The sequence below is a fragment of the Mus caroli genome, unplaced genomic scaffold, assembly GCF_978045245.1.
Source record: "Mus caroli unplaced genomic scaffold, Mus_caroli_1 scaffold_8, whole genome shotgun sequence".
NCBI classification, from domain to species: Eukaryota; Metazoa; Chordata; class Mammalia; order Rodentia; family Muridae; genus Mus; species Mus caroli.
In genome coordinates this window covers 116,341,270-116,448,531 of record NW_028227263.1, presented here as the reverse complement: position 1 = coordinate 116,448,531, position 107,262 = coordinate 116,341,270, and the positions used below count along the sequence as shown (strand labels likewise).

Below are 107,262 nucleotides of genomic sequence, written 5' to 3'. Positions count from 1 at the left end.
GCAGCCCCGTGTCCCACACCTGGGATCAAAACAAAAATACGTCACTATTGCTCTGTTATTTGTGGTGGTGGTGGTGTTTTAAAAGACTTATTTATTTGTTTATTTATTGAATGTATGTGAGTACACTGTCACTCTCTTTAGACACACCTGAAGAGGGCATCAGATCCCATTACAGATTGTGAGCCACCATGTAGTTGCTGAGAATTGAACTCCAGACCTCTTGAAGAGCAGTCAGTGCTCCTAACCACTGAAGCATCCCTCCAGCCCTTATTTCTCTTTGTTGTTGTTGTTTTTAAAGAAACCAAAGTTCTCAGTAGAGCAGAGTGCTTGGCCAGCATGCACAAACCCCTGGATTTGGTTCCCCAGCACTGGGCACTCCAGTACATGTCTTATAATCCCAGAGCTTCAGAGACTTAGGCAGGTGGATATCTGCAAGACAAACCTGGTATACATCAGGTCCTTTCTCAGAAATACAAATTCCAGCCGGGTGTGGTAGCGCACACCTTTAATCCCAGCACTTGGGAGGCAGAGGCAGGCAGATTTCTGAATTTGAGGCCAGCCTGGTCTACAAAGTGAGTTCCAGGACAGCCAGAGCTACACAGAGAAACCCTGTCTCAAAACAAAAAAACAAACAAAAAAAGAAATATAAATTCCTGGAGTCGGGTATGATGCCACACATCTGTGGTCCCTGCACTCCTCCACTGAGGAGGGTCAGAAGATCAAAGGTCAAAGGCTTTCCAAGAGTGTCAGTGCACACCTGTAATGTCAACACTTGGGAGGAAGAGATCTGAGTTTTAGGGTAGCCTGGTCTACATAGCAAGTTCCAGGCTAGCCAGGGTTGTACAGTGAGACTCTGTCTTAACATAAGGAGCTGGAGAGGTGGCTCAGCAACTGAGAGCATCCACCCTCTGTTCTTTCCAAGGACTCAAGTTCAGTTCCCAGGAGCCATGCCTGATGGCCCACACAGCCCCTGACTCCAGCTCCAGCTGCTCAGAGGCCCCCGTCTGGACTCCATGTCACCTGCACTCACATGTGTACATACCCACCGCCACATATGCACAAATGCTTTTGAAAAGAACATTGCAGCCTGGCAGTGGTGGCGCATGCCTTTAATCCCAGCACTTTGGAGGCAAAGGAAGTGGATTTCTGAGTTTGAGGCCAGCCTGGTCTACAGAATGAGTTCCAGGACAGCCAGGGCTACACAGAGAAACCCTGTCTCAAAAAAACAACAACGGAGCTGGAGAGATGGCTCAGTGGTTAAGAGCACTGACTGCTCTTTTAGAGGTCCTGAGTTCAAATCCCAGCAACCACATGGTGGCCCACAACCACCTGTAATGGGATCCAATGCCCTCTTCTGGTGTGTCTGAAGACAGCTACAGTGTACTCATATAAATAAAATAAATAAACTTTAAAAATAAAAAAGAAGCCATAAAACTTTCTTTAAAAAACAACAAACAAACAAACAAAACCAACAACAACAAAAAAAAAGAGAAGGCAGCAGCTAGCCGAGGCTGTCTCCAGCAAGACCCTGTCTCAAAGAAAGAAAACCAGATTGCTGGATATTATCTGTGGTGGTTCACATTTTGTATTCCCAGCATTTTGGAAGCTAAGGCAGGAGGATTGCCATAAATTGGAGGCCAGCCTGGGCAATATAGAAAGACCCTGTCTTTAAGAGAAAAAAAAAAAAAAAAAAAAAAAAAAAGGCAGGCAGAAAAGTTACTTGAGACTTGGTTGGTGGCTTGTGGAGAAAAGTGCTGTGCTAGCGTGACCTTACTTCAGACCCTTGGAAGCCACACAAAAGCTGTGTGCTCTTGTAACCCAAGCACTAAGTGGACAGTTGGATCACAGGAACTTCCTAGTTAACTGTGCTATCCCAAAAGTCTAGCTCCAAGTCAATGAGACAGTTGGATCACAGGAACTTCCTAGTTAACTGTGCTATCCCAAAAGTCTAGCTCCAAGTCAATGAGAGACCCTGTTTCAAAAAATAAAGAGCAACACGGGAAGACACTTGCCATTGGCGTCCGGTCTCCAGACGTGCATACGCCACACCACACAAGCAGTCCTGGTGTGGCATGCAGCACTGTGAAGTTCCCAGTGCAGGGCACCGCCCAAGCACCACCCCTCACATATTTCATCCTCACCCCAAAGCGCTGGAGTGGATTGTCACCAAAATCTAAGAAAGCGTCTTGAGCAATTGTCCCAGCACTGAGCAGCTGGTGGGTGATGGAGCAGGGACTTGGGCCAGAAGGAACTCCCACTTCTGGGGAAGTAGATTTAGAAGGATCCACTTTCCAGATGAGGAGAAAGAGCCGAGAAAAGGAGAGTTGCCCAGCTCCCACGTGAGTCTCTGGGGAGACCCTCCCCAGTCCGTGCTCCTGAGCCAGAAGCCCAGAGGGGTGCATGCTTAAGTGTGGGTTCCTATGAATAATTGAGGTTCCTAGAGTGCCCCACAGCTGTCCCCTCTCCCTGAACCGGGGAGGGGGCGGTGATGACGCCATTTCCCCCTTGCGGGCGGGGGCGGGGGGGGCACTACACCTGGGTTATAAGGCGCTAGCACTGGCTGGCTGCCCAGCAGAGAGGTCCCGGGTCCGAACTCCCCACCATGCTGCTTCGTGCAACCACCTCTGCAGCGCTGCTGCTGCTGCCTCTGCCCCCGCTGCTGGCATTGCTGCTGGGGGCTGGTGAGTCCAGGGCCCACAGAGGGATCGGGTGGCAGGGAAGTTTACACCTAAGGTCGGGCTATAGGTGGACAGCTGAGGGGAACATGGGAACAGCACACCTGGAAGGTGCCGGTCCCCGGGCTGTGGACCGGGGTGCCGGTGGTGGGGGAGGGTGGGGTGTTGGGATCAGTACCATGAACAGCACCCGTTTTCTTCCCTCCACAGCCTCTTCAGCTCCGCTGATGCCTAGACCCTCCAAGGAGGAGGTGAGCAGAGTCCTTTCTTGCCCTCCCCATCCCGTTGGGTCCCTTCTGCACCACTTCTCCCTGGATCCCCACCTCTTTTGATCCCGTAGCCACTCTTTTCCCAGATCCCTTGCCCTTGCCCTCTCTCTGACCGTTCATCCTTGCCCCCAGCTAACCCGCTGTCTAGCAGAGGTGGTCATGGAGGTGCTGACACTGGGCCAGGCCCAGCGAGGCCCCTGCACAGCTCTGCTCCACAAAGGTAAGGATGCTCCAGTTGCGTCTCAGAACCCCAAGATCCCGTTCCTACCTCCCGACTGGCCCGCAGTGCATGGTGGAAGGGTTCCCTGGCCTGGGTTAGTGTGTGTGGTACTACTCACAGCCCCGACTGTGGTTCAAGAACCTGGTTCCCTTGAAGCTCCCTGCAGGACAGAGACTGAGCAGAGAACGTTTGCAGCCCATGGCTCCCCCTCAGTGCTAAGCATAATGTCAGGAAGGACTCAACTCTCCAGGACAGTTTCTCAAAGAGCATCCTATCTTTTCCCTGCCAGAGATATTCGAGACAGAGCCCCATAGCTGTGTGTCCCCTGAGGAGGAGAAGTTGCTGGGTGAGGACTTCAACAAGCAGGAGTCTGGAAAGATGAGGTCCAGCCAGGAGATAAGGGATGAGGAAGAGGAGGAAGAAGCAGAGAGGACCCGCAAGTCTGAGGTGCAGGCACAGGCGGTCCACACGAAGCTCCACAGCCAGCTTCACCAGGAGGAGCAAGAGGAGGAAAAGGAAGAAGAGAAGAGCATGCCGGGGAAGACCTCTGAGCATGTGTGGAAGCAACATCCAGAGGGAGGCCTCCAGAAGCGGGTGGCTGAGAAGGCCAGCGATGAAGAGACCGCCCAGTTTCAGGCAGAGGAGAAGGGCATGCAGCCCCTGGGCGGAGGCCGAAATCTGTGGCAGGGGGCCGGGAGGGTCGGAGGAGAGAGGCGAGAAGAGTCCTCGAAGCATCGCCATCACCTGGAGCAGCCTGGCACCAAGGCTAAGCAAGAGGAAGAGGCAGAGGAGGAAGAGGCTTTGGAGCAGGAGGTGAGAGGAGAGGGCACTCCAAGGCTCCAAGGGAGTCTCCTGGTGCCGAACCGCACAATGTGAAATCTACCATGATGTGGGTCAGAGCAGCCAAGTGTGCACCAGGACTAGGGAGCAATGCCCGAGCAGGGACAGTGACCAGGAAGACACTGCTAATTACCCAGAAGCACTAGAGTTAGCCACCATTATCTGTACCAAGCGAGTCAGCTCCCACTGAAGCTAACAGCTGCGCTCTGGTTCACAACGCTAGTGACAGAGGCCACTGACTAGGCCCTGCCAAGGTGAATGTCCCAGCAAGATGGCTCAGTGGGTACAGACGCCTGCTGCCAAGTCTTGCGGCCTCGGTTCAATTCCTAGATCCCAGGTGGTGGATGAAGAGGACTGACTGCCACAGGTGGTCTTCTGACCTCTCCACACATGCTGCGGTGCGCGCGGGTGCACACACACGCACACACACGCGCACACACACACACACACACCCTAAGTAAATGTGTAAACGTTTTTTGTTTTTGTAATTATGGGCTGAGAGATGGTTTAACAGTTTAACAGTCCCTTCCAGAGGACCCAGCTTCAATCCCAGGATCCACATGAGGACTCTGTAACTCCCATTTCCAGGGGATCATATGCCCTCTTCTGGCCTCCCTGGGCAGACATGTGATATAAAGGCAGGCAAACACCAATTGTTAAAAATTAATTATCACCTCAGTTGGGAGCAGCAATCAAAATAGCCATCACTTCACAAATGGTCCACTTAGGGCTAGGCACATAGGTTCGTGGTAGAATGTATGACTAGCATGCGCAGGCTGTAGATTCACTTCCTAGCATTGCTACATAAACCAGCTGTGACGACACACATCTCTGGTCCCAGCACTCACGAGGATCCAGAGAGCAACGTGGCAGGCAGGCTGTGTGAACCGCCATGCTGCTCGGGTGGGCAAGCAGAACTTTGGGCCTTGCAGAAGCAGGGATGGCGGCCCTCACTGATTATGACACACAGCTAGGACGGGATGTCAGGCCGAGCTGCTATTCACAGTGGCCATCGAGGTGGTAACCATACTTCTGATCTCCCCCAGGAACACGATGTGGAGCGGCTGGAGCGCATGCAGGAGCAGTTAAAGAAGGCTACGGCCATGCTAGGGGAGGCTCTCGGGAGGGAAGGCTGACCCCACGCCACTCCTTCCCCACACTCCCTGAGGCTCAGGACTGTTGACCTCAGAGCCCCCTTTCACCGGGCATTCTGCTCCACTTCCAACTGGTAGGAACTGGAAGCAAGGATGTGCCTGAGAACCAAGCCTGAGAGAAGCCTATGGGCAGGGGCTGGGCTCCGGCTGACTCAGGACCCCGCCCCACCCCTCCATCCCTGAGTGAATAAAGCACAAAGCAAAGTACCCGGGCTCACATCACACTTCGGCTCTGGAGGGTCGGGACCTGAAATAAGCAGGAAGGCAGGGTCAGTCTGGGCTCTGGTTGTCAGGTCTGCAATTTTATTAAATTGGAAATTATATTAATATTAGCACTTAAGTCAGGCGGGGTTGGGGTCATCAGGAAGAGGTTTGGATGCCGGGGAAGGCGGTAGCCGGTTTTGGCTCCTGCCACTGTGAACCACGATGTCATCATATTCATCCTGGGAACAGAGAGAGACACACAGGGTCAGGCAGCTGCCACCTGGCCCACTACCCGGGTCACAGCACCCAAAGAATGGGTGTCACTGTGAAGCCAGTGTTCTCACTCTCGGCACACCACACTGGCGGCCACAGCTCCGCGCTGCTTTCTCCCACCACTGCATGGCTCTTCTCCCCGTGTTTCCGCCTCACCCACCCCTGCCTGGATGGGCTGTCGCCTGGGTTCTTCAGTAATGCTCCCCCCCCACACACACACACACTGGCTGAGGTCTTTCCCTACCATCAGCAATCTAGACACTCTGACCAAGGTACAACCTACACCGCTCTCCATCTGCTGCTCCCAACGTCACTCCCCACACAGGGTCTCACCATGCACCCCTTGCTGGCCTCAAACTCACATCCACTACCTTTGCCTCCTGAATCCTGGGATCCTAGGCTAAAGGTGTGTATCACATGACAGATGGCATTAGCTGTCCAGCTGCCACTGCCACCCTTGCCCAAGTCTATGACCATTCCCCACATCTCCTCATGTGTCCCTCCTCTGGATTCCCTGACAGCATCCATCTGGTTAGGTCTCATTGCTGATTTACCCTGACCCTCCGGCTGGCATACCCACTCCCAACTCACGCCCTCATCTCTGTTGTCACTGTCACTGTCGCTGCCGCTGCTGCTGCAAGGGCTAAGCTTATCGTCCTCGTCCTCAGGTTCAGGGGCCCCATGTGCACGGAGGAGGCGTGCAAGGATGGGGTTGGGCCGGAGCAGGGCACTGCCAAGTGGGGTGCGGCCCCCATACATGCGGGCGGTGGGGTCAGCACCAGCCTTCAGGAGAAGTTCCAGCACGCTGGCTGCCTGGGCTTCTACTGCCAGGTGCAGAGGGGTCCGGCCACACGTAGGCTCCTGCGGGATGTGCCAGAGAGGTCAGTGAGACTGAAGAGGGGACAATGCCTTCCCCACACTGGCCCACCACAGTGTCTTACCGGTTTATTGAGGTCGGCTCCGGCATCCCTGAGCAGCCGGACCATCTCTGCATCTTTGTGGATGACAGCTACATGGAGTGGGGTGTGGCCTGGGGACAGAGCAATTGGTGTCAGATGATGAGGTAAGAAGCCTTGGCTCAGGCTAGAGAGATGGCTCAGTGGTTTAGAGCACTGACTGCTCTTCCGAAGGTCCTGAGTTCAAATTCCAGCAACCACATGGTGGCTCACAACCACCGGTAATGAGATCTGATGCCCTCTTCTGGTGCATCTGAAAACAGCTACAGTGTACTTAACATATAATAAATAAATAAACCTTTAAAAAGAGAGAGAGAGAGAGAAGCCTTGGCTCTGTGTTCATCTTAGGGAAGGGCCATGTGAGCTAAGGATGCCAAGATGTCAGGTCCCAGGGCTGGCTTCTCAAGTCCTTCCTAGGTATGCATACAGGCTCCTGAATTCCAGGTGCCTTAGCAGCAAGCGGGTGCAAGCCTAAGTCTGCTGTGTCTGGGATCTACAGGGTAAGAGGCCGGGGACTCTGAATGAAAGCACACGCACACGATCTGTGGAGCAAGCCGCCAAATCTTTGATCTTCCTCCACAAAGAGCAGAGGCCTGACCAGCATGCACAGCCCTTGAGTTTGAGCCCCAGAACCATAAATAAAACAAAAGATACAATGACAATAACAGTAAAAGTCCCCAAAAGGGCCTGGGGATCAGGACTCTGGCTACCAGATGACCTCAGTCTAATCATGAGGCGGGGCTGAGAGGGTAACCCGCATCCTCTGCCCCTGGCTGGGGACATGGGATGGATACTCTCATCATGGTCAGGCTGGGCTGGTGGCTCATACTTGGAAACAATTCTGGAGGGAAGTCACCTTGCAGGTGGGTAACCCCGGTTTAACCACTGTATCCTGGCAAGTCTGGACCTGTGGGTGACAGGTCTGGGTTATCAGTGGTCTGATGTCTAGACCTGTGGGAGAGGGGCCCTGTACGTCCAATTCTTAGTACTCCTGAGACTGTGTGGAGGGCCTTAGTCCAGATGCTAGGATTTACGGAGCCTAGGGATGACTTCCCAAGGAGCTAGTTTTGTTTTGAGGGTTTTTTGAGACAGGGCCTGAATTTGACCTCATGATGTTTCTGCCACCCAAGTGCTGGGACTGGGTGTTTGTTTGAGACGGCCTCAAACTAGCTAGACAGCACCAAGGATGACCTTGAACTCCTGATCCTCTGGCTTCCAGAGACTGGTGTTTATGCCGGGGATTGAACCTAGGGCTTTAGGTATGCCAGATGAGCACTCCACCAACCAGGGTATGTCTGAGGCCATTGGCTACAACTCAGGTTGGGTGAGAGGAACTGGGAGCCTGGGACTGGCCAGGAGCTCACATCTTCCCCAGGGCCTGGGGCTCTCACCATCATAGTTTTCAGCTTCTAGCTGTAGCCTCCAGTCTTCATCACGCGGCTCCTCTTCGTTCTCTGGGTTGGGTTGGGAATCCACGGCAGCAGGGGCATGGCTGGTGTCTGGGGTACAGTCCTGGCTCTGAGTGAGGTAGGTATCTGAGGCATCTCTTGGGTGACTGGGACGGGGCTGGAGCAATACGCATGCGCACGTGTGTGCCCTGACCCGGCAGGCCAAGTGCAATGCCGTGTGGCCCCCTCTTTCAGTCACCAACACTCCTGCACCGGCTGCATACAACTTCTCTACTGTAGATGCCTCCCCAAGGATGGCTGCTAGATGCAGGGCTGTCTATAGGGATAGAGAGAAGGGGTTAGTTAGGGCCACACTGACAATCCTGGACCCACCCGGCTCCCTACAGCACACATCCCCAGTGGCTCACTTGGCCTAGGTCATTCTGCAGGTCAAGGTACTCGGTGCCGGCGGAGAAGCCCAGGAGGAAATCCAGGAAGGGCTCATGCTGATGAATCACAGCCAAGTGCAGGGCTCTGGGGACAAAAGGCAGAGGTCAGTGTCACAGAGTGTCTACTGTGTGCTACAAACTGTGGCCACGGTTGGAAACATGTCAGTGTTCCGGAGAGTTGAGGGCAGAAGCTAATCCAGCAACTTTGGCTGGTTGCTCTGTGTTCTGAGCTAAGACAGGGTCTTCATAAGTGGCCCTCCCTGACCTTGAGTTCAAGCCCTCCTACCTCAGCCTCCTGAGTAGCTTGGCTGACAATAGACATAGTGATTTCAATAGCCAATAGGCCCAGCTACCAAATTTGTTTCACCTGTGTTAACTAAGTAACATAATCAGGTGTAGTAGCCCTAATTCCAGCATCTGGGAAACCTGAGGCAGGAGGATTGTTAGTTCAAGGCCAGACTGGGCTACATGGTGAGTTCTAGAGCAGCAGGGTTAAACACTAAATAATGAGATTCGATCACACATACATACATAAGTGCTGGGCGTGACGGCCCATGTGAGAGAGGCAAAAGCTGTGGATGTCTGAGAATCGCTGGCTAGCCTGATCTGCATGGTGAGCTCCTGGTCAGCTAGGGCTACACTGTGAGACCTGTCTCAAATAATAATACGGTAATAAAGTGAGGTACAATCGAGGTAGACAGCCAGTATGGATCTCTGTCCTCCACACATAGACACACACATAGACACAGACAAGCTGGGTATGATGGCTCTCACCACACACATACACAGAGACACACACACACACTCAGTGTAGCTCTAAGAACAGACCTTCAAATTACATAAAGCAAAAGCTAACAAGGAGAAGAAGCAGCAGACGAATCCATAGGTGTGGTGACTTCACTAGGTCTCTGTCACCAACTGTTCCAACAAGTAGGAAAGCAGGAGCAAATGAACGGCAGGGCTCTGTGGTGGCTGCTGCCCTGCCTTCGCAGTCATGAGGACTGAACCTAAGGTAGCTAGCATGCAGGACGCTCGCTGCCACTGAGCTACCTGCTATTGGTTCCCCTCATTTTGAAGTAGGGCCTCGCTGTGAGTGTCCCCAGCCTGGACTTGAATTCCCTCTATTCCTCGGCAGGTCCTGACCTTGAGCTCCTCCTGCCTCAATCTTCTTTGTAGCTGGAACCACACGCCCAGCTTTGAACAACACTGCTAACCAACATTCCCTCTAAGTCACACGTTGTCAAAATGAATTCCATGGGCACACAGTTCCCGAGAGCACTCGTCCAGCACTCAGAAGGCCCTGGGTCTGATGGCCAGCACTGCAAGAAAAAAACTAGAGACCGCAAATCAGATAAAACATGTTCTCTGCCCGCAGTAAAATGAAATTTAAAGCTGGTAACAGAGAGATCTGGAAATGCCTCCAAGCGTGGCAAGTGAGCACACTTCTTCATAACCTACTGGCCAAAGGGGAAACCAAGAGAAATTAGAAAATATACTCATTTATGCAAAAATAAAAAACAATATATCAGAAGTTCTCCACAGGGAATATTTACAGCATTCCAAGCTCATTAGAAAAGGAGAGAGATGAGCTGGGCAGTGGCTTGCTTGGTAGACTGCTAGCTTAGCATGCATAAGACCCCGGGATCAACCCCAACTCTGCATAAACCAGGCACGCACCAGCCTGCCCAGAATCCCAGGCACGCCTTTAATCCCAGCACTTGGGAGGCAGAGGCAGGCGGATTTCTGAGTTCGAGGCCAGCCTGGTCTACAGAGTGAGTTCCAGGACAGCCAGGGCCATACAGAAAAACCCTGTCTCGAAAAAACCAAAAACAAAAAGCAAAAAACACTTGTTGTTCTTGCAGAAGACCCAGGTTTGATTTTCAGCACCTACATTGTGGCTCACAGCCATCCCTAACTCCCGTTCCAGGGGATCCAACAAGCACAAACACAATCCACATACATGTATGCAGGTAAAACATTTATACACATAAAGTAAAATTATTTGGGAAGCAGGGGCAGACATATCTCTGAGTTCAACGTCAGCCTGTTCTACATAGAGAATTCCAGGACAGTCAAGGCTACACAGAGAAATCCTATCTCAAAAAACCAAAAATAAATAAAATAAATCAAAGAAAAACTTCATAATGTGTAGACAGAATCTCTCATAGTCAACACGTGTCAATAAAAAAGCATACGGCCAATGAGCTGAAGCAGGAAATAGGAGGTGGGACACTGGCAGGAAAAGAAAGGATTCTGGGAAATAGTGAGAGAATAAAAGGAGACACAGGGAGAGACACTGGAGGAGTCACTGAGAGAGACGCCGAGAAAGACGATGCTAAGGAAGAAGCAGGCCCGAGACTGAAGGAAAACATAGAATGATTTAAATGGGTTAAATAAGTTATGTGTTAGCCATGGAATGGGCCAAAGCTTGTAGCCAAGGCATTTATTAATAAATAGTTAATGCCAGACTCCTTATTGTTGGGAATTAAGTGGCCGGAAGAAAAGAAAACAGATTCATTTTTTTTTTTACAGTAGTGTTCAAGGCTAGCCTGGGCTACATAGTGAGACACTGACTTAAAAGCGGGGTGGGGTTGGAGGCTGGGAAATATTTTGCTAAGTAAAGCACGGTGGCCTTAGTTTAGAACCCACATAAGAAAAAGCTGGGTGTGATTGTAAGTATTTATAGTCCCAACACTAGGGAGAACCCTGGAATGGAGCACAGTGGTGCGCACCTTTGATCCCAGCACTCCGGAGGCAGAGGCAGGTGGCTCTCTATGAGTTTGAGGCCAGCCTGGTTTACATGGTGAGTTCCAGGCCAGCCACCCTGTCTCAAAGAGGAAGAGGAGGGTAGAGAGCAAGAGATGACCGCTAAGGCTCTCAGGCCAGCTAGTCTAGCCTACGTGCTCAGTGCAGCCCGTGTACACACACACACACACACACACACACACACACAGGAGCTGGAAGCAGAAGAATGAAAAGTTCAAAGCTATCCTCAGCTACAAAGTAACCTCAAGGCTAGCCTGGGCTACATGAGACCATCAAACACAAACAAACAAGAAAGGAAGGGGAAGGATAAAGAAAGCACAAAATCCAGACCCAGAGTAACCAGAGGGAAGTTATAAAGGGACAGGAACCATCAAAGTGGAAAGTGAAAACTAAGAAAACTACTCCTGGCTCTTTAAGATGGGTGTTTGTTGGGTTCCCCTCATGGGTCAGGCACTGAGTCACTGGGCATACGCAATAAGCACAAAGGACAAGAAAATCCCGGGTACAATCCCTTAACGCACGCCCTCACCACAGCCATCCCTTCTCCCCAGCTTATCTACCAATCAACATTTCCTACTCTTTAACCTGTTTTCAGTCTCCCTCTCCTCCTTTTCCTCTTTCCTCCTTTTTGATACTGGGTCCTTCCAGGCTGTCCTCCTGCCTCAGCCCCTCGAGTGCCGGGATGACAAGTGTGTACCATCACACTCAGCTAAACTAAAACCAGGGATTGGAAGGTGGTAGTTTGGGAGAAACATTTGGCTAACAGAGGAATCTAGCCTCATAGAGTTTCTACATTTTATGTAGCTCTGGCTGGCAGGGAACTCAATCAGGTGGCCTCAAATTCACAGAGATCCACCTGCCTTTGCCTTCCAAGTGCTGTGAGAGCCATGACACCCACCAGCTCAATTTCTTAACTGCAGGGTCAATACTGGACATGTCAGCATCAGAGACTCAGGGTCAAGAACTAGTTTTGAAATCAAAATCTGGCTTATACAAGAATAGCCAAAGACTACGTCTAGAAGTAAGAGGTCAGAAGATGTGGGAACTAGAGTGGTCAGAAAGATTCAGATCCGATTTGGGGATCAGGAGCTCAACTTTAGAGTTCAAAAAGGTGAGACACTTGACTGTGTGAAAGCGAACCAGTCTCACAATTTAGTATTTGGGGGTTAAGGGTCAGGAAGTCCAGCATCGGAAATCAAAAGTTAGGAACGAGACGATACGAAGTCACAGGAATTGTAGGCTAAAGGGGACTCAGGTAAGATCCCAGGGCTCAGTCTAGTAATTTAAGGTTTACTCACGTGTCCCCATCCTCAGTGACGTAGCCAAAGACTAAGGGCGCCCACGACAGCTCTGGACCAAGCTCTGCGCCCAGACCTGGTCCTCCGGGAGCCGCTGCGTCGGGACCTAGAGAGCCCAGGCCGCTGTCACACCATTCATCGGCATCCGCAGTTTTCCCCAAGCACGCGACCCCGGCCATGGCCCCAGCCACCTCGGGTGGCCCCCTGTGGTCGCCTGCCTGTCGCTGGGCTCTGCGATGAGCTCCAGTGCTTCCGCCCTATCGGGAATTCCCCAACACGCCCCCTCATATACCCAATCAAAATGTTTTACATAGCTACACCCCGCCCCTGTACTGCACCACAACCAATCAGAAAAATGAGGTGGACATTCGCTAGCTGAGTTTCCCCACATTTTCCAGACGCCCTTTATTAATATGGCCGCCGGCGCCAGGCTTTTTGGGATTTGTAGTTTGATAACATGAGAGGCACATTATACGAAAGCGGTTATGGGATCGCGTTGCCTGCCGGGAGTTGTAGTTCTCTATCCTATCTCGGCCTCTTCTTGTTTCCGCTGCCGTCACGGGACAGAGCAGTCGGTGACAGTCCCGAGGGCCCCCACCCCGTTTCCATGGCCGAGCCGGACCGTGAGTTAGGGGCCCTGGTGGGAGGGTGGGAGGGTCGGGCCGCGCCGGGGCCTGGCTTTGGGCTGCAGGCCCCGGGGCCCGAGGGCAGGCTCGGTGGGGCGGGAGACAGGATCTACCTGAAGGGAGTGGGATTCGGAGGGGTGTTGCTAAGTGGTCCGTATTGCTAGGTTGGTGGGTTTCTGGATTGTGAAATTTAAGGGTCCGATTGTCAAGTTCTTAATGATCGCATTTCTCGTACTTTGGTTGCTGAGGACCCTCGTTGCTAAGGACCAAAGTTACCACTATCCCGGTTGCTAAGGTTGTCTGTTGTTAAGGGCAACTGTAGGATGTTCCGGGGACCCCAGCGGCCCCTTACTATCTCATTCCTTCAGTTCTTGTGCCTCTCCTAAACCTCCTACCTTCACTGCATCTCCTCTCCCACACTCATCTCTCAGCAGAAGTATCCCTACTTACGTCTCTTGAAAAACTTAGCCCTCCCTCATTCTCCCGGCTCGCACATGCTACCGTATCCTGCTTAACTCTGAAACCTTCCTTCAGTCCAGTTTCGCCTGCTTTCTCCTCCTAAGCATTCCCTTCCTCAGCCTTTTCACGTCACACATTCCTCCACTCTAAAATATGCCTTTTCCCATCTCCGATAGTTTTACTACCATCCCTGACTCCGAAATAATTAGGTTGGTGGGTCCTCTTGTCCTCCACCATTGTGAGCCCTTCTGCTTAACTCTTTCCCCCCACTGTAACCACGTCTGCTCCCCCTCCTCCCCAGCCTCTGACCCTCTGGAGACCCAGGCAGGGAAGGTGCAGGAGGCTCAGGTGAGATGGGGAAAAGGGTGGAGGGAAGGAGAGACTTGGTTCCACGTGCCGCACTGGGGGGAGGTGGCAAGGGAAGGCTTTTACCCAAGGGCCCTTGGCTTATGGCCCTGATCCCTAAACCCATCTGGGGATTAGTACAATCTTCTGGGAGAATGGTGGCTTCTTGGGACTGTCAAGGAAAATGTATAGCCTCAACCCCTGGTTCCCTTCCATATTGTCCTCGTTTCCTACTGTTGCCCATCCCATCCTCAGCCCCTTCTGAACCTCATTTGTGCTGGACCTGAAAGAGACGGTTTTCCAGTTCAATCCCAAACTCAGATCCTGGGGGAAAGGACCCTATAGGGCACGTTATAAAAGTATTGAAGCTGGGTGTGGTGCCAGCCCCCTGTAATGCCAGCACATGTGGGGGGCAGGGGAGGGGGGAAGTGAGGTAGGAGGATGGAGAAAGGAGAGGCAGCTTGGGCCATGTAGTGAGACGCAGTCTCAAAAAAGGAAGGAGGAAAAGGGAGAGCATACCCCTGGGATGCGGGGCAAACTTTGTGGGTCAGAGATTATAGAAGATTCTAGCCAAACTCTTCCCTGGTGGAACCCACAAGCTGATCTAGGAACAAGACCAAGATATAGTCACAGTGTCGTATAAGTGAAGTGATAAGGGACTTTCTTAAATGAAATCAGAGGTGGTGTTCCATGCAGGGTACAGACCTGAGAGCAAGAAGGGATAGTAGATGTTTCAGTAGTTGGATTTCCGGTGGTGTGCATTTCTTGATACTCTGCCTGAATTTTAATGTACATGACCTCATTTAATCTTTGCAGCATCCCAGCGAAGGGAAGGCCGCTCATGGCCGCCTTACAGATGAGGAACTTACTGGGTGAAAACTGTTAACTCCTGTGGTCTTTGGGTAGAAAGGAAAGGGCTTGAAACTTATGGGGAAATGGGCTCCGAAAGATGCTGCAGGTTCAGTGGAGAGGTAGATGAGCCATCTCAAAGATGTTTGAAGACACCTACCAAAGCCTCCGGTTCCCCCAGAGGCCAGGTTGTCCTCGTATACTAGAGGAGTGGTTCTCAACCTTCCTAATGCTGCAACCTTTTAATGTAGCTCCAATGGTGTGGTGTCCCTCCAACCGTAAAATTATTTTGTTGCTACTTCATAACTGTCCTTTTGCTACTGTTATGAACTATAATGTAAATATCAGATACGCAGGATATCTCATATGGGACCCCCCCCCCAAGAGAGGGTCGTTTGATCCCCAAAGGGATTGTGTCCCACAGGTTGGGAAACAGTGTACTGGACCATGCCTACAACCACTGGATGCTCATCCTATGAGGCCACACTGCGAAGGGAGGCAGGGGCAGAAGCTGTGGTCAACAGTACCCCCATAAGAGCTGTGACAGCCGGCTGTGGGTCTCTAGTCTCTTACTTGTCTGGCTCCCAAATGAAGGCTTAATGCCAGACCAAAAAAAGGATTCACAGTCAAAAGGGGTTCTCAGTGGCCAAGAAGATGCGAGGTGTCAATTGCAGCATTATCCAGATGGGGCAACGCTAGCAGCAGCCTCAGTGGCTGTCAGGAGAGGGAGTCAATGAACCACGGTTCATCATACAATGTGTTACTATGGAGCCACAATAAAGAATGAGGTGGGGGCTGGAGAGATGGCTCAGTGGTTAAGAATTCTATTCCAGAGAACCTGAGTTCCGTGTACCAGGCGCTCACAAGTGACTATAACTCCAGTCCCAGGGGATCTGACTCTATGGGGACTTGTACACACATGCACATATTCACATAACTAAAATAAACTAAAGAGAATGATGTAGGTCTGTGAAACATTGTGCAGTATCATACTCTGGCAAGACCCAGTTCTATAATAATGAACAAATGCACAAAACCTCACGCCGAGAAACCACGCAGAGTTATCGCTGTTTAACTGTTGCTGGTTTTGCTTTGCTGTTTGTTCGTTATCCAGGCTCAGGAGGCTGAAAGGGGAGGATTAGGAGTTGGAAGCCATCTTGGGTAAAACAGTAAGACTTGGACAGGCTCTTTTTAAAGTTTTTATCTTTTTTTTTTTTTAATTTCATGTGCATTGGCATTTTGCCTGTGTATAATTCCATGTGAGGGTGTCAGCTCCCCTGGAACTGGGAGTTACAGGCAGCTCTGATCTGCCATGTGGGTGCTGGGAATTGAAGCAGTCAGTGCTCTTAACCACTGAGCCATCTCTCCAGCCCCTCTTTTTAAAATTTTAAACCTAGTTTGTTGTGTGTGTTTGTGTGTGTTTAGGATACACACGCCACAGTATATGTATGGTGATCTGAGGACAGCTATCCTCTCCTCCCACCATGTGGGACCTGGGAATCAAACGCAGGTTGTCAGGCTTAGCAGGCAGCCCCTTTCCCTGGTGACCCATCATGCCAACTTATGTAATTTTTAATATCAGTGAAGAATCATTCTAGAGTCAGGCATGATGGTGATGCAATCCTGTAATCCTAGCTCCTAAAACAATAAAAATAGATGGGTCAGGAATTCAAGGTCACCCTCACGTACATACAAGTTAGAGCCAGCCTGGGCTATGTAGGACCCTGTCTTAAAACAATAACAAGGACTGGAGAGATGGCTCAGTGGTTAAGAGAACTATCTGCCTTTCCAAAGGTCCTGAGTTCAATTCCCAGAAACCACATAGTAGCTCAAACGATCTACATCTATAATGGGATGATCGCCGGGCGTGGTGGCGCACGCCTTTAATCCCAGCACTCGGGAGGCAGAGGCAGGCGGATTTCTGAGTTCGAGGCCAGCCTGGTCTACAAAGTGAGTTCCAGAACAGCCAGGGCTACACAGAGAAACCCTGTCTCAAAAAAACCAAAAAAACCAAAAAAAAAAAAAAAAAAAAAAAAAAAAAAAAAAAACAATAACAACAGAAGAATCTTTAAAAATAATTTGGAGCTGGGCATGGTGGCGCACGCCTTTAATCCCAGCACTCAGGAGGCAGAGGCAGGAGGATTTCTGAGTTTGAGCCCAGCCTGGTCTACAAAGTGAGTTCCAGGACAGCCAGGGCTACACAGAGAAACCCTGTCTCGAAAAACCAAAAATAAAAAAATAAAAAAATAATAATTTGGAAAGGAGATTTGGAAGCAGAGTGTGGAAGGGAAGGTCTGGGGGCCTTTGAGCAGGGAGTTGACTGTGCTGGTCAGACTGTGTGGCATCTGCTGCAAGGCCAGCCCTGGGCGGCCCCAGTCGGCATGTGTTGAGTGGTAGATGGTTATGGAAGTCCTGTTATCTAGGCTGGGCAGTAAGCAGTAAACATAATGTCCCTGCCCTTGTGTGGCTGATATTGTGGCACTCAGTAGATGTTTGTGATTTGGGGGTGGGGAAGGATTAAAGAAGAGAGAGGTGGACTGTCCTCAACAGGCCATCCATCATATGATCTAAGACATCATGAGTCTTAAGACAGAAATTGAGTCAAGGAGGCCAGGGCAGGACCCCAGGAGAGAACAAGTTGAACCAGGTGGAGCTCTGGGGTTGGGAGAGGGAGTCAGTGGAAGGATGTCAGGAGGCTAGCATCCCAGTGGGTACACTGGGAATTGGCATGAGGGTGGTGAGGTAGGGAAGCCAATGAAGGGACAGGGAGGCCACTTAGTATGGGGACTGGGAGCAGGAGCTGGTGTGGGGAGATGCTGAGGCCAATTTGGAACATGGTTGGAGCAAGGTGGGGTCGCCCTGAGAGGCTCATGTCCGGTGTCAGAGAAGTGGCATCACCAATGACTAGGCTGTGGTGTAGCTGTGGCAGGTGGCCCAGAGAAGTGAAGTAGGCCAGCCGAGGTGCCTAGGGGCTCACTGCTCGGCTTCACAGCAACCTCTGAGCTATATGGACAAGTTGAGGCCCATGGGCTTGGAGGTCTATCTTGAGGTCACCCAGCATGCATGAAGCCATGGCTTCAGGCCCTAGCATCTTGTCAGGCTGTGATGGCCAACTGGGTAGAGTGTTGGATGTGCTCCCAACATCATGCCCGTAATCCCAGCTTTAGGGGTGGAGACAGGAAGATTAGAAGTTCAAGTCACGCCGGGCGTGGTGGCGCACGCCTTTAATCCCAGCACTTGGGAGGCAGAGGCAGGCGGATTTCTGAGTTCGAGGCCAGCCTGGTCTACAGAGTGAGTTCCAGGACAGCCAGGACTACACAGAGAAATCCTGTCTCAAAAAACCAAAAAAAAAGAAAAAAAAAAAAAAAAAAAAAAAGAAGTTCAAGTCACAAAGACTTCATAGCAAGTTTGAAGCCAGCCCGGGCTACATAAAACCCTAACTCAAAAAGCAAGCTAGGCATGGTGGCATATGCCTTTAATCCTAGCAGTCAGAGAGAGGCAAGTGGTAATCTAGTCTACATAGTGAGTTCTAGGCCAACTAGGGATATATAAAGTGAGACTCTGTCAGAAGAAAAAAGATGGGACAAGCATGCAGGTGCATGCCTTTAAACCCAGGCCACAGATCCAGGCAGATCTTCAGGAATTCCAGGTCATCCTGGTCTGTGTAGTAAGTTTTAGGCCAGCCAGAGAGACCCCATCTTGAAAGAAAGATAAGGCCTAGAGGAGAGCCAGGTCCTCTCTCTAAAGCAACCTTTCCCAGAGTCCTTACACTGGCCCTGTACTTCTTCAGGGCACCTCCCAGTCAGAGCCCTACTGTATTTGAACCAGGTTGTCACCCTTCCCATCCATTCCCTTCCCTGCCCTTCCCCGCTAACCCCACTTCTTGGGCTTGGCCATCCCACCCACCCCTTCCAGGATTCAGACTCGGACACTGAGGGAGGAGCCACTGGTGGAGAGGCAGAGAGTAAGTGTCGTCCTGGAGGAGGGCAGGGAGGTGATCTGGGGTCTGGGATTAGAGGGTGGGATTCTGGGGAGACTCCCTCCAAGCTACCAGGAGTGATAGGCAAAGCATGTAACAATGGTTTGGGACTGGAGGCTGCTGGCTGTAGGAGACATTGGGAGTTGAGGTGTGGGAGGAGAGTGAATCCCGTGCTTGGGCCCTGCCTCGATGCCCACCTGGCGCTGTCTCTCTTGTTGTTGGCCAGTGGACTTCCTGAGGAATTTATTCACCCAGACCCTGGGCCTGGGTTCTCAGAAGGAGCGTCTGCTGGACGAGCTGACCCTTGAAGGAGTGACACGCTACATGCAGAGCGAGCGCTGTGAGTCCCCAACTGCTTGGCCACTTCTCCCATTCCTGGCCCCAGTTGACTCCATATTTTGGGGGGTAGGAGTAGTAAGAAAGCCTGCTGTACACACCTGCAATCCCAAACTCTGAGCAGATTGGGAAAGGACCTGCATTTCAAGTTAGCCTCTGCTAGACTGTGTGTGTGAGGCTACCCTGAGCTACATGGGAAGTTTTCCTAAAATTCAAAAAGAAAAAAATGGAGGAAACCCAACTCTTGGGATGGAGAGATGGTTTAGTAGTTAAGAGCACTGGCTGTTTTCCCAAAAGACCTAGGTTGGGTTCCCAGCACTCACATGATGGCTTACAACCATCTGTAACTCCAGTTTCGGGGGACCCTACTTACGGCCACCATGGGCATCAGGCATGCATGTAGCACACAACATTCACGAAGGAAAACACCCATGTAGTTAAGAAAAAACCAAAACACTCAGCTTGCTGGGTGGTGGTGGCGCGCGCCTTTAATCCCAGCACTGGGGAGGCAGAGGCAGGCGGATTTCTGAGTTCAAGGCCAGCCTGGTCTGCAGAGTGAGGCCCAGGAGGTGACTGAGGCCAGAAGATCATGAATCTGAGGGTAGCATGTGCTACGTAGGATTGCTAACTCAAAGGAAGACAAGAAACCAGAACTCTAGCCGAAAACAATGAAAAGGAGCATGCAGACTCTTAAGCATTAAATGTGATGGAGCCAGGCTCGAGGACATTGTTAGGACATTGTTCTCAGGCCTCACAAGCCTGACTGCGTAGGGTGAAGGAAAGTCCAGCAGGCGGCTCCTGCTTGGCAGGGTACCTTTGCACTTAAGAACAAGGCCACATTGGCCCAGAACCTATCTCTCTCTCTCTCTCTCTGTCTCTCTGTCTCTCTCCCTCTCCCTCTCCCTCTCTTTCTCCCTCTCCCTCTCCCTCTCCCTCTCCCTCCCTCTCCCTCTCTCTCTCTCTCTCTCTCTCTCTCCCTCCCTCCTTCTCTCCCTCCCCCCCCTCTCTGGAACTCAGCCCCTACACTAGGCAGGCACTCTGCCATTGAGCTACAGCCCCAGCCCTTCCTTTCCTACTGTTTTATTTTGAGCGACTATGAATTTACCCACTAGTCCCTGAAGGTCAATCCTCGTACCTCAGCCTCCCACATAGCTGGGAGTACAGAGTAGCACCACTAGGCCTGACTTTGGGTCAGTTCCCTAGTGAATATATTACTGTCTTCTGATGAGCCAAGGCCTATGCCCTAGACTGGAAGTGATCAAAGCTCTGGGGTGACTCGGGTGAGACTAAGGAAATTGCCACATGCTGAGCATACATATGCTCAGCTTGCCGAGCTCACCTGCAGGCCCAGCCACTCTGGAAGCTGAGGCTAGAGCGTGTGAATTCAGAGGCAGCCTGGACTACAGAAAAAAAAGGGAAATGGAATGATGATGGTGGCCCACACCTTTAATCCCAGCAGAGGCAGGAGGATCTCTGAGCTTGAGACCTGCCTGGTCTACAGAGTGAGTTCCAGGAAAGCCAGAGTTACACAGAGAAACCCTGTCTCAAAACACAAGAGAGAAAGAGAGAGAGAGAGAGACTGACTTAGGAGATTATCTCAGTCCATTAAATGCTGGCAGCTCCCACACAAGCAGCTCGCAAGTGTTTATAATTCCTGGGCTGGGGAGGCAGAGGCAGGAGCCGAGCCCAGGTCCCCGTGAGACCCTGCCTTAAAAACTGTGATGGCACCAGTTGTCCTCTCACTTCCTTCCACATGTTTGCTGTGAAATACACGCACAAAGAGATGTGTGCACACCAACAAACAAACAAACAACATCCCATATACACACCAGGTGGATGGCCCTGGAGAAATACACACACACTCCCTCTCTCTCTCTCTCTCTCTCTCTCTCTCTCTCTCTCTCTCTCTCTCTCTCTCTCTCTCTCAAGAGATAAGTGATTAGAACAGGACCCGACCTCTTGAGAGATACAGAAGTGTTTGCCATGGTATTATTACAGGAAGCTTGTCTCAGATGTGCTGTTTAGAAGCCAGCTAGTAGCTGGGTCACCGTGAAATTGATATTTCTTGCTGAGGTCGAGTCACCGAAGTCTGAGAACCCAGGCCCTCGCAATCCTCGTTGGGAACAATGCAGCTTTGAGGGTCCTGAACAGCCCTTTGTTGAGGCCATCTTCTCCAGTTTCCCCTTGGCCCAGCTGCTCAGCGCCCTCCTTGGCAGCCGGGATGGCAGCTGAACCTCCCTCTCCTGCCACAGGCTGGGCAGCCGGCCGCCTGCAGAGCGCACCCACACAGTGGCCAGGCGGCACTGGTCCTCCCTCTTACACTCAGATCTGAGAGTCCCTGGCCCATAGGGTGCTGGTGTGGGACATAAATATCAGCTAAGCAGATCCTTGCTGTTCGCCAGGCTCTGGGCTAAGTTATCTCACCAAGCATCCTTGTACCTAACTATCACGAAATAGCTGTGAGGTCTCTCTAGAAGTGAGCTGAACAGAAGAGGAAACTGAGGCACGGAGAGGTTGTGATTTGGTGTGAACATATGCAAGGGGCACAGTCAGGGCCCTTGAAGCTTGGTCTTGTTCTGTAGCTGTGGCAAGCTTTGAATTTAAGATTTTCTTGCCTCAGTCTCCGGAGTTTTGGTATTACAGTGTTACCACACCCAGTCTCAATGCCTACAATCTCCAGCCAGACTTCGGCCAGTACATCCTAAAGAAGTTGAGTGCATAGACTGTAGCAGGCTCTCTGTTGTCATTTGGTTTTGGTTTGGTTTGGTTTCTTTTTCTGTGTAACAGACCTCGCTGGTCTGCAATTCACTTTATAGATCACACTGGCCTCACTCACAGAGATCCTCCTGCCTCTGCTTCCCAAGTTCTGGGAATAAACACATACGCCACCATGCCTGGTTTAAACATTACCTTTGAGTGTGTGTGTTGGGGGTGTGTGATGTGAGCATTACTGTAGGTGCAGGCATGCTACTGTGTTTGCCAGGGGACATCTTTGAGGAGGTATTTTTCTCGTTCTACCGTGTAGTTTCCAGGAATCAGGCTTGGCAGCAAGTGCCTTTACCCACTGAGCCATCTCTCCAGCCCCCATGGCAGACTGACTTCTGGTCACACTTGTCCCTGAAACAGAACACCCCAGGGGTGCCCAATTCATGGGATACCACATTTGTGTCTGCCCATCAGCTGACAGACAGATGCCGGGGCTCTGTGAGGCTGGGCTGCAGGCCAGCCAGCAGCTGGGGCAGCAATAGGGCCATTTCTTCCCAGCTCTGTGCCTGTGAATGTATTCAGTCCTACCATGCCCTAATAGTTCTTTAAAAACCAAGGACAAAGCCCCCACAAGAGTGTGAACCATGGATCTGAAGAAGCACAGTACACCGGAGGGGCTGGAGGCGCGGCTCAGTTGGTGGAGTGCTTGCTTAGTGCACAGGCCCCGAGAGTCAGTCTCCTGCACCACACACAACAACAGGCGTAGCAAGGCTTGGTGGTACCCACTCCTCCCAACGCTTGCAAGGTCACTGCGAGTTCTCTTTCTCAAAGAAAGAAAAGCTGGGCATGGTGGCCATACTGGGCACTTAAAGATGGAAGCAGGGTGATTGGAAATTCAAGGTCATCCTTGGCTGGCTGCATAGTGAATTTAATGCTTGCCTGACATCCATGAGACCCTGTCCAAAAAACAAACAAACAAACAAACAAACAAACAAAAAACCCGTTATTTAGTGCAATTGACTCAAAGGAGCAGACTTTAGGCTTTTGTGTGAACAAAGCAGGATGGTGAAGGGATGTGTACAGCTAGAAACAGGTCCTAGCCAGTCACTGGAGCTCCTGGGAGGCTGAGGAGGGAGGTGCAGGATTCCAGGCCAGCCCAGGGTACATAGGGAGGAGGCACTGACTCAAAACCAGAGAAACCAGCAGACATGCTGGTGCACACCACAAGAGGTGGAGCCAGGAGGCTCAGAAGTTCAAGGTCAGCCTTAGCTACATAGAAGGCTCAAGGTCAGCCTTGGCTATATGAAACCTTGTCTCAAATTTTCTTTTTCAATTGTGTGTGTGTGTGTTTTGAACAAGGTTTCTCAGTGTCTCTTTGGCTGTTTTGAAACTCACTCTGTAGACCAGGCTGGTCTCAAACCCACAGATATCTGCCTGCCTCTGCCTCCCGAGTGCTGGGATTAAAGGCGTACACAGCTACCTTCTGACCCAAAAGTAATTTTTTTTAAGTCTTACAGTATTGTACCTAGATTAGTCATTGTCAGAATTTGGTTTGGGTTGATTGTCAAGGCCTCAAACTAGCCGTCTCTGTACTGCCGAGCTTTGCGAGCCACCCCCACCCCATCCCACCCCCCAGCCCTCTCCCTTCTCCTGGGTGGCTGTGTCTCCTCACCTGAAATGTGAGGTTGCCAATGCCATCCTGCCTGGCACCAGCAGTACGTCTAGGAGAGAAACCTTAGCGTGTGCCATCAATCCTCTGTTCCAGGCCGCAGGGTCATCTGCTTGGTGGGAGCCGGAATCTCCACGTGTAAGTTCCCCTTCCTTCAGCCACTCGTGGGGCTGGGGGAGGCTGGAGGGGTTCGTGCACACATGGGCAGAGCCTCTGACTGCGTGTGCCTTCCTAGCCGCAGGTATTCCTGACTTCCGCTCCCCATCCACTGGCCTCTATGCAAACTTGGAGAAGTACCACCTTCCTTACCCAGAGGCCATCTTTGAGATCAGCTACTTCAAGGTAGACTGCTAAGATGAGGGGAGGTGGCTCCCAACTCCAGTCCTTATCTTACCTGGGACATGTGGCCCTCTGCTCCTCTCTCCCACAGAAACATCCGGAACCCTTCTTTGCCCTTGCCAAGGAGCTCTATCCCGGGCAGTTCAAGGTGAGGTCATCTTCTGCAGGGGAGACTGGGAAGAGTAGGCATGGAAGCAGGCTCTTTATAGGCCCTCCAGGCAAGCATAACATGATTAAGAACCTAGGTCTGGGGCCAGCAGGATGGTTGCATGGGTAAAGGTGCTTGCTACCAAACCTAATGACCTGAGTTCAATCCCTGGAATCCTCATGACTGAGGGAGAGAACTGACTCCATCATATTCTCTGACCTCCATGTGCACTGTGGCAAGTGCATATCCCCAGGTAGATGGTTGGATGGAGGGAGAGACAGATGGGTGGGTAGGTAGATAGATGGATGGATGGATGGTGGGTAGATAGATGGATGATAGATAGATAGATAGATAGATAGATAGATAGATAGATAGATAGATGGGTAGATAGAGATATTATTAAAGAAAAAAGAAAAGAATTACACAAGTTCTGGCCAGATTTGATAGTTCATACCCATAACTGTAGCATTTGGGAGGCAGAGACAGGAAACTTTCAAATGCAAGGTCAGCCAAAACTACATAGACCCTATTTCAAAAGCAAAAAAAATAAAAATTAAAGATGGAAGAGGTGAGAGTGGGAGAGATGGCTCAGGGTAAAAGAGCAGATAGTACTCTTCCAGAGGACCTGGGTTCAATTCCCAGGACCCACATCAGGATGTTCATAGCCCCCTGTAACTACAGCTCCGGGGAGCCTGACACCTCTGGCCTCTGTGGATACTAGAACTCACCTCCATATACCAAAAGAGACCCACACACATATATGTAACTAAAAATAATTGGAATGGTAGCTTAGCAGTTCAGTGCACTGGCTCCTCTTCCAGAGGACTGGGTTCAATTCCCAGACCCACATGGCAGCCTACAGCTATCTGTAACTCCAGTTCCAGGGGATCTGACACACACACACATGCAGACAAAACACCAGTCAATGCACATAAAATAAAAATAAATCATTTAAAAAATTCCAGCTCGGGGGCTGGGCAGTGGTGGCGCACGCCTTTAATCCCAGCACTTGGAAGGCAGAGGCAGGCAGGTTTCCAAGATTGAGGCCAGCCTGGTCTACAGAGTGAGTTCCAGGACAGCCAGGGCTATACAGAGAAACCCAGACTCAAAAAACCAAAAAACCAAATCCAGCTCTTGGTCAGAGGCAGGAAGATTTCTGTGAGTTTGAGGCTAGTCTGGTCTACATAGGAAATTCTAGGCTTACCTAGAGAGACCCTATCTCAAAAACCAAAAAAATAAATAAATAGTAAAATAAACAATTTTAAGAAATTAAAAGAAAGGAGGAGTGGGTTGCCTGGCCTCCTTCCTGGCCCCTCATCTCTTTATCCTGTGGCTCTGGGCCTCAGTTTGCCCAACTCTAAGAAAGCTGCTGAGACTATCAGGAAGGGCTGAGGCTGAAGCCTGGCTGTGAGCCTGACTGCAGTTTACCTATTGGTGACGCCAGCAAGCCGCCACCTTGCCCTGGCCTGGGTCTCCTCATTTGTGGTACGGGAGAAGGCAGGCTCACCCTCACTGGGCCACTGAGATGGGGCCATGGGGCAGAATGGGCCCACCGCATGGCCTAGGACATTCCCATCAACACTGTTACTCTTCTCTCAGCCAACCATCTGCCACTACTTCATCCGCCTGCTGAAGGAGAAGGGGCTGCTGCTGCGCTGCTACACGCAGGTAGGCGGGGCCACGGGCAGCTGTGACCATGGGTAGGCAGGACCGTGGGCAAGCGTGACCGGGGGTGGCAGGGCTCTCGGGCAGTAGGCCAGATGGGTCTTGGAACACTTGGTCAGAGCTGGGCTAACACAGGCAGGCACAGGACCAGGGCTCAGCTAATTGTAGTGAATGACCTACAATGGGCCACTTCCTCTTGGCCTCAGTTTCCCCTTTGTAAAATAGGGGACGGAAACAGGATAGATTGGTGCTCATTGGAATCAGGAGGAAGGTCAGAAATTCAAGGTTGCTGGATGGTAGTGGCATATGCCTTTAACTCCAGTACTCAAAAGGCAGATGCATGCAGATCTCTGTGAGTTTGAGGTCAGCCTGGTCTACATAGTAAGTTCTAAAAGAGCCAGGGCTACACAGAGAAACCCTGTCTTGAAAGACCAAAAAAACCCCAAAACAACAACAAAAACCAAAGAAAGGTTATCATTGGCTACACAGTGAGTTTAAGGCCAACCTTTAGGATGTGAGACTGTATCTCTAAATTAATTGATTAGTCGATTAATTACAATATAAACTAACAAATATAAGAACGTTTAAATATAAAGAAGTCAGAACAGCTTCAAGCCCTCTCAAGTCTGCTGTGAGGTGACAGGACATCCCAGACTTACTGCAAAAGGCCTCTGTATCTGAGGGGACACCGTCCATACCACAGCCACTCCAAATCAGGAAAGTGACACTGTATCGTAAGGAAGGAGGGCTTCTTATTCGTACACTTCTGAGCCTGGCCTTGGACACGGTGGCTAATGGGACACTGTGGCCACACTGGGGTTCAGATGGATGTTCAGGCTGCTGGCTTCTATGTGTCTCTGTGCGTTTTGTGGATGTGTTGAAGTTCAGACTGCTCTATGTATACGTGTGTGCTAAAAAATTGTCTCAGAATACAAAGTGGCCATTACATTACACACTTGTTATCCCGGTACTTGGGAAGCTGAGGAAGGAGCTGATCATGAGTTCAAGGCCAACCTGGGCTAATAGTGGATTTAAGGTCAGACTGGCTCCATAGCAAACACCCCCCCCCAAGAAGAAAAAAGTTAAAAAGGAAAAAGAAATCTCCAAATTGTACAGAAGAGTTAATGCTTGAATACAAATAGGTTTGAAGCTCTTGTAATGTCAGAAACGGCCACCGGGGGGAGGATGAGTTCAAACTTTTGGGGCCAGATGGCTGGAGGCCCTCACTGGGGAAGAGAGAGACAGCTTAGTCCTTCAAGGCACTGCCCAGGCTCAGAGTCAGCCTCATTCACAGAAAGAGGCTCAGGCCTGATACTAACAGCTCCCTTGAAGCCCCATGCTTCCTGCTTGTGGTTGCATGTCCCTCCTGCACCCTTGTTTGCTGGCCTCTATGACAACAGGTGTCCACCCAAGTACCAGACCCTACCAGTGAGCCAAGCAGACACCGCTGCCCTCCTGGTGCCAATTCATGTGTGTGACAAGAACAAGAGGGACGATGAGTCATAGACCTAGGGTGTCAGATGGGGCTGAGTCTCTGAACGCTTCCCCGGGAAGCAAGTCGAGGATTGCATGAGGGGGATGCTGGTGTGCACGGGGCAGGCAGGGAAGCCTGGCCAACGTGACATTAAAACAAAAACCTGCCGGGCAGTGGTGGCACACGCCTTTAATCCCAGCACTTGGGTGGCAGAGGCAGGCAGATTTCTGAGTTTGAGGTCAGCCTGGTCTACAGAGTGAGTTCCAGGATAGGCAGGGCTACACAGAGAAACCCTGCCTAAAAAAAAAAAAAAAAAAAAAAAAAAAAATCCAAACAAACAAACAAAAAAACAAAAACCTGAGAGCTGGGAGGGAAGGAACCTTCAGGCAGAAGGGAGCTACAGAAAGCAGGCAGGATGCTGTTGTGCTGATTCAGCCAGGGTGAACAGAAACAGACCTTCAGTGAGGGCCACTGATGCAGAAACACATGGCTAGGCCTCTCCTGGGTGGTGGCAGTCTTTCAGCTGAGCACCTCCTGTGCTTTCCTGAGACTGTGAGACTCTGGGAGATTGCCACACAGAGGGGGCAGGGGGCAGCTGGACGTGGGGCCTAGGCTGAGCAGAGAGGCCTCAGACAGAGCCACCTGTGAGTGAGAGCTGCCACCACAAGCGTGCTCAGTGTGAAGTATGCAGATGTCTACACTATCTGCAGTATCTGTTTAGTATAGTTGGGGTGTGTGCGTGTTTCCAGTATACGCGGACATGTGTGGGCATGCCGCATGAAAAGTTTGGAGGAGCCGGGCGGTGGTGGCACACGCCTTTAAACCTAGCATATAGAGGCAGAGGCAGGGAGATCTCTGAGTTCCGGACCAGCCTGAAGTTTGGAAGTCAGAGGACAACTTGCAGGAGTCGGTTCTTTCTTTCCATCATGTGGGTCTCAGGGATGGAACGCAGGTCATCAGGCTTGGTGGCAAGCACCTTTATCTGAGCCATCTCACTGGCTCCACACATATACTTTAAAGGAAGATTTATTTTTATTTCATGTTTATGGATGTTCTTCCTGCATGTATGGCTATGATCTATGTGTATGCAGTGCCCACAGTGGCCAAGAGAGGGCTTTAACAGATGTGTGCTGCCATGTGGGTGCTGGGTCCCAACCCGGGGTCTTCTGGGAGAACATCCAACACTCTTAACCGCTGAGCCACCCCTCCCGCCCCCACACGTACATTTTTGTAAAATATCTGAAGGTGGAAAAAAATGTTCCACTTGCCCCCTTTGTGGTCAGCTTTTTCTCTTCGTGGCCTCTTCTCCCCAGTCACCGTTTGAATCACTGACCCACTTTTTGGGACACAGTGACCCCGCCTCTGAGCTGTGCCGACACAGCATCTCTGACCCCGCCTCTGAGCTGTGCCTCTCTGAAGCTGTGGTGCTGTTTTTAGCTCTGCACAGGAACCCATCCTTACATTCAGTCATTGTGGTCGCTCAAGCCACTGTGGTCCCTCCCCACAGAAGAGTGGCTATAGACCCTTCAAGTTGCATACATGAAATTCACCCTCCAGGAAGTTCTCTGTATGCCCCAAACCCAGCCTCTTGTCTGGGGACCCCTCGATACTCACACCATAGGGCAGCACCCTGCTTTTTAAAACCAAGGATTAGTCTTTTTCTTTTTCCTTTTATTTTGGGTGTGTGTCTGCTGCGTTAGTTATATAGGCCGCAGGGCTTCCGGCATGCTGGGGAAGTGCTCTACCACTGAGCCACACCCTCAGCCCAGGCAAGACCTGAGCTTGTAATCTTCTGTCTCACCCTCCTGTGTCTGAGATTACAGGCTTGCTCTGCTAGCCCAGCTCTACTGTGCAGACATTGGGTAGAGGCGGCAGTCTACCACATCATCATGAGGGAAAACTGCAAACTTACATCAGTGATGTGCAGTAGGGTAGGTGTCAGAGGCCTGCTCCACTCAGGGTAGACCCAACTCACGGTGGGCTTATGAGGACAGAGCCCCATTGCAAGGGAAGGAGCATGTCTGTGGATATAATCCAACATGATCAGAGATCTCAGGCATCTCCCTCCACCCTAGACTATGTTTCCTATGGACACAGAGGCTGCCGGAGGTAATTCTGTGGTCCCTTAGTTAGCTGTTTGTGTGTGTGCTGCTCACTCTCCAATGAAGGGCTTGGTAGACTGAGCCAACAACAAAGCAGATGCAGCATCCCTGAGTGCGGGGTGTGGCGGTGCTCCCCTGTCATGCAGCATCCCTGAGTGCAGGGTGTGGCTGTGCTCCCCTGTCATGCAGCATCCCTGAGTGCAGGGTGTGGCTGTGCTCCCCTGTCATGCAGCATCCCTGAGTGCGGGGTGTGGCGGTGCTCCCCTGTCATGCAGCATCCCTGAGTGCAGGGTGTGGCGGTGCTCCCCTGTCATGCAGCATCCCTGAGTGCAGGGTGTGGCTGTGCTCCCCTGTCATGCAGCATCCCTGAGTGCAGGGTGTGGCGGTGCTCCCCTGTCATGCAGCATCCCTGAGTGCAGGGTGTGGCGGTGCTCCCCTGTCATGCAGCATCCCTGAGTGCAGGGTGTGGCTGTGCTCCCCTGTCATGCAGCATCCCTGAGTGCAGGGTGTGGCGGTGCTCCCCTGTCATGCAGCATCCCTGAGTGCAGGGTGTGGCGGTGCTCCCCTGTCATGCAGCATCCCTGAGTGCAGGGTGTGGTGGTGCTCCCCTGTCATGCAGCATCCCTGAGTGCGGGGTGTGGCTGTGCTCCCCTGTCATGCAGCATCCCTGAGTGCGGGGTGTGGCGGTGCTCCCCTGTCATGCAGCATCCCTGAGTGCAGGGTGTGGCTGTGCTCCCCTGTCATGCAGCATCCCTGAGTGCGGGGTGTGGCTGTGCTCCCCTGTCATGCAGCATCCCTGAGTGCGGGGTGTGGCTGTGCTCCCCTGTCATGCAGCATCCCTGAGTGCGGGGTGTGGCGGTGCTCCCCTGTCATGCAGCATCCCTGAGTGCAGGGTGTGGCGGTGCTCCCCTGTCATGCAGCATCCCTGAGTGCAGGGTGTGGCGGTGCTCCCCTGTCATGCAGCATCCCTGAGTGCAGGGTGTGGTGGTGCTCCCGTCATGCAGCATCCCTGAGTGCAGGGTGTGGCGGTGCTCCCCTGTCATGCAGCATCCCTGAGTGCAGGGTGTGGCGGTGCTCCCCTGTCATGCAGCATCCCTGAGTGCAGGGTGTGGCGGTGCTCCCCCGTCATCCTGGCACTCTGGAGGGAGGTTCTCCAGTTTGAGGCAGTCTCAAAAAACCATTTCCCCCCCAAAGAAACAAATAAGTCATTCTCTTGTTTTATTTATTCATATTACATTATTTAGTGTGTGTAAAGTTTAGCTGACAACTGAAGGGAAGGCGTTTGCTTCTACCATGTGATGTCCGGGGCCCAAAGCCACGTTGCTATGTTGGTAGCAAAGACCATTGCCAGCTGAGCCATCTTGTCAGCCCTTACTGTGGCTTTTCCAGACAGGTGCTAGTCTTGTCCCAGCTTGCCTGAATCTCACCCTGTTCCTCAGGCTAGCCTCACCTTTACAGCAGTCTAGAATTATAGGCATGGCCTACCATGCCTGGCTTTATTTACTTATTGCTTATTTATTTCACTTTTTTGAGGCAGGTCTTCCCATGTAGCCCTGGCTGGCCTGACATTAGCTATGTAGCCTCAGCTGACTTTAAACTTAAAGCTGTCCTCCTGCCTCAATTGCAGGGCTTATAGGCAGTCACCACCACTGCTGACCTGATTCACTTTATTTATGTTAATGCTTGGCCAGAGCTGTCACATACAAGCTACTCAGGTGGGATCCCCACAAGGATGCCACATCTGAGGGAGATGCTGAAGATAGATACATTTATTGCAATAAATGTGTGGCAAATGGAGGGAATGTGCGTGGCTCTCTAACAAAAGAACTTCTCTGAAAAATAGAGGCAGTGACCCAAGTTTGTAGAATATCCCATGGGCATCCTTTAGCAACCTTCTGTGGCCCCACTGGGGAAGCGGGCATGTTCCATATATCCTCACCCTTCCTCATCCCCTGCATGCCACTTCTCAGAGCCACCAGGGCTGGCTGTCTTCCTGACCTCCCCTCCCCCTCCAGAACATAGACACGCTGGAACGAGTGGCGGGGCTGGAGCCCCAGGACCTGGTGGAGGCCCACGGCACCTTCTACACATCACACTGTGTCAACACCTCCTGCAGAAAAGAATACACGATGGGCTGGATGAAAGGTGAGGCTGGGGGAGGGGAGGCTCTCACTGCTTGTCTGCCATAGCCAGCCTCCAAGGGCTGGGCCCCAGTGCAGTCTGCTCCATTCTTTGTCTCTTGCTAGTCAGTGAGTTGGTTGGTTTCCTCTGAGGCTAGGCTTCCCTATGTAGCCCAGGCTGGCCTGGAGCTTGCACCTCTGCCTCAGCCTCTCTAGTACTGAGGTTGCTTGCAGGCATGCACTAAGGTACCCAGCTGTCTTGCTTTTTATGGTAGCTGTAGAAGCCTCAAGGATTCAAGGTGACAGCAGGTCTTTGCTCCCATGCCACCCCTCTGCTGGGCTGTCATCCATATGAACCGCAGAGCACGGCCAGCCCGTGTGGACTCCATGTAGACTCACGTCCTCGATGGGTCACACAGCCTGTGTCTCTGAGGTGTTTACTATCTATCTTACATGGCAGACACGGCTACCTTCTGAGGAAGGCATTGCACAGTGGAACCTTCTGAGACGAGGAGGCCTGTGTCTACATCCAACATGGCTTCACTTGCCCCATATGCCTACTGAAGCAAAGTGTCTAATCTCTGCTGCCACCATGTGGGTCCCAGGAACTGAACTCAAGCTGTCAGGCTTGAGGATGGAGCTTTTTACCGTCTGAACCACCTCGCTCGCCCAAAACAGTTTAATTTTTATTTTTTTAAAGATAGGGTCTCTAGGCCGGGCGTGGTGGCGCACGCCTTTAATCCCAGCACTGGGGAGGCAGAGGCAGGTGGATTTCTGAGTTCGAGGCCAGCCTGGTCTACAAAGTGAGTTCCAGGACAGCCAGGGCTATACAGAGAAACCCTGTCTCGAAAAACCAAAAAAAAAAAAAAAAAAAAAAAAAAAAAGATAGGGTCTCTAATTTGATTAAGTTTTTGTTGATTTAAATTGTAGAAGTCACACGAGGAACCATGGTACATGCAGCCTATTGCCTGGGAGAGGCAGGAGGATCAGGAGTTCAGGGCTAGCCTTGGCTACATACCAAGTTCCAGGTCAGGCTGGGCTACATGACAAAATGAAAATAAAAAGTAATAAATTTTATATAAGTCTTATTTATGTAGCTCAGCCTTCCATGTTGGACAGTACAGCAGGAGCCTGTGGAGAGGGAAGCTGGGTGCTGTGTTGGGTAAGACAAGTGCTGGAGACAAACATGATAGCTCACGGCTGTCACTGCTGTCACTGTCCTCATTCATGTTGAGGACACAGCAACTGAGAGACAGCTAGTCCCCGCGCCTGGGTGCCAGCACCAGTCTGTTCTGGCAGCCATTGTGCTGAGCCTGAAGCTGCTGTGTCACTGTGGGAATCCATTTCTGTATTCTTTATGCTGACTTCACAAAGCCCCTGGTGTCCCCTTGAGATCAGGACAGCTGTGGCCTTTATAGCAGGACCCTGGAAGGTGGCTCTTCTGACAGAATGCCAGCCAGCTGCCCCCAGACTGAAGGTTCCTGAGCAGCCCAAGTGTGCACAGCTGGGGGTGACGGACAATGGACATCACCCCCTTTATGTCCCCGTGGAATCGCATCTTCCACCCACAGAATAGCATATTTGTGCAGAAATACCTCAGCAGCGGGCGGCCGTTAACGCTTCGCCCTGTGGCTGGCTGGATGAGTGGCTGCGGAGTGAGCTCCAGGCCTGTGGCTGCATGTGACTGATGTACTTTCAGACTCCTGACCCATAAGTAAGAAGGAGTGTGACGTTCATAAGGGGAGTCTGTCCCATAAGGAGTCTGTCACAGAATCCAAGGGTGGCAAACAGATGGGCTTGAGGTTTGATCCAACCCAAGACTATCTGTATGTCCTTTCCTGACCCAGGGGCAGATAGGACTGTCCCCAGGACCCATTGGAACAACTTGACTCCCATTCCCCAGATGGGGATCTGGTGGAGTCCAGGGGTGCCTGTCTGGGGCAGATGGGTTTGCCCCTGTATATGCCCTCTCACTCACTAGCTGTGGTGCTGCCAGCCACCCCTGGATGCCTGGAGGTGAAGGGGACAGCTCTCTAAGAAGGGAGCTCCTCTCTGTGAAGCGGGGGAAGACCACCCAGGAAATGCCTGAGTAGTGAGCTGTGCTGTTTGTTTTGTGGTGCTGCGGATCAGACTAGGGGACTCGGGCATGTGAGGTCAGAGGCTCTACCACTGGGCCACACCCACAGCCCCCACACTGGGCGACTTGAAGCAGGCATCTCCTGCTGAGTCGTGCCCAAGCCCTTATGGTTCCACCACTGAGCTAGCCTCAGCTCTTGGGGTTTGTGTAAGTATGTGTGTAGGTGTGCACATGGCATAGCATGCATGTGCATGTCAGAGGACCATCTGCAGGAGCCGTTTCTCTCCTTTTAGCATGTGGGATCTGGGGACGGAACTCGGGTCACCAGGCTTGGCAGCAGATCCCTTTACACACTGAGCCACCTTGAAGCCTTAGCTCTTGTTTTTTTGAGATGTGGTTTTGTTGTGTAGCCAAGGCTGACCTCAAACTCACAATTTTCCTGTTTAATTCTCCGCCAAGCAGGCTTGGGGCATGCACCAGTGCCACCTGCCTGGATGCATTTCTGTTGACAAGAGGGAGGGGCAGAAGAGGGCTTCTCCAGCAGGCCTTGGGGGAGCCTCACAACTCACCCCTCCTTCTCTCTTCCTCTTTCCCACTCAGAGAAGATCTTCTCAGAAGCGACTCCCAAGTGTGAGCAGTGTCAGAGCGTGGTAAAGCCTGGTGAGCCTTGGGCCTGGGGCTAGAGCTGGGACCCCTTTCCTCCACTGGCCCTCACACCCCCAAATCTGGCCACTCTGCTACCTGGCCCGTCCCCTACTGTTCAGCAGAGGGTGGGTATCTGTCTGCCCCGCCCCCCAGGCCTCAGCTGGGCCCCCGACTCCTGACTGTTCTAGCTCTGTCTCCCATATCTCCTGTCCTCTGTCCTCTGTCCCTCTGTCTGTGTCTACCGCAGATATCGTGTTTTTCGGTGAGAACCTTCCATCGCGCTTCTTCTCCTGCATGCAGTCAGTAAGTGTCCACTCTGGGCTTGGCCCATGTGAGGGGGACAGAGCCAAAGTAGTGGGGTCCAAGGCCTTCCTGGTTACTCCCCACAGGACTTCTCCAAGGTGGACCTCCTCATCATCATGGGCACCTCCCTGCAGGTGCAGCCCTTCGCCTCCCTCATCAGCAAGTAGGTTGAGGAGGATGGGACTGGGGGGTCAGCTTGGGACAGGGCACTAGGGCAGATCCTGAATCTCAGCTCCCCCTTCCCAGGGCACCACTAGCCACCCCACGGCTACTCATTAACAAGGAAAAGACAGGCCAGGTAAGTCTGCCTCAGCTTCCCTCCCCCTCTCCTTCCCCCTCCCCCTCCCCTTCCCCTCTCCTTCCTCCTCCCCCTCCCCTCCCCCTCTCCTTCCCCTTCCCCTCCTCCTCCCTCCGCTTATTTTGCCCCCTTCCTCATTTGGCCACTTCCTCAGGGGACAGGGCAGGTCTCTGTCCCACCTGGAAAGTACCAGATCCTTAGACTTGCCAGTTCAGTCAGGAGAACATGGGAGCTGGCCTGTGCACTGGGCCAACCCGACGCTTCAGGCCTGTCATTCTAGACTCCCCTGAGCACATTACAGAACCGTGCCTTGAACCTGGTGAAGCCCAAGCGCTTCCCAGGGCCCGGGAGACAGTGCAGACGCTACCATGCCAGTGCCCGCCCTCTCACATATCAAAGTCTGCGGGTTCTCAATCCCTCCTATGAAGTGGCACAGTGTTTGTACAGAGCAATCTCTGAAGATGCTAAGCTGTGTCTTCGTGACATGTGTGATACCCTGTGAACTCAGGAGACAGGCTCCCATGTAGCCCCCTGCCCTCTCAAACACACCACGGAATTTAAGATGACCTTGAACTCCTAGTCCTCCTGCCTCTGCCTTCCACATTCTGGCACGATGAGCCTGTGCCCCCACTCCTGGCCGTGCTGTCTGTTTTGCAGAGGATAAGTTGCTTGCTACGCATTCCTTAGGTCCCGAGTTTAACTGCTTGTACAAGCATGGTGCTTGTAGTCCCACACTGGAGAGGCAAAGGTTAGTGGGTCCCTGGGGCTCACTGGCCCCATGTGAGGGGGTAGCCAGTCTCTCATAATCCTGAATTCCAGGCCAGTTGAGAAATGTCTCAGAAAGAACGTGTTTGGGCTGAGGATATAACTCGGTGGCAGTGTTTGCCTGGCATACACGAGGCCCTGAGTCAAATCCTTAGCACCACCAAAGAAGATTATTAGTTTTGGACTAAAGAGATGGCTTACTGATTAAGAGCACTTTCTGTTCCCAGCACCCATGTCAGGTGGCTCACAACTGCCTTTAACCCCAGCTCCTGGGCATCTGATGCCCTCTCAGTCCTCTGAGCACTCACACATAAAGGGCATACATGCAGTCAGATAAAAAGAAGCCAAGTGGTGGTGGTGCACACTTTAATTCCAGCACTTGGGAGACAGAGGCAGGTGAATCTCTGAGTTCGAGACCAGCCTGGTCTCCTTAGTAAATTCCATATTAGTCAGGACTATATACATATAGACACTATCTAATCAATCAATCAATAACAAGTTGGCTAACTTCTAAGAAACAGTACATATGGTTGGCCTCTTGGTTGACCTCTAGCCTGACCTCCAGGTCCACATGTGTACAAATATAGACACATAGCCCACTACCACACACACACACACACTCACACACACTACACACACACACACACACACACACTCACACACACTACACACACACACACACACTCACACACACTACAGACACACACACACACACACTCACACACACTACACACACACACACTCACACACACTACACACACACTCACACACACTACACACACACACACACACTCACACACACTACACACACTCACACACACTACACACACACACACACACATTAGTAAATAGAAAAATAAGGCTAGGTATGATGGTGCACATCTTTTATCCCAGCACTGAGGAGGCAGAGGAAAGGTAGATCTTTGTGAGTTCAAGGCCAGCCTGGTCTACAGAGCAAGCCCCAGGACAGCCAGGGCTACACAGAGAGACCCTGTTTTAGAAATAAGCATAAGGCAGGTCTGCTGGCTCAGGGCTGTGCCCTTAGCTGTCTTCTCCCCACAGACGGATCCCTTCCTGGGCATGATGATGGGCTTGGGAGGTGGCATGGATTTTGACTCCAAGAAGGCTTACAGGTGAGGCTGGGCCTGGGTGAGCAGTTTGGGAAGGGTGGGTGAGGAGGGAGAGAAGACAGAAGGCCGGCCGGTCTTCAGCCTGTTCTCTTACTCCTGCTCACCCTGCAGGGACGTGGCCTGGCTGGGTGACTGTGATCAAGGCTGCCTGGCTCTCGCTGACCTCCTCGGATGGAAGGTGAGGAGCTGGGCCACCCCAGCCCACCCTGAGCCCAGGCCCATGGGGTTTACGGTAACCTGACTTGCATCAACTTTGCCCCCTACAGAAGGAACTGGAAGACCTTGTCCGGAGGGAGCATGCCAACATAGATGCCCAGTCAGGGTCACAGGCCCCCAACCCCAGCACTACCATCTCCCCTAGAAAGTCCCCACCGCCTGCCAAGGAGGCGGCCAGGACCAAAGAGAAAGAGGAACACCAGTAAAAGTAACCACTACCTCCCACGCAGGACAGCGGAGCCCCGGCCAGCACCGGTCCCTCTTAACATGCAGCTTGTGTGAGCTCATAGACCCTTCGTTCTTTAACCACTTTCTTGGAATCAGGGTCCCCAACTCAATCCCAGAAAAGTCTAATATACCTAAGGGCTGAGGCCTGTGCAGTCTCTAACCGTAGCCCATAGCCTCTAACCACCCAGGGCAAGAAGCAGCCTTCCCTAACTTCTAATTTTTCCCAGAGAGCAGGCTACCCCAAAACTCCTAACAGTGCCAGAATAAGGCACTTCTCTATTGTTTCAGGGGGGCCTATGGCTAAATCAAATTAACCTACCCCGCATAGGGGCTGGACTCTACAAATATAACTTCACCCAAGGGGGTGGGGCCTTGTGGGATCTCTGAGCCTGAAGGCCTGCCAACTCTCTGCCTCCGACAAAGTGGGTACTAGGCTCCCTTTCCTGGGGACCCACTTGCCAGCTGTTGGTGGATGAGCGAGCAAGAGACCTTGCTTATTAGAAACAAATTAAAAAAACAAAGCAAAGCAACTAAGCATGACTTGTGTGGCCTCCGCTTCTTTTAGTGGTACTTGGGCATCTGGGGAAGGGAGAAGGCTGGACCATAAAGACGCCAGACCATCTATGGCTCCAGGATCTTAGGAGTAATGGTGACTGTGGGACCAAGATATGCCCCTGGGGAGGGTAGCCTGGTGACTTTTTACCCTGGCTCTCAGCCTGCCAGAGGCTCACTCCTCCAAAGTGGATCCCCTAATACTGACCCGGAAAGAGAGAGGAAGGTGATTTCAGATGCCCCAGCCCCGCCTCTTCCCCTGCCTTCCTGGCTTCCTCTCTAGAGAGCACTTTCACTTCCTGCTGCTCTGGCTCCCCTCGGAACAGGTAGGGCCCCCAGGGACCAAACATCTGGTCCCATTTGCACCCACAGCTGCCTCCATCCAACCCTGCCCAGCCCTACCCATGTCCGGATCTCCTCCCAAGGGAGCACTGCCTCCCCCTCTTCACCCTTCTTCCCTGCCTGTCCCTGAGGTGTGCTCCCCACCCCAACACCTGAAGTTGCTAGTTGGCAGCTCAGTAATTTATGTAGCTGATAATTATCTGGCTTGCACACAATACCCTAAGAGAAATGGAGCCTTCAGAATAGGGCTAGCCTGCTTATCAGACCTCTTCCTAGGCCAGCAGGTCACCCAAATGCTGGGCCAGGAATTCAGGCAGAAAGATGGGGGTGAGGTGGTGGAGGATGGATAGATGATGGGAAACCGCTGGATGGTCTCTCCAGCCCCACATGCCTTACTCCTGAGACTGCTGTGGGGAATACCCGGAAGGGTTCACTTGGGGTTGGCAATCTCCTCTTAGTGAACACTTGGGGTGGAGTGTTCACCAAGATGAAGAGTAAGACCCTAGCCTCTGCTGAAATACACAGCAAGTATGAAACAAGCCTGGGCTATACAAGGTCCTGTCTCAAAAAAGGAAAGAAAAACTAATGTTTGACAAATGGAAGCTGGGCGGTGGTGGCGCATGTCTTTAATCCCAGCACTCGGAAGAAAGAAGCAGGCAGATCTCTGTGAGTTCCAGGACAGCCTAGTCTATATCAAGAGTTCCAGGACAGCCAGATCAACATAGTGAGACCCTGTCTCCAAAAAAGAAAACAAGTTTTTAATCAAATGTGGGAAAGGTGTGTTAGGGCTCCTCTGAAATCTGGGAAGGGAAGAGATGGGTGTCATGTTGCATCTGGGTAGCAGACTGAGCAAGCCAAAAATTTTTCCAGAACTTATCCCCTTCCACTCTGTTAATTCCTGTTGGGACTGTTCTCCCCCACCCCAAGATACATGGGCCTTCCTCCTGGGGTCCTCAGAGTGGTCTGCCCCTCAGCAACTAAAGAATGGTACTGCTACCCCAGTAAGGCATGGTGCTGCAGCCTATTATCTCAATACCTGAGAGCGTGAAGCAGGAGGATTGCCATGAGTTTGGGACTAGTCTTGACTACAGAGCAATCCAAGCTAGTCTGAACTGTCTCAAAAGAACAGAACAAAAAAAAAAAAAAAAAAAAAAAAAAAACCCAAAAAACCAGTCCTTGGCATAGCTGTGGGCCTCTGCAGTCCATTCAAGAGCTCAGGCAAGATCTCTGAGTCACATGTAATAGAATTAAACTATTAGCTCTCGCCCTAGCTGAACAGCCTTGAGCCTTGTCTTCCTCCATGCCAGAGGCCAGAGCATGGCTCACTGGTGTCTGGCAGCATGAGGCTAGCCCAGCCGGACATGGTGTCTGCAGCCCCTACTGAAGTGGACAGGTGAGGCTATAGAGTTGGCTCTGGATCAAAATCCTCCCTACCCAATTCCCTCTCCCCAGCTCCACCTTTGACCTTTTGTTCCTGGGCTATCCTTGACCCTTGGACCCATCCCCCATGCCCCCACCCCAGTAGCCAGCTTTCCACTATGACCCCTGACCTCCTGGAACCTGTACATCCCAGGCTGGTTTGGCCATTAGCGGATGGAGCAGACAAGAGCCCACTAGGGGTCCTCAGCACCACAGAGCCACTTCTTCGACTGCAGAGGACACAGAGAGTGTGGGAGGTCCCCGAGCTGGATGCTCAGCATGCCAAGGCCTTTCTAGAGCTGTGGCCACTGGGGGTGAGTACTCAAAGCTGGGCATAACTTCTGACCTTCCCTATGTCAGCTTGGATCAGGTAGGTAACCAACACACTAACTGGGCTAACCCAAAACGTAGGAATTTGTTTTAGGGAAGGCTTTATATACCCCAGGCTGGTCCCCAACTCACTGTGTAGCAGAGGCTGACCTCAAATTCCTGATGCTTTTGCCTTTACATCCCCCGAGTATAAATGTTACAGGTGTGTGTGTGTGTGTGTGTGTGTGTGTGTGTGTGTATGGCCACACCTAGCATGTGCAGTACTAGGGATGGTTGAGCCCAGTGTTCCATGCATTGAAGGCAGGCACTCTCCCAGCTGAGCTAAATCTCTAGGCCTGTTCTGTAGGGACATCAACAAATGTATTTGTCTTTCCAATAGCAAGGCACCTGGCAGCTGGAGTTTAGCAGCCCGGTGACATCAGGCCTGGCTATTCTCGGAACTTTCTTCATTTCACCTGGGGTATGGCCCTGGTCTATGATATGTGTATCCCAGGCAGGAAGAAAGGAGGTGCCAGGTGTCTTGTGCCTCTGACCTGAGGAAGAACACATGCCAAGGACTCGAGAGCCAGGCTTTAAAAGCTCACTTAGGGGGTGGGGAGTGGGGGAGGCTGGACAGATGGCTCAGTGGTTAAGAGCAATGTCCGCTCTTCCAGAGGTCCTGAGTTCAATTTCCCAGGAACCACATGGTTGCTCATAACCATCTAAACTGGGATTAGATGCCCTCTTCTGGCATGGAGGTGTACATGTAGATAGAACACTCATATGCATAAAATAAATAATTAGATCTTTAAAAACAACAAACTAAAACACCTCACTTGGGGGGGCTGGTGAGATGGCTCAGTGGGTAAGAGCACCCGACTGCTCTTCCAAAGGTCCAGAGTTCAAATCCCAGCAACCACATGGTGGCTCACAACCATCCGTAACGAGATCTGGCGCCCTCTTCTGGAGTGTCTGAAGACAGCTACAGTGTACTTACATATAATAATAAATAAATAAATCTTTTTAAAAAAAAAAAAAACAAAAAAAAAAACCTCACTTGGAGCCTGGCAGTGCTAATCCTAGCACTTGAGAGGTAGAGGCAGGCAGATCTCTGAGTTCGAGGCCAGCCTGGTCTACAGAGTGAGTTCCAGGACAGCCAGGACCTGTTTCGGGAAAAAAAAAAAAATCAAACAAAATAAAGCTCACTTGGGAGTTATGTAGTAAAGCCAAGCCAGCACTGAGTACCTTTACCTGAGCCAATACCACTGTGTAATCAGACTATTCTTGAACCCATTATCCTCCAGCCTCAGCTTCCAGAATGCTGGAATCACAGCTGTGTGCCTCCAAGCCCAGATGTTAATCATTTCCTGTAGCTCAGCACACTAAGGCCTTGAACAAGACATTCCTCAGGGCTGTGCCTAGTGGCGCACCAGGAGTCAGAAACAGGAGGATCAAGAATACAAAGATAGTTTTTGCATATCAGATATTTCTATTACAGTTCATAAGAGTAGCAAAATTAGAGTTATGAAGCAGCAACAAAAGTAATTTTATGGTTGGGGGTCACCACCGTTCCTCAATGGTATTAAAGGGTCACAGCTTAGAAAGGGTTGAGAACCACCCCCTTAAAGCGAAGTGTCAGCAAGCAGGCAGAATGAAACATTTGTGCATTCCTGCATGGAGCTGATTTCTGCCCTGGCCCCTCTTCTCCAGAGCTTCCTGGTCATCGGACATGACCCTGGCCAGGTCCTGATGTTGAAGGCAGGACCTTCGTCAGGAGATATCAACACATATCAGATTCAGAGGTTTCCTGGAGGTGAGGAACCTGTCCTGGGTTTTCAGTCCGCACAGCAGATGGACTGAGAGCTATCTGCTTTGACCCCCAAATACCTCTTGAGTCTCCCCAGTCTCACATGCCGCCTCCATCACTGAGTCTGAGCTAGCCCATCATTTCTTGCCCAGACCACTGCGGGTAGTCTCCTCCCCTGATGTCTCTGCGTCTCTGCAGCTACCCTTTCTCTTGAAACCCCTTGCTGAGCACAGCAAAGAGGGATGGATGCTCACACATGGGCTTCATGTGGTCCAACCCTCCCCCAAACCCTGGAGGTGTTTGGTAACGTCCCCGAATGCCAAGTTAGGTGGCCATCGTGAGCTACAGTGCTGTCTGATTCAGCTTGCTTCTGCCCCTCGTTTGCTTCAGGCCCACACTCACTGCCAAGCCCCGTTGCTCTCCTCTCTGTTCCCGCTAACCCAGCTGCAAGACAATCTGTCCTTCCTGCCGGAGCATTCTTCCTTAAGTGGTTGACTTAAGTCTCCAGCCTTGAGAACCTCCATAAGACGATAACCTGTGTTGATTCGAGAATTCAAGGGCTGGAGCGGGAGCGCTGGACCCATGGAGAAGAACACTGCTCATCTTCCAGAGCCCCAGCACTCATGTGACACGGCTCAAACCCCACCTGTAACTCCAGTCCCAGGGAATCTAGTGCCCTCTTCTGTCCTCTGTGGGCACTAATGTACCGCACGGACACAGGCAGGCAAAACAACCATACATATAAATAGAAGAATTCTAATATAATAAAAAGAAGAGTTTTAGTCTAGCCTGGGCTACATATACAAAAGCAAAAGAAAGCCTGGCGTGGTGGCTCAGGACTGTATTCTCACGCAGAAAGATTGCCACGTGCTTTGAAGCCAATCTGGGCCACGTAGTGAGTTCCAGGCCAGCGGATCTCAGAGGATCTGGGGGATGTCCCAGGTGTGCAGGGGGCATCGCTGCCCCTATAGGATCCAGGGATGGTTGCTTTATGGTTTATTTATTCTATATATTCTATATGAAGACATCATAGCTGTCTTCAGAGACACCAGAAGAGGGCATTGGATCCCTTTATGGAGAGTTGTGAGCCACCATGTGGTTGCTGGGAATTGAACTCAAGACCTCTGGAAGAACAGTCAGTGCTCTTAACCACAGAGGGTGCTCTCCAGCCCCAAAGAGGTGATCTTTTTTTTTTTTTGGTTTTTCGAGACAGGGTTTCTCTGTGTAGCCCTGGCTGTCCTGGCACTCATTTTGTAGACCAGGCTGGCCTCAAACTCAGAAATCCGTCTTCCTCTGCCTCCCGAGTGCTGGGATTAAAGGCGTGTGACTGTGACACCACGCTTGGCTTTTATGGCTTTTCAAGACAGGGTTTTTCTGTGTAGCCCTGGCTGTCCTGAAACTCATTCTGTAGACCAGGCTGACCTATGAGAAACAGTGAGACCCTGTTTCAACAAAACAACAACAAAAAAAAAAAAAAAAAAAACTGAAAACATTTTTGATGAGTTAACTTATTTGGTGTCAGAACTGGGTGTCAGAACATCAAGAGAGAAAATGATGTCAACTCCCAGTGGTGGAAACTCTTCCTGTCTCTCAGGAAGGAGTACGGGGATGGGGAGTAGGAGTGTGGGGAGGCTGGGTCACAGGGTAGGGTGAGGTGTACAGCGGCCACCCTGTAACTCCCCTTTCTCTTCCCCTCACCAGGTGTGTCCCTGGAATCCTCCAATCTCTGCATGCCCGACTGTCCCCATCTCCTGGCCTTTCTGTCAGCCAGCAGGTACAGGTCATCTGGCAGAGGGGCATGGGAACTTCTGCCTGAGATACCCATCCATACCAAGGCTTCCTTCTGTCTTAACTCAGGGACGTTTTGCCAAGGACCCTGATCTTGCCCATGCCTACTGTGGGGGCTGGAGATAATCACTCAGGTGAGGTCCACTGCTCCAGGAAGGAGAGCCCAACCTGCCTCTTTGTGGTCCAGAGAGACTGGATCTAAAGGACCAAATAACTAACTGGGTTTGAAAGAAGCTGGGAGTGGGGCAAGAATGAAAAGAAGCTGCGGTGGGTCACGTGGTGGCGCACGCCTTTAGTCCCAGCACCCAGGAGGCAGAGGCAGGTGGATTTCTGTGAGTTCGAGGACAGCCTGGTCTACAGGGTGGGCTCCGGGACAGAGAAACCCTGTCTTGAGAAGCCATAAAGAAGAGGAGGGAAAGGAGGAGGAGGAGGAGGAAGAGGAGGGGGAGGAGGAGGAGGCATCTGCAGGGTCGGCTGTGATTGGAGGGGATAAGATGCTCCTGGGATTTAACAGGATAGAGCTGGAGGGCCTGGGAGCTGGGGGTGGGGGAGGGGCGGGAGTGGGACTGCATTCTTGGTCCTAAGTGAGGAAGGATGGGAATGAAGTCTCCTGGTGTCCCCTATATACCTGGGACACCTTGTCTCTTCCGCTGACCCTCAGATCCCCATCGGCTTGGCTGCATCCAGGTGGACACCTCCGGGAGGGTGCTGTCTGTAGTGAACCAGCTCTACCTGGAGACACATGGAGGCTGGGGAACAGAGACTCCACAGCAAACAGAGCCAGAGACTGGCCAGAAATACAGTCTAGGTTAGCTGGGCGGGGCCCGGGGACCTTGAGAGATGAGGGAATGGATGAAAGGCACTGTAATAAGCCAACCTGCGTCTCCCATCCAGCCCCCAGGAAGCCCACCCCACACCGGGTCTCCTGGGTGGAAGACCCTTTGAGACCGGAAGCTCACCATACTGGACAGGAAGTGCATCATCCTGGAGCAGACCCTCACTCCCTTGGGTCGGAAGTGCACTTTTCCTGTCCTGCTCTAGAAGAGGAGGAAGTGAACAACGACTGCTACAAAGATGAAGAGGAAGGCTGCGAGGATATGCTCACTGCCCACATCCGTGCTCTGGCCAGGGCCCGGAGCAGCTATGTAGCCGGGCAGTACCGATGCCTTCGGGCACGCCTCATCTCAGATTCTGGAAATCCCTACCGCCCAGGGGACCCGGCCACAGAGCTGCTTCAGGATGTGCGCCAGCTCCTCACTGACCTCCAGAATTACCTGGCAAAAGACCCCGACGTCAGAGCTGTCTTTGGGAACAGGGGACCTAGCATCCCTCGGGAAGAAGATCTTGGTAATGGGAATTGGAGGGAAACTCCCCCAAGGGTTTGAGGGTGCCATGCGTTGGTCCTGTATGTGTTCACATGTAATCTCTGAGTCCCCAAGGGCAAGCACACTTGTTCATGTATATAGCTATTACTTCATGGCTCCACCTAACACGTGCATTGCTTGCTAGACCTCCTCTGCCCCATCCTTGGGAGTGTTCATACATTCCTCACAGGCCCCAAATCCTGCCTACACTTTGTAGGTAGCCTGGAGCAGGAGACAGAGTGACTAGGGATCAGGGTGGCATGGTCCTCACATGCCACACGCTTTGCAGGCCCCGCTGTGGAGGTGGCCCTGTGTCGAGCGGTTTTAGAGCCCCTGAAGCCCGCCCTGTGGACCAAACTCCGAACTCTCAGAGCCCAGGAACTACGACGACTGCGCAGGCGCCAAATAGCCTTGAGGGTAGGAGCGGGGCCTGAGGGACAGAGCCCGGCCTTGCGGAACCGTATCCACGCACGCCTCGCTCACTTGCATGCGGCGTGTGCCCCGCGCCGCAAGGTGGCGCTGTTGCTGGCGGTGTGCAGCGACGTCTACGCGGGCCTGGGCGGTGGCGAGAATAAAGGTAAAAGACCTCTGGACTTAGAGTGATTTAATGGTGGGTACCCACGTCCAGGGAAAGGGTAGCCCCCTTTGGTAGCAGGCGCCCACTCAGGCCTGGGGACCTGAAGGGAAGATGTTTGTGTGCACCCCTGCCAAACTAATGACCCGTCCTCTGGCTTCCTTAGAGCCCCTAGGGGCCGACGCCTTTTTACCTGCCCTGACCGAGGAGCTGATCTGGAGTCCACATATTGGGGAAACACAGCTGGATGTGGAGTTTCTTATGGAGCTCTTGGATCCAGGGGAGTTGCGAGGAGAAGGTGAGCTTCCTCTTCTGAGATGCCCAGACACTGAGAAGGAGGCGCCCTTGATGAACCCCAGCTTCCTGTGCCTCAAAAGGAGTGGGAAGAAGCCCAGTAGGGCCATGACGATCTCGTTTTCTCTCCCCCAGCTGGGTATTATCTGACCACGTGGTTTGGGGCTCTCTACCACATTGCTCACTACCAGCCAGACACTGGCCGTGCACCCCAGGGGCTCAGCTCCGAAGCCCGGGCCTCCCTGCGCCAGTGGCATCGAAGACGGACACTGCACCAGCAAGCCCAGCCCACAGCCCAGGTAACCACCTATGCTATGAGGATGCAGGTGGAAGGGGCGGTGGTCTCTGTTGCCCCTTTGACACAGCCTCCCATCTCTCCCCACAGGCCAACCAGCCTATTGAGGAGCCATGGGCAATAGGGGACCCATGATAATTGGAGTTCTCAAACCCCAGTCACTTCTGAACCTTTTGACCCACTCCTCTGCTAAGCAAGATTCTGGAGGCATCTGGGTCAGCACAGAGGGGCAGGGCAGGAAAGGAGACGTGCCTCCTGCAATGTCTTTGCTTCCTCCTCTCGTCACCTCCTTCTGGTCTGTCCGGATGTTACCTCAATGAGGCTCTACCCCAGCAAACAAAACCCACGCCCAGCAAGTACTACAACTACAGCCCTCTCGCCTGAATCTCTTTGGGGCAGGTAGAATAAAGGCACAGTCCCCAAAGGTGTCTTCATCCTGATCCTATCTGTGACTGTGACACTTAACTTGGTCAAGTGATCGTTACAAAAATGACAGCATGTCTGGACCTGAGACGGGAGAGCTTATTCTGGATTCTTCTGCGGCTCCTGTAGTTAAGAGGGTGGCAGAGATACAGGGACCATCATGAGCTTATGCCCCCAGCTATACAGCAGAATGAGGTGGGAAAATTACTTGAGGCCAGGACCATGAGGACACTGTGGCACTGAAACATAGTAGGTGTTCAGGACAGTGGCACTGAAACATAGTAGGTGTCTAGGAACACCTATGTGCCTTGAAAACATATCACTCCCTAATCTCTTGTGACCGTATTTGGCAAAAGTGTTTGTGCACCTGAAAGAGGAAAATTACTGACCACCAGAACTCTCACCCCAGAGTCCTACCCCTCCCATCTGGAGATTGTTCCCGGAACCCTCCAGAACTCTCACCCCAGAGTACATTCTGAACTCTCACACCAGAGTCAGACCCCCTCTCAAATGAAAACTGTTCCGGGGACATTTCTGAGATAAGGGTCTCCTGGAACGAACCCAGTCCAACCCCTCCCAACTAAGGACTGTGCCAGGGACATTTTTGAGATAAGGGTGTGAGTAAAAACCTCAGTTCCAATGAATCAAGTACATGGCCAAAGTGTGGGACGCGGTTGCAAAAGCACTTTGGAAAAACCCTTGGTTGAATCACTTAGTGACGTAAAAACTGTATTTTCCCTGCCCTGCTCCCCCCTTGCCCTCCTCTTATAAAAGCCTGTGAAAATTTGGGCTAGGGGCCGAATCTCCTCTGCACCTTGCAGGCTGCATGAGATTCGACCCCAGATATCTGGTATATGTGCTTTTATGTGCTTTCTTATCGTTGCTGTATTAAATCTTACTCTCTATACATCTTAAGTACCGGTCTCAGTGTCTTCTTGGGTGCGCGGCTGACCCGAGGCTTGAGTAAGTGCCTCCCTTTGGGAGTTTTGGAGTCTTTCATTTGGTGCGTTGGCCGGGAATCAGCGCGTCTACCCAGAAGTCCTGGACCCACTCAGAAGTAAGATTTACTGTTCTGCTTTGGTCTAGTGTCTGTGTTCTGTTTACTGTGGGCCTGGGAGAGGCCATCTGAATCTGTATCTGGTGCGATCGCTGTTTTGGGTTTGCGTGACGCTCTGTGCTCAGTACGAGCACCAGAGACCGTGCTCCGGGACTGTGGGCCTGGGAGAGGCCATCTGACTGGAGACCAAGCAGGTCTCAATAGAGAGCACGGGGTGGGTAGAGATAGACGTATCTGGTGCCCACCGTCCGATCGCCCTGGGGGACGCCCCAGGAAGACAAGGGGAGGGCCAAGGACGCTTGGCGGACCCCTCTGAAGGCCGAGAGACCATCACTTAGGTGGAAGGTCTGAGCCGGCCGGCCTTGGAAAGGCCATCTGAATCTGTGAGTTGCCTGTGGGCGACGGGAAGTCGCCACTGTTTTTGGTTTCTTTTTGTCTGTCCAGTCTCGTGTCTGCTCTTGTTGTTTGCTATTATTCTAGAAAATGGGACAATCTGCTGGGTGTGTAGGTGTGGAACTGCTGCATTTGTGTATTCTGAGATTGTGGGTTTATTCTGGCAGTGGCTGTGAGAGGACGACTGTCTATGGCCTCACAATCTGCACCCCAAAAAGATGTTCCAAGGGAGACCCTGGAAGGAGTGCCCAGGGTACAGAACAGTCAAAAAGACCTGGCTGTTGCCTGGCAGAGTGAAGGAGTGAGAGAGTGTTCTCTCTGCCAGAGCGGGAGTGGATATGGAATCCCACCCCTATCAGGAAAAGGAGTCAATGTGGAATCCAACCCTGTCAGAAAATAGTGTTTGATGTGGACGAGTGTGCTTGTTTGTGGCCACGTGACAAGACTGTGTGTGTGTGTGTGTGTGTGTGTGTGTTAACCCTTTGTCGACTGTAGACTTGGACTGACGTCAGGACAGAATTTGTCAACAATGGTTTAAAAAAAGGAAAGAAAACCACCAGGCCGGTCCTCCCCAGGCTGCTCAAAAGAGCTCTGAGATCCAGAGCTGCCGCAGTGGTGCTGAGGTTCTGAGTTCTGCAGACACAGCAGCAACGGAGGCTGTCTGTGCCCTGCGAATGAGTTGTAAAATGCTGATAGTGAGAGCAGCGGCCTGCCGGCCCCCGCCTGCCAGTCCCGGAGTGGCCGTGAAGCCTGCCACAGCTGGGGAGGGGCCGACTACAGCGTCCCTCTTTTGGTCCCCCCCCCCAGAGTCTACCCGCACTCCCTTGTGCCGGCCTGGCTGCGTGCTCCCTCCCCAAAGACAGTGCAGAGAGCACCAGGAATCTATCAGGTAGTTAAATAGTTAAATTGCTGCCTCTGCCTGCCAGCGTTTGTTTGCCACTCCCAGGAGTTTACGCTGCATTCCGGCGCGCAGCGGAGACTCGGCGCTGGGCTCTTCACATCAAAGGATCTGTTTTCAGCCTTTGCCTGCCTCTTGGGTGGGAGAAAGGCTCATTCTCCTGCCCCCTGTATCTTGTCTCTTGTTAACAGAGAAAAAAATTGTGTTCATTTTGAAATATCAGTGGTCTGGTGCAGCCAAATAGAGCTGCACTCCCTTCTCTGCCCCATGTGTTTTCTCTTCTCAGGCACTGCCCTGAGCTGTGTGAGTTTGTTCTGGGCTCCGGTGAGGGAGACCACTCACTTGGGGCTTCTTCTGTCCAAGGTAAGGAACACCTGCGGGTCTAATTGCCAGGCTCTGATGAGGTCTCGTCTCTGTGGGACTAGAAAAGTGCCCCGACAATCTGACCTAACAGTGAAAAGAGGTAAACTATGAAAAAAGTTAAGTGACAGAATATAGATGTAATAATTAGATAACATTCAAAGTAAGCAAAGACAAGAAAGAGATATATATAGATAGAAAGAGAGACATTATATGAGATCTCCATTGCAGCTAAGAAACAGGAGCAAAGAGAGATAAATGACAAAGACTAGAACCTAGCAAAGTGACACTTGCTAATAATGCTAGCACTCAGGAATGATCTGTAAGAAATAAGGAGCCAGAAAATTTTTTAAAAAAAGATAAGAAAAATAAAATGCCGGCCACAAAAGTCAGGGAAGCTAGAAAACTTAGTACCTGGCAACAAAAAAAGAAAGCTTTTGGCTGAAGATCAAAGTGTTTACTGTTATCTGTTAAAGAAAAAGAGCACTGAGTGAGAGACTGCCCTAACAAAAAAGAGAGGACCCCCCCCTCATGACCAAACCCTTCACCTGCTCGTGGCTAAAAGTAAGGAAATAGCAGAAGGGGTGCTAACACAGAAGCTGAGTCCTTAAAAGAGACCGGTGGCCTACCTGTTAAAAGCAGCTAAAAAGAGACTGTGTTTCATATTCCTCCACTGACCAGTGCAAAGCAAGTTTAAAAGGTTCCTGGACACTGCGGGCCTTTGCAGACTGTGGATTCCAGGTTTTGCTGAATTAAAAAGATAAACAGCCCTTCGTATAAAAAATAAAAGAACAACCTTGGATGGCCTTAGATGCTATTGAGACTGCCCTAATGTTGTCCCTAACTTTGGGACTCCTAGATGTGACTGAGAACAAAAGTATTGCCAAAGAGGTTTTTACTCAGAGATTGGGACCCTGAAAAAGACCGGTGGCATACTTGTAAAAATTAGACCTGGTGACTGTAAGATGACCTGCTTGTCTGCACATAGTGGCTTCTGGTCAAGGACGCAGATAAACTGACTCTGAGACAAAACTTGGCACATGCCCTAAAAGTGTGGTTCAGCCCCCTGACCGATGGCTGACTAATGCTCTGGAAAACATTATCAAATCATTCCCCTGACTGATGGACATATTATCAGAGCTTTTTGTTGACTCATCACTGACATTCTGGCAGAAGGAACTTCGGCTCAGAAGGCTGAACTCTTGGCACTAACCCAAGCCCTGCGGTTGGCTGGGGGCAAAGAAATTCTGGCCCTCCTAGAAGCTCCTGAATGAACTGGGTGAACTGGGGTACCGGGTATCAGCCAAGAAAGCTCAGTTATGTCGTACCGAGGTGCCGAGACGACGAAAAGCGGTGGCTCACCGAGGCCAGAAAAAAAGACTGTGATGCTGATCCCAACCCCCACCACCCCGCGCCAAGTACGTGAGTTTCTGGGGACGGTGGGCTTTTGCAGAAAGAAAAAGTCCCATTCACCTGGACTGAGGAACACCAAAAAGCCTTTGACAGCATAAAGGCAGCCCTGCTTGTTAAAGACGCTGACAAGCTTACTCTGGGTCAGCATGTGACTATACCCACTACCAGAGTTTACTGCTCCTTGGCGGATGACTCCACTCCTGTACATCAATGTGCTGATGTCCTGGCTGAGGAAACTGGAACAAGGAGAGATCTGACTGATCAGCCTTGGCCAGGTGTGCCTGCCTGGTACACAGATGGCAGCAGCTTTGTCACAGGAGCAGCAGTAGTTGATGAAAAGCAGCTCATATCCATGGGGCCATCTACCAACAGAGGGGGCTACTTACCTCGGCAAGTAAAGATCAGATCAGCCTTGGCCTGAGAGTTTGAACTGGTACACGGACGGCAGTAGCCTCACGATTGAAGGTAAGCGGAAGGCGGGGACAGCAGTGCAGTGGTGGACAAAAAGCAAGTGATCTAGGCCAGCAGCCTCCCTAAAGGGACTTCAGCCCAGAAAGCTAAACTTGTGGCTTTGATACAAGCTTTAAAAAAGTCTACACTGACAGCAGGTATGCTTTTGCCACTGTATGGAACAATATACAGACAAAGAGAGCTGTTGACATCTACAGAAAAAGACCTAAGATGCTGTGAACAAAAGAAATCAGATGGCAGATCTAACCGCCAAAAACAGGCATCCCAAAGAGCAATGATCCTGGCAGTCTGAAGACTATCAAGTTATAGACAAATTAAGACTAGTAAAAGAAACCCTGTATAAAATGGTAAAAACTGAAAGAAAGAAAACTAGTCCTCCCTTGAAAAGACAGACCTGACATCAACTGAGAAATAAACTTTACTGAGAAAAAACGTTCTCAAAATGGATAAATGAGACTGCTCACATAGTCATCAAGAAGATTATTGAAGAAAATTTTTCCAAGGTTCAGAGTGCCAAAAGCAATAGTGTCAGATAATAGCCCTGCTTTGTTGCCCAGGTAAGTCAGGGTGTGGCCAAGTATTCAGAGGTCAAAAATTACATTGTGTGTATAGACCTCAGAGCTCAGGACAAAATAAATTAGTTTAAAACTCTATGACAGACCTTGACAAAATTAATCGTGGAGACTGGCACAGACTTGGTGTTCCTTCCCTATGCCCTATTCAAACGTATTCAGTTTTACTCTTTTTAAGATCTTTTATGAAACTCCTATGCCCATCATAGTCTCAAATGATGTGTTTAAACCTATGTTGTTAATAATGATCTGTATGCTAAGTTAAAAGGCTTGCAGGTGGTCTGGTCACAACTGGGAAAAATTGGACTGAGTACGTGGACGACATTGCTCCAGGGATCCCAACAGCTGAGACAGTGAACGAGCTGGGTATCCCAAGGACATCTCACCAGTTCCAGCCAGAGATCTGATCTACGTGCACCTACATCGTGCCCAGACCCTCAAGCCTCGCTAAAAGGGCCCCTGCCTAGTTCTGTTTACTAATGCTTCTTATTCTGTTTTTGTTCCCATGTTAAAATAGAGTAAATGCAGTATTCTTCGCATAAAAATATAGACTTCTGAAATTCTAAGATTAGAATTATTCACTAGAAGGAGTGGGGAATGAAAGAGGAAAATTACTGACCACCAGAACTCTCACCCCAGAGTCCTACCCCTCCCATTTGGAGATTGTTCCCAGAACCCTCCAGAACTCTCACCCCAGAGTACATTCTGAACTCTCACACCAGAGTCAGACCCCCTCTCAAATGAAAACTGTTCCGGGGACATTTCTGAGATAAGGGTCTCCTGGAACGAACCCAGTCCAACCCCTCCCAACTAAGGACTGTGCCAGGGACATTTTTGAGATAAGGGTGTGAGTAAAAACCTCAGTTCCAATGAATCAAGTACATGGCCAAAGTGTGGGACGCGGTTGCAAAAGCACTTTGGAAAAACCCTTGGTTGAATCACTTAGTGACGTAAAAACTGTATTTTCCCTGCCCTGCTCCCCCCTTGCCCTCCTCTTATAAAAGCCTGTGAAAATTTGGGCTAGGGGCCGAATCTCCTCTGCACCTTGCAGGCTGCATGAGATTCGACCCCAGATATCTGGTATATGTGCTTTTATGTGCTTTCTTATCGTTGCTGTATTAAATCTTACTCTCTATACATCTTAAGTACCGGTCTCAGTGTCTTCTTGGGTGCGCGGCTGACCCGAGGCTTGAGTAAGTGCCTCCCTTTGGGAGTTTTGGAGTCTTTCACACCTATTATTACTGTTTTTGTTGTTTTGGTTTTTCAAGACAGGGCTCCTATGTGTAGCCCTGGCTGTCCTGGAACTTGCTGTGTAGACCTGGCTGGCCTCAAACTCAGACATCAGGGATTAAAGGTGTGTGCCCCCACCACCCAGCTCGTTCAGCCATCATTGAAGATAATAAGATGAGGGACAGTGCCCCGGGGATTGTGTCTGTGGCTCCAGGAGCACCCACACCATATGGGAAATGGATGGGAACAAGAGAGATGGGAGATGCTGGGCAACTCCAGGAAAGGCTTCTCCCCCCCCCACCGCCACCTCCCCGGCACCCCCCTCAGAGAGCTGCAGAAGTCATGGGGCCCTGCTGACAACCTGGTTTCTGTGAGATTAGTGATGTCAGAACTCTGACCTCCAGAACTGTGAGCAAATAAATTCCTGCTGTCTTAAGACACCAAGGTGGTAATAATAATAATAATCAATAAAATTTAAAATGTACTGACTAGGAATGGAGGTGCAGACCTGTAATCCCACCACTTGTGAGGAGACTGAGGCCCTCCTGGGATGCCCAAGGCCCTGCCTGACTCAGCAATGAAGCGCTTACCTAGAATTCGCAGCAAAGGGCAGTAGGTATGGCTCATCAGTGTAGTGCTTGCCTAGAGGCCACTGTTAAAGAGCTGGAGTGTGGCCTGGTGATAAAGTGTGTGCCTTGCATGCTTGAGGCTGTGTTTTTTTTTGTTTTGTTTTTTTGTTTTTTCGAGACAGGGTTTCTCTGTGTAGCCTTGGCTGTCCTGGAACTCACTTTGTAGACCAGGCTGGCCTCGAACTCAGAAATCCACCTGCCTCTGCCTCCCAAATGCTGGGATTAAAGGCGTGCGCCACCACGCCCAGCGAGGCTGTGGTTTTTATTACCGTCAACACACACACACACACACACACACACAGAGTGTAAGTCAGTGCTGGAGAGCTGTCTTCGTTAACAGCACTGACTATTCATCTAGAGAGCCAGGATTTACTTCCCAGCACCCACATCGCCAATCCATAACCATCTGTAACCCAAGTTCTCAAGTTCTAAGCACCTGAGACCCTCTTCTGGCTTCCACTAGTATCAGACACACCTGTGATACACAGACATTCATGCAGGCAAGACACAGTATCTTTAAAATTAAGTGATAGCATCGTAATTAGTGAGTGTGCATAGTAAGTTGATAAAGGTACCTGAGTGTTTGAGTTATATGAATCATCCTAGCAAGTTCACTAAGTCCACACGCCAGATAGACAGTTTATTACCTGAAACTCAAGACCGGCCCTGAAGCAGCAGAAGTTGGGTGCATCCTGTAGACCCAAGCTCATTATCTGTGGGATCTGAGGCTAACTCCAGATAGTGTCAGGATCGGGTTAAATTATAGGACACTCATCTTTATTGGCCAAGGGAATTTTTTGATGTATGTGTGGGAAACCTCCACACACATCTGGTGTCTGAAGTGTGTGAGTTGTGTAGGAGTGAGGAAAATGTACCTTTTTTTTTTTTTTTTTTGAGACTGAGTGAAGCCCTGGCTATCCTGGAATCTGCTCTTAGACCAGGCTGGCTTTGAACTCAGGGATCTGGCTACCTCTGCCTCCCAAGTGCTGGGATTAAAAACATGCTACCCTCCAAGGCTCGCCAACCCTACCTCTTCTATTTTATAGAAAAACAAGGAAAGCTTCATGCAAGTGGATTGCACAGTGATGCACGGCGCATAGCAGAAGGGGAGGCAGCCAAAGAAGAATCAGTTGGGCCACATCTGTATGTGTGGCTTGTTGCTGTGACAACACCGTGACCAGAAGCAACCGGGGGAAGGAAAGGGTTTATTTTGGTTTAAGGTTCTAGAAGACTCTGCAGTGGAAGGGGAGGCATGGCAGGCAGAGTACACATCTTCAGAAGAAGATGTGAAGAGATCCCATCTTCAGCTGTTCACAGAAAACACAGAGAACAGGAGGGAGGGGCAGGTTGAGAAGCCTTGGCTCCTTTCCTCAGGGATATACTTCTCCCCATAAGGCTCTGCCTCCTAAAGGCCCTGTAACCTCCCCAAACAGCGCCACCAACCAGGGGCCATGTGTCCAAACACCTGAGCCTCTAGGGACATTTCTCATTCAAACCACCACCACACCAAAAACGTAAAACTTCTAAACATGCATGCCTGTCATGTACCACAGCATTTAGAAAGCAGAGGCAGGAGGATTCCTTATAGTTCTAAGGCAGCCTGGGCTTTGTAGGAAGACCCTATCTTCAAAACCAAAGTAGACTTGGGAGATGGCCCAGTGGGCTAAGTGCCTACTATACAAGGACCTGTGTTCAGGTCCTTGGTGTAGCAGCAGGTACCTATAACTGGCTCACTGGTCTGCCAGTCTTGCCAAAGCAGCAACTTCTAGATTCAGCAAGAGACTCTGTCAAAAAAATATTAAAAGGGGGGGGGGCTAGAGAGCTGAGGCAGTAGTTCAGAGCACTCGCTGTTTTTGTAGAGGACCCAGGTTCTATTCCCAGCACCCACATGGCAGCTTACAACCTTCTATAAGTCCAGTTCCAGGGGATCAACACCCTCTTCCCTTTTTTTTTTTTTTTTCTTCGAGACAGGGTTTCTCTGTAGCCCTGGCTGTCCTGGAACGCACTTTGTAGACCAAAAATCCCAGTACTTGGGAGGCAGAGGCAGGCCTTGAACTCAGAAATCTGCCTACCTCTGCCTCCCAAGTGCTGGGATTAAAGGCGTGCGCCACCACGCCCGGTCCAACACCCTCTTCTGACCTCCAAGGCACACACATGCAAGAAAAACACATAAATTGATTAAATGTGGTGCTGCCAAAAAGAGAAAAAAAGTAACAGGTCCTGCTGCCAAGGCGGACAGACAACTTGAGTTTGAAGAGGACAGAATCAACTCCTGGTCCTCTGACCTTCATATCTGTGCCATTGGACGTGTGAACATAAATATACAAATATAAATAAAATGATGTTTCCAGGAGGCGGTGGTACACGCCTTTAATCCCAGCCAGCACTCGGGAGGCAGAGTCTGTGAATTTAGGAATCTCTGTGAATTTAAAGTCTCTCTGGTCTACAGGGTGAGTTCCAGGACGGCCAGGGATACACTGAAACCCTGTCTCAAAAACAAAACAAAACAAACAAAAAAGTCAAGAAAGTATTGAAGAATATACCTGTGTTGACCTGCACAACATATCCATGTGCATACACACATATACCAGAGAGAGACAGACAGACAGACACCACAGTATAAACAGACGTGGTGGTACAATCCCAGACCTAAAGGAATTGAGGCAAGAAGCCATTTTGGAGCTACATAGTAAAACCAAGACTCACTCAAACAAACAAAAGAATGTGTGTGTGTGTGTGTGTGTGTGTGTGTGTGTGTGTGTGTGTAAGTTTTTACCCACAATTCCTGAATCATGACCCTGACCTACTTCCTGGGGTAGTAGGTCGCAGTGACCCCGGAGAAGCAGAGTAAAGCACTGATGTTTTATGATGGATTCACCAATCAACTTGCTTAGGAAATACTGCACTGCACAAGCTAAATCGGTGCTGCCCCTAAATGACTTAGAGATAAGTAGCGAACTACCCAGGCTTGTTAGGAACTGTAGGAAAAATTTTGTACTTTGAACATAATTGCAGTTCGGGCTTTGCTGAGAATATATTTCTGTTAAGATTTGTTCCCTAAGATTGGCACCAATTAGGCTCCATCCTCATCTCAGAGAACATGCCTCTACCTGGCGCTGGCTAGCCGCCACCATTAAGTTCTAGTCAGCCATTAAGTCCCAGTTCTGTCGTCAGGAAGAGAGAACTCAAAGCGAACAATGCTGGTATACTTCCAAAGTAACTGTGACACTAACGTTGGCTGTGTAAATCTCCCAGTTGTCTAAGATCATCAGACTTGCAGGCTCTTTTCTCCACTTAGTTGCTGAGTGTAACTTGGAGTCAGGACCTTAAAGAGAAGTACAGATGTCAGTGTATGTGACATGCTAAAGACTGAATCCGATGTCATTTGTTACAAAGGTCTGTTTGTGGCTGCTTTTTACACTATTAAAGAATTTCTTTTTCTTATTCCCCTGAGTGTTTGGAGTAAATTCAGGAACTGGACAAGACTCTGTACACACATCCAACCCTTTGTCCCAGAGGAAGGAATGCTGTAAGGGAGGCAGAGAGAATCTGAACCAACCGGGTTTTCTGGGTCTCTGAATCCAGTCTGTTAGCAATCCTGCCCGGGCAAGCTTCATAAAACCTCAGAAAGGACTGGGCTGGGAGACAGCTTCCAAACAGTAGAGCTTCCTTCAGGAGGTGGCTCAGCAGTAGTCTACTTGCCTAGCAAGTACCTACCTTGTGCTAGATTCACTTATTAGAGGAAAACACACACACACACACACACACACACACACACACTAAACAGCCAAATATAGAGTGTAGAAGCTACAGGATTCCTTCTGCATGGTTTGTCCTGAGCCCCATCAGTTGCCTAGCAAATTTAACAATCATAGAAGGTGGAAGTGGTATATTGGGTTGCTTTACCTGTCAATTTGACACAGCCCAGAATCACCCAAGAAGGTAGTGGAAACTGAGAAATTTGCCCACATCAAATCCGCCTGTGGGCCTGTCTGTGGAGCGGGGTGGGGGGTGGTGTGGGGTGGGGACAACATTCCTTAGGCTGGTGGTCCAGGGCCTTATAAGGAAACTCCCCAGCGTGAGCCCAAATGTGCCAGCTAGCAGTACTCTTCCACTGTTTCCGCTTGAGTTCCTGCCTCGCCCTTCCTCACGATGGACTATGCTCCTGAAAGTGAACCGAGCCCTTTCTTTCCACTGAATTGCTTTATCAGTGTTTTATGGTAGCAACAGAAAGGAAAAGAGAGCAGATGGGACCCTTGGTTTCTACACTGTACTCCTATTTTTGTATCACTGTAGCCAAAATATCCAACAGTTACAGTTTAAAGAAAGAAAGGCCGATTTGGGCTCAGCATTTCAGAGTGGTCCAACCCATCATGGCTAGATGAGAGAAGGTGAAAGTGGATAGCAGAGGCTGTTTGGATCATGGACCAGTGAGCAAGACAGGCAGGCATCAGCAACAAAGTCTAACTGCCCTGCCCCCAGTGACCCAATGACCCACTTCCCTCGGGTAGGCCTCAGCTTCCAAAGCTCCCCAAGTGACATCCACCGGCCAGGGAACGAGGGCTCCATGGCAGGAACCAACAAGGGACATTGCAGGTGACATCCACCGGCCAGGGAACGAGGGCTCCATGGCAGGAACCAACAAGGGACATTGCAGATTGAAAGAATCACGCGGGCCGTCCTCCAGAAACACAGAAGAATGTGTGTGGCTTGTCACTAACAGCCACAGACATGGGGGAGCAGTGGGGACTGGGCCCTTAAGCTATGTGACCTGACGCTGTACCCAAGTCACAGTATCAGAGTAGTGTCATGACTGAACCCAGTTAGAAGAACACTGGCTGGTGTCTGAGACAGAATTACTTGCTTGGTGGTGGGAGATGGGTATGTGTGTGTGCACGTGCATGGCCAGCGGAAGAACAATGCAAGGGGAACAAAAAGGTAGTTCATTCTAACACAACTAAGTAGGTAGCCAGTATTGGATCAAACTTTGAGAGTCTGACCCCAAGTAATTTATTTTAGGTCTATTTAAGCACAGCACCCCTTTTTTTTTTTAAAGATTTATTTATTTATTATATGTAAGTACACTGTAGCTGTCTTTGTCTTCAGACGCACCAGAAGAGGGCATCAGATCTCATTACGGGTGGTTGTGAGCCACCATGTGGTTGCTGGGATTTGAACTTCGGACCTTTGGAAGAGCAGTCGGGTGCTCTTACCCACTGAGCCATCTCACCAGCCCAGCACAGCACCCCTTGACAAGAAATTTCCTGGTAATAATTAACTCAGTTCCATGTGCACGGTAAAGTTTAAGAAGCGACTTTTTTGAAACTCTTTGTAAAGTAACATGTGACATCTCCCACAGCAATGTGGTCTATAAATAGATTACGTGTGCTACCTTCTATAAAAATGGCTTCTACAGATTGACAAGCTCAAGATCAGGGTCTGGGGGAGGATCTGGTGTGGCCTCGGCCACACGGAGAACACAAAAGTCACCAGGCTCTTCTCCGTTCCCAGCTTTCTGGGCTGAGAACAGGTTATACAACTCCGTCTTTGAAGAGATAATGTGTATTTAACATTCCTGGTTAACCTGGTGTTTATCTTTGAGCACAAAGACCTCCACGCCTCCCACACAACACACATACTCCTATACATACACATATGCATATTTAATGAATGCCTGCATGTATGTCAGGGTACTATTTGTGTGCTTGCTGCCCTTGGATCCCTTGAGACTTGCCTTACAGATGGTTGTGGGTCCTAGGAATTGAACCCAGATTCTCTGTAAGAGCGGCCAATCTTTCTTTTTTTGTTTTGTTTTTTCTTTTTTCTTTTCTTTTCTTTTCTTTTCTTTTGTTTTCTTTTTTTTTTTTTTTTGGTTTTTCGAGACAGGGTTTCTCTGTATAGCCCTGGCTGTCCTGGAGCTCACTTTGTAGACCAGGCTGGCCTCGAACTCAGAAATCCGCCTGCCTCTGCTGGGATTAAAGGCGTGTGCCACCACGCCCAGCTGTTTTGTTTTTTCAAGACAGGGTTTCTCTGTGTAGCCCTGGTTGTTCTGGAACTCACTCTGTAGACCAGGCTGGCCTCAAACTCAGAAATCTGCCTGCCTCTGCTTCCAAAGTGCCAGGATTAAAGGCGTGCACCACTACGCCCAGCTTTTTTTTTTTTTTTTTTTAGACCAGGTCTCACTAAGTAGCCCAGGGTGACCTGGGACTCATGATTCTCCTGCTTCAGCCTCACCAGTGCCAGTGCGGGGATTACAGGTGTGTACCACCACAGCCGTCTCTTCCTCATGATTTAGTTTGATTCCCCAGGTTCCTCAAGATTTGGTCAGTGGAAGTGACTTTCAGTGTGTTCTTATGCTGGTCCAGATGTGTTGTAGAGAGAATATCTTATGGCTGTATGGGTGTGGCACCTGTCAATAATAAATCTGATGGCCTATGGCTTAGGCAGGAAATAGGAGGTGGGACATCTGGGAGGAGAAAGGATTCTGGGATAGAGCCAGGTGGGAGGTTCCATGTGGCAGCATGTAGATCAGAATAAATGGGTTATATTAAATTATGATCTAGTGAGAGAAGCGCCTAGCTATACCTATATATACCCTGGAAGAGCCAGGGTATTTGTAAATATATTTTGAGTCTGCGTCTTATTTCTGGGAGCATGAAGTAGGAGAAAGAACGACCAAACTTCTACAATGTTTTCCTTTTTTTTTTTAAAGATTTATTTATGTATTTATTATATATATATGAGTACACTGTAGCTGTCCCCAGACATTCACCAGAAAAGGGCATCGGATCCCATTACAGATGGTTGTGAGCCATCATGTGGCTGCTGGGAATTGAACTCAGGACCTCTGGAAGAGCAGTCTGTGCTCTTTTTTTTTTTTTTTTTCGAGACAGGGTTTCTCTGTGTAGCCCTGGCTGTCCTGCACTCACTTTGTAGACCAGGCTGACCTCCAACTCAGAAATCTGCCTGCCTCTGCCTCCCGAGTGCTGGGATTAAAGGCGTGCGCCACCATGCCCATCGCAGTCGGTGCTCTTAACCGCTGAGGCAACTCTCCAGCCCTATAATGTTTTCTGAACACATCTCTCTTTTCTGGTTCAACAAGACATTTCAGGCACTACAACCTTAGGGGGCCATGAGGTTATGTGCCATCCATTGTAGAGCACAGTGCATGATGATGCTTGCACAAACCCTAAAGAGCCCAAGTTTGAGACAAGGGTCAGAAATTAACTGCATGGCTCCACACAGAAGGAAATAAATATCGGCTGTGGTAGCTACTTTTCTCATTGCTGTGACCAAACACCTGAAAGGAGGAAGAATTCCTCCTAGCTGCCAGTGTGAGGGGAAGGTATGGCCATAGGAATAGGAGCTGGGAGGGAAGGTCCCATCACACCACCAGGTAGGAAGCAGGGATGGAAATGGAGAGGAGCCTGAGGAAAAGAAGGTCCAGTGACAGACCCACAATGGGATCCAGCTCAAGGGGAGGTCCCAAGGCCTGACACTATTACTGAGGCTATAGAGCACTCACAAAAAGGGATCCATCATGACTGCCCTGCGAAAGACCCAACAAACAGCTGAAAGAGTCAGATGCAGATATTTGCACCCAACCAATGGACAGAAGCAGCTGACCCCTGTTGTTGAATTAGGGAAGCTGAAAGAAGCTGAGGAGAAGGGCGATCCTGTAGGAGGACCAGCAGTCTCAATTAATCTGAATTCCTGAGAGCTCTCAAACAGTGGACCACCAAACAGACAGCATATACCAGCTGATATGAGGCCCCCAACACACATACAGTAGAGGACTGCCAGGTCTGTGTTCATTCAGAGATGATGCACCTAACCCTCAAGAGGCTGGAGGCACCAGGGAGTTTAGAGGTCAAGTGGGATGGGGGTTTGGGGCATCCACATGGAGATGGGGTGGAGTGGGGAGGAGGTGTGTTACGGGGAGCAGTTGAAGCGTGGATGGGGGTGAGGGGTGGGGAATGGAATATGGAGTGTGAAAAATGAATTACAAATAAAATTAAAATTTAAAAAATATCAAAAACAAACAAACAAAAAAGCACTGGCTGCAAGCTGGGCATAGTAACTCATGCCTTTAACCCCAGCCCTCGGGAGACAGAGGCAGGCAGATGTTTGTGAGTTTCAAGCTAGCTTGGTCTACATAGTGAGACCCTGTCTCAAACAAAACAAACAAAAAAGATCACTGGCTGCCCTCCCAGAGGACACAGGTTTGATATCCAGCACTCACCATGACAGCTCACAACCATTTGTAACTCCATCCCAGGGGGGTCTATCTAATAGCCTCCTTTGGCCTATACCCCTACGTGGTGCAGACTCAGCTAGGGCTTTATAATGAGACTTTGTTTTCCATAAACAAAACAAAAAACAACAGGGAAAACAAACTTGAGAGCAAGGTAAAATCTGTTTGGGGCTGTTATGCCCCATGACTGTGAGAAGGTTTTTAAATATATTTTTAAATTATATTTAAATATATTTTAATTTTTTATTATTTTTATATGTAATGGGTGTTTGGACTGCATGAATGTCTGTGCATGGTATGTATGCCCAGTGCTCGAGGAGGCCAGAAGAGTGTATAGAATCCCCTGGAATGGGAGTCACCATGTAGGAATCGGGAGTTGAACCTGAATCTCCTGTGAAAGCAGCCAGTGGACGATCTGAGCTGCTAAGCCATCTCTCTCCAGACTCTAGTGCTGCGTGTCCTGTACATGGTATTTGGGAGTTCTGCCACTGGTGGGGGGGTTATTTATTACATTTATGTATTACTGTGTGTGCATGTGTGGGGGTGGGGTTTGGGTGCCATGGTACATGTGTTGCAGTCAGGGAACAGCTTTGTGGAGTCAGTTCTCTTCTTCCATGATTACTGGGTTCTGGGGGTTGTATCAAGTCACCAGGCTGGTGGACCCAACAGCCTTACCTACATGTCCATGTCTCTGTCGGTCTCTCTGGCTGGATTACTTTCATCTTCTTCTCCTTCTCCTTCTCCTTCTTTTCTTGAGAAGGACAGGATTTCACGTACCTTGGGCTGGTCCCCAGCTCTTTAGGAGTGTACTCAGTTCTTGTACCTTGTATTCAGTTCTCAGAACTGGGATTACTCCAAGGACTGAGAAGTGAGGTACAGTGGCTTCATTAGCTGAGCTGGCTTTGTCCTTGCACCACTAGGGAGGATTAGCCAATTTAGCAGGCCAACCCGAAGGAGGCTCACTTCATAACCCTTTCTGTCCCAGTGTAGCCCCAGCATTCCAGAGGAATCCATGGCTCTCCAGGAAGCCCTTACGGCAGTGTCCCAGTCTCCTGGCCTGCTTTCATTACTTCTTTCCTTGGCTATAACCTTGGGAATCAAAACAGGGTGTTTCTGTGACAGGGCAGTTGTTGCCTACACCCGGTTTCTCTCAGGGAGTATATATAATTATAACTGTGAGAAGGCATAAGGACTAAAATGACTAAGATGTGCCACTGGAGTCAAAGGCAGTTGGATGAAAAGGAGCAAAGACAGATGGCTCAGCGGTCAAAAGCACTCGTTGCTTCTGAAGAGGGCCGGGGGTTCAATTCCAGGCACCCACATGTCAGCTCACAACCGGTGGGGAACTCCAGTACCTTGAGAGCAAGGTAAAATCTGTTTGGGGCTGTTGTGCTCACAACCTGTCATGTACCTGGCGATCGGGCCTTCTTCTGACCTAGGCAGGCAGAGAATCAGCAGATTTGGGTCGGTGTGGGTGTACAGGAGCTGTGGAGAGTCAGGTGACCTGCGTGTGGTCTAGATATGTGGCCCCAAGCTGTCCTTACCCTCAAAACTCCCTACCTCAGCTGCACAGCTGCACCTAGGTGTGGGGTATAACCCCTGAGCTTAACCACGGTTCTCTAGCGTTCTCTGATAGGCACACAGACATCACCCAGCATCAGTTTCGATGTCAGACACTTAGCAGCTGTGGCATCTTAGGTCCTCGAGCCTGCTTACCCATCTGTACAACAAACATGTCTGCATTTATCTTCCAAACACTCGGCAAATGGAGAAAACTGCCACGTAAACCGCAAGCGCCTGGAGGACTTATTTTCCTGGCTAGGGTGGAAAGTGGGACAGAGGTGAGCAAGAATGCGGAGCTCGAACAACACAGCCGCTCAACGTTCTTCCCATTCCGTCCCAGACTCGGTTATCTTCCTCAGTGCCCCCTTTCCCCCAGTGAAAAGAGGTCGTGGTCCCTTTAAGGTCCGCCCCTCCCTCCCCCAAAACTTCCCAGTGTCTGCTCTTTTCGATCCCGGACGGCCGGCCAAGCTCGCCGCCGAGCTGGTAGGGGACAGGGCCAAGGGGTCCGGGAGGGACGTGGGGGCGTGGGGGGACCTGCGGGACGCACGTCGCTGCGCCGGCGGGAGGGCGGGGGACAGGCTGCGGGAGCAGCGGGCACGGGCACCAGTAGCTGCCCCGGGGCGTGAGTAGTCTACGAGCCGCTAGCACCTTACAGGGTCTAGCCTAGTGCGGACAGCGCGCCCGAATGAGGGGCGTACCGGCCCCGCGCGGGGGAGGATAGGAGACCTCCCGTTCCCCTCCCCCACTACCGTCTCTGACGTAGACGCGGGACCCCGCCCTTCTGCGGGAGCGCCGGGCCCCCCGCCCCCGTGCGTCACCTGCTACGCCTTGGCGGCGTACCCCATGTTGGGAGGGCCTTCTTTGGAGTGTCTGCGTCCAGTGAAATGGCTGGAGATCCGTTTATATCCTCATCAGCCTCCACTGCTTCCAAACTTTTTTAATTAGGAGAATCCCTATGTATCCCAGGGTAGCCCCGAATTCAAGGCAATCCTGCCTGACTCCAGAGCGCTGGATTACAGCCTTGCAACCACTACGCCATGCTTAAAACTTATCCCAACACCCGGAGTTCTGTTCTCTGAGCCTTTACTCACATTTCAAACTTAGTACCGAGCGGATATCCGCTTTGGGAATGACCTGGTGGAAAAGTGTCACGTTTTGGAGCGGCCTGTGAATCTTACGCCGTCTCAAGACGTGTGTGTGTGTGTGTGTGCGCGTGCGTGTGTGTGGTGGGGGGGGGGGGTAGAAGACACGCGCCTTGTCTGTGCTAGGCAAGCGCTCCATTGCTGAGCTACATCCCAGAGTCTCCCTGACTCCCTAGTTTCCCCATAATGCCTCTGGACGGGCCCGTGGTCGGGATCCGGATCCTCCGTCAGTACGTTCCCTGTCTGCTCGCTCCCCGGCGGGCACTTGCCGGCGTTGCAGCTCTCGGGCTTCGCAGGACCCTGGGAGGAGACAATCGCTTTAGAGCAGTCTCCAAGTAGCGAGTCTAAGCCACAGAGCACTCTGGAGGACACAGGGTGCTCGGTTGCCAAGTGCGAACCGAGTTGATCTACCACCATGACTGAATTTAGAGTGAAATGACGGTGCCTGCCAGGGTCCAAAGTCACATGGCAATCAATGAGTGCTTTATTAGTGAGAAGTGCTCAGATTTGAAGGTTCTTTTAAAAATAATAACCTCCAGCTTAGGATAGGGTAGAGGTGAAGTAAACGTTCTAATGGGTCATAGCTGCTGCAAATTGCTGTCTTGCTCTAGACTTCCGGAGCTTGCAAACAACAGGCGCGCGAAAGACCGTCCGGGTACTCCAGTAGTTGCATCCCTTAAAGTCACCTCTTCTACTGAAGCCCCCCCAAAAGTACAGGAGCGCATGCGCTCTCACGGGACCGGTTCCTAGATTGCGCCACAGAGAGCCTACGGGCTCTCATTTTTCACCAATCAGAAGCTATCAGTCGTCCTATACCATCTGGCAAGAGGGCATTCTTTCCACTCTTCATTGACCAATCGAGTGTTGACGTAGGAGACGGGCACCTGGGGGAACAATTGTAGGAACACAGAAGGAAAGGCCTTTCTTGTATCCCAGCGGAGTGGCGCGGGAAGATGGTCGTTGTGACTGGGAAACGCAAGGATTTCAGAGTGACCGATTAGCTAGGAAACCAATGAGAGCGGGAAGGAGGCGGAGCTTCGGAGGCCCACCTCCATTTACTGTTTGTGGGAAGGCGGAGCGATCCCAAAAATCTGGCCTATTAAATCAGAGTTTATTTTAAGGAGGTGGGGCCTGGCGGAATGACTGGCAAGAAGCGTTCACCTATAAGGAGTGCGATTGGCAAACAGAGGCGGTCTTTCCAATAGAACGGCAAGCGTCCTATCCAATAGAAATGAACCGTGAGGAAACTTCCCCTCCCCCCAAGATAGGGCCAGTGGCTCCCCCTATCGGGTGGGGGCGGCGAGTGACGGGCGTGTCCCTCCCCCAATGAGAGGCGGGGGGAGGCGGGTTCTGCGCCGCCATGTCGCGGAGGCTGCTGCCCCGGGCGGAGAAGCGGCGTCGGCGGCTCGAGCAGAGGCAGCAGCCGGACGAGCAGCTGAGGCGGGCGGGAGCGATGGTGAAGATGGCGGCTGCGGGCGGCGGAGGTGGCGGTGGTCGCTATTACGGCGGCGGCAACGAGGGAGGCCGAGCCCCTAAACGGCTGAAGACTGAAAACGCCGGCGACCAGCACGGAGGCGGCGGCGGCGGAGGCTCCGGGGCGGCGGGCGGCGGCGGCGGGGTGAGGCTGGGGCTTTAGACTCCCGGAAGGAAGGGGAAATTTCGTACTTTAAAAGCTATTTATTTTTTACAGGGGGGAAAATCTCTGCGCACGCGCTGCAGCCGTCGCGCTTTTTTTTGGTGGGTGGGGGAGGGGCAGGCGTTGGGCAAACGGCGGGGTTTGCGCGAGGACAGGCGCTTGCGCGTGCGCACAATCCAAAGCGGGGCTTGAGGGGGCGGAGGAAGCGGCTGGCTCTGCAGGCACCGCACTGCGCAGGCGCCGCGGGCCGGCATGTGGGGGGCCCAGGCACGCGGTCGGGCCGTTTTTTTCCGTCACTTCTTTATCTTTTTTTTTTCTTTCCGTGTCCCTATGCGCAAGCGCATTTCTACAACCACAGCCAGCGAGCGGGAAGTGGGTGGGCGGTGGCCTGACCCGGTCGCCCCATCGCAGTTTTAATCATGGTCGCATCCATACAGAAGTTCACTTGATGAAATTATAAAATTATAATGCCCAGATTCAACTGTTTAACTTCTTTTACTGTGTGCATTGAAAAACGGAAGACGATTTGTGAAAGGCAGATTTAACTTTGGGAATTGAGCCAAGCTTAGAAATTATCACTCGATTTGCTTAGGGCTCCAGGATTGGGGCATTTATAAACTGAACTATATTATGGGCCTGTGGCCATGCACGGAGGCTTTCGGCCCATTTAGTCTTCTGAAGGTCACAATTATGGTGTCTGGGTTAGGATGCAGTCTGCATTCCTTTTTTTTTTTTTTTCACTGTTTTTTTTTTTATTACATATTTTCCTCAATTACATTTCCAATGCTATCCCAAAAGTCCCCCATACCGCCCCCCACTTCCCTACCCTCCCATTCCCATTCTTTTGGCCCTGGCATTCCCCTATATTGGGGCATATAAAGTTTGCAAGTCCAATGGGCCTCTCTTTCCAGTGATGGCCGACTAGGCCATCTTTCGATACATATGCAGCTAGAGACAAGAGCTCCGGGGTACTGGTTAGTTCATCATGTTGTTCCAACTATAGGGTTGCAGATCCCTTTAGCTCCTTGGGTACTTTCTCTAGCTACTCCATTGGGAGCCCTGTGATCCATCCAATAGCTGACTGTGAGCATCCACTCCTGTGTTTGCTAGGCCCCTGCTGCATTCCTTTTAAAAGTTTATTATTAAAGTCCTCCCGGTGGGCCCAGTGTCACAGGCCTTTAATCTCTTTCGTTTGAGGCCGGCCTCTTATGCATAGTTAATTCCAGGACCGACAAGGCTACATAGTGAGACTTCGCAAAAAGCTAAACAGTGCCCTCTTGATGAGGCTGCTGCTCATGCTGTAGGCATTTATCCGCTTCTCCCTGTTGTTACAGTGTTAGGTTTCTCAAGGATTTGGAAGACATTTTAGTTGTTTGGTAAGTTAACTGCCAAGCTAGACAACGGGAGCCCATGAGATGTGAGATGTGGAAGGAGAGAACAGATTCCAAAAGGTGGTTCTCATGGGCTGTGTGGTGTGCCTTACCCCCATCCCTAATCATTTAAGATGAGAGGTACCTCACATGCCGTGTTGGTCCTCTGATATGGGGATTTTAAGGACTCCCTTTACAAAGCAGGAAAGACACTGGGTAAATTGAGTCTCACCAGTGACAAACAGAAGTAGGATTAGAACTCAAGGTCGTGGAAGGCAAACCTCAACTGGAAATGGCTGGGAAGGGTGTGCCTTGTGTGGTTCACTAAGAACCCACTAATATGCGTAGGTTTCTGCCCAGTAGTCTTCGGGGCATGGGCCCACAGTCTAGGAGAGATGGAGGACAACGTTCTCTCCAGAGCTCTAGAAACTGCCTGTGTGTGATTGTGTGAGGTGGAGGAGCTGTGGAAAATCCTAGAGGTTGGGATAGCAGTTCGATGTGAAAGACCTTGGCCTAGACAGTATAAGGCAGGCAGGGCATATTGTCCTGGAAGCCTTGTGTCCCTAAGCACTTGGTCTTTTGCCCAGACCAGACCTGAAGGTGACTTGTGGCTACAGTCTTCTTAAGTGACCAAAGCTCGCCCAGCCAGAGAAAACACAAGCTAGAACACATGCAGAGTGTGGTTGTTGTTGTTGTTGTTTTGTTTTTCAAGACAGGGTTTCTCTGTAGCCCTGGCTGTCCTGGAACTCACTCTATAGACCAGGCTGGCTTCGAACTAAGAAATCTGCCTGCCTCTGCCTCCCAAGTGCTCTGGGATTAAAGGAGTGTGCCACCACTACGCCATTGCAGAGTGTGTTCTTAAGACTAGCAGGCAGCTGTTGGAGCTCTTCCTGTGGGTGTGGTCCCTTTCTAAGTCACTCTTCCTGTTGTACTTTGATTCAGAGATGAATTCCAGAAAGAGTATCAGATATGAGACTGGATCTTTCTACATTTAGCCTTCCTTAGAAGCTAGGCTTATCACTAAGCCTCGAGGGGGCAGATGGCCACCCACTCAAGGCTTTTGGTGATCGGATGGCAGTACATTGGGGTCCCTCTTTTCACTGTGTGACCTTCCTTTTTCAGGAGAACTACGATGACCCCCACAAAACCCCTGCCTCCCCAGTTGTTCACATCAGGGGCCTGATTGACGGGGTAGTGGAAGCTGACCTTGTGGAAGCCCTGCAAGAATTTGGACCCATCAGGTACTTGTTCATGCTGGGTTAGAGCTCCTTAGCATCCCTGTCTAGTTCTGAGCAGTGCTGGTCCCAGTGTCTGTGGCTGTATCCTGTGACTTGTCCTCAGAGAGTTCACTCTTGGCGTGTTTCAAGTTTTAGTTCCTTGTTCCCCCATCTCTTCCCTGCCCTGAGGATCTATTCAGACCTCTATTCTCCTAGTGACTTCTTACTGTTTGAGCAGACCAGGTGCTTGCTGGTCCAGATTCCTTCTCTCACAAAGCTGCCCAGGCAGTAATTGATTAGCACTGTGGTCTGCTCAGCCTGGCAGTCTGTTCTGACTTAGGGTAACTGGCTCAGAATGTTGGGGGTCAGGGGTAAGAAGAGCAAGAATCATTTTACAGAGTTGTCTGGTCCCTTCCTAAGAGCACTGAAGCCTGCCTTCTCTCTGCAGCTATGTGGTGGTGATGCCAAAGAAGAGGCAGGCACTGGTAGAGTTTGAAGACGTGCTGGGGGCTTGTAATGCGGTAAACTACGCCGCAGACAACCAGATCTACATTGCCGGTCACCCTGCTTTTGTCAATTACTCTACCAGCCAGAAGATCTCTCGCCCAGGCGACTCTGATGACTCTCGGAGCGTAAACAGTGTGCTTCTGTTTACCATCCTGAACCCCATCTACTCCATAACCACGGTGTGTGCTGAAGGGAAGGCACTCCTACATCTTCTTTCCCCTCTTGTCCCGACTCCCTCAAGCCAGCCAGGCCCCTTCCTTATATGCCTGTTTTTTTTTCTCTTATAGGATGTTCTTTACACCATCTGTAATCCTTGTGGCCCTGTCCAGAGAATTGTCATTTTCCGGAAGAACGGAGTCCAGGCTATGGTGGAATATCCTTTTCTGGGAAACTGGTGGTGTTTGTTTCTCAGAGTTTAGCATAGAGAATGTATGCTACATACCATCTTAGAGACAGTTATGTACAAGACTGAACAGAGAGCCTCACGCTGCAGGTCTTAAAAGACCAGACTATGAGGCTTATAGAAACAGCTGATCAGGGTATGTTCTAATGGGATACTATTTTGTTGAGTGTTGCACCCCTTGTGAGAGTTAAGCCCAGTGCTTCCTTCATGCAGCTGTGCAAGTGAGACAGCTCAGCTCTATCCACTGTCCTCTTTCTTCTTTGAGGCGGATGGGTCCATTCTGTTTCAGAGGAACTTAGATAAGGAGCAGAAATCAAGCCGGCCAGTGGTGGTGCACGCCTTTAATCCCAGAACTTGGGAGGCAGAGGCAGGCCTCTTTTTGAGTTCTGAGTTTGAGGCCAGCCTGGTCGACAGAGTGAGTTCCAGGACAGCCAGGGCTACACAAAGAAACCCTGTCTTGAAAAAAAAAAGAAAAAGAAAAATCAGAAGACTCCAGAATGACAGGAAAGGGGAGAGGTTTTTGTTTTTATAAAGATGGCTTGCTAGTGTCTCCTTGGCCAAGTTGCAGTAAGAAGCCACTTTTAAAAGTAGGCAGGGTATAGATTGCAGATACAATGGGATGGCATGAGATAGTGTGTTGCTGCCATCTCTGTTGAGGCTAGGATAAGGGTGCAGACCACAGTGAACCCTAGCCAATGACTGCTTCCTGAGTACAGTCCCCAGTGTGTCCATAGCTTTTACTCGCTGTATGTGGTACTGAGGCTGTATGAGTCTAGTAATCCGTTCCCGAGCTCCACAGTTTGGCTTCCTTAAGTCTTCTCACGTTTGATTCTGTGCAAAGTGCCCAGCGCGCCAAGGCCTCACTCAATGGGGCTGACATCTATTCCGGCTGTTGTACTCTGAAGATTGAGTATGCAAAGGTAGGTCTGGGGAGTGACTGCCCCGTGTTGGGTACCTGGTGAGATGAGGCACAGCCGGCTTCAGACTTTGTCTTGTCTTCGCAGCCTACGCGTTTAAATGTATTCAAGAACGATCAAGATACTTGGGACTACACGAACCCCAACCTCAGTGGACAAGGTAATCCTGATGGCTACTTTGTTCTAAACATACCGCCTTGCCTCTTCACTAGTTTACTTGACAGACCCAGGCTCAGGGTTATGTAATGCCATTGGGCTCCCTGTGGACATGGGAGGGCTAAGGCTGGGGCTTGAGCAGGGTGGGAACAGGGCATCGCTGAGGAGGAGGCTGGCAAGAAGAGCAGAAATGGGTAGCAGCTCCAAATGATTTTGCTGCCTTTGTTCTAGAGCCTGGTTAGGGTTGCTGGAATCTCCATTCCCTGGAAGATGAGAAAAGTCCCTCTCGATCTCCATTGTCAAAGAGGGACTGAAGTGAGGTTGTCAGCAAGAAGGGGTGAGCTCTGCTAGGGTTTTGAAGCACAGCTTCCAAACAAGTAGACCTTGTAGAGGTCAGACACTTGGGATAAGTTGAGGCAGACATGACTGTTCGCCTTTGTAGAGGGGACTCAGCATCTCTTCTGGGTCCACATGTGCAACCCCCTTTCTAGTGTTGACAAGAATGGTTTGCCTTTGGTAAGCGAGTGAAAGATTGTCTTTGAGTCTTTGAAAAACAGCGTCACCCCTGTGAAAATCAGCAAGATTGACAGTCTCTTGGACTGATAACGTCGGACTAGTGCTTGGGATGTGGGAGGAGGCTTGATGGCTGACCCTCTTGATGGCAGAGGCTCTGGGAGACCAGAGACTCACCCTACACTTGTAGGTGGGCCTGTCTTGCTTGTTTTGCAGCTAAGAACCAGTGGGCAGGGTGGGCTAGACTCTCCCAAGGACCCTCAGAATTGGCCCTCTGGGCCTGGCTGCTCCCTCCAAAGGTCAGAGGCAAATTATGACCAAATGAATGTACCAGAGCGAGCAATGGCATTACATGACTGCTGACAGAAACATGGCAACCAACCATTTCTTCTCCAAGGAACACAAATAGAAGATGTGCAGGCCGGCAGGGGCTAGTGGCAGGGGCTGCCTGTGCATTGGCTTTGATGCCTCTCAGCTTGGGCTGATGAGGTGACCTGGAGTGAGGGCGGTGCTTGGCCACCCCCTCCGGAACCACACTTCAGCGGCTCTGCCTCTGCACATTGCGCACCAACACACAGGGCACAAAAGCACTAGTTCTTCCTGGAGAACAGAACATGCAGCCTCCACCACGCTCCCAGAAACAGCCGCAGATTGAGCTCACTACATCAAGAACACCACACCGCGCTCCAAGGAACAGCTACAAGCACAGAGACAGAGGCAGACAGAGACAAAGAAAGAGACGCAACATGGCAGCAGACACTGCTTTTTTATTAAACATAAAAAAAGTCAAAAATCCAAGCAAACTTGAACCCAAGAATGTACACAGAAGTAGGAAACACAGCCCAAGTGCGCCCAGCCAGCCAGCGGTGCTCTTTTCGGAGAACGATTCGATTCATAGACTGAAGTAGATTCCATGGGCCTCCAAGACAATAGGATCCTCTCCATTCCTCGCCACGCAGGTTTTGTTTTTTAAGTCCTTTGGTTTGGGGAGGGCCTTCTTTTTTTTTTCTTTTGTATTTTGATTTTTTTTTTCCTGCAGTCATCGGCTGCCAACACAGTCTGCACCAACTGGAGATCAGAAATAAAAAAAATTAAACCACAACAACAAAAAATCAGAAAACAGACCTAAAATCAAAACAGCTCAGAGGCACACAGTTACCTGCTGGTGGGTAACCGGGCACGCAACCAAGGCCACAGCGCGAGCATAGTGGGGCCACTGGCACACTTCATACCAGGAGACACGCACATGGAGCGCTACACAGCCAGAAGCACCGCACTGCAGCACACAGTGTGAGGAGCTGGCCACACGGAGGGACACTACCCACCTCATACACCTTCATTTCCACTTTTCTGTATCTTCTGAGGACAGAACATCTGTGAGCCAATTGTGATTTAATCAGAACATTGACTTTTAAAACGGTTCTTTAAAGAAAATGTAGCGGATGTGTACCGTGACTTGTATTTATGACTGTAAAACCATGTGATGCAGGGTCGCAGTGTATGTTTGATGGGACGCCATCTTTCAGAACTGTGCTAACTCACTGTTGAAGCGTCCAATGGTAAGAGAAAAATACAGATTTGTTTTTTTGTGACAAATGGACATTGTACTCTGTACTTCTGCTGTAAGTAGCCCTTTTCCATCTTTGTAATGACTGAAAAACTCAAGCAGGGTGGCAGGAAAGGGCAGTGGTTTCAAGCTCTGGGTCTTGGTGCCACCCAGACCTGGGCTGAGGTTCTGGCTCAGCCACTGATTTGCAAGTGTCCTAACTGCTCAGAGAAAGAGTAACTGCTCTAATTTCCTATCTGTAAAGTGGGGCTAAGAAATGAGTACCTACCTCATAGGGTTGTTGTGAGGAACTCAAGCTGTGAAGTCTGTAAAGTGCTTATCAGTGTCTGCACTTAAGCGCTAAACTAAACTAATGGTTAATTACGAACTGCAGCTAGGGTGGGAGGGGGCTCTGCGCCATTGTTGGGTCTGAGATTGTTGATGCCTTGTTACCTACCTAACTGCTCTTTGAAACTGATTGTGCTCTTGCCCTGCTTGTCAGCTCCTACAGTCCCTCTCCGTCCGGCTGGATGGGATGTGGGGGGTGGCTGGGCCCAGGGTTGATAGTGAGAGACCTGGAGTGGAGCCTTGAGCTCCCAGGACATAGAGGCATTGTGGGCTGTTTACCCATATTTCTGTCCATCTTGGATTACTTAATTTGGTTATTGCCCTTAATCTTTCTCCCTTCATTTGGGAATTACTTCATAAAACTGCCCTTCCCCTTCATACGTAATACACCCATGCTAGAGTTCCCTAGGCGGCCTGGGAGCTAGGCTGGTCCTGCCTGTTCCCTACTTACTATAAGGCATAACACCGCAGTACAAGGGATCCCAAAATCCTTAGCCGAGGAGGAGAGAGGCTGGTCTGTGCAGACACTAGGGAGAGTGGATACCAGCTGTGAGACCTGGGCTTCATGCCCCCATCCTTGCATCTTAGGAAGGAGGGCCCAGCAGCCCTTCTAAGGAAAGCATTTGGAGCCATGCTCGCAGAGCTCTGTGGTCTTGAGACTGGCCTCTAGTCAGGAGTCCGGGGATTCTTTCTTGTGTTCTATTCCTAACTCTGTTTTCAATCTACAGGTGACCCTGGCAGTAACCCCAACAAACGCCAGCGGCAGCCCCCTCTCCTGGGAGATCATCCCGCAGAATATGGTGAGGGCAGGGGGTTCCCCTCCGTGGACTCCCGTGGCTCATGTGCCCCTGCCCGTCGTCCGCCGCGAAAATTCTCACCCGTCCTCCCTCTCTTTCCTTCCCACCCCCCAGGAGGGCCCCATGGTGGGTACCACAGCCATTACCATGATGAGGGCTACGGGCCCCCCCCACCTCACTACGAAGGGAGAAGGATGGGCCCACCTGTGGGGGGTCACCGCCGGGGCCCAAGTCGCTATGGCCCCCAGTATGGTCATCCCCCACCCCCTCCCCCACCACCCGACTATGGCCCCCACGCTGACAGCCCTGTGCTCATGGTCTATGGCTTGGATCAATCTAAGATGAACTGTGATCGAGTCTTCAATGTCTTCTGCTTGTATGGCAATGTGGAGAAGGTGAGCTTGCTTTCCTTGAAGAGCTGAAGGAGGCCCCATGTCTCAGATGGAGGGGAGCAGAGGGGAAGAAGCCAGTGAGTGAGGTGCATCCTTTGTAGTGGTGTTTCCTAGAGCACAGCCAGCCTGCTGCTTCATGAGAGCGTTAGTGTTTGCAGTCTACAGGATGGGTCCATTCTGTTTCAGAGGAACTTAGATAAGGAGCAGAAATCAAGCCGGGCAGTGGTGGTGCACGCCTTTAATCCCAGAACTTGGGAGGCAGAGGCAGGCCTCTTTTTGAGTTCTGAGTTTGAGGCCAGCCTGGTCGACAGAGTGAGTTACGATAAGTGCCTTATCGTAAAAGTATTGAGGCTTAATGTTGAGCAGCGAGTCCTACGAGTATAGCTAGTAAAGACTGCTGCACAGATCGCCTCTGGGTAGCTGCAGGTAATCGGGCAGCGCCAGGCCTTTCTGCATTCTCTGCTGGCGAGCTGGTTCCACCTGCCTGGTGGTATTTTATAACAAACCAGGATGCTTTCAAATTCATCCAAGTGTCTGGGCCCGGGCCTGTGCCACCGGATAAGAGTTGGTAGTAGCCTGGTGTCATGATGCACACCTTAGCACTCTGAAACCTAGGCCACAAAGTGAGACCCTCTTTGAAAAACCACAGTAAAACTGCTTAGAACAGGAGCATTAGTGCACTTTCTGTAGTGGTTTCAGGTTTTTTTCCTGCTGTATTAAAGCAGAAAGGAAGGACGGGTTGAATACCCCTTTATGTGGAAGCGTGACTTGGCGAGTTGGCCTGGCTTCTTAGAGCCTCTCCCAGTATATACTGTGGTGTACTGTATGAAGGTATTTGGGTCTCAGAGGTAGAACACTTAGAAGACCCAAGAGTCTTTCCTCAGCACTTTTATTGATACTGTGACGGAATATCTAACCTGAAGTAGCAAAATGTAGACAGTTAGCTTCCTCGTTCTGCATAGCTGGCTTCGTGCAGCAGCTCTCCAATGAGAAAGAACCTGCCTGGGCTCCGCTGCCCACTTGGATTGAGCTCAGTGCACGGGCCAGACCTGCTCTGGGGTTGGTTCTGATCCCCATTCACCTTTGAGGAAATGGAAGCCTAGAACCAGAGCAGGAGTTAGCTTGTAGCTGTCAGGGGAGAGGACCCTGGCAACTAGACACGTGTGCTAAATCGCACCTTTCTCCCTAAGGTGAAATTTATGAAAAGCAAGCCGGGGGCCGCCATGGTGGAGATGGCTGACGGCTATGCTGTGGACCGAGCCATCACTCACCTCAACAACAACTTCATGTTTGGGCAGAAGATGAATGTCTGGTGGGTACTGTCATCCGAGCAGGGGCAGATGGGCAGAGGTGTGACTGAGTTGTGACTGAGATCAGGGTGCTGACATAGGCAGGGGTAGGGGTGGGGGTAGGAGCCATGCTCTTCTTTCTGTGAGGCTCTGGGAGAAAGGAGGGTTAGCTTCAGTGCAGCTATGCAGCAGTGTGCGCTAAAAGCACTCAGCAGTATCAGATAAGCGCGAGGCCAGCTGAGCCTCTGGCTGACCCTAGAGGACAGACAATTCAGTGTATAACAAAGACTTCCTTTCTTCCTCTCAGTGTCTCCAAGCAACCAGCTATTATGCCTGGTCAGTCATACGGGCTAGAAGATGGATCCTGCAGCTATAAAGACTTCAGCGAGTCAAGGAACAATCGGTTCTCCACTCCAGAGCAGGCAGCTAAGAACCGCATCCAGCACCCTAGCAATGTACTGCACTTCTTCAATGCTCCTCTGGAGGTGACTGAGGAGAACTTCTTTGAGGTGGGTGTTGTGACACCGATCTGTCATGACATTGTCTTGAGTTGGGTTCATTTGGGACACAGCAAAAAAAGGGAGGGGGGCAGATTCTTCTCGTCGTGGCTGTGGTAAGAGCGAGCAGAAGCACATTGTGTCCTGGTGTAGAGCTCTGCACACTGCTTTCACATCTTGGCCAGGCAGTCATGATTGTGGGGTTGCCACAAAGGTGACGCTTTGGAACTGGGCAGAGACAGCAAGAGGGGCCCATGGGTGTTGGCCAGCAATTCAGCAACACCTATCTAATGTCATACTGTGGGTGGCCAGAGTTGGGGTTTGAGGAACAGTCTCTCTCTTCCTTGTGCTGCCTCATTGAGGTGTTTCTCTGAGTCCCAGGCTGGTGGGGTACAGGCCACACAAGACCACAGTTGTCTGGTCTGCTTGACGTCTTCCATATGGTTTCTGAATTCTTTTACTCTCTTGCACCAGATCTGCGATGAACTGGGAGTGAAGCGGCCAACCTCTGTCAAAGTATTTTCAGGCAAAAGTGAGTCAGGGCTCCACTTCCCTCCCCGACCCCACTGCAGCTGTGGGTTGTGGTTGCTGGGAGGAGACTAACCTTATGTGGCCCTGCCTAACTCCTCTGCTGTCTCCTGTTCGATTCAGGCGAGCGGAGCTCCTCTGGGCTGCTGGAGTGGGACTCGAAGAGCGATGCCCTGGAGACCTTGGGCTTCCTGAACCATTACCAGATGAAAAACCCAAGTGAGTGTCTGTGTGTCCTGCAGAATCTCCCTAGTGGCTTGATGGCTTGTCTGGCTACATGCCAGAGCCATCTTTCTACCCTCAAGATAGAACCCTAGAGATTGCCTTTGTCGCAGACACAGGCAGATGGGACTTGGTCACCAGGAGAGCAGTCTGATGACATCCTCCTGGGAGGCCAGCCAGGCTGCCGGGTTCCACCCACCTGATAGCTTGGGAGTTGCTCCAGCTTGATGAGTTAGATCCCTGTAATTGACCTGCAGAGGAGGGCGTGTGGGTGCAGATTGAGATGACTGGTCCGGGAGCTCCAGAGGATTCCAGCCTGACATCTGTCCTCTTGTTTGCAGATGGCCCGTACCCATACACTCTGAAGTTGTGCTTCTCCACTGCACAGCACGCCTCCTAATTGGATGCTGGGAAGGAAGACTCCATCCGAGCAGGAAAATGTTCCTTTCCTTTATGCTGTTGGTTTGTTTTTTCTTTGTTTTTTGTTTTTTTGTTTTTGTTTTTGTTTTGATTTATTTTTGCAGTTTTTTCCTTTTAAATGCTAGGTCAGTAGAGGCTTAACCACAACAGAAATGCTGGAACTCTGGAGGGGGGGAGGGGAACTGGTATCTCCCAAGATTTAACCTTCACTTTTTAAAATGACTGTATGTGTGATTTTTTTTTTCCTGTTCATACATTTGTGCTGCCCATGTATCTTGGCACATTTCAATAAAATTGTTTGGAAAATAAAACTTTGCTGGGGTTCCAAGGGTGGGTTGTCTGCCTTCCTCTCTCCCACTTAGCATTCCCCGGGCAGGATGAGCAATGAGCAGGAATGAAGAGACCAGTGCATTCTTGAAGGACACTGCCCAAGCTAGGTCAAGTTCTACATAGTGATTGACAGGTGGGGATAATTCAGTAGTTAACCCTGTTCTTCAGGTATCCTGGTCTTATGTGTATCACATCAAATGCACAAGCTCATGCAAGTACATGGATACAGTTAAACTCAGTGGGCCAGCGGTGGTAATGCACACCTTTAATCCCTGCACTGAGGCAGGAATGGCAGGACTGAGGTCCAGGACAGCCAAGCTTACACAGAGAAAACCTGTCTTGAAAACAGTGGAGGTGGAGCATAATTGTGCTGTCCTGTAGTCCAAGTGCTTAGCTCTCTGGAGTAGGAGTAGGGCTTGAGGCTGATCTCTGCAGCTTGGTACACCACTGCCTGGCAAGATGGTTGCCAAACTACAGGATTCAAAAGTGGCTTGGTGGGACCTGCTGAGTGTGTGTGTGTGTGTGTGAACACTATTATGGGATCTGATGCCCTCTTCTGCCATGCAGGGGTACATGGAGATTAGAGTACTCAAGATAAATTAAAAATCTAGAAATAGCTAGTTCTGATGCTGTTCTGACATATGACAACTGGACCTTGGTCTGTGAACAAAGTATCATTGTGTGTTGTGGTTTACCTAACTGGTCCTGAAAGTCATTTCTGGGTCTTGCTAACTCATTGATCCTGAGGCAGAGTTTACAAGTGGGGTTGAAGGATACAGACTGTTACATCCGCAGTCGATAGTCCGGGATTTAGATGGAAACTTCCGGAGATGGCTTCAGGAGAAGCAAGGCCTAGGAGGAACATAGGTTAAAAACTGATGTCCTGGAGAGTGGGAGCAGGCCACACTGGTGACAGTGGTGACAATGTCCTGGAGAGCCAGACTGGCGTTTCAGCATCTGGAGTCATAGTATCACGTGGAAAGTACTTAAATGCACCCTAGTTTGCTGTAAAACAGTCGGGGAGATTCAAAGAGTTTTTATCTACTATCCAGTTCATTTTCTGTTGGCAATTAGACCTGTAAATGTATAAACACTCCACGTATATCATCCACAATTACTTTTTTATACCAGTTAAATGACCCACATCTTAATGAAATGGCATGGCCACTCCAAGGTACAGCTGAGGTTTTAAAGATAGAAGGGAGAGTACAGCCAGAGGCATCTGGAAGGGTCCCGAGCAGGGAAAGTTAGAGTAGACTGAACATGCCCAGTAGGGAGGCACAAAAGGGGTTGGACCAAGAGGAGAGAGGGCAAAGAGCAAACATGGCCAAAGTGGCTGAGTTAGATAGGAATGAAGCTGGAAAGGACGCCCAGGAGCTGGAGTTTAGGGTACGGGGCAGGGTGAGAAGCTGGAGCCACAGGGGTGTAGACTGAGCCTGCAGGTGCTTTGGTTTGCCAATAGCACCACAGCCATTTGTTCCAGGGTTTCTTTTTGTTAATAAGAGGCAACAATTTCCTCCCTAATTTCTTAGCTGAAACTAGGGTGTCCTTTCTGCTCACATTTTAGTATCTGCATAGGATTTTTCCAACAAAAGGAGGATAAAACATTATTACTCCTGGTAGTTGCTACATCTGTCACTTGTAGGGGGACAAAACTGCCTACCTCAGCTGTAAGTCTGGGTAGCAGACATCCCCTACTGTCCCACTGGCCCAGAGACATCTGTTCACCCTCTTGGCAAACATCTCCCTAAGGAGCACACTTAGACAGTATTTTATGCTCTTGGGTAATACTTTCTCAGGCTTTTTTTTTTTTTTTTTTTTTTTTTGGTATGTCTGTTTTGAAAATATAGCCTTTGCCAGGTGGTAGTGGTAGCACATGCCTTTAATACCAGCACTGGGGAGGTAGAAGGTGACAGATTTCTATAAATTCGAGGCCAGCCTGGTCTACAGAGTTCCCTGACAGCCGAGCTACAAAGAAACTGTCTAGAAACAAACAACATATTTTATTATTTATTATATTTATTTAGACAGGGTCTCTCTGTATAGTAATAGAACTTGCTATGTAGAAAAGGCTTGTCGCCGGGCGTGGTGGCGCACTCCCAGCACTCGGGAGGCAGAGGCAGGCGGATTTCTGAGTTCGAGGCCAGCCTGGTCTACAAAGTGAGTTCCAGGACAGCCAGGGCTACACAGAGAAACCCTGTCTCGAAAAATCAAAAAAAAAAAAAAAAAAAAAAAAAAAGAGGCTTGTCTTGAACTCCCAGAGATCTGCCACCTGCCCCTGTCTGTCTCTCTCTGTCTGTCTCTCTGTCTCTGTCTTTTTGGTTTTTCGAGACAGGGTTTCCCTGTGTAGCTCTGGCTGTCCTAGAACTCACTTTGTAGACCAGGCTGGCCTCCAACTCAGAAATCCGCCTATCTGCCTCTGCCTCCCAAGTGCTGGGAGTAAAGGCTTACGCCACCACTGCCCAGATTTTTTCCCTTCTTTCCCCCCCTCCCCGCCCCGCCCCTGTCTCTTGAGTGCTAGGATTAAAGGTTTGAGGCACCACATTGAACTTCCTTGGGTTCTTTTCAGAAGTCTACGTTGCGGGGCCTGGGGGCTGGGTGTAGGATGATCCCTTCTCAGGAGGCAAAAGGAGGAGGATACTTGTAAGTCACAGGCAAGCCCAGGTTTTATATAGACCTTACATAAAACAGGGAGAAGAGCCTGGAGATATGTTCGGAGTTAAATGTTTGCCTATGTTGCCTCAGTCCCCTCGCACCACAAAACAAAGGAGGATGGCGTTAGAGCCATTTACTCCTGCCTACGCACTTCTAAATGTCCAGTAACCTTGAATCCGTAACTTCCCTGGTCCAGGAGCCAACTTCTTAAGTACCTCCTTCTGGCCCTAAGGGAATAAAAACTGCTTAATTCTGGCCAGCCGGTATCCCAGCAACCAAACCGCTGCCATTCTGTCCTTGACTATTTCAGTTGTCTGCATTTCGTTCCAACACAGCGTTGTGATGAACTTCATACACAATTTTCCAGCAGCACTGTGAAATATTTTCTCAGGCCAGCGTCCCACTGGGCCAAAGGTTTAAGCAACGTCCCAAACACATGAGACAAGAGGGAGTGCTTTTTTTTTTTTTTTTTTCCTTTGCCCTTAGTAAAGATGGCGAACTAGGTGGGACCTCGCTGCTAAAGGGCGGTGGCCGCGGTGGCTTCGGTGCCCTTGACCAACATGGCGAACGTTTGTGCCCGCCCTCTATGTTTTCCTTCGGGAGTAAGTTGCACAGCTCCGGAGCTCCAGAGATGGCTACCATGATGACAGTTTCCAGTAAACTCCGCGGCCTGCTGATGCAGCGTGAGTTACCCCTTAATCCGTGGAGGCTCGTTTTTGTGTCGTCTTGTTATAGTGGCGATAATACGGGAAGTCTGCCCGGATCGCTTTAAACTCAGGAGTCCTTTTGTAATTTAAAATGAAATTATAATTTTTTAGGTCTGTCTTTCAACCTGAATTCTTTGTCCCCAATCTTGGGTCATTTCCACAAACAAGGGTCTAACGTAGTCTCAGACTGAAACCACTCTAAGCAACACCCTAGTCTTTTGGTTTGGTTTTGGTTTTTCGAGACAGGATTTCTCTGCGTAGGCCTGTCTATCCAAGAACTCTCTGCAGACCAGGCTGGCCTCGATCTGAGATCGGACTGCCTCTGCCTTCCAAATACTGCTCCCAACCACTTCCTGGCTTGCATACCCTAATCTTAAAAGTTATGTCTGGTCACGCCAGGGCCCCTAAAGAGCATATGCTGTTAAAATGTCCCCATTCTAGGCTCTCAAAGTCTCTTCCTTGTCTCCCCAGAGCTGAGAGGTACCAGCCAGCTGTACTTCAACGTCAGCCTTCGATCTCTGAGCTCCTCTGCACAAGAGGCCTCCAAAAGAGCCCCGGAGGAAGTCTCAGACCACAACTACGAGTCTATTCAAGTCACATGTGCCCAGAAGCATGTTCTCCACGTGCAGCTAAACCGGCCAGAGAAGAGGAATGCCATGAACAAGGCTTTCTGGAGGTCTGGCCTGCAAGCCCACAAGCCTATGTGCTAGAGGAGGCAGAGGTGGGCAGGGACAGGGGCTCCCCACTCCAGATATAACCCTTTACTTCTTATGCCTCTGCAGGGAGTTGGTGGAATGCTTCCAAAAGATATCCAAAGATTCGGACTGCCGGGCTGTTGTAGTCTCCGGTGCAGGAAAGATGTTCACATCAGGTACTTCTCTGCCTGCTGGCGCCTCTCCCCCTGCTGGGGCAGCCATGCTAGTACTTCTCTTTGCTGATTTTGCCATCTTTTTTTTTCCCCCCTCCCCTGGCTGGCCTGGAACTCTCTATTTAGACTAGGCTACTCTAGAAGTTGAAGTAATCCTCCTGCCTCAGCTTCCTAAATGTTGATGCTGGGATTGTAAATGTGACTCAGTGCTTTGGCCTCCTTTTGTTTCTAGAAGGAAACAAAAATACTGGGCCGGTGGCATGTGCCCTTAGTCCCAGCACTGGAGTGGCAGAGGCCAGTGGGTCTCTGGGAGTTCACGGCCATCCTGGAAGACAGAGCCAGATCTAGGACAGCCAGGGCTGCACAGAGGAATCCTGTCTAGAAAAACCAAAAAGAAAAAGTTACTTTTATTTTTGTGTGCGCGTGCATGCACACGTGTGCAAAAGTTAGACGACGACTTTTGGGAGTTGGTTCTCTCCTTCCCCGTGATCAAGTTCAGCTGGATGCTGGCCCCGCTTGCCTGCAAGCCTTCAAACACCTTTTCCTGCTAAGCCATCTTTTTTTTTTTTTTTTTGGTTTTTCGAGACAGGGTTTCTCTGTGTAGCTCTGGCTGTCCTGGCACTCACTTTGTAGACCAGGCTGGCCTCGAACTCAGAAATCCGCCTGCCTCTGCCTCCCGAGTGCTGGGATTAAAGGCGTGCGCCACCACGCCCGGCCCTGCTAAGCCATCTTGCTGGCTCCATAGTGGTTCTCAATGAAAGTTTTGATTTTTATTTATTTTTTTTTAAAGATTTATGATTATATAATAATATGTAACATAAGATCCCCCTAGGGCTGGACTAACAGGTTGGTTGTGATCAATTTGGCAGGGTTGCTGGGACTCAAACCCTGTCTGCTAGTAAGAGTATATAATATAGGCTCTTAACTGTTGAGCTAGGCCATTAGCCCTCAGTGGGCTTTTGTTGGTTTGGTTTTCTGAGACAGGGTTTCTCTGTGTAGCCTTGGCTATCTCGGAACGTGATCTGTAGACCAAGTCCAGGCTGGCCTGGAACGCAGAGATCTGCCTGCCTCTGCCTCCTGGGCACTGCTTTCTTTTTTTTTTTTTTTTTTTAGGTCTAATTTAAAGCATTTCCCTGTGTGTGGGTGTGTGTACTCAGGAGTTGGTTCAAAGCCCAGAATCCCCTCCCTACCACAAAGTCAAGCAGAGAAATGAGCTCAACAGAACCTGCTAGAATCCTGAAGCTGGATTGACCGCAGTAGATCTGTAACCTTGAAGGAGACTCTGGACCTTTCAAAGCCTACACGGGTGTCTAGCCAAGGGTATTACATGCACAGTGACTTCTGCCTACCCCCGCCCCCCCCCCCCACACACTCACGGAAGTTACTCCACTACCCTTTCTGCTCTTTGACCCGACCCCTTCTCCACTTTAGCATGGCTTGTTTCCCAATTTTCTGTTCTGCTATGAAACCCACCCAATGATTTTTTTTTTTTTTTTTGCTTTTTTTTCAAGACAGGGTTTCTCTGTGTAGCCCTGGCTGTCCTGGCACTCACTTTGTAGACCAGGCTGGCCTCGAACTCAGAAATCCACCTGCATCTGCCTCCCGAGTGCTGGGATCAAAGGCGTGCGCCACCACGCCCGGCTCCAGTGATTTTTAAATTTTTTTTTTTTTATGTGCATTGGTGCTTTACGTGCCTGTGTGAGGGTGTCAGATCTCCTGGAACTGGAGTTAGAGACAGTTGTGAGATGCCATGTGGGAGCTGGGACTTGAACCCGGATCCTCTGGAAGAGCAACTGGTGCTCTTACCCCCGAGCCCTGTCTCCAGCTCCCACCTGGTGAGTTTTTTAGCTTCAGGTGTTTTGTTTGCAGTCTTCAGATTTCTAGTTGGTTCTTTGTGATGAGGCCTCAGTGACTTTCTAGATCCTCCTGCCTTGACCTGCTGTCCAGCCTGCCTCTTGTTTATTCTATTTTGTTTTATATTTTTGCACATGTGTGTGAGTACATTTACGTGTGTGTGCACATGGATAAAGGCACCAGCCCAAGGTTGTCCTGTGTCTGTTTGTCTTCCTTCCTTCTTCTTCTTCTCTCTCTCCCTTCCTTCCTTCCTTCCTTTCTTTCTTTTTAATAATTTATTTATTTTTATTTTATGTACATTGGTGAGTTGACTGCATGTATGTCTATGTGTGTGTGTCAGATCCCCTAGAACTGGAGTTACAGGCAGTTGCGAGCTGCCTGCCATGTCAGTGCTGGAATTTGAACCCAGATCCCCTGAAAGAGCCACCAGTGCTCTTAACTGCTGAGCCATTTCTCCAGCCTCAGGATTGTGTTGTTTATTATTATTATTATTATTATTATTATTATTATTATTGGTTTTTCAAGCCTGGGTTTCTCTGTGTAGCCCTAGCTGTCCTGGAACTTGCTCTGTAGACCAGGCTGCCTTCAAATACAGAGATCCGCCTACCTCTAACTCCTGAATTCTGGGATTAAAGGCTTGGAACACCAACCCGGGCTTTCTGTTTGTTTTTATTTGGATTTTTTTTAACACATTGAAGACAAATCTATTGTTATTTTAGGCAAGGGCCACCACAGGCCCCTCAGTGGTGGAAACTAGGCCAGTGCTCCACCACCAAGCCACACCCCCAGCTCTTCCCCTTGTGAATTCTAAGCAAACAGGGCTGTGGCCTCCACCCCACTTGGTGAATTCTAGGCAAGTGTTCAACCACAGCTACAAACCAGCATGGGTTGGGAGACAAGGGCTCACAGGCCCCCTCCAGCTATGTGTGGGATTAGCTTACTATTCATGACGAATGTCTGAAAAAGTCCATAGCTGGTCTTAAGAATGCCAATATTCGGCCAGGCAGTGGGGGTGCACGCCTTTACTCCCAGCACTTGGGAGGCAGAGGCAGGTGAATTTTTGAGTTCGAGGCCAGCCTGGTCTACAAAGTGAGTTCCAGGACAGCCAGGGCTACACAGAGAAACCCTGTCTCAAAAAACCAAAAAAAAAAAAAAAAAAAAAAAGAATGCCAATATTCCCAGCACTGGGGAAACTGAGGCCGGAGGTTAGCTTGGGCTACACAGCTAAACCTTGTCTTTTTTTTTTTTTTTTTTTTTTTTGGTTTTTCGAGACAGGGTTTTTCTGTATAGCCCTGGCTGTCCTGGAACTCACTTTGTAGACCAGGCTGGCCTCGAACTCAGAAATCCGCCTGCCTCTGCCTCCCGAGTGCTGGGATTAAAGGCGTGCGCCACCACGCCCGGCTGCTAAACCTTGTCTTAAGCAAAACAAAACATATGTACATATATATATATGGTGCACAACATGGAATCCCTGATCCCCTAGACCTCCATGAGTTTCTTTCTCTGCCATGGTGATGTTTTGTTTGGACCCACAGCTCCTGGGTTCTGAGCTCTGACTGGGTTAGTGAGTGACCCTGAATGCTACATAACCTCTCATCTCCTTCTCAACCAGGTATTGACCTCATGGACTTGGCCTCCGAATTCATGCAGCCCTCAGGAGATGATGCAGCCCGCATAGCCTGGTACCTCCGTGACCTCATCGGCAAGTACCAGAAGACCTTCACTGTCATTGAGAAGGTGACTCAGAGCTGGCCGGCATCCTCTCTGCCTACCCCTCCTCTGCTAGCTTTGACAACTCTCCTTTTCCATTCTAGTGCCCCAAGCCAGTGATTGCTGCCATTCACGGAGGCTGCATTGGCGGAGGTTAGTCTGTAGCCAGTGGCCACCTCTTGGGCGCCAACTAGTCGTGAGGCTGCTACCCCCTCCACTTGTGCCAGTGGCCTCAGCTCAGCTGTGGCTAGTTAGACTCTGTCCTGTGTTTTGGGAGGACAAATTGGTTCCTGTCCTTATCTGTTGTCCCTGGCCTTTCCTCCCAGGTGTGGACCTCATTTCTGCCTGTGACATTCGCTACTGCACTCAGGATGCTTTTTTCCAGGTCAAGGTGAGACACTTCCTGAGCCTTCTGGAACCCCTGTAGTGATAGGCAACCTCAGGCGAGGGCTGGATGGGGTAGAGCCAGTGCAGGCCAAGGCAGAGGGTTCTGAGGGCTTCCTAGAAGGAGGTCCGTCAGAACCAAATACCTCCAGACCAAGGCCGACATGGAGAGGCACAGCTTGTAGTCTCCGCACCCAAGAGCCTAAGACAGCTGGGGCTATTGTGTGAGTGGTGAGCATTTTTTTTTCCTGTCACTGTGATAAAGTACTTGGAAAAGCAACTTATCAGAGAAGGGGTTTACTGTAGGTAGCCCACCATTCAAGGTATAGTCCATCCTGAGGAGGATGTGTGGAGTCAGGGCAGCAGGACCTTGAAGCATCTGGTCACATCACTCTGCGAGTCAGAAGAGATCAGTAAGAGCTGGTACTCCACCTTCTCTGCCTCCAGGATCCCACCCGTGTTAGAAAGGTGGGCATGAGGGAAAAAAAGCTCTGAGCTGCCTCTGCCCAGCAACATAATGGGGATGTAAGCTCATTTGTACAGGATGCCATCATGGGCACACTCATGAATGAGCTAGTGTTCTGTACATAGAAAGACAGAGCTGGGACTGCCAGCTATGCTGGAGACAGTAGGGGGTAGAGTGGCGCCCAGGGTTCTGGAAAGGGCCTCTTGAGCAAGCTGGAGGGCCAGATGGTCAGCGCATTTTGAGGTTGTCAGAACTGGAGGGTGGCGGAGCCTCTGCGAGCAATGCGTGATGCCCTGAACTCGAGTTGGAACCAACAAGCAAACACTGATAAGTGTTTCTCTCTAGGAGGTAGATATGGGCTTGGCTGCTGATGTAGGAACACTGCAGAGACTGCCCAAGGTCATCGGGAACCAGAGGTGAGGCAGCTGACCATGGAGGAGGGGCCAGCCCAGCCCCCACCCCCCAGACTCAGGCTGACAGGGTCTTCTGATCTGCTCTCCCTATTCTGTAGCCTGGTCAACGAGCTGACCTTCTCCGCCCGCAAGATGATGGCTGACGAGGCCCTGGACAGTGGGCTGGTCAGGTAGGGCCCTGATTGGCTAGCTGATGGCAGGGAAGTGCCATTGAGACAGGGCCATCTAAGCAGATTGGGGCTCTATGGTCTCCTGTATCCTCACTCCAGAGATCAGATGGCCTTTGCCGGAGTGCCTGTCTGCACTTCTGAGCCTGAGGATGTGGTTGAACCCTTTGGTTGGGGCTTCCCATTTTCTCTGGGAGGCCACCTGGTCATCCACAGGGCAGGGAGAGGATGTCCCCCTCACTTAATCTTTCCCTGGCAGCCGCGTGTTCCAAGATAAGGATGCCATGCTGAATGCAGCCTTTGCCCTGGCAGCCGATATTTCCAGCAAGAGCCCTGTGGCTGTGCAGGGGTCAAAAATCAATCTAATCTACTCCCGAGACCATTCTGTGGACGAGAGCCTTGACTACATGGTAAGGCTCTGCCTACACCATTTATTGTGCGCCCTGGTCCAGGGTGAACAACTGCGGGCTTGGCGAGTGGGGAGAATCTGCACATGCGCACTGCTCTGATTGGCGCCTTCCCGTCTTTCCCACATCCTTGATCCAGGCCACCTGGAACATGAGCATGCTGCAGACCCAAGACATCATCAAGTCAGTCCAGGCAGCCATGGAGAAGAAGGACACAAAAAACATCACCTTCTCCAAGCTCTGAATGTCTTCCTGACCCTGAGAGAGGAGGTCTCCACGGAGCCAGGCCTCCTCCCATGGGGTGTCCCGGTGTATAACTTTATGACTCAGTTCTTCATTTCCTGGGACCTTATCTTCACTGTGAACAATAAAGTTTCAACACAGCGGGGTGTCTTTACTGCAGTGGGTGGGGGCTCAGAGGCACTGGCTCCAGGGAGGGTAGCTGGGCCTGCAGGGAGGAGGGCAAATCTGACCCGGCTAAGAGGAAGTGTTTAAAGAACAGAAACAGAGAAAGGCTGAAAGGGACACCTGTTCCCTGTGCCCGCCCTTGTGTGAGCTGTGTCACTCCCCAGGACGCACAGTAGGGCCATGGAGTTGAGCTGACTTCATTGCTACCAATCTTGAGCCAATCAGTTCATTTCTTCCTTCTTTCTTTTTCTTTCCTTGCAAGAGCAGCGAGTGCTCTTCTCTTACCCCTCTGCCGTCTCCGCAGCCCTTTACAGACATGCTGGCTTTTGTTGCTCATTAGTGAGTGTGAATTTGGGAGGAAGCTCATTCTCTTCCCATCACAGATACAGTTTCATGTAGACAAGTATGGCCTGGAACTCACTGTGTAGCTGAGAATGACCCCAGACTGTGCATCACCACATCTGGCCAGTTGCTTTCCCCCCACCTCACCCCCCCCCCCCCGTCTGTTTGTTTTCTTATCCATGAGTGATCTGGATTTATGTTTGGAATGAGTCTAAGAGGTCAAACATTTACTTAGTGTTTTCTGTGTGCTGAGTACCAAGTCCCGAGTTGGGCACTTACTACCTTGGTGAGCTTTGCTCTCTTCTTCCCTGCGTTGGTGGGGCTGGATCCCAGGACCCCACATAAGCCAGACCAGGTCTCCACCTCTGAGCTCTGGCCCAGCCCACTCTCTTCATTTTTTTTTTTTTTTCTGGTTTTCCAAGACAGGGTTTTTCTGTGTAGCCCTGGCTGTCCTGGAACTCACTTTGTAGACCAGGCTGGCCTCAAACTCAGAAATCCACCTGCCTCTGCCTCCCAAGTGCTGGGATTAAAGGCGTGTGCCACCACCACACAGCTTCTTTTTCTTTTCTTTTTTCCCTTTTTTTCTCTGTTCCCTCTTCTTCCTTCCTTCCTGCCTGCCTGCTTGCCTTTCTCTCTTTCTTCCTACCTTTTCTCTCTCTCTCTTTCTTTTTTTCTTTCTTTCTTTCTTTCTTTCTTTCTTTCTTTCTTTCTTTCTTTCTTTCTCTGAGACAGGGTCTTTTACATAGCCTTGGCTGTTCCAGAACTGACTATTTAACTGTTAAGCCACTTAGCTGCCCCTCCCCAGTTTGATGCTGCAGGGGAGCCTCAAACTCTGCCTTCCTCCATCTTCTAAATGCTAGGATTTAAACTCATTGCCACGGTGCCCAGCATTTTTTTTTTTTTAAGGCAAGAGTCTTGCTCTGCAGACAAGGCTGCCCCTGAGCATGCAAGTAATTCTGCCTCTGCCTCCAAGTGCTGGAGTCACTCTAGAATAAGGGCCACCTGCAGCCAGCCACCAATGGCAGAACTGGAACCCAGAACCTGTGGCCCCAGCTGCGAGTGCACTGGGCCCCTGTTATATCACATGTGGGGTCAGGAGGTACCCTTCCTTTACTCTGCTTCTATTGCCCACCTGTTCAGACATTCCTGGTGGCCTAGCCCCTGCCCTGCCCACCTGATCCACCCTCTTTCTGCCAACAGTCGTCTGGGCAGGGTTTTATGGTTCTGATAAAGCCTTGCAAGGGCAAAGTTCAGAAATACTTCCTCCCTGTCTGGGCCGTGGGAGGGTCAGCATCCCTGCTAGGATGGGAGACAAGGGTGTGCCCTAGAGGTCTCCACCAGAGAGACCTCATGTACTCTCTTCCCTGCCAGCCACTCCCTCTAGTATAAGGGCCACCTGCAGCCAGCCACCACTTCCCACACATCTCTTCTCTCCAGGCAAGCTATCAGCCCAGACTCTCAAGATGGCCTATGTCCCAGCACCGGGCTACCAGCCCACCTACAATCCGGTGAGATGCCCACTTGAGCCCACACCTCTCTTCCCCAGCCCCATTTTCTCGTTTTATCCCTTTGTTATGCTGGGCAAGTATTCTCCTACTGACCCATATCCTTAGCCACTTACCCTAAGTCTCATCTCCCCCGCTTAAGGGACTGAGGGTCTTTGGGGTGAGAGGAAAGGGTTGTGGCCAGCAGGCAACCTCTGAGGCTCTTCACCTGGTCCCTTCTACAGACTCTGCCCTACAAGAGACCCATCCCAGGTGGCCTCAGTGTCGGGATGTCAGTTTACATCCAAGGAACGGCCAAAGAGGACATGAGACGGTGAGACAGTCCCCAACCCCCTTCCCCGCTCACCCCAGGGAGGGGCCTTCGCCTTCCCTAACTCTGATGCCAGGTGGTTTTTGTTTTTTTTTTTTTGGTTTTTCGAGACAGGGTTTCTCTGTGTAGCCCTGGCTGTCCTGGAACTCACTTTGTAGACCAGGCTGGCCTCGAACTCAGAAATCCGCCTGCCTCTGCCTCCCGAGTGCTGGGATTAAAGGCGTGAGCCACCACGCCCGGCTTGAAACATGCTGGGAGTCCATTGTTCACAGGGTTCCTCTGGTGGCTTGTGGGGTACAAATGGCCTATGGGGACAGAAATGAACAGGAAGACCCCAACCTAGGAAGTGAGCAAAGGAAGGAAGCAGTGGAGGGCTAGTAGACTAAGGGATTGTGTGGGTCATATCAAGATTGGCCAAGAGAAGTCAGGAAGGGGTCACTATAAGAGGTGGCTCTATGGCTGGGACAATACCCTGAAGTGACAGATTTGAGAGTTAATTCAGATCACAAGGTCAGAGCCATGCCCTGAGGTCACCTCCCCTTGCCCCCTGCGTGTGGAGGGTACTCAGCCACTGTGTGATTCAGATTGCTACTGAACATCTCTGTACTTCAGCTTCCAATCTGTAAAATGGGATGATTGGCAGGTTTCAGTGTGCAAAAGAGCAATTCCACTAAGGCTTGGCTTTTTCCATGGTTCAGCTTGGTATATATGTGTGTGCAGAGCAGATGTACATGTGTGTGTGCATGCATGTGTGTGTGCAAGGCAGAGGTTAACTTCAAGTGTCTTTCTCAGGCACCATCCACCTTTGTGTTTGTGTGTGGGGGCACACATATGTGTACACATGTATGTGTGTACATGTGTGTACAAACATGTGTGTGTGCATGTGTGTATGTACAGGTGCATCTGTGTGCATGTGGAGACCAGAGGTCAACTTCAAGTGTCACCTCAATCACCTTTCATGTTGTTTTTTTGGTGTGTTTTGTTTTGTTTCTGAGGCAGTGGTCTCACCATGTAGCCCTGGTGCTAGCCACACCATGCCTAGTACTAGGAGCAGAGAGGGTGGGGACAAAAACCCTTGCCCTCTCAGGTGACGCACAGCAGTAATTCCAACACTCTGCAAGCTAAGGCAGGAAGAGCACAAGTTAGGGGCTAGCCTGGGCTACATCAGCCCCACCCCCCCCAAAGAAAACAATATAAGGAAGAAAGGAGTCTGATTTGCCCTGATCATTGAAGAGGCTCAGGGGAGATGAGAAAGAGAGGTAGAGAGGAGGTGTGGCCACAAGACTCTTAGGGAACTCAGGCTCCCTACCTCCCTGTGAGCTGGGTCAACAGTGCCCAGTCAGGGTGACCCCAGGACAGGATGAAGTCAGGACTCCCTGCTGAAGGCCCCATGCACAGGCGGGCAGCACTGTGAACCATGCCTCACATCCCACCAGGCCCCATGCACAGGCGGGCAGCACTGTGAACCATGCCTCACATCCCACCAGGTTCCACGTGAACTTCGCTGTGGGGCAGGATGATGGGGCAGATGTTGCTTTCCACTTCAATCCCCGCTTTGATGGCTGGGACAAGGTGGTCTTCAACACGATGCAAAGCGGGCAATGGGGCAAGGAAGAGAAGAAAAAGAGCATGCCTTTCCAGAAGGGCAAGCACTTCGAGCTGGTGTTCATGGTCATGCCTGAGCACTACAAGGTAGGGCCTCTCCTTCCCTCCCTGCCTGCAGCTCCCCTCCCTGCCTGTAGCCCTCCTTCCTGGCTTGAAGCCCTCCCTGTCTGCAGCCCTCCCTCCCCAGAAGCCCCCTCCCTCCCTGCAGCCTCCCTGTTGCCCTATAACCCTCTTTCTCTCTTGTCCTCCCTGACGTCCACCCTGGTGGACATAGGCCGTGGGCATACTGGGCAGATGCAAAATGCCCTCTCTATTACAAAGCCACAGCCCTAACTACCTTTTAATTTTTTTAATATTCTTTATATATTCTCTTTATATTCTTTATATATGATCTATATAGGCCCAGCTCTCCTGGAACTCACTATATAGAACAGACTGGCCTGGAACTCACAGAGCTCTACCTGCCTCTCTGCCTCATTAGTGCTGGGATTAAAGGCTCTCCTGACTTTTTATGGGGGGAATGCTAGGATCTAATTCCAGTTGTCAGACTCAGTGTAGAGAGCCTCTAGCTGCTCAGCCATCTTGCCAAACTTCTAGTCTTTTTTTTTTTTTTTTTTTTTTTTTTGGTTTTTCGAGACAGGGTTTCTCTTTATAGCTCTGGCTGTCCTGGAGCTCACTTTGTAGACCAGGCTGGCCTCGAACTCAGAAATCTGCCTGCCTCTGCCTCCCGAGTGCTGGGATTAAAGGCGTGCGCCACCACGCCCGGCTTTTTTTTAACTTTTAATTTAAGATTTCACTTGTTTGCCCAAACTGTCCTAAGCTTTGGTAGTCTCCTGCCTCAGCCTTCTGAGTGCTGTAACTGCAGGTGTGTACACCATATCCAGCTTGAAAGTGGCACATTGATGTCACCAGACCCAGCACTTAGCATACAGGAAGTGCTCAGTTCTCTAGGACTGGCTCCGGATCCATGTCTGTCACATAGATCGATGATCAGATGGAGGGTGACACCAAGACCAGCAGGCTGCTTCCAGCCTGCCATAAGCCTATGCCTTGCCTGACTTGGTTGCCATCCTCTTGACAAACTCAGATATGAGCAACTCCCATTCTGGAAGGTTTTAAATAAAAGTTCAGAGAGGTAGAGTAACTTACCCGAGGTCACACAGCCAGGGCCATGCCAGAACCAGACCTTACAAGCCAAGTTCTTTTGTGTCTATACGAACCCTCGGGCCTGATTCTTTCTCTCCCTCCACTGTGAGTTGACATTGTACTTCAGTTTGACCTCTGGTCCCTGAGTCCCAAAATTCCTGCTGGCAAGGCGCTCCTACAACCCAACAAATACATTGCACTTCAAATCAAAAAGATCCCTTAGGGCTGACAAGCTGGATCAGTCAGTAAAGCGCTGGCTGTGAGCTTGGGCTCCATCCTTGTCATCCACATAATAACTGGAGTGCTGAGCCATGCTGGGCCATGCCTATAATCCAAGCTCAGGGGAGCAGGGACAGGAGCCAGCCAGCCTAGTCTACTGCAAGAAACCCGATTCAAAAACCAAGACAGACAGGCACTGAGGCCCAACACTCACAGCTGACCTCTGGCCTCCACATAAATGTGCACACATGTGCCCTCGCTCATGCACTAAATAAATAAATCCAATCCTGTCCCCATTTCCCCACAGTTGCTTGCCAGCTGCGGCTGCCCATGTCTGACACCTTGTCTCTGTCCCCAGGTCGTGGTGAACGGAAGCTCCTTCTATGAATATGGGCACCGGTTACCTGTACAGATGGTTACCCATCTGCAAGTGGATGGGGACCTAGAACTTCAGTCCATCAACTTCCTCGGAGGCCAACCTGCTGCAGCCCCATATCCGGTACAGAATGTCTTTTCCTTTGTCTCTTTGACCTGTTCGCACATCAGCCGCCGTCTCTGTTTCCACTCCTCGTCCCTTTAAGGAATGGGTCCAGGGACCCTGTCACCACCAAGACAGTCCACCAGAAAGATAGGCAGTGACCAGACAGACACGGTCAAGACCGCGGTGGGGGTGGGGGTGCATTCAGAGAGATGGTTAGGGTCTAGATAAGGAGGTTCAGGCAGAGGGTTAGACTCAGGGAAAGGGTTAACGAGGTGTTCTGAACACCCAAAGGAAGGAGCCAGACTCAGTCAAAAGGGCTTCATGAGCAGGAAGAGGTGTGTAAACAATGGTGTCAGAAAGTGAGATAAGAAAAGACAAGCAGATAAAGAGTAAACGAATTCAGGACAGGTTGCTTAATACATTGGTCACTGGGGCAACACAAAGCCATGGCAACTTGCCCCTCCTCCCCATCCGGTTGTAAAGGAACAAGGTGTAACATGGTATCACATGACCTGGGGGCAAGGCAGGCATGTGAATCAGCTAGCATGGCTACCAGATGGCTGCTCAGAGTGCAATATGATGCAATCACCTTGGAAATTGGCCAGGAGAGCTAGATCCGAATGTCAAGAAAACATAGGACCCAGTGTCCTAGAAGGTCCACACCCAGGCATGCAGCCTGCAGAGCCTCTGACACACACCCACTACAGTAAACCAGTACGCCAATTCCCAGTGTCGCAAGCTGAAGCTTGCTTAATGGTAGGGTGGGCATCTGCCTACAGTGCCCCAGTGAGCTGCTAGGAGCCTGGCTCAGCTACAGTAAGCTAACTTAACATGAGGGATGAGTTCCCCAGTTTCTTTAATACCAATCAACTAACCAACAAAAGCCTGAAAGTTGAAACTCTCAGCCTGGGGCTGGAGATGGCAGTAAAGAGCATATATAACCATCAGGCACACACCTCTGATCCCAGTGCTGGAGAACTAGAGGCAAGTGGATCTCTGCGAGTTCAATGCCAGCCTAGTCTGCATAGGGAGTTCCAGAACAGCCAGACCTAAATAGTGAGACCCTGTCTTGAATAAACCAGAAGGACCTAGGTCCAGTTCCCGGCTCCCAAGTGCATAGTCATTTGTAAGTCCAGTTCTGGGGACTCTGAGCCCTCCTCTGACCCCCACAGGGGTCACAGATGTGTACTTAGGCACATACAGGAAAAATTAGTAAATAAATATTTTAAAAATAAATAATGATCAGCCTGGATCAAAACGAAGAGTTTATCATCCAAAGGGGAGATGGAACAAGTTACAGCCACACAGTCATGGGGGTGGGGTAGGGGTTGGGGAGTGCGGATGCCAAATATGGAGTCCATCCCAGCATGGTGACTACTGCCTGTGATCCCAGCCTCAGGAGGCTGAGGCAGAATGTTCACTGCAAGGAGACCAGCCTGGGCCACAGATCAACACCCTGGTGTTTGTGTTTGGGGAGGGGAACTGTGGGGGGATGGACACAGAGAGATGAATTGATTGATTGATTTGAAGAACTTTCAGAATAGGAGTTAATTAAAAGGAGGAGAAAACAGAGAAAGTAAAAATGAGGATGATGAGCCTGTGGTGGTGGCGCACACCTTTAATCCCAGCGCTCAGGAGGCAGAGGCAGGTGGATTTCTGAGTTCAAGGCCAGCCTGGTCTACAGAGTGAGTTCCAGGACAGTCAGGGCCATACTGAGAAACCCTGACTCAAAAAAGCCAAACCAAACCAACCAAGTGAACAAACAAACAAACCCATAACAATGAAAAAAGAGGAGAAGGAGGAGGAGGAAGAGGAGGACAAGGAGGAGGAGGACGATGAGGAGGACGAGGAGGACGAGGAGGGAAAGGGTCCAGACAGGAGAGTCATATGTACAGAGCTGTGCCTCCGGGAGAGGATGAGCCGAGGAGACAGCAGAGAGCCTGCTAAACAGGATCTGGGTGGCTCCCAGGACTTCAGCTTGCTCTAGGGTTGGGTATGTGAAGCATAGGTGAAGGACTTTGGTCATCATGGGCCTAGAAAGAAGTACCAAGGCCTAGATTTACCCCCTGAATTCCACTTTCCAGACTGATCCTAAGCTAAGGGGAGACAAGGGGTGGACGAGGATCCCAGGACAGAAGGGATTGACCCAAGGTTGTGGAGCAGGGAACAAAGAAGAGAATTTACCAGGAGTTGTCCTAAAGACACAGAGCCTCTGGCCATCCCAAAATACAGCAGGGGCTGTGGACCATGTACCTAATGGGGTGCCCAGGGATTCTCTTCAACACTTGCCAGTCTAGATTTATGGTCCCAGCCATGACCTCCTTTCCTCTCTGTACCCACAGGGAGCCATGACTATTCCAGCTTACCCTGCTGGGGTAAGTATCTGCTGGGCTGTGGGCAGTTTCCCACAGAGTTGGATTAATGGTAAGGGAAGTTTGGAGGCAAAGGATGCCACATTCCTTCATCTCTCTTCCAGAGTCCTGGGTACAACCCTCCACAGATGAACACCTTGCCTGTAAGTGGGAGGGGCATGGTGGGCTCATGGAGGGATGAGGACAATTTGGGGTTGGGCAAGGGATGAAGATATGTTGCATAAGGTATTTGTCAAATCTTACACAGTGGAATCCCTTTTTTCCTCCACAGGTCATGACAGGACCCCCAGTCTTCAATCCGGTATGATGACCCAGGGGCTAGTCAAAGGAGCAAGTCAAAGGAGGCAGAGAGTGTTGGGAGCCCAGAAGGGTGGACTATATGTGGGTTGACGGTTTTGAGGGTGGGAGAAGATGCAGCCGGTAGTCAGGATTTAGGAGAAGACATGATTGGGGACAATTCACAAGCAAATGCTGCCTCTCTGTGAAAATGTGCTCTTGTGTCTGGGTTTCCTCATCAGAGACTGAATGGGACCCCATTTTCTTTTTCTACAGCGTGTGCCATATGTGGGGGCTCTGCAGGGGGGCCTTACAGTCCGAAGAACCATCATAATCAAGGGATATGTACTTCCTACAGCCAGAAAGTAAGCTCCCTCCTCACACCTAGGGGTTCAGCCTCAGCCTTCCTCTCAGACCCAGGGGTTGAGGACCTAGCTTTCTTCTCTTGGAGCCTCAGACACTGAACCCCATTTGACACTTTGTCTTCAGCTTTGTCATCAACTTCAAGGTGGGATCGTCTGGAGACATAGCTTTTCACATAAACCCTCGCATAGGTGACAGTGTGGTTCGCAACAGCTTTATGAATGGCTCTTGGGGCGCTGAAGAGAGGAAGGTGGCCTACAACCCATTTGGCCCTGGGCAGTTCTTTGATGTGAGTCTGGGGATCCCCTTCCTGCCTCCCACAGATCCCAGTACTGCTGGACCTCACCTCTCCTCTCCTCTCCTCTCCTCTCCTCTCCTCTCCTCTCCTCTCCTCTCCTCTCCTCTCCTCTCCTCTCCCCAACAGCTGTCAATCCGCTGCGGCATGGATCGATTCAAGGTGTTTGCCAATGGCCAGCACCTTTTCGACTTCTCCCATCGGTTCCAAGCATTCCAAAAGGTAGACACACTGGAGATCAATGGTGACATCACCTTGTCCTACGTCCAGATCTGAGCTCCTCCTGGGGAAGGAAGCAGAAAGATCCCTGCGTTCCATCTAAGCTCCTAATAAAATGTTGAAGGGGTCTTGTGTGTTTGTGTGTGTGTGTGTGTGTGTGTGTGAGATTCATTCACCTCTCCCATGTCTCCTGTGGCCCTGGCTCCATCTTGCACTGTTCTTGCAAACCTGTGCCTCTCTTCCCACCCACTACAATAAACCAAGGTGTGCTCCACACCCTGGCTTTATGTAAATCAGACCATTCCCTCCTCATACCAAACTGCAAGAGTTAAGACTTAAGAATTACTGCTATAAGCCAGGCATGGTGGCACTCGCCTTTAATCCCAGCACTTGGGAGGCAGAGGCAGGCAGATTTCTGAGTTCCAGGTCTACAGAGTGAGTTCCAGGACAGCCAGGGCTACACAGAGAAACCCTGTCTCAAAAAAAAAAAAAAGAATTACTGCTATATGTTTTCTGTAACAGATGAGGAAACAGGCAGGTTGGGGGGGGGTGCAGAAGGAACAATAAATAAAAACCTGAGTGTGGCCCCTTTTAATCCCCACTGGGTTAGTGAAGTTCATGATTATCCTTTGTTACATGTGTTAGGGGCTAGCCTGAGCTACATGAGATCCTGTTACAGAAATGAAGGGAGGAAAGGAACAGGGCAAAGGAGAGAGGAAGATAGAGTGAAGAAGAAGAACAGCAAATTGCCTGTCTGAAAAAAAAACCAAACAAAACACACACCTTTGAGACAGTCTGACGCATGTCTGTGGCCTCAGTGCTTGAAAGACTGAAGCAGAAGGAGTGGGCCTTCAAGCCTCGCCTGTTCTACACACTATAGGACCATATAATGAGAACCTGTCTCCAAAAATACATTTTTTTTTTCTGCATAGTACCCTACAATCTCGGCACATAGGAGGTTAAGCCAGAAGGATTGCTGGCTTACATTGAGGCTAGCCTGAGCTAAGAGAAAAACCCTATCTCAGAATAGAGAGAGGAAGAGAGAAGGCTGGGAAGAGAAGAACGAAAGTGAAGGAGGGACAGGGAAAGAAGAAGAAATTGCCCAAGATTACAGAACCTCTAAACCTCTGAACAAGGAATGTGGCCCAGTCTTACCATTCCACCCATCTGCACACTTACCCATCTCTGATGTTCAGTCTTTATAAACTATTTTTTCAAGACAGACTCTCACTTTCCAGCCCCAACATGGAACTCACTATGTAGATCAGGCTGGTCTCAAATTCAAACCTATCTGCCTGCTTCTGCCTCCTGAGTGCTGCGATTACAGGATTGTGCCCCCTCCATCTAGCTTGTGATGGCGTTAGTTATCAACCTAACTCATCTAGAATCACCTGCAAATAGAGTCTCAGCAAGGGTTTTTTTAAATCAGGTTAGCTTGTGGGTGGGCCTGTGGGGATTACTTTATCTTAACTGAGACAGCCCCCTGTGGGTGGCAGCATTCCTTAGGCAGGGATCCTGGACTGCCTACCTATAGAGTTTGAGTACAAATAAGCTTTCATTTTCTCTCTGCTCTTGACTGTGGATGTGGCCAGCTGCCTCAAGATTCGGTTTCTGTCTCCACTGTCCCACAACCTGGAGCTGAGAGCCAAAAAACCTTTTCCTCCTGAGTTGTTTTGGTCCGCATATTTTAGCACAGTAGCTGGAATAAAAGTAAGACACCATCTGACCTACCATCATTCCCTCCATTCATGAGGCCAGCCATAAGTCTGTCTGTCCACTGATCCATCTGTCTGTCTGTCCATCCATCCATTCAGGCTGACAGGGTCTTCTGATCTGCTCTCCCTATTCTGTAGCCTGGTCAACGAGCTGACCTTCTCTGCCCGCAAGATGATGGCTGACGAGGCCCTGGACAGTGGGCTGGTCAGGTAGGGCCCTGATTGGCTAGCTGATGGTAGGGAAGTGCCATCATGACAGGGCCATCTCAGCAGATTGGGGCTCTATGGTCTCCTGTATCCTCACTCCAGAGACCAGATGGCCTTTGCCGGAGTGCCCGTTTGCTCTTCTGAGCCTGAGGATGTGGTTGAACCCTTTGGTTGGGGCTTCCCATTTTCTCTGGGAGGCCACCTGGTCATCCACAGGGCAGGGAGAGGATGTCCCCCTCACCTAATCTTTCCCTGGCAGCCGCGTGTTCCAAGATAAGGACGTCATGCTGAATGCAGCCTTTGCCCTGGCAGCCGATACTTCCAGCAAGAGCCCTGTGGCTGTGCAGGGGTCAAAAATCAATCTAATCTACTCCCGAGACCATTCTGTGGACGAGAGCCTTGACTACATGGTAAGGCTCTGCCTACACCATTTATTGTGCGCCCTGGTCCAGGGTGAACAACTGCGGGCTTGGCGAGTGGGGAGAATCTGCACATGCGCACTGCTCTGATTGGCGCCTTCCCGTCTTTCCCACATCCTTGATCCAGGCCACCTGGAACATGAGCATGCTGCAGACCCAAGACATCATCAAGTCAGTCCAGGCAGCCATGGAGAAGAGGGACACAAAAAACATCACCTTCTCCAAGCTCTGAATGTCTTCCTGACCCTGAGAGAGGAGGTCTCCACGGAGCCAGGCCTCCTCCCATGGGGTGTCCCGGTGTATAACTTTATGACTTAGTTCTTCATTTCCTGGGACCATATCTTCACTGTGAACAATAAAGTTTGAACACAGCGGGGTGTCTTTACTGCAGTGGGTGGGGGCTCAGAGGCACTGGCTCCAGGGAGGGCAGCTGGGCCCGCAGGGAGGAGGGCAAATCTGACCGGGCTAAGAGGAAGTGTTTAAAGAACAGAAACAGAGAAAGGCTGAAAGGGACACTTGTTCCCTGTGCCCGTCCTTGTGTGAGCTGTGTCACTCCCCAGGACGCACAGTAGGGCCATGGAGTTGAGCTGACTTCATTGCTACCAATCTTGAGCCAATCAGTTCATTTCTTCCTTCTTTCTTTTTCTTTCCTTGCAAGAGCAGCGAGTGCTCTTCTCTTACCCCTCTGCCGTCTCCGCAGCCCTTTACAGACATGCTGGCTTTTGTTGCTCATTAGTGAGTGTGAATTTGGGAGGAAGTTCATTCTCTTCCCATCACAGATACAGTTTCATGTAGACAAGTATGGCCTGGAACTCACTGTGTAGCTGAGAATGACCCCAGACTGTGCATCACCACATCTGGCCAGTTGCTTTCCCCCCACCTCACCCCCCCCCCCCGTCTGTTTGTTTTCTTATCCATGAGTGATCTGGATTTATGTTTGGAATGAGTGTAAGAGGTCAAACATTTACTTAGTGTTTTCTGTGTGCTGAGTGCTGATCTGGAGTTGGGCACTTACCACCTTGGTGAGCGTTTGCTCTCTTCTTCCCTGCGTTGGTGGGGCTTGATCCCAGGACCCCACACAGGCCAGACCAGGGCTCCACCTCTGAGCTCTGGCCCAGTCTGCTCTCTTCATTTTTTTGTTTTTGTTTTTGTTTTTTTGAGACAGGGTTTCTCTGTGTAGCCCTGACTGATCTGGAACTCACTTTGTAGACCAGGCTGGCCTCAAACTCAGAAATCCGCCTGCCTCTGCCTCCCAAGTGCTGGGATTAAAGGCATGCACCACCACCACACAGCTTCTTTTTCTTTTTTTTTTTTTCAATATAAACCGCCTTTTAAAAAAAAGATATATTTATTTATTATATGTAAGTACACTGTAGCTGTCTTCAGACACTCCAGAAGAGGGAGTCAGTTCTCCTTACAGTTGGTTGTGAGCCACCATGTGGTTGCTGGGATTTGAACTTGCAACCTTCGGAAGAGCAGTCGGGTGCTCTTACCCACTGAGCCATCACACCAGCCCTTTTTCTTTTCTTTTTTCCCTTTTTTTCTCTGTTCCCTCTTCTTCCTTCCTGCTTTTCTTTCTTTCTTTCTTCCTTTCCTTTCCTTTCCTTTCCTTTCCTTTCCTTTCCTTTCCTTTCCTTTCCTTCCTTCCTTCCTTCCTTTCTTTCTCTGAGACAGGGTCTTTTACATAGTCTTGGCTGTTCCAGAACTGACTATTTAACTGTTAAGCAACTTAGCTGCCCCTCCCCAGTTTGACGCTGCAGGGGAGCCTCAAACTCTGCCTTCCTCCATCTTCTAAATGCTATGATTTAACCTCATTGCCACAGTGCCCAGCAATTTTTTTTTTTAAGGCAGACAAGGCTGCCCCTGAGCATGCAAGTAATTCTGCCTCTGCCTCCCAAGTGCTGGAGTCACTCTAGTATAAGGGCCACCTGCAGCCAGCCACCAATGGCAGAACTGGAACCCAGAACCTGTGGCCCCAGCTGAGAGTGCACTGGGCCCCTGTTATATCGCATGTGGGGTCAGGAGGTACCATTCCTTTACTCTGCTTCTATTGCCCACCTGTTCAGACTTTCCCATGGCCTAGCCCCTGCCCTGCCCACCTAATCCATCCTCCCTCTGCCAACAGTCGTCTGGGCAGGGTTTTATGGTTCTGATAAAGCCTTGCAAGGGCAAGTCTAGAAATACTTCCTCCTTGTCTGAGCCCTAGGAGGGTCAGCATCCCTGCTAGGATGGGAGACAAGGGTGTGCCCTAGAGGTCTCCACCAGAGAGACCTCATGTACTCCCCTCCCCGCCAGCCACTCCCTCTAGTATAAGGGCCACCTGCAGCCAGCCACCACTTCCCACACATCTCTTCTCTCCAGGCAAGCTATCAGTCCAGACTCTCAAGATGGCCTATGTCCCAGCACCGGGCTACCAGCCCACCTACAATCCGGTGAGATGCCCACTTGAGCCCATACCTCTCTTCCCTAGCCCCATTTTCTCGTTTTCCCCCTTTGCTATGCTGGGCAAGTATTCTCCTACTGACCCATATCCTTAGCTCCTTACACTGAGTCTCATCTCCCCCACTTAAGAGACTGAGGGTCTTTGGGGTGAGAGGAAAGGGTTATGGCCAGCAGGCAACCTCTGAGGCTCTTCACCTGGTCCCTTCTACAGACTCTGCCCTTCAAGAGACCCATCCCAGGTGGCCTCAGTGTCGGGATGTCAGTTTACATCCAAGGAATGGCCAAAGAGAACATGAGACGGTGAGACAGTCCCCAGCCCCCTTCCCCGCTCACCCCAGGGAGGGGCCTTCGCCTTCCCTAACTCTGATGCCAGGTGGTTTGAAACATGCTGGGCGTCCATTGTTCACAGGGTTCCTCTGGTGGCTTGTGGGGTACAAATGGCCTATGGGGACAGAAATGAACAGGGAGACCCCAACCTAGGAAGTGAGCAAAGGAAGGAAGCAGTGGAGGGCTAGTAGACTAAGGGCTGTGTGGGTCATATCAAGATTGGCCAAGAGAAGTCAGGAAGGGGTCACTACAAGAGGTGGCTCTATGGCTGGGACAATACCCTGAAGTGACAGATTTGAGAGTTAATTCAGATCACAAGGTCAGAGCCATGCCCTGACGTCACCTCCCCTTGCCCCCTGCATGTGGAGGGTACTCAGCCACTGTGTGATTCAGATTGCTACTGAACATCTCTGTACTTCAGCTTCCAATCTGTAAAATGGGATGATTGGCAGGTTTCAGTGTGCAAAAGAGCAATTCCACTAAGGCTTGGCTTTTTCCATGGTTCAGCTTGGTATATATGTGTGTGCAGAGCAGATGTACATGTGTGTGTACATGCATGTTTGTGTGAGACAGAAGATAACCTCAAATGTCTTTCTCAGGTGTCATCTACATTAGTGTTTGTGTGTGGGCACACATGTGTGCACACGTGTGTGTGCCCATGTGTGTAGGTGTATGTGCATCTGTGTGCATGTGGTGGCCAGAGGACAACTTTTTTTTTTTCTGGTGTCACCTCAATCACCTTTCACGTTGTTTTTTTGGTGTGTTTTGTTTTGTTTCTGAGGCAGTGGTCTCACCATGTAGCCCTGGTGCTAGCCACACCATGCCTGGTACTAGGAGCAGAAAGGGTGGGGACAAAAACCCTTGCCCTCTCAGGTGACGCACAGCAGTAATCCCAACACTCTGCAAGCTAAGGCAGGAAGAGCACAAGTTAGAGGCTAGACTGGGCTACATCACCCCCTCAGCCCCTCCCCCCCAAAGAAAACAATATAAGGAAGAAAGGAGTCTGATTTGCCCTGATCATTGAAGAGGCTCAGGGGAGATGAGAAAGAGAGGTAGAGAGGTGTGGCCACAAGACTCTTAGGGAACTCAGGCTCCCTACCTCCCTGTGAGCTGGGTCAACAGTGCCCAGTCAGGGTGACCCCAGGACAGGATGAAGTCAGGACTCCCTGCTGAAGGCCCCATGCACAGGTGGGCAGCTCTTTGAACCATGCCTCACATCCGACCAGGCCCCATGCACAGGTGGGCAGCTCTTTGAACCATGCCTCACATCCCACCAGGCCCCACGCACAGGTGGGCAGCACTGTGAACCATGCCTCACATCCCACCAGGTTCCACGTGAACTTCGCTGTGGGGCAGGATGATGGGGCAGATGTTGCTTTCCACTTCAATCCCCGCTTTGATGGCTGGGACAAGGTGGTCTTCAACACGATGCAAAGCAGACAATGGGGCAAGGAAGAGGAGAAAAAGAGCATGCCTTTCCAGAAGGGCAAGCACTTCGAGCTGGTGTTCATGGTCATGCCTGAGCACTACAAGGTGGGGCCCTCTCCTTTCCTCCCTGCAGCCCCCTCCCTGCCTGCAGCTCCCCTCCCTGCCTGTAGCCCTCCTTCCTGGCTTGAAGCCCTCCCTGTCTGCAGCCCTCCCTTCCCAGAAGCCCCCTTCCTCCCTGCAGCCTCCCAGTTGCCCTATAACCCTCTTTCTTTCTTGTCCTCCCTGACGTCCACCCTGATGGAAGGAAGCCGTGGGCATACTGGGCAGATGCAAAATGCCCTCTCTATTACAAAGCCACAGCCCTAACTACCTTTTAATTTTTTTAATATTCTTTATATATTCTCTTTATATTCTTTATATATGCTCTATAAAGGCCCAGCTCTCCTGGAACTCACTATATAGAACAGACTGGCCTGGAACTCACAGAGCTCTACCTGCCTCTCTGCCTCATTAGTGCTGGGATTAAAGGCTCGCCTGGCTCTCCTGACTTTTTATGGGGGGATGCTAGGATCTAATTCCAGTTGTCAGACTCAGTGCAGAGAGCCTCTAGCTGCTGAGCCATCTTGCCAAACTTCCAGTCTTTTTTTTTTTTTGGGAACTTTTAATTTAAGATTTCACTTGTTTGCCCAAACTGTCCTGAGCTTTGGTAGTCTCCTGCCTCAGCCTTCTGAGTGCTGTAACTGCAGGTGTGTACACCATATCCAGCTTGAAAGTGGCACATTGATGTCACCAGACCCAGCACTTAGCATACAGGAAGTCCTCAATTCTCTAGGACTGGCTCCGGATCCATGTCTGTCATATAGATCGATGATCAGATGGAGGGTGACACCAAGGCTGCTTCCAGCCTGCCATAAGCCTATGCCTTGCCTGGCTTGGTTGCCATCCTCTTGACAAACTCAGATATGAGCAACTCCCATCCTGGAAGGTTTTAAATAAAAGTTCAGAGAGGTAGAGTAACTTACCCTAGGTCACACAGCCAGGGCCATGCCAGAACCAGACCTTACAAGCCAAGTTCTTTTGTGCCGATACAAACCCTCGGGCCTGATTCTTTCTCTCCCTCCACTGTGAGTTGACTTTGTACTTCAGTTTGACCTCTGGTCCCTGAGTCCCAAAATTCCTGCTGGCAAGGCGCTCCTACAACCCAACATATACATTGGACTTCAAATCAAAAAGATCCCTTAGGGCTGACAAGCTGGATCAGTCAGTAAAGCGCTGGCTGTGAGCTTGGGCTCCATCCTTGTCATCCACATAATAACTGGAGTGCTGAGCCATGCTGGGTCATGCCTATAGTCGAAGCTCAGGGAAGCAGGGACAGGAGCCAGCCAGTCTAGTCTACTGAGAGAAACCCAATTCAAAAAACAAGGCAGACAGGTACCGAGGCCCAACACTCACAGCTGACCTCTGGCTTCCACATAAATGTGCACACATGTGCACCTGCACATATATGCACACACGGGCCCTCGCTCATGCACTAAATAAATAAATCCAATCCCGTCCCCATTTCCCCACAGTTGCTTGCCAGCTGCGGCTGCCCATGTCTGACACCTTGTCTCTGTCCCCAGGTCGTGGTGAACGGAAGCTCCTTCTATGAATATGGGCACCGGTTACCTGTACAGATGGTTACCCATCTGCAAGTGGATGGGGACCTAGAACTTCAGTCCATCAACTTCCTCGGAGGCCAACCTGCTGAAACCTCATATCCGGTAGGGAACATCTCTTCCTTTGTCTCTTTGACCCACTGCAGTAAACCAGCACGCCAATTCCCAGTGTTGGGCAAGGGATGAAGACATGTTGCATAAGGTATTTGTCAAATCTTACACAGTGGAATCCCTTTTTTCCTCCACAGGTCATGACAGGACCCCCAGTCTTCAATCCGGTATAATGTCCCAGGGGCTAGTCAAAGGAGGCAGAGAGTGTTGGGAGCCCAGAAGGGTGGACTATATGTGGGTTGACGGTTTTGAGGGTGGGAGAAGATGCAGCCGGTAGTCAGGATTTAGGAGAAGACATGATTGGGGACAATTCACAAGTAAATGCTGCCTCTCTGTGAAAATGTGCTCTTGTGTCTGGGTTTCCTCATCAGAGACTAAATGGGACCCCATTTTCTTTTTCTACAGCGTCTGCCATATGTGGGGGCTCTGCACGGGGGCCTTACAGTCGGAAGAACCATCATAATCAAGGGATATGTACTTCCTACAGCCAGGACGTAAGCACCCTCCTCACACCTAGGGGTTCAGCCTCAGCCTTCCTCTCAGACCCAGGGGTTGAGGTCCTAGCTTTCTTCTCTTGGAGCCTCAGACACTGAACCCCATTTGACACTTTATTTGTCTTCAGCTTTGGCATCAACTTCAGGGTGGGATCGTCCGACGACATAGCTTTACACATAAACCCTCGCATAGGTGACTGTTTGGTTCGCAACAGCTATATGAATGGCTCTTGGGGCGCTGAAGAGAGGATGGTGGCCTACAACCCATTTGGCCCTGGGCAGTTCTTTGATGTGAGTCTGGGGATCCCCTTCCTGCCTCCCACAGATCCCAGTACTGCTGGACCTCACCTCTCCTCTCCTCTCCTCTCCTCTCCTCTCCTCTCCTCTCCTCTCCTCTCCTCTCCTCTCCTCTCCTCTCCTCTCCTCTCCTCTCCTCTCCTCTCCCCTCCCCTCCCCTCCCCTCCCCTCCCCTCCCCTCCCCTCTCCTCTCCTCTCCCCAACAGCTGTCAATCCGCTGCGGCATGGATAAATTCAAGGTGTTTGCCAATGGCATTCATCTTTTCGAATTCGCCCATCGGTTCCAAGCATTACGAAAGGTTGACACGCTGGAGATCAATGGTGACATCACCTTGTCCTACGTCCAGATCTGAGCTCCTCCTGGGGAAGGAAGCAGAAAGATCCCCGAGTTCCATCTAAGCTCCTAATAAAATGTTGAAGGGGTCTTGTGTGTTTGTGTGTGAGTGTGTGATTCATTCACCTCTCCCATGTCTCCTCTGGCCCTGGCTCCATCTTGCACTGTTCTTGCAGACCTGTGCCTCTCTTCCCACCCACTACAATAAACCAAGTTGTGCTCCACACCCTGGCTTTATGTAAATCAGACCATTCACTCCTCATACCAAACTGCAAAGAGTTAAGACTTAAGAATTACTGCTATAGGGCTGGTGAGATGGCTCAGCAGGTAAGAGCACTGACTGCTCTTCCAAAGGTCATGAGTTCAAATCCCAGCAACCACATGGTGGCTCACAACCCACACATAATGAGATCTTACTCCCTCTTCTGGTGTGTTTGAAGACAGCTACAGTGTACTTATTTATAATAATAAATAAACCTTTAAAAAAAAAAGAAAATATATTTAAAAAAAAAAAAAGAAAAAAAAAATTACTGCTATAGCCGGGCGTGGTGATGCATGCCTTTAATCCCAGCACTCAGGAGGCAGACGCAGGCAGATTTCTGAGTTCGAGGCCAGCCTGGTCTACAAAGTGAGCTCCAGGACAGCCAGGGCTATACAGAGAAACCCTGTCTTGAAAAACCAAAAAAAAAAAAAAAAAAAAAAAGAATTACTGCCATAAACCGGGCGTGGTGACACATGCCTTTAATCCCAGCAATTGGGAGGCAGAGGCAGGCAGATTTCTGAGTTTGAGGCCAGCCTGGTCTAAAGAGTGAGTTCCAGGAGAGCCAGGGCTACACAGAGAAACCCTGTCTCCAAAACCCAAAAAACAAAAACAAAAACAAAAAAGAGCCGGGCGTGGTGGCGCACGCCTTTAGTCCCAGCACTCGGGAGGCAGAGGCAGGCAGATTTCTGAGTTCGAGGCCAGCCTGGTCTACAAAGTGCCAGGACAGCCAGGGCTCCACAGAGAAACCCTGTCTCGAAAAAACCAAAAAAAAAAAAAAAAAAAAAGAATTACTGCTCTATTTTTTTCTGTAACAGATGAGGAAACAGGCAGGATGGGGGTGGGGGGCAGAAGGAACAATAAATAAAAACCTGAGTGTGGCCCCTTTTAATCCCCACTGGGTTAGTGAAGTTCATGATTATCCTTTGTTACATGTGTTAGGGGCTAGCCTGAGCTACATGAGACCCTGTTACAGAAATGAAGGGAGGAAAGGAACAGGGCAAAGGAGAGAGGAAGATAGAGTGAAGAAGAAGAACAGCAAATTGCCTGTCTGAAAAAACAACAAACAAAACACACACCTTTGAGACAGTCTGACGCATGTCTGTGGCCTCAGTGCTTGAAAGACTGAAGCAGAAGGAGTGGGCCTTCAAGCCTCGCCTGTTCTACACACTATAGGACCATATAATGAGA

General features: G+C 50.6%; 9 protein-coding genes across 16 annotated transcripts; 8 read left to right on the top strand and 1 right to left on the bottom strand.

Annotated features, from left to right (window-relative positions):
• Positions 1-2,602: 2,602 nt before the first annotated feature.
• Positions 2,603-5,140, top strand: Ccer2 (coiled-coil glutamate rich protein 2). Its single transcript, XM_021166055.3, has 5 exons — positions 2,603-2,681; positions 2,886-2,926; positions 3,077-3,164; positions 3,454-3,977; positions 5,051-5,140. The coding sequence occupies exons 1-5, from the start codon at positions 2,603-2,605 to the stop codon at positions 5,138-5,140; spliced, it is 822 nt and encodes a 273-aa protein (XP_021021714.1).
• Positions 5,141-5,439: 299 nt separating this feature from the next.
• On the bottom strand, positions 5,440-12,877 carry Nfkbib (NFKB inhibitor beta). Its single transcript, XM_021166054.3, has 6 exons — positions 12,493-12,877; positions 8,408-8,513; positions 7,983-8,316; positions 6,577-6,665; positions 6,227-6,496; positions 5,440-5,601 (listed from the first exon to the last, which is right to left on the bottom strand). Exons 1-6 carry the CDS (start codon positions 12,669-12,671, stop codon positions 5,500-5,502), a joined length of 1,080 nt encoding a protein of 359 aa, XP_021021713.1. The 5' UTR covers positions 12,672-12,877; the 3' UTR covers positions 5,440-5,499.
• Positions 12,878-12,938: 61 nt separating this feature from the next.
• Sirt2 (sirtuin 2) lies at positions 12,939-37,508 on the top strand. 2 transcript variants are annotated; one of them, XM_021166052.1, is made up of 16 exons: positions 13,006-13,115; positions 13,879-13,925; positions 18,687-18,735; positions 18,977-19,090; positions 23,558-23,599; positions 23,697-23,803; positions 23,892-23,948; positions 25,548-25,616; positions 31,205-31,334; positions 33,987-34,046; positions 34,279-34,334; positions 34,421-34,497; positions 34,581-34,632; positions 36,460-36,530; positions 36,639-36,705; positions 36,794-37,508. In XM_021166052.1, the coding sequence occupies exons 1-16, from the start codon at positions 13,100-13,102 to the stop codon at positions 36,947-36,949; spliced, it is 1,170 nt and encodes a 389-aa protein (XP_021021711.1). In that variant the 5' UTR covers positions 13,006-13,099; the 3' UTR covers positions 36,950-37,508. The 2 variants fall into 2 exon arrangements, with proteins under 2 accessions (XP_021021710.1, XP_021021711.1); XM_021166051.2 differs by lacking the exon at positions 13,879-13,925 and having other exon boundaries at positions 12,939-13,115.
• Positions 37,509-37,806: 298 nt separating this feature from the next.
• On the top strand, positions 37,807-47,049 carry Rinl (Ras and Rab interactor like). Its single transcript, XM_021169112.3, has 12 exons — positions 37,807-37,849; positions 39,137-39,258; positions 39,439-39,598; positions 41,304-41,406; positions 43,102-43,174; positions 43,258-43,322; positions 43,850-43,996; positions 44,083-44,535; positions 44,842-45,129; positions 45,293-45,424; positions 45,556-45,719; positions 45,806-47,049. The coding sequence occupies exons 2-12, from the start codon at positions 39,206-39,208 to the stop codon at positions 45,848-45,850; spliced, it is 1,683 nt and encodes a 560-aa protein (XP_021024771.1). The 5' UTR covers positions 37,807-37,849; positions 39,137-39,205; the 3' UTR covers positions 45,851-47,049.
• A 16,329-nt stretch (positions 47,050-63,378) lies between these two features.
• Positions 63,379-77,207, top strand: Hnrnpl (heterogeneous nuclear ribonucleoprotein L). 3 transcript variants are annotated; one of them, XM_021166960.3, is made up of 13 exons: positions 65,463-65,738; positions 68,249-68,367; positions 68,792-69,029; positions 69,138-69,223; positions 70,077-70,173; positions 70,258-70,330; positions 73,462-73,533; positions 73,645-73,925; positions 75,113-75,234; positions 75,519-75,720; positions 76,183-76,240; positions 76,360-76,455; positions 76,800-77,207. In XM_021166960.3, the coding sequence occupies exons 1-13, from the start codon at positions 65,481-65,483 to the stop codon at positions 76,856-76,858; spliced, it is 1,761 nt and encodes a 586-aa protein (XP_021022619.2). In that variant the 5' UTR covers positions 65,463-65,480; the 3' UTR covers positions 76,859-77,207. The 3 variants fall into 3 exon arrangements, with proteins under 3 accessions (XP_021022620.2, XP_021022619.2, XP_021022618.2); XM_021166961.3 differs by lacking the exon at positions 65,463-65,738 and adding an exon at positions 63,379-63,461 and having other exon boundaries at positions 73,462-73,925; XM_021166959.3 differs by having other exon boundaries at positions 73,462-73,925.
• Positions 77,208-80,391: 3,184 nt separating this feature from the next.
• Ech1 (enoyl-CoA hydratase 1) lies at positions 80,392-87,223 on the top strand. The gene is made up of 10 exons (XM_021167024.3): positions 80,392-80,546; positions 81,042-81,246; positions 81,353-81,441; positions 84,905-85,029; positions 85,107-85,155; positions 85,329-85,393; positions 86,198-86,268; positions 86,364-86,435; positions 86,692-86,842; positions 86,979-87,223. The coding sequence occupies exons 1-10, from the start codon at positions 80,450-80,452 to the stop codon at positions 87,081-87,083; spliced, it is 1,029 nt and encodes a 342-aa protein (XP_021022683.3). The 5' UTR covers positions 80,392-80,449; the 3' UTR covers positions 87,084-87,223.
• Positions 87,224-88,047: 824 nt separating this feature from the next.
• On the top strand, positions 88,048-96,483 carry LOC110297435 (galectin-4). 2 transcript variants are annotated; one of them, XM_085840955.1, is made up of 10 exons: positions 88,048-89,097; positions 89,319-89,407; positions 90,892-91,096; positions 92,733-92,873; positions 95,198-95,230; positions 95,332-95,370; positions 95,499-95,528; positions 95,780-95,868; positions 95,993-96,155; positions 96,291-96,483. In XM_085840955.1, exons 1-10 carry the CDS (start codon positions 89,053-89,055, stop codon positions 96,435-96,437), a joined length of 981 nt encoding a protein of 326 aa, XP_085697081.1. In that variant the 5' UTR covers positions 88,048-89,052; the 3' UTR covers positions 96,438-96,483. The 2 variants fall into 2 exon arrangements, with proteins under 2 accessions (XP_085697081.1, XP_021021845.2); XM_021166186.3 differs by having other exon boundaries at positions 95,993-96,483.
• A 1,754-nt stretch (positions 96,484-98,237) lies between these two features.
• Positions 98,238-99,054, top strand: LOC147003354 (delta(3,5)-Delta(2,4)-dienoyl-CoA isomerase, mitochondrial-like). Its single transcript, XM_085840954.1, has 3 exons — positions 98,238-98,305; positions 98,562-98,712; positions 98,849-99,054. Exons 1-3 carry the CDS (start codon positions 98,268-98,270, stop codon positions 98,951-98,953), a joined length of 294 nt encoding a protein of 97 aa, XP_085697080.1. The 5' UTR covers positions 98,238-98,267; the 3' UTR covers positions 98,954-99,054.
• Positions 99,055-101,108: 2,054 nt separating this feature from the next.
• On the top strand, positions 101,109-105,831 carry LOC110297436 (galectin-6). Of its 4 annotated transcripts, none has more exons than XM_085840953.1 (8): positions 101,109-101,153; positions 101,375-101,463; positions 102,819-103,023; positions 104,541-104,681; positions 104,825-104,854; positions 105,093-105,181; positions 105,310-105,472; positions 105,685-105,831. In XM_085840953.1, exons 1-8 carry the CDS (start codon positions 101,109-101,111, stop codon positions 105,829-105,831), a joined length of 909 nt encoding a protein of 302 aa, XP_085697079.1. The 4 variants fall into 4 exon arrangements, with proteins under 4 accessions (XP_085697079.1, XP_085697078.1, XP_085697077.1 ...); XM_085840952.1 differs by having other exon boundaries at positions 104,801-104,854; XM_085840951.1 differs by having other exon boundaries at positions 104,541-104,744.
• Positions 105,832-107,262: the final 1,431 nt, after the last annotated feature.

Bases quoted from the DNA above. Each gene is read 5' to 3' on its own strand.
- Ccer2 (XM_021166055.3), top strand. From the start codon at position 2,603: ATGCTGCTTCGTGCAACCACCTCTGCAGCGCTGCTGCTGCTGCCTCTG. The intron at 2,682-2,885 runs GTGAGTCCAGGG...TTCCCTCCACAG, and splicing joins GGCATTGCTGCTGGGGGCTG to CCTCTTCAGCTCCGCTGATG. The intron at 3,165-3,453 runs GTAAGGATGCTC...TTTCCCTGCCAG, and splicing joins CACAGCTCTGCTCCACAAAG to AGATATTCGAGACAGAGCCC.
- Nfkbib (XM_021166054.3), bottom strand. From the start codon at position 12,671: ATGGCCGGGGTCGCGTGCTTGGGGAAAACTGCGGATGCCGATGAATGG. The intron at 8,514-12,492 runs GTGAGTAAACCT...TTTTGTCCCCAG, and splicing joins GTCACTGAGGATGGGGACAC to AGCCCTGCACTTGGCTGTGA. The intron at 6,497-6,576 runs GTAAGACACTGT...CACATCCCGCAG, and splicing joins GAGCCGACCTCAATAAACCG to GAGCCTACGTGTGGCCGGAC.
- Sirt2 (XM_021166051.2), top strand. From the start codon at position 12,978: ATGGGATCGCGTTGCCTGCCGGGAGTTGTAGTTCTCTATCCTATCTCG. The intron at 23,804-23,891 runs GTAGACTGCTAA...TCTCTCCCACAG, and splicing joins TTGAGATCAGCTACTTCAAG to AAACATCCGGAACCCTTCTT. The intron at 34,047-34,278 runs GTGAGCCTTGGG...TGTCTACCGCAG, and splicing joins TCAGAGCGTGGTAAAGCCTG to ATATCGTGTTTTTCGGTGAG.
- Rinl (XM_021169112.3), top strand. From the start codon at position 39,206: ATGAGGCTAGCCCAGCCGGACATGGTGTCTGCAGCCCCTACTGAAGTG. The intron at 43,323-43,849 runs GTGAGGTCCACT...GCTGACCCTCAG, and splicing joins GGCTGGAGATAATCACTCAG to ATCCCCATCGGCTTGGCTGC. The intron at 43,997-44,082 runs GTTAGCTGGGCG...TCTCCCATCCAG, and splicing joins TGGCCAGAAATACAGTCTAG to CCCCCAGGAAGCCCACCCCA.
- Hnrnpl (XM_021166959.3), top strand. From the start codon at position 65,481: ATGTCGCGGAGGCTGCTGCCCCGGGCGGAGAAGCGGCGTCGGCGGCTC. The intron at 75,235-75,518 runs GTGGGTACTGTC...TCTTCCTCTCAG, and splicing joins GGGCAGAAGATGAATGTCTG to TGTCTCCAAGCAACCAGCTA. The intron at 75,721-76,182 runs GTGGGTGTTGTG...CTCTTGCACCAG, and splicing joins CTGAGGAGAACTTCTTTGAG to ATCTGCGATGAACTGGGAGT.
- Ech1 (XM_021167024.3), top strand. From the start codon at position 80,450: ATGTTTTCCTTCGGGAGTAAGTTGCACAGCTCCGGAGCTCCAGAGATG. The intron at 85,030-85,106 runs GTGACTCAGAGC...TTTCCATTCTAG, and splicing joins CCTTCACTGTCATTGAGAAG to TGCCCCAAGCCAGTGATTGC. The intron at 86,843-86,978 runs GTAAGGCTCTGC...TCCTTGATCCAG, and splicing joins ACGAGAGCCTTGACTACATG to GCCACCTGGAACATGAGCAT.
- LOC110297435 (XM_021166186.3), top strand. From the start codon at position 89,053: ATGGCCTATGTCCCAGCACCGGGCTACCAGCCCACCTACAATCCG. The intron at 89,408-90,891 runs GTGAGACAGTCC...ACATCCCACCAG, and splicing joins GCCAAAGAGGACATGAGACG to GTTCCACGTGAACTTCGCTG. The intron at 95,869-95,992 runs GTAAGCTCCCTC...CTTTGTCTTCAG, and splicing joins GTACTTCCTACAGCCAGAAA to CTTTGTCATCAACTTCAAGG.
- LOC147003354 (XM_085840954.1), top strand. From the start codon at position 98,268: ATGATGGCTGACGAGGCCCTGGACAGTGGGCTGGTCAG. The intron at 98,306-98,561 runs GTAGGGCCCTGA...TTTCCCTGGCAG, and splicing joins CTGGACAGTGGGCTGGTCAG to CCGCGTGTTCCAAGATAAGG. The intron at 98,713-98,848 runs GTAAGGCTCTGC...TCCTTGATCCAG, and splicing joins ACGAGAGCCTTGACTACATG to GCCACCTGGAACATGAGCAT.
- LOC110297436 (XM_085840950.1), top strand. From the start codon at position 101,109: ATGGCCTATGTCCCAGCACCGGGCTACCAGCCCACCTACAATCCG. The intron at 105,182-105,309 runs GTAAGCACCCTC...ATTTGTCTTCAG, and splicing joins GTACTTCCTACAGCCAGGAC to CTTTGGCATCAACTTCAGGG. The intron at 105,544-105,680 runs CCTCTCCTCTCC...CTCCTCTCCCCA, and splicing joins CCTCACCTCTCCTCTCCTCT to ACAGCTGTCAATCCGCTGCG.